Source organism: Oncorhynchus tshawytscha, linkage group LG05 (assembly GCF_018296145.1).
Source record: "Oncorhynchus tshawytscha isolate Ot180627B linkage group LG05, Otsh_v2.0, whole genome shotgun sequence".
NCBI classification, from domain to species: domain Eukaryota; kingdom Metazoa; phylum Chordata; class Actinopteri; order Salmoniformes; family Salmonidae; genus Oncorhynchus; species Oncorhynchus tshawytscha.
Genome location: NC_056433.1, coordinates 45808837 through 45932070, shown reverse-complemented (window position 1 = coordinate 45932070; position 123234 = coordinate 45808837). Strand labels below are relative to the sequence as shown.

The following is a 123234-nucleotide window of genomic DNA, read 5'->3' as shown; positions in this document are numbered from 1 at the left end:
AACATAACATGTCAACCCTGTTACCCATAGATAGACAGGCATTTATTTTCTTTTTTTAAAACAATTTTTATAATATTTTTGTGAAGCTTACATTCAATTGCCACCCTCTGTTACACACAGTGAGCTTCCATTCCCCCTGTCACAAGGGGATTTATGGCTGATTTAAGAAAACAGTCAACCCTGTTAATTTATTTGCCACTTAGTTAGCACTTACTATAGTCATTTTTTAATTTAACCTGCTGAGATTAAGTTGAACATGTGCTCTTCATGTCAGAATGTTAAAATTATGTTAAATCCAACATATATGTATTTTTTTACCAAATTACACTTCTCAAAGGGCACTGAATTGGTGGAATGACCCTTGTACTTTTCCACTCCTCCCACACACTCCCATAAGGGACACTCCCATAAGGGAGCCAAGGGGAGGATGAGGAAAATCAGCATGTTGGAGTCCAAACACACAGTCACATCTTCCCCAGGTCCTGGGGACCTTTCTGTCTATGTCTGGTATCAAGAGCCATCTGAAGCTGGTGTGAGTGAGCTGTTTCCATTGAGAGTAGAGGACGGGGTCCAGTCTGGCTGGTAGAAGTGGATGTCGAACATCCGAGCCCAGTTGGCGAACACTGTCTTCTCTGTGATGAAGCGATGGTGGCTTCCGCGCCGGTTCCGCTCATGGGAGAGATACATTGCGCACTCGTCAGGCCCCGAAGGCTCGTAGTAATGATACGGCACCGAGAGATGGGAAGGAGCCCTGGAGAAAGGAGGAAATGAGGGGGAGAGAAGTTTGAGGGGGGAAATGGAAGAGGGGGGAGAGAGAGCGAGAATGGAGAGGAGAGAGATCAACAGAAAAAGAGAGAGTGTGTGTGCATGCATGCGAGAGACAGATACAGAATGGGGAGGGGAGGGAGCGAGAGAGGGATTGAAAAATACGGAGAGATGGTGGAGATGCAGTACAGTGCATTCGGAAAGTATTCAGACCCGTTGACTTTTTCCACATTCTGTTACATTAAAGCCTTGTTCTAAAATCAATTCAATATTTTATTTCCCCGATCAATCTACACACAATACCCCCATAATGACAAAGCGATTAGAAATTGTTGCAAATTTATAAAACATAAAAAACTGAAATATCTTATTTACATAAGTATTTAGACCCTTTGCTATGAGACTCGAAATAGAGCTCAGGTGCATCCTGTTTCCATTGATCATCTTTGAGATGTTTCTACAATTTGATTGTAGAGTCTACCTGTGGTAAATTCAATTGATTGGACATGATTTGGAAAGGCACACACCTGTCTATATAAGGTCCAACAGTTGACAGTGCATGTCAAAGCAAAAACCAAACCATGAGGTCGAAGGAATTGTCCGTAGAGTTCCGAGATAGGATTGTGTCGAGACACAGATCTGGGGAAGGGTACCAAAATATTTCTGCAGTATTGAAGGTCCCCAAGGAAACAGTGGCCTCCTTCATTCTTAAATGGAAGAAGTTTGGAACCACCAAGACTCTTCCTAGAGCTGGCCACTCTGCCAAACTGAGCAATTGGGGAAGAAGGGCCTTGGTAAGGGATGTGACCAAGAACCCGATGGTCACTCTTACATGGCTACAGAGTTCCTCTGTGGAGATGGGAGAACCTTCCAGAAGGACAACTATCTCTGCAGCACTCCACCAATCAGGCCTTCATGGTAGAATGGCCAGAAAGAAGCCACTCCTCAGTAAAAGGCACATGTCAGCCCACTTGGAGTTTGCCAAAAGGCCCTTAAAGACTCTCAGACCATGAGAAACAAGATTCTCTGGTCTGATTAAACCAAGATTGAACTCTCTGGCCTGAATGTCAAGCGTCACATCTGGAAGAAACCTGGCACCATCCCTACGGTGATGCATGGTGGTAGCAGCATCATTCTGTGGGGATGTTTTTCAGTGGCAGAGACTGGGAGACTAGTCAGGATCGAGGGAAAGATGAGCGGCGCAAAGTACAGAGAGATCCTTGATGAAAACCTTCTCCAGAGTGCTCAGTACCTCAGATTGGGGCGAAGTTTCACCTTCCAACAGGACAACAACCCTAAGCACACAGCCAAGACAACGCAGGAGTGGTTTCAGGGACAAGTCTCTGAATATCCTTGAGTGGTCCAGCCAGAGCATAGACTTGAACCCGATAAAACATCTCTGGAGAGACCTGAAAATAGCTGTGTAGGGACGCTCCCCATCCAACCTGACAGAGCTTGAGGATCAGCAGAGAAGAATGGGAGAAACTCCACAAATACAGGTGTGCCAAGCGTGTAGCGTCATACCCAAGAAGACGTGAGGCTGTAATCACTGCCAAAGGTGCTTCAAACAAAGTACTGAGTAAAGGATCTGAACACTTATGTAAATGTGATATTGTATTTAAAAAATATATATATATACATTTGCAAACATGTCTAAAAAACGTTTTGCTTTGTCATTATGGGGTATTGTGTTTGGACTGATGAGAGAAAAAAACAATTTTCTTAATTTTAGAATATGGCTGTAACGTAACAAAACAAGGAACAAGTCAAGGGCTCTGAAAACTTTCTGATTGCCCTGCATATCATATTTCTTAGCCCCGAGATGTGCTTATCAAAGCTACTTCTTTCCCTGTGATAATTCTTCAGTCCTAGACTCAGTACACTCTGGCCCCAGAGGAGAGCTTGAGCCAGCATGAATAATTCACACAACACAGACATTTGATCTGGTCCCATGGACCTGCCTGTGGATATCAGCTCGATATCTGGAGCACCTGTTGTCCTCCATCTAACTATCTTTTGTTTTATTAGACCTTCCCCTCTCATGTATTTAAGATGCATAGTCAAGATATTTAGAACACAAGCAGGTATATTGTATTTGCCAGAACAGAAATAATAATATTAATAATATTAATAATAAAAGTGATAAATTGCCTATCAGTAATCATTGGGGTAATAATCCCTTATGTGGCATACGTCATTGAAACTCTTGGGTCCGACACCACTGTGCCCTGTGCTGAACCCAACCCACCTGCAAAAGTCAGGAGCCACCATGCCATAGACATTGATCGTATCACAGAGTTCCAGGGCAATGACCATGGTGAACCAGCCAGTGCTCAGCCATGAGTTAGAGGTCTTCCTGGATGACAAGGTGAGGGGAAACAAGACACAATTTATACTATATGTTCAATGAAATGTGTTGCATGACTCATATAGATTTAAATGAGAGAAATTGTGAGAGAGAAAAAAACTGGCCCTATGTGGTGCTTGCAGTGATATCCATTCTGCCCAAGGTCCTCAAGTTATTGCTTAATTTTTAATACCATAAGATTTCACACTGCCATATTCCTAATTTACATGATTTGACATGAAATCGCAATTTCAGTGCTGTTAAACAGCCATCAAAGCAGTGCCCCCTGTAAAATGGAGCCCTTTCATCTACTGAACCGTCAAGGCTAGTTTGTCGAGGTGGACCTGCCAGCCATACCAGCCCCTCACTGGGGGATATCCCAGCTGGCAGCGGTGCCACTTCTGTCTGGGCTCATTCTGTTTACTGTTGGCAGCCTCTGCCAGGGGGGCACAGGGAGAGTACCAGGGAGAGTGCCAGACAGTGAAAGTCTGGTAGGACCTGCAATCGGTTTCTGCTCCTAGCTTTGCCTCAGTGACATTATCTTGGGAGGCTGTGTAGTGCTTTTGTCACTTCCTGTCAACAGTTAATGAAGACACCAATTATCTCGTATTATCGTAGCATATGTAACTGTCATGTACAGATGTACTATCTTAATTCGATCACTCTGTTGTCGAAGAGATTTTCCTGCGCAGAAACACAGAAACATTTGGTCAATGTGTCAGCTTGTCGCAACATTGCCTGCAATGCCGTGTGATGGGTTTTGGATTTCTGAGCTTGAACTATTATTAATTATTAGTTATATTATTAATCATTAGTTATAAAAGAGACACGAGGGGTGACTGCAGGGAGAACAGTCACATGTGGCAGTGCTGATAAGGAACCATTTAAGGCCCATATCACATTGATTTAAGCAGGCAAGTCAGTTAAGAACAAATTCTTATTTACAATGGTGTCTTCGGAACAGTGGGTTAACTGCCTTTTTCAGGGGCAGAACGGCAGATTTTTACCTTAACAGCTCGGGGATTTGATCTAGCAACCTTCTGGTTACTGGTCCAATGCTCTAACCACTAGGCTACCTGCCCGGCAACAATGATGCAATGTTTAGCTATAAGGAGGAGACTCCACCCAGAGTGGGGTATGTATACTACCTCGGCTGAAACCATGTCTTTGTCTAATGCAGCTGTACTGGCCCTCTGGGAAGAATAAACTTGGTTTGAGCTTTCACAGTGTCCGTAGAGTTTTTACTCTGAGAATTAGAACCTAACACTTGGTAATGTAAAATTGGTAGTTGGCATTAGGTTGTCTCAATGTTATTACACAACTTCTTGTTTCTTCTTCTTCTACCACTTCCATTCACAACATGATCCAGCATTTTGTTTGGGACAGAGTTTCTGTACTTACAGATTGTTGAAATCCCTCTCCAGCTGCATTGTCCCATTCAATGAGATTCTCATACCCCACCGTCTACAACTAATCCTCTTAGTTCCTAACATATATTCAGTGTGCTTTGAACGAAATCCCATTAATGATAGTGTGAGTGGTTGGGTGGTTGTTGGGATTTCTTTCTTATTATTTTGTTAAAAATGCTCAAAATCAGCTTTTGAATTAGAATGTGTATGCCCAAGAGCACTGACTACAATGTATTCGACTTCCCTGGCAAATCCTGCTTCAAGTGGCTCAAGTCCTCAAACACACTGACTGTATTTTTCGGAAGTCATTCTTGACCAGAATTGGACAGACGGACAGACTCACAAAGCCAAAACCCAATGGCATCATTGACCCAAGGGTCAAAATGTCAAAGCCCTACCTGTCTCTCCCTGTCTCCTTCTTGAAGAGCTCATCGAACTGCGGCATCTTGAGCTGGGAGATGACGTAGACCTTCAGTTTGGGCAGCAGTTGGTTGACCATACGCAGGTTGTTGAAGACCAGGCCTTTGCCGTCGCGTCGCATACAGCTGCTGGGTCCCCAGAAGAGGAAGACTGAGTCCTGGCTGGCGTTGAGCAGCTCCTGCCGGCTCCGCAGTACTCTCTGCATGCTGGAGTGGGCGATGACACGCAGGCTGGTACGCTGGCCCACGTCCCGCTGGAAACTACCCCCAGTCGGGGCGTCGTTCATGCGGATGACGCACTCAGTGCTGTCGATTTCGTCCCCACGGTTGCTGCCGGTAAGGTGGCCAGAGCTGGTCACCAGGGCACAGCAGTTACAGTGCATCCTCAGAGGCTCGGGGGGAAAGTCAAGAGGTCAAAGACGGTATAGTAAAGTGAGGTCAGAGGTTACAGGAGTTCAACTGTGGCCATTAAACAACATAAAAAATGCATGCTTCCTTATTTCCTTGCACTGAAATTATGTACAGGTAACTGCCAAAATAAAGGAAACACTTTAAATTAGAGTTCTGGCGGCTCTGTTATGGTGTGGGGTGCATTTTCCTGGCATGGTTTAGGTCCTTTCAACCCCTTAGATGGCAAGGCAGATACCAACAAATACACAGCCATTCCGAGTGATTACCTTCAACCTATGGGAATCATTTCTATTCTGGTGGGAGTGGTCTGTGGTAAAGGTCTTCACAGATCCACCTGTCCGGATCCATAAGTCGAAATAATGTCACAGGTCTGGTCGGATCTGATATTATTGTCTCGGGTATGTCTCGGGAATGTGTGATTTTAACAGACTTTTCTGGAAGGATCCATACAGATCCGAATGTGACTGTTGCAGTAGAAAGAGAGAGAAAATGTGCAATTCATACGGCTGCTCTTTGCTTTCAATGAGAGTGGCGCGTGTAGCTTGTTGTTGTTGTTGGCCAATCATAAGTCATCAAAACAGCAATAGGCTACAGTCATAGAGCCTCTGTTAGGAGCAAAGGTTAGGAGATATCTAATCAATGGAAATTTTTGAATTAAAATGATGGAATTGAAAGGATAGGTTACAATGGCCAAGAGCCAACAGGTAGGCTGCTACTTTATATTCTGAATGGAATTGTTGTTTGTAACTGTGTAGGATGAGAATGCGCATACAGCCTTTATTAGCCCAGCTAGCTAGCTATCTTAACAAGCTCCTCTCGGTTTGATGCAGTCAGGACAGGTTACCTATATCATATTGGATGATAAATAACCTAGCTAAGGCAGCTATTAGTCTACTATAGCACTTGTCGGCTTAGTTGGTTGCTGTCTCTCATCTCTTCCGCCCACCTCCCTGTTCCGTGTCACTTGCTCACTCACAGTAGCCTACACACACAGCATGGCCTATGCTAGAGCATTACCTCTCTCTACTTCATCTCCCTCGCGCTTTATCAGCTCCAGATAATAAAGTAGCTTAAAAATGTACTTCTCTGCTGCTTCCCCCACTCGGATTGGATCGGGTCTGGACCCGACCAGCTCTATACGGAATTGGTCTAGTTGTTCTCGGGTACGTTTGAAACGGATCTCTATATTTAAAAAATTGATTTATGCATATTGGGTCCGGATGGGAAAGCCCCAGGTTCATTGCGGAACGGGTCCAACTTTTTGAACCTGTGAAGGCCTCTAGTCTGTGGTCTTTTCCAGGATGGCAATGCCCCCATCCACAGTGCACGAATGGTCACTAAATGGTTTTATGAGAAGGAAAATGATGTAAACCATATGCCATAGCCGTCTCAGTCACCAAATCTCAACCCAATGGAATACTTATAGAGCGATGCCTGAGACAGCGTTTTACACCATCATCAACAAAATACCAAATGATGGAATGTCCTGTGGAAGAATGGTGTCGCATCCCTCCAATAGAGTTTCAGACACTTGTAGAATCTATGCCAAGGTGCATTGAAGCTGTTCTGGCGGCTTGTGGTGGCCCAACACCCTATCAACCTTACACTGCAGTGGGCTAAATCAGGTTTGTTTCAGGATTTTTGTCTATTTTTTATTAATAATCTTTATTAATTACGAAATAATTAAAAATATTAATAACATTCTACCCATGAGGCCAAAGGAGGTGCTTTTGGTCATTGACTGCAGGAAAGGGATGTGACACTTTAGGTTGGTTATTCCTTTATTTTGGCAGTTACCTGTAGCTAACAGCATTGGACAAGTGAAACCACGGTACCCACCACATTGCTCAAGCCTATCGGAAGGCAGAAAAGAAAGAAGGATGCATGTTTGAAGTTTTCAAACAGAGTCTGCGCTCTCTCGGGCTGACTGAAGCCCAAAGGGTCTTCTACAAGAATCACACAACCCATTATCATTCAATAAAATATGAGACATATTCACATATTCATTTTGGAGTATGTAACGATGCCTGTAGCCCTTTCCTGCAGTCAAATGACCTAGTGGCCTCATGGGTGGAATGTTATTCATATTTTTCATAATTTCATCATTAATAAACATTACGTCAAAAACACGCTGAGAATCCGGTTTCTATGTCAAACGGTTTTGTTATGTTTCAGTCTCCTGTGAGTTATATAAAGTGTAATATTAGGATGCACACTCAAAATTGAACACATTTCAACTCTATATCTGACATGGTACAGGTGTTTTATTTTGTTTAAACCCATAACCATGTGTGTCAGGTGTATACTTTTGTTTCAAAGTCGATGTGTTTAAGACTACCAAGAATGTGTGACCCTGATTTAGCCCGCGAAGTAAAAGGTTAACAAAACAAGTAAAAACATTAAAAAAAGAATGTAATCCTCCCTCTCTCTCATCGATGTCAATGGGCACACGGAGAGTTGAGATCCATGGCACCAGATTCAGATCTCCCTGCCAAGAGGAAAACTGTGTTCCCCAAAATTCAACAGCACAATCAATACCCGCTACAGCATAGAGTAGAAGGCCAGGCAAAAGGGCATCTATATCTAATAATGAAAATCCTGAGACCCTCTCATGAATTATTCCAAGGCTTAATGCAGAGGCCCATTGGCATTCAGAGCTGTACTCTTAGCTTCATGCTTGACTGTGGCCCGTGTGGCCTGTGCACAAATACATACTGTGCATACGGGTGAGATTACAGACTTCACTGCCTCATGATCCCGCTCTACTGTTCACATGTGTCTTCCTGTAATCTCTGTAATTACACACAGATGAATTAACAAGGGAAGCTGCCAGGAAACGGAGAAGGGAATGGGCACGGTGTGGGAAGTGTGTGTGATGAGTGATCCGGGTTCTTCTGTCATGGTAGCAGGTTGTGAATTTTGAATTTCCCGACTTCAAACTACCGCATCTTTCATCGACATAGTGTGGATATATCAATTGCTCGCGCTAGCCAGACATCCTACAAGTAGACGAGGAAAAAAATGACACGCCACGTCACACGATTATACACAATCCCCTGCCAGGCTACGAAAAATAACTAGGGAGGATATAAATCGTATTTATTTTTCGTATTCTTTACGTTTCTGCAGATATGGAACACGTACTCCCCATGGCAATACGAACCGCTCTTCCTTACTACTTCCTACTTAATGCAGTTCGATACAAGAAAAGAAAACCATGCCGGTTTTGTTTCTGCATTTTCTCTATTGGCTAGTCTTCATGCCTGTCTCTTCTAATGAACTGCAGGTGCTTTATTCCTGGAAGATTTTGCTCTTTCCTTTTCATCTCTGCTGCTTTCTTACCTGAACGGACTATGTTTGTCTGGGAACATTTTCTCGGCACATTCGTTTCCCCTTTAACGAGTCAAGAGATAAGATTGATATTTGGAATTGAAAAAACGCTCAGGAATATGAGTGCAGCAAAACGCGGACCTAGAACCCAAGCAATAACTTTCAACTTTATTATTGGATCCTCCTTGTGGCCTAGAGCACCAGGGAAATTCTCCCAGTACCAGTAATAAGTGTTTTTGACAGGAAGACTAAATTGTCTTTGACAGAGCCCAGAGCTTCTGTCAGCTCAATACTTCTTTCTAGGCAGAAATAGCAATGACTTATCGACCTTCATTTTGAGGAAAAGGTTGAAACCGAGTCTTTTAGGGGAGAAACCTTGTCAAAAAGGATTCTCAAATAACACATAATTGAATCACATGTTATTACATATTCCATCATTATTGAAGCTACCTGCTTGAAAGCAATAATAACTGGGAGGATCCTTATTAGGCCTATGCATTTGGGAGTAGTCTGTGGTAGAGGTCTTCATGGATCCACCTGTACCCAAATAGTTTGATAGTTTTATATTATTATGAACTCATTTCAATATGAGCACACCTACCTATGCAGTAGGAACTTGACTAATACAACTCACCGTGTCATAAATCATTTATAAACCGAAAATATACATATTTCACTCAAACTGTGCATCCCAAATGGCACCCTACTCCCTATAAATTTCACCACAATTGACCAGGGCCCAAAGGGCTCTATGTAGGGAATGCCATTTGGGACGGTGCCATTTGGGACGTAGTCCCAGAGTTAGTATGGTAATGGCGCGTTGGCAGGTTCAGACTTCATTGACCTCTAATGTGAAGTAGATTAGATTAGCTGAGCCATGATAAACAGACCACAGAGCTCACAGCACAACACACAGTTATGAGTAGTGCCTCAACCCAGTCAATTACCATCCACACAGCATCTCCAGACGCATCACTATCATCCTGCTTAGACTCCTCCCCAGAGGAAAGCAGGATCATAATTGCTTTTGAGAACAGCCGCGTCCATTCAGCTTCTCTCTAGCTACCTCCCAGAATACTCACAGCACCCAAGGCGGACAGTAGCCTCGATTTTAAGTCTCGCAGTTCTGGTAAATGTAATATTTCAAAAACAACGGTTTGACAGTGAGACCAGGCGCACAGAGCCTTTCCTTTATGATGACTAGAGACAGTAGGCCAACATATCAGAGGAAATGTCAGAATTGAGGGTGTTGAGGCATTTGAGGGACAAGGGGGAATTGTCTTGGGGGGGGTGTTACTGTATTAACAGATGCGGTCAAATATATTGGCAGTGTTGCACTTTTCACAATTTCTTCTCAAATAAGTAGAAATTGAAATCATCTTTGGTGTTCACACGTGTATTTGTTTGATTTACAACTGCTTTTTAATGATGAGGGCACCAGCATTCTTCTCACAGCTCTGCGATATTTTCTGTATATATCACTGCCATTTTGTTCTTTAAAAAATGTCAAAGTTCATCTTTAACAGTGAAATCTAAAAACCGTCAATTCCCACTTAGATCCAAGATGGAGTCAACAGCTGCCTCTTACAAAATGATGATATTCATTGCTTCCTGTCAGCTTTCCTCAAGGCTCTGATTAGCCCTGTCTATCTATCTGTTTATGAGGGAGTAGGTCCTCTTGGATTAATGAGGACTTGGATCCTTCAGAAGAAGTTCTCTCAGTGAGGAGGAAGTGCGGTGGGTGCACAGCTAATGGGCTACTTATGTTAATGACATCCAGAGGATGATGTCCAATAAGGTTAGCCGTGGTTCGGTTAAGCGTCGATCTTCTAGTCTCTGTCTAGGCCTATACTGGTAAAGATATTAGATGTTCGGGAGGAATGCACTGATTCTCGTCTTAGGTAGTCGTTTTTAAGGGATTTCTGGATCCTTTGTCCGGTGTTCTATACAACTGGGATTTGTAAAGGGCATCATTGAAAGGGAGTCTCACAAATAACTAATTTCTGCACTTGTGACTTTCTCCGGTTATCTACATTTTCATTTCTAGTTCCAACTAATCATCAGAGATTACATCAAAAAGCAAGGCTTTGAAAGCAAAGTGGTGGATTTCAGCACTGGTGCGAAAACACACATATTTAGTGAGGAGATTTACAGAAAATACATGATTTGTGATTACCATGTGTAAAGGCCAGTGCATATTGATGCTGATGGCCATGTGTTAAAGGTCAACATCTCTTTAATAGGAATCGGTAAAGCATCAGAGGAGGGGGGATTGTCACTAACTGTACCTAGTCCACCAGGCGTTTGTGTGTGTGTATGTGTGTGCGTGTGTGTGAGTGTGTGTATGTGTGTGCGTGCGCGCGCGCGCTCGTGTGTGTGTGACTGCAGCTGTAATCAGATTGTCAAAAGTGAGAAAGCCATAAAGGAGGGACATTCTCAGAAAAGAAACCACCGTGACGGACAGTGGAGAAAGTAACACAAAGGGGGAGACACACTGATTAATTCTAAATTATATGATTACGTCTAAGATACACCTATTTCCTTTTTTATATATTTCCTTTTATGCTACATGTATCAGCAGCGTTTCAGCTAACATAAATGATTTGTCCTGAAATATTCAAAGGCCACCAGTCAGGTACTGTATATCTTATGTCTCATCCCAATTCACAAATGCTGAGATGAAACTAGAAAGAAATACATGTTCCCAGGTATCGAAGTAGAAAGGGTTTCCTTTGGGTAGCTTGTGAGCAAACGAATAACCTTCTATGGCACGTAGGTGGAGGCAGACCTTTCCTGTGTATTCTCCATGATTAATGTGTGGCCTTTCTCAGCCCCCAGTATGAGCCATAAAGCAGCTAGAGGAGTAGTGGTGGTACTCACAGGTCCAACACCCAGCTCAGTGGAATCATGGCCCATGAAAGAGAAAGTTATGCACATAAGTTAATGGGGGGCATAACCAGAATCCTTCAGGCGCAGTAAATACTGTAAATACGGTGGGTGTGTGTGTGTGTGTGTGTGTGTGTGTGTGTGTGTGTGTGTGTGTGTGTGTGTGTGTGTGTGTGTGTGTGTGTGTGTGTGTGTGTGTGTGTGTGTGTGCATGGGGGCGTGCATGCATGAATGCTTTGTGTATGTTAAGTGATCAGAGTCAAGAGGCCCCGCAGCTAAAGCCGATACCAACTGACTGGGATGGTCTGTGAATTCAGATCGTGATTTTCAGGGTGTAGTGGCAGCTACACTACAGCGGTACTTTAGAGTCCCTACAGTGGAGAGCAGACCTGAGATGGGGCAGTTTGCAGATTAATGAAGTAATACGATGGCAGGGAACGACTGGAGAGAAGATTCATATCAGGGGACGGGGTGAGAACGGAAATATAATCCAGATGTGTTCATTGTGCTGCCTTTTCTTGGACTGGGACCAAATAGGACACAAAGAAAGACCTCTTTGTGTCCTGTTTGGTCCGAGTTACTAAGTTCTTTCATCATCATATTCTAGCTGTTGGCTGGAAGGGGACTTCATATTGCTGCTGAATCTATTGAAAAGTTTGGGCTGGGCAAGAACAAACAACTTCGTTGTGCTGGGCATGTACAGTACAATGGCTACAAATCACACAACTCTCTGACGCTTTTAATAGTCATTAAACAGTGAGCAGTGAACAGAACCGCTCCAGACACAGACCCCCATATAATCCTGTTCTCAACTCCTCTCCGTTGTAGCCTCTCTTGTCCGGTGCCACCTGAGAGACACAGTGTCCTTCCACGCTACCGCTCTCTACTCCCGTATCTCTCCCACTCTGGAGCCATGCTGCTAAAGTCAGCCCATACAGAAGCCAGCACGCTGTGTGTGTCTCTTATTTAGGAATAACAACCAACAAAAACTCAAAGGTACCAAAACAACTGCTCTCTCTGCTACCGCACGGAAAGCGGTACCGGAGCGCCATGTCTAGGTCCAAGAGGCTTCTAATCAGCTTCTAATCAACCCCCCAAGTCATAAGACTCCTGAACATCTAATCAAATGGCAACCCAGTCTAATTGCATTGCCCCACCCCCTTCCATTACGCTGCTGCTACTCTCTGTTATTATCTATGCATATCTATGTCACTTTAATAACTCGACCTACATGTACATATTACCTCAATTACCTCAACTAACCGATACCCCAGCACATTGACTCCATACCGTTACCCCCTGTTATTTTACTGCTGCTCTTTCATTATTTGTTACTTAAAAATAAATACAAAATGTTGTTATTTTTCTTAAAACTTTATTGTTGGTTAAGGGCTTGCAAGTAAGCAAGCCCTTAAGTCCCACCCACTCGTGTGGTTTCAAGAAGAAATCTCCCGAGCTATACCAATAAGCCACTTCGAGTGTAGCCTACCTGGGATATTTGTCTGTGAGCTGGCCGGTCAGCTTTACCTGAATAACAGCTGGATACAGATCAGGAGGTGCAGCTCGTGTTATTCATGCACAACATCACTAGAGCAGTCAATGTGCCTCTCAGGTGCTTAATGTCCAACATATTGGCTGTGGCCACTGATTACAATTACACTCACAAGACACTGAATCGATTAACCCTCATCTTAGTTCTAAACGATTGAACCTTAAGCGACAGACTGAAGATATGTGGCAACAAAGGCATTTGGGTTATTGAAAAGTCTAGTGATAGTGCTGTTGATGGTACTTTGGAATACACTGTAGACTTTTGTCGAATACCTACTTACAATTTCAAAATATCTACAAAGCCTTTGGAATAAATATCTACAAAGCCTTTGGAATAAATATCTACAAAGCCTTTTGAATAAATGACACAGGAAACAACCACTGTTGGTTGACAGCATTGGTTGTCCATACATGTTTTAAATGTCTTGACACATTTCTACAGATGTTCCGTTCTTATAGTCAGTATACCGCTTACCTTTTGATCGATGACTCCAGTGTAGCCCTGTAGGGTTGATGACAGGGCTCTTCCTGGTTTAGGCTGCGCTTTCCTGGGCTTATCCATTTGCGGCCCAGTAGCAGCAGCATCCGTGGGATACGCTGTCCCTGACGTGTCCGTGAAGCTGTTGTTGTACACAACCATGAGACTGGTACCCATGGTAATAACTATAATGACGATAACCCCACGGCGCTATAATAAGGAGAAAATGGGTAAAATAGGCTATATCATGAGATATTCAACCGGTTTATAAAATATGCAAAAAAATAAATAAATTAGCCTATATCTGCAGTATGCTATAATAAATTATTTATAGCATTTCTATTCTAGAATATAATGACAAATTAGAACTTTAAAACTCTGTTAGCAGCTTATGATAATGGTTGTGAGATGACACATAATATCACATCTCTTCTTTCTATAATCACAATTAAATTCTCTAATCGACCACTCAAATCAACCCACTGTGAACAGATGTCAGTTCAGTCTAGTTTTGATTTATATTTGGTTGAGTTGTCAATTAACGTGAATTCAACGTAAAATCACCAAAAAAAATTGATTTAGGTTCAAAGTTGGGGGAATTTCTTGAGGGAAATTCTATAATGCCGATGACTCAGTTTTCCACGTTGATTCAACTTCATCACATATGATATTTGTTGTTGAAATTACGTGGTAACAACATTGACTCAACCAGTTTTTGCCCTGTGGGAACAGATGCGCTCTATGATTTAAAAAGACTGACAGCTGTGCACTCTTCACATTATAATCTTTAAATCCATCACCCAACCCATTGTTATAAAGATAGAGCTGAAACTATTTAAACAGTAGAGTAGAATAGACTAGGAGCATGATACGGTAGCAGTAGGCGAGATGTCTATTTTCTTCCATAACTTCCATCTTTCCAAAAGAGTTTCAAAAAGCCTACCACCTGAGCCTTCATTTTGTGGATGTCCTCCGTAAAATTGTTCCCTTTACATAACGATTTAGAAGCCGGAGCATTCACGTTGCTGAAATCGTCGCAGCCGTGTCTGTTTACGCCAAATAACAACTGACTGACTTTTTGACAAAGAGCGCATCCCTAATGTAGCAGATTAGCACTCGCACTGATACATACATCAACGATCCACTTCCCTCTCGCAGAATCCAGAGCGCCCAGTATGATAACTCCGCATGGTCATAATGAACGCCTGTTCAAGGATGGAAGAATTTCGTACAATTCAAATTATTGATTGGGGATCTCTTTACTGAGGAATGTAGCCTAACTCTTTCTGTTGAATGTGTTTGAAATATTGTATACATTTGTATTATGTTGTATTTGTAAATTGCAGTGCTTCCTTGTAAAAGAGACCTTTGTAAAAATGTTGGTGTTAAGCAAATAGTTTATAGGCTGTTAATTACTATTAATAAGTAGTTCATATCAGTGGTGGAAAAAGTACCCAATTGTCATACTTGAGTAAAAGTGTAGATACCTTAATAGAAAGTTACTCAAGTAAAAGTGAAAGTCAGCCAGTACAATACTACTTGAGTAAAAGTCTAGAAGTGGTTGGTTTAAAATATACTTAAGTATCAAAAGTACATGTAATTGGTTAAATATACTTAAGTATCAAAAGTAAAATTATAAATAATTTCAAATTCCTGCAAAGCAGACATCACCATTTTCTTGTTTTTAAAATGTACGGATAGCCAGGGTCCCATTACAACACTCAGACATTATTTACAGAAGACGCATTTGTGTTTAGTCAGTCCGCCACGCCAGACGCAGTAGGGATGACCACGTGTTCTCTTTATAAGTGCATGAATTTAACATTTTTTCTGTCCTTCTAAGCATTCGAAACGCAACTAGTACTTTTGGTTGTCAGGGAAAATGTATGGAGTAAAAAGTACAATGTTTTCTTTAGGAATGTCGTGAAGTAAAAGTAGTCAGAAGTATAAAGTTAATATGTAATCTATAGTTATGTAAAGTACAGATACTCAAAAAAACTACTTAAATAGTACTTTAAAGTATTTTTACGTAAGTACTTTACACCACTTGTTCATGTAAGCTGAATAATGAAATTCAATAGACGTAGTTTATGTAATGGTATAGGCTTTGCAAACATGCGGAATAACATTTATTTAAGTCCTTTTTTAATCTTATATCATAGCCTAATAACCAGATTGTGGGATAGTATTTCATAAAAGGTAGGCTGCAGAGTAATTTAGACAAGGTATTCTTATTCTTATTTATCAAATTATGTAAACATAATAAGGTAGTGGAAAAGCACCTGGGGCAGGGCTTGAACCATCAACTGCGGGACCACCTGTGTGTGCACTACCACCCATGCCTTAGAGTTCTTGACCTCTAGGCTGTGATTACAAGTGCTGCGTAGCCTCAACAGTAGTACCAAACACATGCCAACAACAGACACTGGTAACCCCGATGTGAAGTGAGAGCATATCCTCATCTAAAAATGGCAACCAGAGCAGAGCACCAGCGCTCCTCACGGGAGAGCAGATTTGCTAGAAGCTGTAATCTAGTCTGGAGCTGCTGGGAAATGGGAAACAGGCTTTTTTTAGTCGCCCTCTGAGTTGTTGACTCCCCGACTTTTATCACTTATTGACATCGCTGTAAGATGGTTCTCACCAAGAAGTTAGAAGATATGGTGTGCGGCAGCTTGAGGGAGGTGGTCAACAAAGTCCTGTTAAATCTCAATAGAAAACAATACATTCAGTCAGCCTATGATACTTGAAGTAATAGAGGGTAATATTCAGGTCGTTTCACTCTGGCCTAGATGAACATTTAATGATAGCATTGACCTAATTAGTGAAATTGGCATGGTTTAAGGGTAATTAATAATAATCAAAGCCTTATATTCAGATGCTTATGTTCATCATTTTTCTATATTATCTTTTGATATATCTTAGGACATTTGGGCTGGGAGGGATATGGCTCCAGTATGTTGTACCCGTAGCTAATTCAAATTAGTTTAACACTGCAATAATTCCACTGTGATGAAAGGGAGTATGAGGACACGTGAAAATGACCTGAAAAATAACCTGACAAATAGGACCTGAGAGAGACTGGTAGAGGTTACAAGAGGAGGTCTCATAGCAGGATGTGAATAATACTGTTAATTCTTCCTGTGAAAAAGCTGTGGTCATGGCTAACCATTGGCCAGCCAAAGGGGTACTGTCACATCAGAAATCAATGCAAAAACACAATTTTTGGAATAGCGGGAATTTACAACTCTTTGAAACTGGTAGGGAGATATTCAATTGGGTGGGAAGAAATTATACCACATTGATTTCAAGGTCCGACAAGGCCACATAAACGTGCTTCACGTGAGGAAAGCAACAAGAGGAATCGATGCTTTGGGCTCATTGATCTCTAATGGTTTCCATTCGTAGTTCTATTCCACTAGGCTTTCTATCTACATTTCCCTGATGGGGTCATGGGGCAAGAGTAGTGTACTGTATATACTATAGAGTAGAATCTAAAATGCTCTTTCTCTTTATCTCAGCCTCTCCCTCTCTCTCTTTTTGTCTCTCTTTCTCTCTCTCTCACACACACACACGCACACGCACACGCACACGCACACGCACACACACACACACACACACACACACACACACACACACACACACACACACACACACACACACACACACACACACACACACACACACACACACACTTTGACATACAGTTCTGGTCAAATATATCAATCTTGTCTCAGAGCGTTTCGTATTGTTCAAATCAAATCAGAGCGTGTTTGTCCCATGCGCCGAATACAACAGTTGTTCACCGTAGAGTAAAATGCTTACTTACAAGCCCTTAACCAACAATGCAGCAGAAAAATAAGTGTTAAGTAAAAAAAAAATAGTTAAGTAAAAAATAAGAAATATAAGTAACAAATAATTGAAGAGCAGCAGTAAAATAACAATGGTGAGGCTGTATACAGGGGGTACCGGTACAGTGTCATTGTGCGGGGACACCGGTTAGTCGAGGTAATTAAGGTAATATGTTCATGTAGGTAGAGTTAAAGTGACAGCACACACACACACCAATGGAATAATGGACAGCTGAATGTATATTTTTTTCTCTTGCTTTGTTTGCTCTTTTCAGTATTATGTATATCTCTGAAAAGCTACCCAAGAAAGGGCTGAATATAGCCCATATTAATATATGAAGCCTTAGAAATAAGGTTAATGAAACCGATAACTTGTTAACATCAGATACAATTCATATAGTAGCCATTTCTGAGACTCACTTAGATCATTTATTTGATGAGACAGCAGTAGCAATACAAGGACATAACATCTATAGAAGAGACAGAAATGCTTATGGGGGAGGTGTTGCTGTATATATATACAGAGCCATATCCCTGTAATGCTTAGAGAAGATCTTATGTCAAGTGTTATTGATATCAGAACCAAGGTAAGACCCAGATGCAGACTGTCGAAGTAGCATTGTTTCATGTAACAACAGGGGCAGGCAAAGACAGGTCAAGGCAGGCAGGGATTATAGTCCAGAGAGGGGCAGAGGTACAAATCAGCAGGCAGGCTCAGGGTCAGGGACAGGCAGGTGGGCTCAGGGTCAGGGACAGGCAGAGTGGTCAGGCAGGTGGGCTCAGAGTCAGGACAGGAAAGGATCAAAACCGGGAGGACAAGAAAAGGGAGACTGGGAAAAAGTAGTAGCCGAAAACACAAAACCGCTGATTGACTCGAACAAACAAGACGAACTGGCACAGACAGACAGAAAACACAGGTATACATCCACGTTCACAGCCAATGGGGATGATGGGCGAGACCTGGAGGGGGGTTGAGACAAGCACAAGGACATGGGAAACAGATCAGATCAGGATTGTTGTGGTTGCAGGTTCACTTGGCACATCTAAAGCCTTTTCTTGTGGGGTGTTGCTATAGGCCACCAAGTGCTAACAGTCAGTGTATAAATAATATGCGTAAAATGCTTGATAGTGTATGTGATGTAAACAAAGAGGTGTACTTTCTTGCGGACCTGAATATTGACTGGTTTTCATCAAGCTGTCCCCTCAAGAAGAAGAGTCTTACTGTAATCTGGTTCATGTTATTAATCAACCTACCAGAGTGTTTACAAACACTACAGGAACAAGATCATGCACATGTATCGATCACATTTTTACTACTACTGTAGAACTTTGTTCTAAAGCTGTATCTGTACCCATTGGATGCAGTGATCACAATATAGTGGCTATATCCAGGAAAGCCAAAGTTCCTACAGCTGGGCCTAATATATTGTATAAGAGATCATACAAAAGATTTTGCTGTCTCTTATGTGGATGATGTTAAAAATATGTGTTGGTCTGATGTGATTAATGAGGAGAATCCAGACGCTGCACTTGGTGAATTTATGAAATTGCTTCTTCCAATTAATGATACACATGCACCTGTTAAGAAACCGACTGATAGAACTGTTAAGGCTCCATGGATTGATAAGGAATTTAAAAACTGTATGGTTGAAAGAGATGGGCCAACAACGAACAATGAGCAATTTTATTCATGCATAAAAAACAAATAATGAAAGCATTGCAAATTTGAATTTTGTAGTTAGTGTGTGAGCGGTGGAAAAGGGATTGTTATCGATCAATAATGACAAACCTCCTGGCATTAACAACTTAGATGGAAAGCTACTGAGGATGGTAGCTGACTATAGCCATTCCTATCTGTCATATTTGTAATCTGAGTATAGAGGAAAGTCATTTTCCTCAGGCCTGGAGGGAAGCCAAAGTAATTCCGCTACCCAAGAATGGTACAGCGGCCTTTACAGATTCTAACAGCAGACCTATAAGCTTGCTGCCAGCTCTTAGTAAACTGTTGTAAAAAATTGTGTTTGACCAAATACAATGCTATTTCTCTGTAAACAAATTAACAACAGACTTTCAGCATGCTTATAGAGAAGGGCACTGAACATGTACTGCACTGACGCAAATGACTGGTGATTGGTTGAAAGAAATTGATAATAAGAAGATTGTGGGAGCTGTACAGTTAGATTTGAGTGCAGCCTTTGATATTATTGACCATAACCTGTTGTTGAGAAAACGTATGCATTATGGCTTTTCAACCTCAGCCATATCTTGGATTCAGAGCTATCTATCTAATAAAACTCAAAGAGTTTTCTTTAATGGAAGCTCTCTAATGTCAAACATGTAAAGTGTGGTGTACCACAGGGCAGCTCTCTAGGCCCTCAACTCTTTTCTATTTTTACCCATGACCTGCCACTGGCATTAAACAAAGCATGTATGTCCATGTATGCTGATGATTCAACCATATACGCATCAGCAAACACAGCTAATGAAGTCACTGAAACCCTTAACAAAGAATTGCAGTCTAAAAATAAGAGCATTGTATTTGGTACAAATCATTCCTTAAGTTCTAGACCACAGCTAAATCTGGTAATGAATGGTGTGGCTGTTGAACACATTGAGGAGACTAAATTACTTGGCATTACCTTAGATTGTAAACTGTCATGGTCAAAACATATATATTCAATGGTTGTAAAGATGGGGAGAAGTCTGGCCATAATAAAGAGATGCTCTGCGTTTTTAACACCACACACCAAAAAGCAAGTTCTGCAGGCTCTAGTTTTGTCTAATCTTGATTCTTGTCCAGTCGTGTTGTCCAGTGCTGCAAGGAAAGACCTAGTTATGCTGCAGCTGGCCTAGAACAGAGTGGCACGTTTTGCTCTTATTGGAATCAGAGGGCTGATGTAAATACTATGCAAGCCAGTCCCTCTTGAATAAGAGTTGAGGAAAGGCTGACTGCATCACTTCTTTTTTTATAAGAAACATTAATGTGTTGAAAATCCCAAAATGTTTGCATAGTCAACTTACACACAGCTCTGACACACACACTTATCCCACCAGACATGCCACCAGGGGTCTGTTCACAGTCCCTAAATCCAGAACAAATTCAAGAAAGCTCACAATATTTTATAGAGCCCTTACTGCATGGATTTCCTTCCATCTCATATTGCTAAAATAAACAGCAAATCTGGTTTCAAAAACAGATAAAGCAACACCTCGCGGCACAACCCCTCTGCCCTATTAGACCTAGATAGTTTGTGTGTATGCATTGATATGTAGGCTACGTGTGCCTTTCAAAAATGTTTTATGAAGTTCTGTCCTTGAGCTGTTCTTGTCTATTGATGTTCTGTATTATGTCATTCTGTATTATGTTTCATGTTTTGTGTGGACCCCAGGAAGAGTAGCTGCTGGTTATGCAACAGCTAATGGGGATCCTAATAAAATACCAAATACCAAATAATAACAGAGAATAGCAGCAGTGTAAAAGAGGGGGGGGGGGGCAATGCAAATAGTCTGGGTAGCCATTTGATTAGCTGTTCAGGAGTCTTATGGCTTGGGGGTAGTAGCTTTTCAGAAGCCTTTTGGACCTAGACTTGGCACTCCGGTACCGCTTGCCATGTGGTAGCAGAGAGAGTCTATGACTAGGGTGGCTGGAGTCTTTGACCATTTTTAGGGTTTTCCTCTGACACTGACTGGTATAGAGGTCCTGGATGGCAGGAAGTTTGGCCCCAGTGATGTACTGGGCCATACGCTCTACCCTCTGTAGTGACTTGCGGTGGGTAGTGCGTACGGCCTAGTACATCACTGGGGTCATCCATGAAATTCTGTATGTAAATCTGAGACACTCCATTTAGTGTGATATGTTACATTTAGTATGGTATGTATTAATTTGTGGATGTCCATCATTCATTTCCTGTGATACGTTACGATTTACAATTCGTATGATGTGTTACGAATTTGCAAAACGTGCAATATGTTATGAATTAGCAAAATGTACTATATGTTACGAATTTGCATAAAGTATGATATGCTACAAATTCTAGCTAGGTTGTTAACGTTAGCTAGCTGGCCAAAGTTAGCTAGGCTAGAGGTTAGGGTTAAGTTTAGGTGTTAGGTTAAAGGGTTAAGGTTAGGGTTAAGGGAAGGGTTAGCTAAAAGGGTTAAGATTGGGGTTAGGGGAAGGGTTAGCTAACATGCTAAGTAGTTGCAAAGTAGCTAAAAAGTAGTAAGTAGTTGAAAAAGTGCTAATTTGTTAAAATGCTAAAGTTGTCTGTGATGAGATCCAAACTGACAACCTTTGGGTTGCTAGACATTCGCCTTGTACATTCACCCATTCACACCGACCAACCACCCTACTTTAAGTAACCATCTGTCTTATGTAATCATACCAAAGTAACATATCATACTAATTTGAGTGTTCCCGATTTACATTTACTATGTTACTTCTAGTCTATGAGACCAGGCTGCATATATTGGCACCCTTGCATGATTCACTATTGCTGCTACATAAAATAAGTTGAAATTGAATAAACATTTGGTGTTCACGTGTATTTGGTTGATTTACAACAGCACAGGATCCCCAAATATTACAGTTTTTCTAAATCACTTTAAAAAAAAATCAGAACAATGTTGCCTCATGCAAAATAGGAAATGCTTAAAAAATATAAATACATTCATCAAAAGAGCAAAAAAGATTAACACAGCCATACTTATCTCGAGTCCAAGCAGTCAAAACAGAAAGTTAGTGTGTCTTTTAAAAATCCCAGGAGACCAACATATTTTCTTTGCAGCCACTAATTCACGATTATCCAAATTGGAAGTACAACTGTCCAAAGGTGCAGTATTATAGGCAATTACTCTCCTTTTATTGATATTTCGCAAAAAAACAATTTCATACATCAAATCAAATATTACTCCTGATATTATATATATTTTTTAATAAGCACATTGTGTGCAGGATCCATTCACCGGTGTCATTACAATCCAATTCCATGTCTCCAATACAAAGGCTGGTTTACAAACATTTGTAAAAAATAACAAACATTTAATCCATCTGTCTGCATATTACAAGACATGGCATATGAGGATGCAGTGAGATACCCGATGGGTTGGACGATACTTTTCTCGTCAATCATCTTGAAAAAACGTATACTTAGAAACTGGAAATCAACCAATTCTCCACCGTTAACACAATGGAAAGGTCAAAATGCTTTATTATCTTAATGTTGAAAGTGTGTGGGCGACGGAGAGAAACAAAATGGTGCAGTTTGAGGCCATGTGGTGAGTGATGCGGGAGATGGGGGTGTGAGCAGGTGGGTCTGGGCAGTGGTGATTTTGTGAATGTTTTGTGTGTCTGTATGTTGACGTTTGAATGTGTATGTTTTGTATTGTTGAAATAATATTAATAATAGAAGGAAAAAAAGAAGAAAAAAAAAGAAGGGTTCTTTGGCTGTCATCATTGGAGAACCCTTTTTGGTTCAATGAAGAACCCTCTGTGTAAAGGGTTCTACATGGAACTTAAAAGGCTTCTACCTGTAACCAAAAAGGGTTCTTCAAAGGGTTCTCCTATGGGGAAGACCAAAGAACCCTTAAGGTTCTACTGTAGATAGCACATTTTTTCTAAGAGTTTAGGGCTTAATTCACACCAAAGCAAAGCTCTATAATTGAAGGTCACAATGTTGAAGATGATGACTTAGGAGTAACCAAAGGTTACTTAGAAGTAACCCCACTTCATTCTCTGCATGTCCAAAATATTGTAAGAAGTCCTACCAATTAGGAGGTCCCCATTTCCTAGATCTTTAAATACAGTATATTGTACATGGTATGACACTGATGGGGCAATTTAGAATTCTGAGCAGTAGTATTTCCTGATTTCAGAGAAAGTGAACACAATTGCATCACATTCTTCTTCTGTATTCACCGATGACATGATGTATTTAAAGTTTTGCTAAATGTGTTCTAAGATATGCAAGTCAGGTACTAAGGCAAGAAAATGATCAGAAGTTCTGTAAATGTATTAGAGCATTTCATCATTGCTGTTCTGATATAGATAGGGCGATGTCAGCATGTGGGACATCTGGTGTAGTGGTACATTTGTGTTTGAGGGTACTATACTGTACTTTGGCAATTTTGCAACCCAATCACAACAAAGGTTATTGGGTTGTTGCTGAATGTGTTTGGTGCATGAAAAAAAAATGGTTTTGGTTAGTGGGACATTGTAGTGTGTGTGGTTAGATTTCCTAGATGGGGTGACCCGTTAAAACGCATAAAAAACCACTGTACCAATGAAACCTTGCTCTAGAATGATAAAGCTTTCCTTCTGTCAATTGCAATTCCACAATCTAGCTTTTGGTGTTAACATAACTAGTTATTGGTAGTGTTTTGAAATATAATAACCATTCTTGTAAACAGTTACTATATATTTGATGAAAATCAGATTTATAGTAAGGTCCCACTTCCCCTGAATCGTGGAACAGGGACCTTTTCAGCAATAAAAAATTCACAAAATGAAACTTGAATCAATTTAAATGTATTTCCCTTCATTAGATATTCTAAAATATATTGAAATATGTTGTTTTATTGTTCAAGACATCTCTGAATCAATTTTAGATGCTTTATGGAAAATAAACAGTATAGGATACAGTGAGGTCACTGGCTGGGTAGGAAGATTTACTCACAAATAAACCTTGATGAAGCCCAAGTTTACCATAAAACAGATAGCTCCAACAATCAAATGTAATATCAATTTAGCCAAGATACACAAACAATAGCCTCCGATGATGGCATATTTCATATGCCGTCAAAATGACACAGTGCTCAACTCAGCTCTGCCATAGACAAATACAGCATACAGCTATTAGAACCAATAGGTGGTCTAAAAGACCAGTATGAGGACAGTTTTCACCTGAATAGTTTGCAACACAAACTCCATAGCCTTTCACAATGGATTTACAATTCTTCCAATGCGGCGCACAAAAACACACACATATACACACACACAATATTATTCTAAATAATGAATTAAGGTTCTAACGAAATTCTATATCAACAATTGAAATGACTGAAAAATGCTGTTCAAAACAGTCTATGGCAGACTGCTATGACTATTGCTGTATTGTAAAGACCTGCTGCGTGTAGCTGTATAATGGGAAGAAAAAAACCCGTTTTGAACAAGCTAGCTAGCTAACCTTAGCCAGTCACCTCCGTCATAGACAGAGACCAGTTCTTGAGCATGATACCATAATGGTTGGTTTTGTTTCTGATTAAGCCGACTGCTGGGACACCATACAGATGCGTTGTTAAACTGACCTGTTGTTTTCTGAATTGTATTGCTTGAGCTTTTACACCATTTGTTTGGGTGTACCTTTTATTAATCTAGTCTAAAGACATCTATTTTTTAATCTTACTGAATTAAGCCTGAAGGTAATTTGTTCTGTCCAAGAATCATTCAGTCTCCAAAGGGACAGATCGTAATTCACTTTTTGTGCTTTGGGGATGGGTTTGTCTGATACCGCACGGCAAGCAGTACCAGAGCGCCAAGTCTAGGTGCAAGAGGCTTCTAAACAGCTTCTACCCCCCAAGCCATAAGACTCCTGAACATCTAATCAAATGGCTATCCAGACTATTTGCATTGCACCCCCCCCCCCTCTTTTACACCGCTGCTACTCTCTGTTGTTATCATCTATGCATAGTCACTTTAATAACTCTATCAACATGTACATATTACCTCAACTATCCGGTGCCCCCGCACATTGACTCTGTACCGGTACCCCCCTGTATATGGTCTCGCTATTGTTATTTTACTGCTGATCTTTAATTACTTGTTACTTTTATTTCTTATTCTTATCCGGATTTTTTAAAACTGCATTGTTGGTTAGGGGCTCGTAAGTAAGCATTTCATTGTACACCTGTTGCATTCGGCGCATGTGACTAATAAAATTTGATTTGATTTGAACTACCTATCTATCTATCAATTAGCTTGGTTTTGTGTTTTTGTACTGGACAGTGTGTTTTTCCCCTGATTTACATTCACTCTTTTGCAGGTTTTACTAATTTCTTCCATCCTAGTCAAATGTCTTCAACTGCTTGCATGCACTTCCCCTATATCAAGCTGTTTTTGTACTGCCCTTATGCACTACACTATTCCATGTGCTAACTTTTATTATAAACTGGGTGGTTTGAGCCCTGAATGCTGATTGGCTGACAGCCGTGGTATATCAGACTGTATACCACGGGTATGACAAAGCATTTGTTTTTACTACTCTAATTACATTCTTAACTAGTTTATAATACCCCCTCTGGGGTTTGTGATATACAGTGGCAAGACAAAGTACGTGAACCCTTTGGAATTACCTGGATTTCTGCATAAATTGGTCATAAAATGTGATATTATCTTTATCTAAGTCTCAACAATAAACAAACAGTCTGCTTAAACTAATATCACAACCAAAAAATATATGTTTTCATGTCTTTATTGAACACACTGTGTAAAAATTCGCACTGCAGGGTGAAAAAAGTATATGAACCCTAACTGGTTGACCATAATTTGGCAGCAATAACCTCAACCAAACCGTTTCTATAGTTGTGGATCAGACCTGCACAACAGTCAGGAGGAACTTTGGACCATTCCTCTTTAAAAAACTGTTTCAGTTCAGCAATATTCTTGGGATGTCTGTTGTGAACCACTCTCGAGGTCATGCCACAGCATCTCAATCCAGTGGAGGTCAGAACTCTGACTGGGCCACTCCAGAAGGCGTATTTTCTTCTGTAGAAGCCATTATGTTGTTGATTTACTTCTGTGTTTTGGGTCATTGTCCTGTTGCATCACCCAACTTCTGTTGATCGAACAGATAGCCTTACAATCTTCTGCAAAATGTATTGATAAACTTGGTCATTCATTTTTCCGTCGAGGATAGCAAGCTTTCCAGGCCCTGAGGCACCAAAGCAGCCCCAAACTATGATGCTCCCTCCACCATACTTTACAGTTGGGATGAGGTTTTGATGTTGGTGTGCTGTTCCTTTTTTTCTCCACACATATTGTTGTGTTCCTTCCTTCCAAACAACTCAACTTTAGTTTCATCTGTCCACATATTTTGCCAGGACGGCCACTCCCAGGGAGAGTAGCAACAGTGCTGAACTTTCTCCATTTAAAGACAATTTGTCTTACCGTGGACTGATGAACATCAAGGCTTTTAGAGATACATTTGTGACCCTTTCCAGCTTTATGCAGGTCAACAATTCTTACGCTTAGGTCTTCTGAGATCTCTTTTGTTCGAGGCATGGTTCACATCAGGCAATGCTTATTGTGAATAGCAAACTCAAATTTTGTGAGTGTTTATTTTATAGTGCAAGGCAGCCCTAACCAACATCTCCAATCTCGTCTCATTGATTGGACTCCAGGTTAGCTGACTCCTAACTCCAATTAGCTTTTGGAGAAGTCATTAGTCTCGGGGTTCACATACTTTTTCCAACCTACACTGGGAATGTTTAAATTATGTATTCAATATAGGCAAGAAAAATTCAATCATTTGTGTGTTATTAGTTTAAGCACACTGCGTTTGCCTATTGTTGTGACTTAGATGAAGATCAGATTAAATTTGATGACCAATTTATGCAGAAATCCAGGTAATTCAAAGGGCTCACATCCTTTTTCTTGCCACTGTATGGCCAATATACCATGGCTAAGGGCTGTGTCCAGGTACTCCACGTTGCGTCGTGCGTAAGAACAGCCCTTAGCCGTGGTATATTGGCCATATACCACACCTCCTCGGGCATTATTGCTTAACTATACCGCAGGTATACAGTGCATTCAGAAAGTATTCAGACCCATGAACCTTTTCCACATTTTGTTACGTTACAGCCTTATTCTAAAATTGATTAAATACACATTTTTCCTCATCAATTTACACACGGTACCCCATAATGACAACGCGAAAACAGGTTTCATATTGTTTTGCTAATTTATTTACACAAGTATTCAGACCCTTTGCATTGAAGGTCCCCAAGGACACAGTGGCCTCCATCATTCTTAAAAGAAGAAGTTTGGAACCACTAAGACTCTTCCTGGAGCTGGCTGCCTGGCCAAACTGAGCAATTTGGGGAGAAGGGCCAAGAACCCGGTGGCCACTTTGACAGAGCTCCAGTGTTCCTCTGTGGAGATGGGAGAACCTTCCAGAAGGACAACCATCTCTGCAGCACTCCACCAATCAGGCCTTTATGGTAGAGTGGCCAGATGGAAGCCACTCCTCAGTAAAAGGCACATGACAGCCCACTTGCAGTTTGCTAAAAGGCACCTAAAGGACTCTCAGACCATGAGAAACAAGATTATCTGGTCTGATGAAAACAAGATTGAACTCTTTGGCCTGAATGAAAAGCGTCACGTCTGGTGGAATCCTGGCACCATCCCTACGGTGAAGCATGGTGGTGGCGGTATCATGCTGTAGGGATGTTTTTCAGCTGCAGGGACTGGGAGACCAGTCAGGATCGAGGGAAAGATGAACGGAGCAAAGTACAGAGAGCTCATTGATGAAAACCTGCTCCAGAGCGCTCAGGACCTCAGACTGGGGTGAAATTTCCCCTTCCAACAGGACAACGACCCTAAGCACACAGCCAAGACAATGCAGGTGTGGCTTCGGGGCAATTCTCTAAATGTCCTTGAGTGTCCCAGCCAGAGTTCGGACTTGAACCCGATCTAACATCTCTGGAGAGACCTGAAAGTAGCAGAGCTTGAGAGAATCTGCAGAGAAGATTGGGAGAAACTCCCAAATACAGGTGTGCCAAGCTTAAAGTGTCATACCCAAGAAGACTCGAGGCTGTAATCGCTGCCAAAGCTGCTTCCACAAAGTATAGAGTAAAGGGTCTGAATACTTATGTAAATGTGATTAAAAAAATATATTATTATAATAATAATAATTGGTTACAAATCAAATCAAATGTATTTATATAGCCCTTCTTACATCAGCTAATATCTCAAAGTGCTAGAGAGGAACCAGGCTATGAGGGGTGGCCAGTCCTCTTCTGGCTGTGCCAGGCGGAGATTATAACAGAACATGGCCAAGATGTTCAAATGTTCATAAATGACCAGCATGGTCAAATAATAATAATCACAGTAGTTGTCAAGGGTGCAACAGGTCAGCACCTCAGGAGTAAAAGTCAGTTGGCTTTTCATAGCCGATCATTCAGAGTATCTCTACCGCTCCTGCTGTCTCTAGAGAGTTCAAAAAACAGCAGGTCTGGGACAGGCAGCACATCCGGTGAACAGGTCAGGGTTCCACAGCCGCAGGCAGAACAGTTGAAACTGGAGCAGCAGCACGGCCAGGTCGACTGGGGACAGCAAGGAGTCATCATGCCAGGTAGTCCTGAAGCATGGTCCTAGAGCTTAGGAAAGAAAGAGAGAAAGAGATAATTAGAGAGATCATACTTAAATTCACACAGGACACTGGATAAGACAGGAGAAATACTCCAGATATAACAGACTGACCCTAGACCCCTGACACATAAACTACTGCAGCATAAATACTGGAGGCTGAGACAGGAGGGGTCAGGAGACACTGTGGCCCCATCCGATGATACCCTCGGACAGGGCCAAACAGGCAGGATATAACCCCACCCACTTTGCCAAAGCACAGCCCCCACACCACTAGAGGGATATCTTCAACCACCAACTTACCATCCTGAGACAAGGCCGAGTATAGCCCACAAGGATCTCCGCCACGGCACAACCCAAGGGGGGCGCCAACCCAGATAGGAAGACCACGTCAGTGACTCAACCCACTCAAGTGACACACCCCTCCTAGGGACGGCATGGAAGAGCACCAGTAAGCCAGTGACTCAGCCCCTGTAATAGGTTTAGAGGCAGAGAATCCCAGTGGAGAGAGGGGAACCAGCCAGGCAGAAACAGCAAGGGTGGTTTGTTGCTTCAGTGCCTTTCTGTTTACCTTCACACTCCTGGGCCAGACTACACTCAATCATAGGACCTACTGAAGAGATGAGTTTTCTGTAAAGACTTAAAGGTAGAGACCGAGTCTGCGTCTCTCACATAGGTAGGCAGACCATTCCATAAAAATGGAGTCCTATAGGAGAAAGCCCTGCCTCCCGCTGTTTGCTTAGAAATTCTAGGGACAATTAGGAGGCCTGCATCTTGTGACCATAGCGTACGTGTAGGTATGTACGGCAGGACCAAATCGTAAAGATAGGTAGGAGCAAGCCCATGTAATGTTTTGTAGGTTAGCAGTAAAACCTTGAAATCAGCCCTTGCCTTAATAACAGGAAGCCAGTGTAGGGAGGCTATACCACTGGGGTAATATGATCAAATTTTTGGTTCTAGTCAGGATTCTAGTTACAAAGTTCTGCATGTGTTTCACATCGAAACACAGGGAATAGTATTTTTTGTAATTTGCTATAGGCTGTTTTCAAGGACATGTAAATGTGGCTCATTTGGCCAATATCCCTAGTTTATTGATGGAACTGGCTGTGCCAAGCAAATGGATGTCCGGTAAATTCAAATGTTCCCAGTCACGTTGTCCCGCGGCAAATTTTCCTGTTGGAAACCCAGAAATGTGCATATTGTTTTTATGCAAGTTTGAATTTTCGCATTGAAAATCTGTCGCCAATTGGATGGAAACCTACAGACACCATAAAGACTGGCAAGTGCGCTAGTCCACTGTCCCTTTGATTATGTCTGCACATCATGGTTCAGAAGCAGCCCCAAACATCTAAAGAATAAGCTACAGACTGGGGTTGAATATTTTCCATGTGTTTTACAAATGTTCCATCCTGAGAATAATCCAGCTTTGATTGGCTTGAAGATTCATGTCTGATGCTAGCCTGTTGCGGTAGCATACATTAAATACATTTTATGAGCCCTACATTACATACCTTTTATGAGCCTTACATTAAAGACATTTTATGACCACAAGCCCGAAAAGGCCCAAACGAGTGTGTCCTTATCCAATACAGCCTACAGAAAAAATAAGTTGACCCCCAACAGCCAGATGGAGATGTGTAAATTAGACGTGCTTTCAGTCCTTATACTACTGTAGCATATGCCCCAGCAAATGTAGGGACCACAATGGAAATAAATCCGACTTTATTGCGTAATCCCGGTCACTTTAAACATTTTTTTTTTTAGGTAATCAATAAAACAATCAATCAACCCAAATTGTGCAGAGGCAATTAGATGAATGGAAAGACACATCTGTTACAAAACACCAAAAACGTTTAATGCCATTCAGAGATAGTCAAGCCAAACTTTCGATACTGATTAAGCCAACAAGGTAGGGAGGGATGTGTTTTCTGTTTGCCAAGATTGACATAGTCTATTTATTATGGTGTTGAAAATTCAAACCATGTCGGTATGTTTTGTTTATTGGTTGTGTGGTACATTGGCACAGAAACCTGTTGGTGGAAAATTCTTAGCATATATTTTATAGAATTATTAATATAGCATCAAAATGTTGAATATCTAATTTCCCCCTTGTCTGCAACTGGCTCTGATCGTGAAGTAATGAAGCAGGCAGGGAGAGTGAGCTCCTGTGTGGTAGTCGACGAACCATGAGCCTTCTGACCAGTAGCCCTGTGTGGCATCGACTGTGCCACAAAAGCAAAGTAGATATCCATGTTTAAAAACACAGGGTTGCTACAGTTATTGTTACTTGTGGTCATAAAACATTATTTTGAGTTAATTCTATGAGGGGGGACGGTGTTCAATTTATTTTACAGTACAATGGGAAAATATTTTTAGGATGGATAGGGGGTGCATTTTTTTATGACACCTTGAGTTGGACCAGCATTGTTTACATAGCAGGAGGCAAACTGTCTGCCTAGGGAGACTAACTAACAACAGGTGTTTCACAGGGCAGTTTCAAAATGTGCAGTAGAACCAAGGCCGATGAGTTTGTTATTGAAGTGAAAGACCATGCTTGGATGGATTAGCTGCCTATTCCCTCGTTTCCCACAAGCAGTATATGTGTTTAATTAGATAGCTCCCTGAGGTATTATGCATCTCAGAAATGAGCTTAAGGGGGACAACAGTGACATAAAGGAAGCAAATGCTGTCTGTGGAACAACATTTTTTAAATTTGATTAAATAGGCTGTATTTTACAGTGAAATGGCAGATGGCCGGCTCGCCCAAGCACAATGCAGAAGGGGAATAAGCAGCTCTGCCCCCATCTGTTTGATATTCCACACGCTTTTTTTGTCACTCACTCCATAAGTCCAGCTCTGTGAAGTGTCATCTATGTGATAGTGATTATGGGCAATCCCATTTTGGCTTTGTATATTAGATGTACTTACTGGATAACTTTCAGACAAACCTATTCAATGTGAATTGTACACGCTATCATCTTGTATTCGATAGGAATACATATTGGTGAGCAAATAAGCATAGGAGGTAGTGTAGGGATAGATAGCCACACAAACTAAAAGGAGCTATACGGAAGGCAGTGCAGTGGACATTACACAATCTGCAACAGATAATAGCAGGTCAGAGGTGGACAAAGCTGCTGAATGTTAATGTATTCTGGACAGATGCTGGGTGGGAGCTTTGACTCTGCGGTCCCCAGGGGGGGTGTCTAAGAGCAGTCTCTGAGTACATGACTCAGACGGTTCCAACTGCCAAGAGACTCCGCATATCAACAGCTTCCAGTGAATGGATACCTGGCAGAACATACTACTACCGAAGTTGATTGTTCAGTTCTCTAATGCCCAGTTGTACACCATACAGGCCTATATTTCAAGCCGAGAGTCACTTCGTCTTTGAAGAAACTGTCGGTGTACCAGCGCAATACCCATCATACCAATTATGGATGCAATTTCCTCTTTCAGATAGACCTAATCTTTTACAGCATAATACTCTCAGGTTTGTTTTGTTATTGGGAACATTTTCCTTTGTTTTTGTTGTTTTCGAGAGCAATAGCAGAGAGAACTCTATTGAATCACTTCCCATTTCACTTCATGGGTTTCAATTATAGGGAGTCACTGGGGTCGATTGCAACTGCAGTTCCTTATTATCCACTGAGTTGAAACAGAGATAGTCTAGATAAGCATTACTCTGCCCTGTCCGCTCTGATTATGAACTCACTTCAGCTCAAAAATTGCAAATGGAAAATTGCATTGGGTTAAATGACCCATTGTGTCTGCAAATAGTACAGCAACAGCAAGTAATCCGTTTGAAACAAAATGGGAACATTACAGATGATGTCATTATCAAGCTGCTGGAAAGCCATTTCCAATGGCTGTAGATCAGACGGTGTGACAGGCAGCTTTTGGCTACTCTGGGACATTTTTTGTTTTTTTTGTTAATCAGGCTGTTTAATATGCCTAATGCAACTTTAATGTCTGTGCAAATGATTACATGTTATAGCAAAACACAACCGATGAGGGGGGTAAATCCTTATCACTCATGATCCAGAGGTCAAATTGGACTTGTTTCTGATGTTAGAATGAACATGGATGAATATTAAACATGCTTCAGGCTACGTGTATGATATATTATGTGCTATATAATACATGTGTGATTCATTTATGACATTATTAATACAGACATGCAAGGAATAACATTGGGAAGCTTATGTGAATGCATATGTTAGAGACATTTTGTATGTGAAAGAAAATGTATTGAAGATATTTTGGAGCCTGCTAGATAGACTGCGAGTTAAAATACAGTTTTCAATCTTGCTTTAAATTATTTTAACTTTCTTTAAACTGTTTCATTTAATCCTTTTTATCTTGATAGTTTTTGTACCTGTTACCAATATCAACTGGAACCTGTCTATGCATACTGGAAACCATTATTTATTTTACTACTCATCAACAAGGGACTGTGTGACAAACCTGGACATAATTTTTGCAAGAATGATTCGCTAGGATTGCAATGAACGAGTGAAGACTGAAGCCTCATTCAAATTACGCACAAACACTGCATTACGTTGCGCCTGATGTCATACATTTCGATGGGGACATCCACAACGGATTGGAAATGCAACGACCCCCTTTCGGTTGAAGGCACGCCGCAAACTTTCACCTTTTTCAAACTGTGCGTTGTCCTCAGTCCAGCCAGAGTCCGTCGAAGAATAGGAAGTTACCAAACCACAGAAGAAAATGAAAATACGGGTTTTCGTGATGATTTATGGGATAACTAACAACTTGTAAACAATTACCCATTCACCTTATTTAAGAACCCGGAAACTAAACAATGTCTGAACGTTCTGTTTTGTGGAGGGCTTCCGTTGTGGCGTTTTTGCCGTTTGTGAACGTTAGCTAGTTAGCTCAAAATTTCGTGGGATCATAATAATAAGTTTCGCAGTTACTCCATGTGTTTTCGAAGGTTCCATATCAATTTGGGAGGGGATGTTGGTCAAAGTTCTGTGCAACTTCCTTGGTCATCTACACCAAAAAAATAAAATAGAGTTTTTGACCTAATTGTCACATAACAGCTAACCATACATTATTGAAATTATAACTATCAAACCTGCATTACAAAGACCACGCAGCTTTACACTTTATGTCCACCCAGTCGTATTTTTCATGGCAGGATCTTCTCATTTTGAAGTATTCTCTTTTTTATGTAAACATAATGGAATTCTGATTAGTTATATGCAAATGAATACACAAGCCAAATGTGTATGCTGTTTTCCTTATTACTATAATCTGTCCAGTAGGGTCAACCAAAAACACTTGGCCTGATGGTTCATGCAGATACTGGGGAAGCAATATAGAAATGTATTGATCCCTTAAATGATTTTACTATTAAATGACCCATATCACAACCCTCATACCTCTTCACAAAAATGTACCTAAATCAATTTTGGAAAAAGGATTTTACTCACATAAGACGTAGGAATTTATTTTCCCAGTTAGAAATAGTAGGCCATGCATCAAATAACTATTTTCATCAGGAAAACGAACCCTCGAATGCACTATTGCATTTTGTAAGTTGTCTGCAGGTGGCTTGTTGTGAATGCACGCAAATATCAAGTTATTTTCAGGTTATGTAAACTGCTTTCTAATACTCAACATAGAAGGATTTGTCTTAATGTACAGTATATGAAAGTGATGCTATGAAAATGATTCTTTCACGATATCAAGCTCACACTGACTGACAAATCACTGCCTATTACTGTGATTAAAAAGAGCATATGAAACATTGTTTTTCATGAGGCCTACCTGTGTGCCTTCCTTTAAGCACCTCTGTCCTTTAAACACCTCTCCTGTCCTTGATCCATACCGCATAGAGCCATTTGCCGATTTTTTCAGTGTCCATGTGAAAGATAGTTATTGCGAACCTGGAACATTTGTTAACTTAAAAAAAATGTTTTTAACACCCATGTAAAATTAAGGCCTGCAAAGCTTACATATTTAAGTCCTGCAGGGCAGGGGAAGTCTTGCAGTTATGCAGCTGTAATACTATGGAAGGTAGCTAGCTCGCTGGCTTTTTATTTATCATTAACCCTTTCTATGACTGATACGTTTGACGTTAGCTAGTTACTTAGCTAGGTTGTGGATGTGTCACTGCAACCTTAAAGTTCCTAAATGATGTCACCATTGCCCTTGATTCTAAGCAATGTTGTGCTGTTATTTTTTATTGACTTGGCCAAGGCTTTTGATACAGGAGACCATTCCATTCTTGTGGGCCAAAGCTTTTGATACGGTAGAACATTCCATTCTATGGAGTATTGGTGTCTCTAAGGAGTCTTTGGTCTGGTTTGCTAACTACCTCTCTCAAAGAGTGCAGTGTATAAAGTCAGAACATCTGCTGTCTCAGCCACTGCCTGTCACCAAGGGAGTAACCCAAGGCTCGATCCAAGGTCCCACACTCTTCTTAATTTACATCAACAACATAGCTCAAGCAGTAGGAATCTCTCTCATCCATTTATATGCATATGATACAGTCTTATACTCGGCTAGCCCCTCCCCGGATTTTGTGTTAAACGCTCTACAACAAAGCGTTCTTAGTGTCCAACAAGCTTTCTCTGCCCATAACCTTGTTCTTAACACCTCCAAAACAAAGGTCATGTGGTTTGGTAAGAAGAATGCCCCTCTCCCCACCGGTGTGATTACTACCTCTGAGGGTTTAGAGCTTGTCACCTTATACAAGTACTTGGGAGTATGGCTAGATTGTACACTGTCCTTCTCTCAGCAAATATCAAAGCTGCAGGCTAAGGTTAAATCTAGACTTGGTTTCTTCTATCGTAATTGCTCCTATTTCACCTCAGCTGACATAATAACCCTGATTCAGATGACCATCCTGGCCATGCTAGACTACAGAGACATAATTTATAGATCAGCAGGTTTTTTTAAACCTTTATTTAACTTGACAAGTCAGTTAAGAACAAATTCTTATTTACAATGACAGCCTAGGAACAGTGGGTTAACTACCTTGTTCAGGGGCAGAATGACATATGTTTACCATGTCGGATTTGCCACTAATGCTCCTTATAGGACACATCACTGCACTCTATACTACTCCGTAAACTAGTCAACTCTGTATACCCGTCGCAAGACCCACTGGTTGATGCTTATTTATAAAACCCTCTTAGGACTCACATCCCCCTGTCTGAGATATCTACTGCAGCCCTCATCCTCCACATACAACACCCGTTCTACCAGTCACATTCTGCTAAAGGTCCCCAAAGCACACACATTCCTGGGTCGCTCCTCTTTTCAGTTTGCTGCACGTAGCGACTGGAACGAGCTGCAAAAAAACCACTCAAACTGGGCCGTTTTATCTCGATCTCTTCATTCAAAGACTCAATAATGGACACTCTCCCTGACAGCTGTGGCTGCTTCGCTTGATGTATTGTTGTCTCAAACTTCTTGCCCTTTGTACTGTTGTCTGGGTCCAATAATGTTTGTGCCATGTTTTGTGCTGCTGCCATGTTATGTTGCTACCATGTTGTTGTCATGTTGTGTTGCTACCATGCTGTGTTTTCATGTGTTGCTGCAATGCCGTGTTGTTGTCTTAATTCTCTCTTTATGGAGTGTTGTGGTGTCTCTTGCCGTGATGTGTGTTTTGACCTATTTTTATTAACGTTTTTATTTATAACCCCAGCCCCCGTCCCTGCAGGAGACCTTTTACATTTTAGTAGGTCGTCATTGTAACTATGAATTTGTTCTTGCCTAGTTAAATAAAGGTTACATTTTTTTTAAGGAAACCGTGTAAACTAGTCAGCTGTGTACGCCATGTAAACTAGTGTCCTGTACTGTAATTGACAATTCTAACAGTAGTATTTTGTTGAAGGTGCCGAATGCTGTGTATGGAGGATTGATAGGGCTGTCCTGTACAGATGAGCAATGCCAGTGGAACTCAGGGACGCAGCGTGATTTTAGTTCCAAAAAGGTTGAGTGAGATCCGTTTCAAAGGTCACAAACCGAGTGACGAGTTCTCTGACAGCACCCCAGCCACTTCTCCATCTCTACCTCCAACTCCTGCATACCACTCCCACAACACACTTTACAATAGTTTGGACGTGGCCAATGTTCCAGTGGGGAGCCTTCTGCACAAGTGCATCAAAGCTAAACCAAACAGTCATCAGGTTCCAGCAGCAGCCACACAGCTACAGCAGCCTCATGGTGAACACGGCATCAACATGCAGTGTCAGAAATGCTCTCATTTTATGACGTTTATGTTAAGCCGGAGGAGTGTAAATGTGCCAGCTTGGAGGAGGTCACTAAAGCACAGATTGCCTCCTATGTGTGGTATGGCTGTGCGCAAACTTCAGATCACTGCTAGCTCAGCAAAGAAGGTCCCTGTGCTCACCTCAACAAATCCCGGCAACTTTGTGCGGAAGCATCTCTTCCCCAGGTTCCATGGCAACTCTGCAACCACATATGGCAAGGAGAACGAGCAGGTGGATGGAGAGCTGTGATTTTAGTCTGGAGAGTAGAGGCACAGTAGTGTGTCAAGGAGCCATGGCTTTCTGCAAGCCCAGATGGAGTGTTAAACTTTCAAGAACTATTAGAAATCAAATGTCCTGTTCTGAGTAAGAAGTGTGAGTCTCTGACCGAACTGTTCTCTGGCAAACTCACCGATGTGAAGCTGGTGGATGGGGTTTCTCAGCGGCAACCTAATGGAGCCCGTGGGTACTACATGCAGATGCAAATGGGCATGTTCTGCACAGGACTGGAGAGATGCAAACTGCTTGCCTGGGCTCCATCTGAGCAGATTGTTATTGATGTGCCTTTTGATGTGAAGTTCTGTGCGGATGTTATCTCTGAATTGTATTTCACACATATACTGCCAAGGACAGTAGATGAGTTCCTGTCAGGCAGAATAACTCTGTGCCCCAAATATGTTAATCTATGTGGTACCTAGATGCCTAATACTTCTGTGTTTTTAAATGGTTCATATATGTTGTGCCTTGTAAAGCTCTCTGTCAGCTCTACCTTATTATCTAAGCATAACTCTTGATTGGTGTTTTTTTAGTCTTGCACAGTTCTCTTCATATGCACATTTACCTGATTATATTTGCATATTTCTTGATGTTTTTTTATATCTTGCCTTGTACAGCTCTCTTTATTCATGTTTATCTAACTCCTTATGATGTATTAATATTTGTATTGTACCTTGTGTAGCTCTTTTTCATATTAAGGCAATTCATGAACTTATCTAAGCATACCATAATTCATCTTGCACCTGGCAAATTGTGGTGTTAATAAAAACACTGTGAAATTAAACTTTCTTGACATTTTCTTTGATACTTAACCTTTTGAAATGAAGGACGAGGAGGCATGTCTAAAGGTTTCAAATTGTGTTTTCAGTTTGATTCTGGGTTTGGTTTTCAAGGGCACCAATGAAGAAAACGGTGTCTCCCCTGTTCCCCGAAAGCAGTTGTCTTCACTGTTGGTCTGTTAGAGACATTTTTGGTGTTGAAGAAAATGTATTCGAAATAGATTGAAGAAGGCATGATAACGGCACCTATCGAGTGCCTGTAAGGATCAGGATCAGGCAAAGTTACAGTACATTTCTAATGTAGGAACATCAAAATGATTCACATTAAATAGGAATCTATATGTACACACAGGGTCTCATGTGGATGAAATTATAGTGTATATCGAGTTACATTTCATATGAACATTCTCACTGCTCACTCAGCATCCTCATGGATGATCTCACCATGACCTTGTCCATTTTGTGCGTCAGGTTGATGGGAACAGTCTGGGAGAAGATTTTGAACACCTTGAATCGTCCGATAACTCTCTCAACATGTATACATACATTAGCTATCCTTCTCGTGCTTGTGACATCCTCGTCAGACAGCTGCTCTCCTTTCCTGAGTGAAGGCTGGTATGGCAAGGTTTACCTTCCTCTCATACAGTAGATCTCGGATGGTGAAGCCCCTGTCAGCCATAACTTCATCGCCAGGCCTAAGGTATTCCAGGAAGCCAGAGTTTTGGGTGATGAATTTGTCACTGCATCTGCCTCCACATGGAGTATTGCTGGAATAATAGTGGCTGAATGACTCCCCTCTGGAATGGAGATTGTGTGCTTTCTGATGAGTGGTTTCAGAGCAGTCAATGATGCAAGTGGTGTTGGGGAACATCTCTTTAAAGCACTGAGGCATTGTGTTCTGGATCATCTCCCTCGGCAGCCATGGAATGTAGTTCCTCATGTGCTCCGCCATTGTGTCAATCCAGTAGGAAAGTATTCTGCTCAATACTCCCTGGGACAGAGCAAAGCCTTCAGCAAGATCACCCTGGAGTAGATTCAGATTCATCAAGGTTATCAGTGTTTGATCAGTGATATGCATTTTGAAGTTAGCCGTGTCAAATTGCTGCAGAAACGCTACATGGTCAAAGATAACACTATGAGGAAGGCCAGTATACAACTCTGAGCTAGTGTCATTCTTCAGGATGGTGTGGGTCAAATGGCTCAGCACCACCACATTGGGTTTGTTTGTTGACTGGTTCTCTTGACACGTAGCTGTGATCAGTCAGTGCTGGAACCTCCCATTGAGTATCAGCATCTTTATGCTGCGGTGGCATTGGCACACAGATCAGACTCTGCATCACCACAGTTGTCTTCATCTGTCAAACAAACATAAGAGAGACCACAAGTTTAACACAATAAAATACACAGACAGCCTACTGGTCATGGTTAGGTAAAGAAAAAAGAAAATAGTTGAACGTTTAATAATTTAGCTAGTTAGACATGTCATGAGCATGGCCAGTGGCATGCCAGCAATGATGGGGATACTCATGGCATGGGGGTGACATTGTCAGACAGAAGTTGTTTGATAGCTAACAATGTCGGGACTAACTAGCTAGGCTAGTTCGCAAACAAAACTGTATCAGATGGGCTGTCCTCAAGCTAGCCAGCTAAGTCGGTAAGCTAGGTAACAGTTAGCTAGGTACAGTGTGTTAGGACTTAGGAGTGGCTACCAACTAGTAACATAATTAGCTAAGCTAGCTAACTTCTGCCCGATTCAGGACAACCATCTGTGACGATAGCTAGCGAGTAGGAGCTAGCTAACAGCTACCTATATTTGTTGATGTCCTGATGAGATGTCACCTTCTGGTCTGTACTGGTCATAGCCCAGCCACTTCTCAGGGAAAGGATGCTCTTCCGTCGGCCTCTTGTCCACAAAGTGATAGGAACACACATAGGGTCGGTTTGGTGGTGTCTGTTTTAATACATACAATAGTGAGGTGTGTTATTGGTCAACCATGGCTTGCCACTGCTGTGATACGATAGTGTAAAGCAATGAATTTGAAAATCATCTACACTGTATGTTTGTTAGCTAGCTAGCTAGCCAGACAGTTTTATAGGAATGATTCCATACATTTTTCTAAATATTGGGGGGTAGAGAGAGGAAGAAAGTGAGAAAGATAGGATGAAATTGAGAGTGGGAGAGAGAGGTGGGAAGAGAGTGGAAGACTGACAGAGAGAGAGATGGAGAGAGAGAAACACAGAGAGAAAGACAGCAGTGCAAATGTACTTAGACTTGAGTATTTCAACAACTCTTCTCTTCCAACTTGTGAGGCAATCATATGTACCTACGTGGGGAGGATGGCCAGCCACACAGGAGGATGATTTTTACTAAGGAGGAGAAAGAGGCCGTGCTGACCGAGATGCATGCTGGCCATTTCAGAGTGAAGCGCATGATTGCCAAAGTCAACCAAAGTCTGACAGGGAATTGCCAAGGAGTGGGACAGCTGGGAAAGTGAAATAACCTTTTGGTTATCAATCAGATTCTATTATATCTGAAAATATTATGACTTCAATGAATGTCAAATCAATGTTTCAATTTGTCACTTTTTGCTTAAAAGGTCAGCACCCTGTCTAGCCTGCCAGAATTTTGAGAGGGTGAAGACTGTGGCTCCGGAGTTGAAGCCCATCAAAGTTGTTTGCACGATGGCACATGATCGGTAAGTGTCCCTGTGGTCAAAAAAATATTTGACCACAGCAGAGTTGAATATTATAGAATGTGTGTGTATGTGTGTCAGTATCCTTACAAATATGAAAATATGCATACTGTATGACACAGATACGGGTAAGAATAAAGTAATCTCTCTAATACTCTAAATGTTAGGGGTGGACCTCATCTGACCCTTCACTAAATCCAGGAATGGCAACAGCTGGTGTCTGACGGCGACCCATCACTTTACCAAGTGGATGGAGGCAACACCCATTAAGGTCAGTAAAGGAAGAGTACGTGCTTAACTCTAAATTCCCTTCTATAATCCATAAAAAAAGGGTGCTTTGAACCAAAAATAGGTTTTCGTTTTGTATGATACCCATCAAGGACAAGAGTGGCGAGGCCACCTCCAAGGCGATGATGGACTTCTTCAACACCCACGGTTCTCCTGAGGTCATGTTGAGTGACCGAGGTCATGAACGCTTGAACAAGGTTCGGATGTTATAGGTTATATTCTGTCACCAGTGGTTTGTTTTATTTATTTTTTACAATTTGTTTTTGTTTTTCCGTGGTACATAATCAGACATATTTCAATATTTTACTATTTTACATTGTCAATAGATGTCGCTTTCCTAACCCCTCCTCCAGGTTTGGTGATGGACCAACCAGACTCTCAAGACTGCCATGGACAAGTCCCTTGATTGGTACCAGGAAGGGTGGGAGAACAACCTGAAGGTAATTCTCTTTGCACAACATTTCCTGAAGCTAGTTTTAGTTTCCCTAACACTGATATTTTTGACTTTGTCTTCCTAGAGTTACCTCGGTTGAAGCCAACAATCTTCCCCAGTTTGAGCAGTTGGACGGTCGATCACTGAAAGCACTGACGCCCTACACTTCAAGGAAGCCCAATAGACAAAGTGTGTTAAGCTTCGGTTGACATTTGAGAAAGCAAGAAATGGTAGTTCTGCTGAGCTTGTAAAAATGTACCTCTTCAATTTATCTCTCCAAATGACTTTAGGACAGACTGTCCGAGCCCCCCAGGAGGTATCCCACCCACCAGTGAGTTTAGATCAGTCTGATTCTCTGTGCTCTGAGTCGGAGGGGGACCAGCTTGAGGTAGGCTATAGCTTCCAAAAGTGTTGAAAAGTACATATCTCCCGTTTATAACACTGCACTAATCCATCAGATTTTCTCTTAGTAAAGTGTAATCTGTGTTTGCTTGTTTACGTCTCTGTCTCCTCCCCTGTTCCCTTTATCTCTGCTCCTGTTCTCCAGGACCTAGGGTTTCTGCCTAACACCCAGACGTGGATCCACCTGATGTCCTCCATTACCAACCACCCTGCAACTTTTCATGACATCATCTACAGCTACTGTTATTGTCATGTTGTCATTATCTGCTAAGAAGGTTTTCTTGCTCCATCAAACTGGGCTCATAATGTGTTGAGATACACAGATGAATTAAAAACACTAGCACTGCAAACACTCAGAACAAAGAGAGCAGCAGTGCCTGGACTTTGCAGTCTCCCTCTTCACGTCCCCCTTCCGAGACTGGCTGCCTGTTGAAAACAAGTGACAGGCAGAACCTTCCACCCACACAGTAACCACCTCCTCCATATTCCACACACCAGAATTCAGTATTTCAGACTTTGATTGTGTACAACAAAAAAATCTGTGAAAATAAATTAATTACATAACTGTACCAAAAAATAGTTTATGTATTAAATCTTAAATATTGGCAGGTTGGTTTTCACTGCTGTTCCACATTATTCATTATTGTATCCTAGGACCTACAATATATACATATATATTCAACCACAAGAGGGTGCTAATTAGCTATGCGAGATAGGGGGAAAAAAATCATAATAGAGGCCTGCTGAAAATATATTATTTCAGTGTAGATAAGGGAATGGGAGGTTAAAATAAAAACATGGCAGCCAGACAAGCCAGTGTAACTTTTACAGATGCACAACTGAGTGCATCCTGTCATCACCGCCTGGTACTGCAACTGCACCGCCCGCAACCGCAAGGCTCTCCAGAGGGTGGTGCGGTCTGCCAAACGCATTACCGGGGGCAAACTACCCACCCTCCAGGACACCTGGAGAACCCGATGTCACAGGAAGGCCAAAAAGATCAACCGGCCACTGCCTGTTCAACCCACTATCATCCAGAAGGCGAGGTACAGGTGCATCAAAGCTGGGACCGAGAGACTAAAAAACAAGGCCATCAGACTGCTAAACAGCCATCACTAACTTAGAGAGGCTGCTGCCTACATAGCGACTCAAATCACTGGTCACTTTAATAAATGGATCACTTTAAACAATGGCACTTTAATAATGTTAACATATCTTACATTACTCATCTCATATGTCTATACTGTACCTTATACGGCAGGTAGCCTAGTGGTTAGAGTGTTGGACTAGTAACTTGAAAGGTTGCAAGATCCAATCCCCGAGCTGACAAGGTAAAAATCTGTCAATCTGCCCCTGAACAAGGCAGTTCAGGGGCAGGCTGTCATTGAATATAAGAATTTGTTCTTAACTGACTTGCCTAGTTAAATAAATGCCATCTATTGCACCTTGCCTATGTCGATTGGCCATTTCTTATTTATATGTACATATTGTTATTCCATCCCTTTAGATTTGAGTGTATTAGGTAGTTGTTGGGGAATTGTTAAATATTACTGGACTGCCGGAACTAGAAGCACAAGCATTTCACTACACTCACATTAACATCTGCTAACCATGTGTATGTGACCAATAACATTTGATTTAATTTGATGCAGTAGCTCGGTGGCTAGGAAAAACTCCCTAGAAAGGCAGGAACCTAGGAATAAACCTAGAGAGGAACCAGGCTCTGAGGGGAGACCAGTCCTCTTCTGGCTGTGCTGGGTGGAGATTATAACGGTACATGGCCAAGATGTTCAAATGTTCATAGATGACCAGTAGCATCAAAAAATAATAGTCACAGTGGTTGTAGAGGGTGCAACAGGTCAACCCCTCAGGAGTAAAAGTCAGTTGTTTTTTTATAGCGGTGCATTCAGAGTTCGAGACAGTAGGTGCGGTAGAGAGAGTAGAAAACAGCAGGTCTGGGACCAGGTAGCACATCCGGTGAACAGGTCAGGGTTCCATAGCCGCAGGCAGAACAGTTGAAATTGGAGCAGAAGCATGACCAGGTGGACTGGGAACAGAAAAGAGTCATCAGGCCAGGTAGTCTTGAGGCATGGTCCTAGGGCTCAGGTCCTCCGGGAGGGGATTGAGAGGACAAACCTGTTTCCGGTCTAACCAGTCTTCTCTTTCAGCCCAAGGACACATTCATACCCATCACCCGTTACATGAAGACCATCACATAAATACACAAAGAAAGGGGAAACCTAGTCAGTTGCACAACTGAATGCATTCAACCCAACCCCTCTGAATCAGAGAAGTGTAGGGGGTTTCCTTAATCAACATCATTGGCACCCAGGGAGCAGTTGTTTGGGTTAACTGCATTGCTCAAGAACAGAACAGCAGATTTTTCCACCTTGCCGGCTCAGGATTCAAACCAGTGATTTTCAGTTACTGGCCCAATGCTCTTAACTGCTAGGCTATCTGCCAAAGAACATACCTTCGTTCATGGTGATCCGACATTACATGGGTGACACAGTAAAAATGTAGTTTTGATCAACCTTGCTCGAGCTGCGGAAAATGTAGATATCAAAGAACACTGCTGTTCGCGGGCAGAGTGGTGGGTGAAACCATTCACTTCAGAAAAAGGTGTGATATTAATAAAGTTTCCTTTCATTATGTGTTCTGAATCTGTTTACAACTCTATCACAAAATAGTGTCTTTGGAAAACTGGTTCATATATCCCAAAGTCAAAATAGCGAATGTGACTATGTATATATTTATGTTGCCGTTAATGTATTTAAAGCCTATTTCGGAAAGTTAATCAAGTATTTGCTTGCTTAGCTAGCCACGTTAATGACGAGTTAACTAGCAGTGCACTGTAATGTCACGCTAGCTATTGCTAGCAGGTGATTTATTCGTAATTCAAGACTTCTTCCTTGAAATATTAAGTGAATGTTTATTTTCTTACTACCTTAAAGGGTTTATATAAAAAGGGTTGTGCTCTGTATTTATGGATTCATGTCATTTCACATTGAGGGCATGTATCAATACTGTTGCTCCTATCTAAAAGATACTGTATATTGTGTCCTTCCTAACGAGTGAAGGTGTGGCTGTGACCGTCCTGTCAATGCCTGTCATCACTGTTTAAATATTTTACTTGCAGGTATGCATTTTTACGCATGCACACATGAAGACTCACTCAAGGACCCAAGTATTGTGCATTGTATATTATTGTCATTTTCTTTGGACTGTACTGAAATTGTTATTGTTTAGCTTCATGGCTGTCACAATAATGGGGGTCGTGTGTTAGAGCGATTTTGCATGTGAAAGAAGATGTACGACCTCCTTTTCCGCAGCAACCAGTGATCTGGGTCAACAGCATCAATGTAACAGTATAGCTTCCATTCCTATCCTCTCCCCTACATGGGCTCAAACCAGGGACCCTCCGCACACAACAACTGCCTCCCACGAAGCATCATTACCCATGGGTCCACAAAAGCCGAGGCCCTTGCAAAGCAAGGGGAACAACTACTTCAAGGTCTCAGAGCGAGTGATGTCACCGATTGAAAAGCTATTCGCGCGCACCCCGCTAACTAGCTAGCCATTTCACATCGGTTACACATACACTCAATTAGTATTTGGTAACATTGCCTTTAAATTGTTTAACTTGGGTCAAACGTTTCGGGTAGCCTTCCACAAGCTTCCCACAATAAGTTGGGTGAATTTTGGCCCATTCCTCCTGACAGTGCTGGTGTAACTGATTCAGGTTTGTAGGCCTCCTTACTCACACACTCTTTTTCAGTTCTGCCCACGCATTTTCTATAGGATTGAGGTCAGGGCTTTGTGATTGCCACTCCAATACCTTGACTTTGTTGCCCTTAAGCCTTTTTGCCACAACTTTGGAAGTATGCTTGGAGTCATTGTCCATTACGAAGACCCATTAGAGACCAAGCTTTAACTTCCTGACTGATGTCTTGAGATGTTGCCTCAATATATCCACATCATTCTCCTACCTCATGATGCCATCTGTATTGTGAAGTGCACCAGACCCTCCTGCAGCAAAGCACCCCCACAACATGATGCCCTCCCCCGGTGCTTCACATTTGGGATGGTGTTCTTCGGCTTGCAAGCCTCTGAGCGGCCTTTCAAGTTATGTTGATATAGGACTCGTTTTACTGTGGATATAGATTATTTTGTACCTGTTTCCTCCAGCCTCTTCACAAGGTCCTTTGCTGTTGTTCTGGGATTGATTTGCATCTCTCACACCAAAGTAAGTTCATCTCTAGGAGACAGAACACGTCTCCTTCCTGAGCGGTATGACGGCTGCGTGGTCCCATGGTGTTTATACTTGCGTACTATTGTTTGTACAGATGAACGTGGTACCTTCAGGCATTTGAAAATTGCTCCCAGGGATGAACCTGACTTGTGAAGGTCTACAATTTTTTTTCTGAGGTCTTGGCTGATTTCTTTTGATTTTCCCGTGTCGCCAAGCAAGAGGCACTGTGTTTGAAGGTAGGCCTTGAAATACATCCACGGGTACACCTCGAATTGACTCAAATTATGTCAATTAGCCTATCAGAAGCTTCTAAAGCCATGACATCATTGTCTGGAATTTTCCAAGCTTTTTAAAGGCACAGTCAACTTAGTGTATGTTAACTTCTGACCCACTGGAATTGTGATACAGTGAATTATAAGTGAAATAATCTGTCTGTAAACAATTGTTGGAAACATTACTTGTGTCAACCACAAAGTAGATGTTCTAACCGACTTGCGACTTCAACTGTATATATAATTGAGTCAAAGCCACATACAAACATGGTATTTTTTGGCTTTCTTGAGTAAGGCAGCTCCAAAATGCAGGTGTTTCAGCCTAGCTCAGTGCTTTCTGTGGTGGTGGGGCAAGCCAGCAGTGTTGCGCCGTGATTGGCTCAGTGTTCTGTAACTCATGGGGACACTACGTCACCACCAAGTCTAAGGGGAGAGCTATAAAATTCTAGCCCTTTGGGTGCTGTCCTAGAGTTACACTAGATGTGTCCATCCAAGAATGCTCAAGGTCATTGGCCACAGGTAAAATTACATCAAATCACATATGTACAGTAGCTTTGATTGGACTGATCATGTCAACATCATACTTTCAAAAATCTTAGCTAGTAGTCATCTTGAATCAAGTCTACAATCTACTGGAAAATCCTTTTTAATCCTTTTCATATGAAGAGAAATAATGAAGAGAAATTATAGATACAGTGGGGCAAAAAAGTATTTAGTCAGCCACCAATTGTGCAAGTTCTCCCACTTAAAAAGATGAGAGAGGCCTGTAATTTTTATCATAGGTACACTTCAACTATAACAGACAAAATTAGAAAAAAAATCCAGAAAATCACATTGTAGGATTTTTTATGAATTTATTAACAAATTATGGTGGAAAATAAGTATTTGGTCACCTACAAACAAGCAAGATTTCTGGCTCTCACAGACCTGTAACCTGTAACTTCTTCTTTAAGAGGCTCCTCTGTCCTCCACTCGTTACCTGTATTACTGGCACCTGTTTGAACTTGTTATTAGTATAAAAGACACCTGTCCACAACCTCAAACAGTCACACTCCAAACGTCACTATGGCCAAGACCAAAGAGCTGTCAAAGGACACCAGAAACAAAATTGTAGACCTGCACCAGGCTGGGAAGACTGAATCTGCAATAGGTCAGCAGCTTGGTTTGAAGAAATCAACTGTGGGAGCAATTATTAGGAAATGGAAGACATACAAGACCACTGATAATCTCCCTCGATCTGGGGCTCCACTCAAGATCTCACCACGTGGGGTCAAAATGATCACAAGAACGGTGAGCAAAAATCCCAGAACCACACGTGGGAGGGGCCTACCATCAGCAACAAACTACCATCAGCCAGGGTCTCAAATCCTGCAGTGCCAGACATGTCCCCCTGCTTAAGCCAGTACGTGTCCAGGCCCGTCTGAAATTTGCTAGAGAGCATTTGGATGATCCAGAAAAAGATTGGGAGAATGTCATATGGTCAGATGAAAGCAAAATATAACTTTTTGGTAAAAACTCAACTCATGTTTGGAGGACAAAGTGTTTGGAGGACAAAGAATGCTGAGCAACAGTGTGTGAAAACCTTGTGAAGACTTACAGGAATGGGCCAAAATACCAGCAACAGTGTGTGAAAACCTTGTGAAAACGTTTGACCTCTGTCATTGCCAACAAAGGGTATATAACAAAGTATTAAGATAAACTTTTGTTATTGACCAAATACTTATTTTCCACCATAATTTGCAAATTAATTAATTAAAAATCCTACAATGTGATTGTTCTGGATTTTTTTTTTTCAAATTTTGTCTGTCATAGTTGAAGTGTACCTATGATGAAAATTACAGGCCTCTCTCATCTTTTTTAAGTGGGAGAACTTGCACAATTGGTGGCTGACTAAATACTTTTTTGCCCCACTGTAAAATGCATCGGTGCTCATTGGCCGTTGGACATAAATATTACACAACGAGTTGGGAATCTCAAATTCAACAATGAGTGGTTTGGAAGGAAACAGTGACAGTGGCTAACGTTAACTGCAGGCATTGCAAAGCAATCACTAGCTTGCTATTCAGTGGAGTGTATCGGGAATCGAGGTAAGACCCAGATGCAGACACATCGAATTGACAATGGTTTAATATTCCAACAGAGGCAGGCAATAGACAGGTCAAGGCAGGCATGGATCAGTAAACCAGAGGTGGGGCAACGGTACAGGTCGGCAGGCAGGCTCAGGGGAGGCAGAGGTCAACAATCCAGAGGTGGGGCAAAGGTACAGATCAGCAGGCAGGGTCAGGGGCAGGCAGAGTGGTCAGGCAGGTTGGCTCAGAGTCAGGACAGCCAAGGGTCAAAAACCAGGAGGGCGAGAAAAAGAGACTGGGAAAAGCAGGAGCTGAGAACAAAAACGCTGGTTGACTTGACAAACAAGACGAACTGGCAACGGATTAACAGAGAACACAGGTATAAATACACAGGGGATAATGGGGAAGATGGGTGACACCTGGAGTGGGGTGGAAACAATCACAACGACAGGTTGTGACAAAGTGGCTGTGTGGTCCCAAATCTGGGATTAAGGGGTTATTTTCCAAGATTAAAATTATAAACATTCAACATTGGCCATGCTGACAATGAAGCGTGATTTGTGTCACAAAACAACTGTTAACTCGGATCTGCGAAAACTTGACTTCAATGAGTTCAAGACAACAGGGAAGTACTGTATGTTTTGAATGGTCATCCAACTCAGAATTGTAACTCCAGCTTCTTTCTAGAGCTATGACTTGAAGATCAATGACGTCATTGTGACGGAGACGCTGAAAGTCGAGAAGGAGGTGAAATAAAACAACAAACATGGAACGAGACAACATAACAGTAGCATCTACGCATAAACACAGGAACATTACTGACTGGGGAAAGACCCTATGGGAGTATCAGATATAGGGGAGGTACTAAGTGAGGTAATGGAGTCCAGGTGTGCCTCATGATGACGTGCAGGTGCGAGTAATGATGGATCCCAAGACCGGTGGTTAGTATACCTGCGACGTCAGGAATGGGAGTAGACGATGATGACATTCCTCTAAAACAGCCTATAGGCTACATGTGCACTGCCAATTCAGAACAGTAGGCTAAGTTATGAGGTGGAAAGGGACCAAAGTATTGTGAGGCACATGGGCTACTAACAGCTTACTACACAACATACACTTAGCATTACTTTCTTAGCTACAGTATACATATCTCCCTGGAATATTACATCATTTATGTAGCAGCATACAAGACATTTTTGGACTCACCTTGTTGTGCTGTTCTCACTTGAACAGGAAGGTGGCAAATTTCATTATGGGCAAATTTTGTCATCAAACTTTGTCATCAAATTCTAGCATTCTCTAGATTTATGGTGCTTTCAAGACAACTGGGAACAAGGTTGAATCATGAAGTCAGTGTACTTCAGGCTGGAGCTCGAGAAAGAGGCCCGTGTTCCCGACTTGGAATTCCGAGTTGGATGACCGTTCAAAATGTATTTTTCCAGTGGGAGCAAGTTTTTTTCTTAAATGAATGAATTCTGAGATTTCCCAGGTCCGAGTTTCCAGTTGTTTTGAGAGCAGCAGAAGTCATGCTGGATTGACAGCATGGCCAATGTATTCAACCTTTTCTGGCCCATGGTGTTGCGTGTGAATGTTTATCCTTTTAAGCTAATATACCATTGCAATGCTTAAAAGCCAGATCAATGCCAGTGGGCTGGACAGACCATAATATTGTGACCATAACCATGAACACCAAGGTTCCAAAGAAACCCCCTAGGATTGTGGTCAAAAGACATTTAAAAATTTTAAAATTTCTAAATGATTTAGCTGCTGTACCCTGGGAGCTGATTTATCTAGAGGATGATTTAAATCACACTACAGAATGTTTTATTGATTTGCTCATGGAGGTAATGGACTATCATGCCCCTGTAAGAAAGAGAACATCTTGGTGCCTGCCCATCTCCATGGATTGATGATGAACTGGGTGAAGCTTTTTCTCAAAGAAATATGGCAAAAGTCTTAGCAGCCAAGTCAAAATTAGAAATTGATGAACAGAATTATAGAACATTACATAATTATGCAGTTAAATTGAATAGAAAGACAAAAAAGTTATTTTACAACAATGCTTTTACTGATTGTAAAAATGATTCTAAAAAAGGTAAGGAACACAGTTAAGGGCTTACTTGGTACATCTATCTCATCATGCCCATGTAGTGTGGAGGTTGACGGGAGAATAATAACAAAACCAGTTGATATTGCCAATCATTTTGCAGATTTTTTTACACAGAAAATGAAATTACTAAGCAACAATGTAGATATACATTATTCCAAACAAGCTATTGTCCAATGGATTGATGATCATATTATGAGCAATAAGATCTGCTCTTTTAGTCTACAAACGGTGTCAGTGGAGGAGGTGTTAAACCTGTTGAAGTCATTACCTGATGGTAAATCTACAGGTTATGGTCTTATGGACAATTTTTTGCTTCGCTGAGCTGCTCCCCAGATTGCAGTTCCTCTGAGATACATATTTAATTGGTCACTGGAAAAGGGGTTGTTTGCAAATGTATGGAAGCATGCGAAACTCTGTCCTATTCCGAAAGACTGTAAAGAACCCATTACTCCTGCCAATAGTCGACCAATTAGTCTACTCCCTACACTCAGTAAGATATTGGAGGGTATTGTGAGTAGACAAATGTGGGAGTATATGGAAAAGAATAATCTGATTACAGCCAATCAGCATGCTTATCGCAAAAACCATTCCACTACCATTGCATTGGTTAATATTGACTGACCAGTAGCTCAATGCTATGGATAATGGCAAATTTGTAGGTGTACTATTTTTAGATTTCAGTGCAGCATTTGATTTAGTGAATCATGAAATAATTTTGACAAAATGAATGCATTATGGCTTTAAGGAGGTAGCATTGAATTACAGGTACAGTCATATCTAACTGACAGAAAACAGTCCACCTATATCAATGGTTCATTTTCTTCCCCTAATGTGTTAAACTGTGGAATACCGCAGGGCCACTTCTCTACTTAATATATACCAACGACCTTCCCTATGCCTTGGTTGAAACTCAAGCTACTATATTTGCAGATTATACTACAATTTATGCAGCAAGACAATCGGTTCAACAGGTACAGCAAGCTTTACAAGGAGATTTGGAGAATATTAGGAAATGGGTTTGCCAAAACAAACTTGCTTTAAACACCAAGAAAACCAAAGTTATGTTGGTCTGTTCAACTAGCAAAAGGCCAAAACAGCATGGGATACAATTAAGTATGGGAGGAGTACAAATTGAAGAAGTGGCAGAAACCAAACTACTGGGAGTCAAGCTAGACAACTGCTTATCATGGTCGTCTCAAATTACTAATCTATGTCAAATAAATATTAAATCAGCATGCATAATCAGAAGGATAGCTAAATATTTACCAGGAAAAATTCTTCAGCAAATAACACAAGCATTAATTGAGAGTCAGCTGAACTACTGTTCTGTGGTCTGGGGAAATGCATCATCAAGTGAAGTTAGGAGGCTGCAGAATGCACAGAATAAAGCAACAAGGATTGTTTTAAGGTGGAGATATGGTTCTTCTGTTGCAGTCATGCGCAGTGTTCTTGGTTGGTCCTCAATTGACAAGATAATTGAAAAAAACATGCTTATTTTATTTTAGAATATACATCATTTAAAATGGCCAAGTTCTATTCACATTGGTATTCAGTTGGTAAGAGACAGACATTCCGTAAATACTAGGACTAGATTGTCCACCATCTATGCGTTATCCAGACAGAAAATAGAAATAGGCAAAAGAACATTTCGATTTAGAGCAATAAAGAAATGGAATAAATTAACTGAGCAAACTAGAAACCTTTCAATATATAAATTTAAACATTATTTTAAAACAATTTAAATATAGTATATAGAAATGTTGTGGGACTATAGTAGATGAAGAATCAATATTTTTTAAATAGAGTATTTATTGGGTCATTATGCTAGTATATCATGTATGTTTGTAATAGCGTGTTATATGTGAAAGTGGGTTTGTATTATAAATTGTATTTTAATGTTAAGGACTCTTGGAAGATTAGTCCAAATGGGGACTAAAATAGATCCTAATCAAATCAAATCAAATCAAATCAAGCTTGGAAAAGAGACCCTTAAAATCATACTTGGACCACACACCCTCTCAACCAAATAGCAGGAAGGGGAAGGAAAAAAGTGATTGCTTTGCAATGCATGCAGTTAGCCACTGGTTGGCCCTCCACCACATAAAGCACTGAGCTTGGTTGAAACACCTGCATTTTGGAGCTGCATTACTCAAGAAAGCAAAAAGAGACTGTTTTGATGTTTTATTTTTTACATTGTTTGCAAACTGATATGTGACATATTAATGCCAAAATCACATGCAAAACAGGCATCAACAAATATATATATATATATACAGTATCAGTCAAAAGTTTGGACACACCTACTCATTCAAGGGTTTTTCATTATTTTTTTAAATCATTTTCTACATTGTTGAAATAACACATACGGAATCATGTAGTAACCAAAAAAGTGTTAAACAAATCAAAATATATTTGAGATTCTTCAAAGTAGCCACCCTTTGCCTTGATGACAGCTTTGCACACTCTTGGCATTCTCTCAACCAGCTTCTTGAGGTAGTCACCTGGAATGCATTTAAATTAACAGGTGTGCCTTGTTAAAAGTGAATTTGTGGAAATGATTTCCTTCTTAATGCATTTGAGCCAATCAGTTGTGACAAGGTAGGGATAGGTATACAGAAGATAACCCTATTTAGTAAAAGACCAAGTCCATATTATGGCAAGACCAGCTGAAATAAGCAAAGAGAAACGACAATCCATCACTGCTTTAAGACATCAAGGTCAGTCAATCCGGAACATTTGAAGAACTTTGAACGTTTCTTAAAGTGCAGTCGCAGAAACCATCAAGCGTTATGATGAAACTGGCTCTCATGAGGACCACCACAGGAAAGGAAGCCCCAGACTTACCTGTTAATTGAAATGTATTCCAGGTGACTACCTCATGAAGCTGGTTGAGAGAATGCCAAGAGTGTGCAAAGCTGTAATCAAGGCAAATGTTGGCTACTTTGAAGAATCTAAAATGTAAAATATATTTAGATTTGTTTATGTCACGCCCTGACCTTAGAGATCCTTTTTTGTCTCTATTTTTGGTTTGGTCAGTGCGTGAGTTGGGGTGGGCATTCTATGTTTTGTGTTCTATGTTTTCTATTTCTGTGTGTTTGGCCTGGTGTTTGGCCATACTTAGGTAGCCTTTTCCCACCTGTGTTTTGTGGGTAGTTGTTTTCTGTTTTTGTGTCCGTACCAGACAGAACTGTTTCGGATTCGTTCGTTCTCTTTGTTATTTTTGTTATTTCAGTGTTCAGTTCAAATAAACGTATGAACACGTACCACGCTGCACCTTGGTACTCTCCTTCCAACAGCCGTTACAGTTTAACACTTTTTTTTGTTTACTACATGATTCCATATGTGTTATTTCATAGTTTTGATGTCTTCACTATTATTCTACAATGTAGAAAATAGTTCAAATGAACAAAAACTCTTGAATGAGTAGTTGTGTACAAACATTTGACTGGTACTGTATATACACATACATTTTGTTTTTTACTGAACAGGTGGGGCTCAAAACACATGCCCTGAATGACGAGTCACCACTGACAATACCAGAGATATATTTTTTCGGAGGGAATTGAATATCTTCAACTGCATTGAATGCATTCTGATCTCCAGGACTAATCAGGATGTAGATGAAAGTTACTTCAAAGCAGAAAAAAACAACTCCTCATTTCAGTGCAGCAAATCAGTAAATCACCATATAATCTGCCTGGGGGAAATCAATCTCTTTTTATTGATTGCTTTTCGGAAACTTTAGTACTTTAAATGGGTTTCATCGACGGCAGCATTAGAGAGAGACAGAAGCAGTCTTTGGTCAAGGTATAACAGCAATCCATGGTTTGGTTTTGTTTCCATGGCACATTTTAGCATTTGTGGCACAAATCCCATTAAAGTTATCATACCGAAATTAGCATTTTCCGCTAATATCCAAATCATTCGAAAGGGTCTAAAATTGATTTTGAAGCTCAACAAAGTCACTTATACATGATTTGAACATGATGCGCTTCAATAGGATTTGTGACACAAATGCTAAAACGTTAGCACGTGGGAACGTTGCCAGGGAAACTAAACCAAAACATGAATTACTATCATACCTTGTCCATAGACTGCTTACAGGGTAAGAAAAACAATATGTATTTTTGTAATTTGTATGAACCATCCCTTTAAAACATATTCCCTTATTTGAACACAGGGTATGGCTTGTAAAATAATGATAAAGAAGTTGTATTTCATGTTAAAGTACATAAAACATAAATATTCAGTACAAATAGGCAGATATGCACATTACATCCTGCCAGTACCAAACCTACAGTATGTTTATGGCTTTTTCTACCCTCTGCTGCCACCTCCTGGCCATGCTCATCTACTGTAGTGTGTGTGTGTGTGTGTGTGTGTGTGTGTGTGTGTGTGTGTGTGTGTGTGTGTGTGTGTGTGTGTGTGTGTGTGTGTGTGTGTGTGTGTGTGTGTGTGTTTGTGTGTGTGTGTGTGTGTATGTGTTTGTGTGTGTGTGTGTGTGTGTGTGTGTGTGTGTGTGTGTGTGCGTGCGTTCATGCGTGTGTGTGTGAGAGAGACGTTCCCAAAGAATTTGAGCAATGGTAAGAGTCCCTCGATAATTAACTTGTCATACTGAGATGGACACTCTCAGCTCAACACCACTTTTCTCCACTGGATGTCACATGCTTAAAGGAGCTCTATGTGAGCACTATCTCAAACCACTCTTAACTGGTTAGGGGTACAGACTTTGTGTCATGCATGACTAGTAATGTTAATTGGATACTTTTGCTTGAGCTTAACACTTATAGCCATTGCTTTGCCTTGACCCTAACATGACATTTCTCCCAATTCCTGGCAGGCAGAGATGGGATCTGTGCTGCCACAAGAAGCCCTGCAGAGGACAGTGATTCTCCACAAAGGGTCCATGTCAAAGTCAAGGGACACTGCACAGTAAAATAGTGAACGTTGTCTGAGAGAAAGCTCTAAGTACAGGCCACAGAATTAGGTTTTATGCTATCAATCCATTCTTACTTCTGGTGGATATTAGCAATAGAGCCGACTGGATATAGACCAACTATATCAGTCAACCTATAGCTATCAAAGAAATTATCATTTTTAAAGTGTTCTCGTATCACTCACTCAAAAAAAAAGAAGCCAACTGACATTTACTCCTGAGGTGCTGACCTGTTGCACCCTCTACAACCACTGTCATTATTATTATTTGGCCCTGCTGGTCATCTATGAACATTTGAACATCTTGGCCATGTTCTGTTATAATCTCCACCCAGCACAGCCAGAAGAGGACTGGCCACCCCTCATAGCCTGGTTCCTCTCTAGGTTTCTTCCTAGGTTCCGGCCTTTCTATGGAGTTTTTCCTAGCCACCGTGCTTCTACACCTGCATTGCTTGCTGTTTGGGGTGTACAGCAGCTTGTGACATCGGCTGATGTAAGAAGGGCTTTATAAATCAATCTGATTGATACATTGCTTTCCAATTTTACTAATACATTCACAATATAGATTATGGTGACAGTGTCAAGTGTGAATCAGGGCTATATCGAGATTCATGTATAACATTTTTATTTGCCATCAGCGTGCCTACCTTGGTGCCAGTCTCTGTATGCGTCTCCTTTAAGAGTGTTTTATCACACGGTTGATGACGCTCTCTCGTGCTGTAAACACGGCTCGCTCAGCTGCGTGGCGGAGACAGCTCATACCAAGGGCCCGAGGTAGGCTACTGTATTTACGTAGACTGGGCTATTAAAACGCTGTTCACCTCCTCATATGATATCTGCAGAATCTCCTGTCTGAGGCGCAATGGCTAGGAAGACTGACATTCCTCCTTCATACTATGGTGAGTCGCCACGTTCGTCTTTGTTTAACGTCGGTAACCGTTCTTTCTTCAAGACATGACAAAGGATAGCCTACAACAGTATGCTTACTTTTGTTATTGGGTCGCTTCTGGCGCTTGCTCTGATTTCCAAAATCTAACATTGTAGCAAGATACAATATTATGCAAATGTAACGCTCATATAAAGCGATACTTTGTTACAAAACTGGATGCCGAATTAACCATGCGTGTTGGCTACCAAAATAACTATGTTTTAATTTCGAAAGTAGGCCTACTGGATATAATAATGCCATGATATTGTTTAATTCACTCCAGTCATGAAATGTAACAAGTGAAACTTTCTATTATAGTTTGGCTATGGAGCTCTGCTTTTGTTGATCACAGAATACAGTGCACCCTCTTGGGGATTAACACTTGGCGTGCAGTGTACACAAACATATTGGTACAAAGGTTATTGTTACAGTTTTAAACGCATACTCTGGTTAAATTCAACAATTATTATTAAAACGTTTCCATTTTCCTGTTCAACCATTGACAATAGATGACTTAAATGTATTGTTTTGATTAAGAAAACAAGGGAATTGCATCTGAAAGCCAAGATAAACAACAATGCTCATAAACAATGTCCATTGTTATTTGGCAAATAGGCAAGCAATGTAAAGAGAATATTTGTTTCCCTTTGTCCCTAAGTGACAGTTTTCGGAATGGTTGGCATATGGATATTCAATCTCTGGGCAGATTTACTGTCCATTAGCTGGTCCTCTTTGTTAGGTTGTTTATGAAAATGATATAATCCTGGACTCGTGCCAGATGCCATAGAAGCCATATAACTACAGTATTTCAAGTGTGAAATGACAGCTTTTATGAGCAATAATACGGTAATAACACAGTTTACCCCAGATTATTAGACAAAGGAGCACTGATACAGTATTGCAGGCAGAGCTATGTAAGCTCTAGCTATGGCTTATGTAATTACAGAGTAATAGTCAATACACTGAAGGCTATTTTACTCATGTCTGTTGTTATTACAGAAAGTACATGTCACAACGTCTTATAAGTAGTGATTTTACAGTCATGATTATAGGATGGCTTGACCCTCAGTATAATCAATCATTACTGTGCATGATCAATCATTATAATTGGGTCATCCTTATAATAGCTGAATGAGTCACAAAACCAGTGTGTGAGCCAGCCCAGTCCAAGCAGCTTATCTGAACACATACAGTATCTTATCCACAATGTAGTCTTTGAGACAACAGGCAAAGGTAGGCTACACTTCCCTAGTATTTATTTGGACAGTGAAGCAACATTTTTTTTATTTGGCTCTTATACTCCAGCATTTTGGATTTGAGATCAAATGTTTTCATGCATAGCTATCTGTTTTACCATTTTGAAATGAATGCACTTCATGTACTCTACATTACCAAAAGTATGTGGCCACCTGCTCGTCAAAAATCTCATTCCAAAATCATGGGCATTAATATGGAATTGGTCCCCCCTTTGCTGCCATAACAGACTCCACTCTTATGGGAAGGCTTTCAAATAGATGTTGGAACATTTTTGCAGGGATATGCTTCCATTCAGCCACAAGAGCATTAGTGAGGTCGGGCACTGATGTTGGGCGATTAGGCCTGGCTCACAGTCTGTGTCCTAATTCATCCCAAAGGTGTTCGGTGAGGTTGAGATAAAGGCTCTGTGCAAGCCAGTCACGTTCTTCCACACCGATCTCGACTAACCATTTCTGTATGGACCTCGCTTTGTGCACGGGGGCATTGTCATGCTGAAACAGGAAAGGGCCTTCCCCAAACTGTTGCCACCGGTACCCTCTGTATATAGCCTCACTATTGTTATTTTACTGCTGGTCTTTAATTATTTGTTACTTTTATTTCTTATTCTTATTTTTTTAATAAATGTTTTAAACTGCATTGTTGTTAGGGCTTGTAAGTAAGCATTTCACCTGTTGTATTTGGCACATGTGACAAATAACATTTGATTTGAAGTTGGAAGCACAGAATTGTTTAGAATGTCATTGTATGCTGTAGCATTAAGATTTCCCTTCACTGGAACTAAGGGGCCTAGGCCGAACCATGAAAAACATCCCAAGACCATTATTCCTCCACCAAATGTTACAGTTAGCACTATGCATTCGTGCAGGTAGCGTTCTCCTGTCATCCGCCAAACCCAGGTTCATACGTCGGACTGCCAGATGGTGAAGCTTGATTCATTACTCCAGAGAACGCATTTCCACTGCTTCAGAGTCCAATGGCAGTGAGCTTTACACAACTCCAGTCGACGCTTGGCATTGCGCATGGTGACCTTAGGCTTGTGTGCGGCTGCTCGGCCATGGAGACCCATTTCATCACGCTCCAGAAGAACAGTTCTTGTGCTGACGTTGCTTTCAGAGGCAGTTTGGAAATTGGTAGTGAGTGTTGGAACCGAGGACAGATGGAGGTTACGTACTGTGAGATTGCGTGACCTACCACTTCGCGGCTGAGCTGTTGTTGCTCCTAGACATTTCCACTTCACAAAAACAGCACTTCCAGTTGACCAGGGCAGCTCTAGCAGGGCAGAGATTTTATGAACTTGTTGGAAAGGGGCATCCTATGATGGTGCCATGTTGAAAGTCACTGAGCTCTTCAGTAAGGCCATTCTACTGCCAATGTTTGTCTATGGACGTTGCATGGCTGTGTGCTCAATTTTTGTAAATAACAGCTGGTGCACGATATCTAAGGAAGTCTTGAGGTTTTGCTCGCCTGAGGTAAAGTATCTCATGATAAGTTGTAGACGTCACTATCTACCTAGAGTGTTTTCATCTGTATTTTTCGTAGCTGTTTACATACCACCACAGACTGATGCTGGCACTAAGACCGCACTGAATGAGCAGTATTCCGCCAAGAAAACGCTCACCCAGAGGTGGCGCTCCTATTAGCCAGGGAGTTTAATGCAGGGAAACTTAAATCAGTTTTACCAAATTTCTATCAGCATGTTAAATGTGCAACCAGAGGGGGAAAAAAACTCTGGGTCACCTTGACTCCACACACAGAGATGCATACAAAGCTCTCCCTCGCCCTCCATTTGGCAAATCTGACCGTAATTATATCCTCCTGATTCCTGCTTACAAGCAAATATTAAAGCAGGAAGCACCAGTGACTCGATCAATAAAAATGTGGTCAGATGAAGCAGATGCTAAGCTACAGGACTGTTTTGCTAGCACAGACTGGCATTGGCTTCATCAATAAGTGCATCGATGACGTAGTCCCCACAGTGACCATACGTACATACCCCAACCGGAAGCCAAGGATTACAGGCAACATCCACACTGACCTAAAGGCTAGACCTGCCGCTTTCAAGGAGTGGGACTCTAACCCGGAAGCTTATAAGAAATCCCACTATGCCCTCTGACGAACCATCAAACAGGCAAAGCGTCAATACAGGACTAAGATCGAATCGTACTACAGCGACTCTGATGCCCATCGGATGTGGCAGTGCTTGCAAACCATTACAGACTACAAAGGGAAGCACAGCCGAGAGCTGCCCAGTGACACGAGGCAAATCCCACTGAAACATGCATGAGAGGACCAGCTGTTCCGGAAGACTTTGTGATCACGCACTACGCAGCCAATGTGAGTAAGACTTTTAAACAGGTCAACATTCACAAGGCCGCAGGGCCAGACGGATTACCAGGACGTGTACTGCAAGCATGCGCTGACCAACTGGCAAGGTTGAGGTTGAGCGCCAGTTCTAGGTCGAAGAGGCTTCTAAACAGCTTTTACCCCCAAGCCATAAGACTTCTGAACATCTAATCAAATGGCCACCCAGACTATTTGCATTGCCCCCCTTTACACTGCTGCCACTCTGTTGTTATCTATGCATCGTCACTTTAGTTAATAACTCTACCTACATGTACATATTACCTCAACTAACCGGTGCTCCCGCACATTGACTCTGTACCGGTACCCCCTTATATATTGTCTCACTATTGTAATTTTACTGCTGCTCTTTAATTACTTGTTACTTTTATTTCTTATTCACATTTGTAAAAAAAAAAATTAACTGCATTGTTGATTAGGGGCTCGTAAGTAAGCATTTCACTGTAAGGTCTACACCTGTTGTATCCGGCGCATGTGACTAATACAATTTGATTTGATTGAGTGTTTGTTGCAGCTCGTTCCAGTTGCTCGCAACCCAGGGATGTGTCGGTGTGTCCAAACTTTTGACTGATACTGCACATATTCTATTCTTATTAACAATAAAAGTGACTCCAATATGTCACAATATCTTATTTACCAGTAATTTCTATTGGGCACAACGGCATCTGAAACACAATCAAAACAACTGCAAATGCATCCAACAAGTTTATAGAGTCACACATGCTTGATGTAGTCATTGCATGCTATGAGTATGGACCCAAATACTAAACTTTTGACTAAATTGAAAACACTAAGTGAATATGTGTATATACAGTGGCAATAAAAAGTATGTGAACCCATTGGAAATACCTGGATTTCTGGATAAATTGGTCATAAAATGTGATCTGATCTTCATCTAATTCACAACAAAAGACAAACACAGTCTGTAGACATTCACAGTGCAGGGTGGGAAAAGTATGTGAACCCTTGGATTTAGTAACTGGTTGACCCTCCTTCGGCCACTCCAGGAGGCATATTTTCTTTTGTTGAAGCGTATTTTCTTCTGTTGATTTACTTCTGTGTTTTGGGTTGTTGTCCTGTTGCATCATCCAACTTCTGTTGAGCTTCAATTGGCGGACAGATAGCCTCCTGCAAAATGTCTTGATAAACTTGGGAATATATTTTTGTGTCGATGATAGCAAGCTGTCCAGGCCCTGAGGCAGCAAAGCATCAGCAAACCATGATGCCCCCTCCACCATACTTTACAGTTGGGATGAGGTTTTGATGTTGGTGTGCTGTGCCTTTTTTTCTCCACACATATTGTTGTGTGTTCCTTCCAAACAACTAAACTGTAGTTTCATCTGTCCACAGAACATTTTGCTAGTAGTGCTGTGGAACATCCAGGTGCACTTTAGCAAACTTCAGACGTGCAGCAATGGTTTTTTTTGGACAGCAGTGGCTTCTTCCGTGGTGTCCTCCCATGAACACCATTCTTGTTTAGTGTTTTACGTATTGTAAACTCGTCAACAGAGATGTTAGCATCTTCCAGAGATTTCTGTTAGTCTTTAGCTGACACTCTAGGATTCTTCTTAACCTCATTGAGCATTCTGCGCTGTGCTCTTGCAGTCATCTTTGCAATTTATAGACAATTTGTTTTACCGTGGACTGATAAATATCAAGGCTTTTAGAGATACTTTTGCAACCCTTTCCAGCATTATGCAAGTCAACAATTCTTAATCTTAGGTCTTCTGAGATCTCTTTTGTGCGAGGCATGGTTCACATCAGGCAATGCTTCTTGTGAATAGCAAACTCAAATTTTGTGAGTGTTTTTTTATAGGGCAAGGCAGCTCTAACCAACATCTCCAATCTCGTCTCATTGATTGGACTCCAGGTTAGCTGACTCCTGACTCCAATTAGCTTTTGGAGAAGTCATTAGCCTAGGGGTTTGCATACTTTTTCCAACCTAATGTTTAAAATATGTACCCAGTATAGACAAGAAAAATACAATAATTTGTGTGTTATTAGTTTAAGCAGTCTATTTTGTCTGTTGTTGTGAATTAGATGAAGATCAGATCAAATTTGATGACCAATTTATGCAGAAATCCAGGTAATTCCAAAGGGTTCGGATACTCTTTCTTGCCACTGTATAGTGTATCTAGTCCCCACATTTGAATGTGTCATATATTGTATTCAATTGAATCAAAAGTTTAGTATTTGGGCCCATATTCATAACATGCAATGACTACAACTAGCTTGTGACTCTATAAACATGATGGATGCATTTGCAGTTGTTTTGGTTTTGTTTCGGGATTATGTTGTGCCCAATTGAAATTAATGGTAAGTAATGTATTGTGTCATATTGGCGCCACTCTTTTATTGTTAATTAGAATATAATATGTTTCTGAACTCTTCTACATTAAAGGGATACTTCGGGATTATGAAAATGAAACCCTTTATCTACTTACCCAGGATCAGATGAACTTGTGGATACCCTTTTTATCTCTCTCTGTGCAGTTTGAAGGAAGCCAAGGCTAACTAACTTCAGCACAATGACTGGAAGTCTATGGTAAAAGCTAGCAGGCTAGTTTTTACCATAGACTTTGTCATTGCGCTAACGCTAGTTAGCCTTGGCTCGCCAAACTACCTCTAACGTGATTTATACTGGACGCAGAAACATTAACAATGTTATCCACCAATTCATCTGACTATGGTGAAGTAGACAAAGGGCTTCATTGCCAAAATCCTGAAGTATCCCTTTAATGTGGATGCTACCATCATTACAAATAATCATGAATGAATTGAGAATAATGATGAGTGAGAAAGTTATAGATGCAGAAAGGTCATGCCCCATAACATGCTAGCCTATCACCATTGCCACCAACTGGAGAGGTTAGGATTGTCTTGGTTGTATGATATTTATGCATCTGCTACTTTCTTACTCATCATTAGTCACGATTCTTTCAGGATTGTCCTTAATCATGGCAGCATCCACGTTCATGTAGAAGTGTTCAGAAACATATTCTATTCTTATTTACAATAAAAGTGACTCCAAAATGACACACAATACATTATTTGCCATTCATTTCTGTTGGGCATAGCATCATCTGAAGCACAACCAAAGCAAACTGCAAATCCATCCAACAAGTTGTTCGAGTCACAAGCTTGATGTCGTCATTGCGTGCTAGGAATACGGGACCAAATACTAGACGTTTGACTAAGTGCAATACACGATAAGTGAATTTGTCCAAATACTTATAACGCCTTCAAATGGAAGGACTAGATACTTAAAGTGCTTTCATTTCTAAATGGTGTAAAAAATAATACTGTATGTATGAAAATATCCTCAAATAAAAGGTGACATTATGTACCGTCACCTCATAAAACAAAATGCTGGATTATAGAGCCAAAGTATAGAGACAAGTTCTAAATAAATATATAGGGGAGTGTATATAGTAGAACTAATTGTCATTGTTAGTGAGTGTCATGGTCCGTATATTCAGTATGACTTCATGGGAAAGTTGCAGTGTCTGTCATCTCTCTCCACACTAACCCTGTGTGTCACTCGGTTCCCATGACTCCAGGCCCCTGCCAATCATGTTTCTAGCATGTCAGCTGGAGTTTGACCTCTTACCCCAAACTCAGGATTCAGCCCACACTTTAACGGGATAGTTCGGGATTTTGGCAATGAAGCCCTTTATCCGCTTCCTCGGAGTCAGATGAACTTATGGTACCATTTTTATGTCTCTGCGCCCACTGCTAACTAGTGTCAGCGCTATCTTAACGCAAAGACTGGATGTCGTCGGGAAAAGCTAGCATGTCTTTGCGCTAAGATAGTTAACAAAGTCTCGCAAAACTACCTCCAAATTCCTTCATACTGGACGCAGAAACATAAAAACGGTACCACATGTTCATCTGACTCTGGGGAAGTAGATAAAGGGCTTCACACAAAATCCTGAACTATCCCTTTAACACTGTGATGAAGCAGAGCTCGAGAGAAAGCTTTACTGCAACATTCTGAACATAAAGTTTCAACATTTGATTGTATGCTTATGGTGTAAACTACCTGATCACTCCAATGCAACACGTTGCTGTAATTATATCTAAAGGATGGGAATAAGCTCCTCCATCTGAGAAGGGAATTGAGGCTCTGCGTCTTTAAATGCAACCTGGGCAGTTGGAGACTTAGTCAGTGGCGCATGGAATGGAGTTGTGCTGACTCCCCATGTTTAGGTCAGCTGATCTGTTCAAATGGCCTCTCTCTGGTGCTGTTGCTCAGTCAGCCAGCCGGTCCAAATGGTCTTTCACAGGCAGAGAGGGATACTAGGGGTGAAAAGTCTATCGTCCTCCCCAACCTGCTTTTAGCAAAATGGAAATGGATGAGATGGTCACACACACACACACACACACACACACACACTAGGCAAGCAAGCAACAATACACATAGATTTGATACACACTTGCAGACATGCTCAGTTTGTGCACATTCTATCACACACCAACTTTCACACTTCCAGTGCTTTTTCACAGACAATCAAAAAAACTTTATTAAGTGACAATTTAGATAGAGTAGCGTTCACCATCAAAAAATGATGAGCTGGGCACCTTGATAATTAACACATTTCTCGCATGATCAGCTTGCCTGAGTGTGGCATTTTTACACCCATGATTGGCTTTTAAATGCCTCGGCTCTCTGCTACCACTCACTCAATATGAAGACTGATGGTATCACAGTGTGGTACTCCTACACACCTTCGTTTACTCTGTATGATGCTCGTACTCATTATTTTGAACGAGGTTATGTTCTCCTGTGAAATGCCTCCGCACTTTCCTCAGACTATTACAGTGGAGCCTATCACGGTTGCCTGAAGTTTCGGAGATGATGACAGACTTGAGTCAGTTAAAAACTTCCACAAGCACACATTGTATCAAGTCAGGCGAACATGAACTGCCTTTTCTTGACCCTGCGCAAATTGAACAGAGTTGGCTCTAAATGGACAACTATGTCTCTTTGTTTCAGGAAACGCTATGCACACAGGCGTTGCTTCAATATCCAATTTGCAGCATGGATACAGTCCCTCTCTGTGTTGGACTGCTGGGCTAACTTACAACGACAGTGATTTATTAAGCACAACCCAAAGACAGAGTGAATGAGACGGCTGCAATCACAGCATGCAAACAGCTTCAGGTCTTTGTTTGAGTCTGTGATACTGTGAGGTCGGGGATCATGATGACGGTGGTGGAGCATACACGGTGTCGAATGATTCAGGTCCAACAACCGATTCCACACACAGCTGGATCATTATCCTGAGATGAAAGTCATCGATTGCTGCTCCCGTGCTATTTATTCTGTATGTGGGGCTGCAGAGGTGAGGGCCTTTATGTAAAACACTTCAGGGATATGCTATTATACTGGGTTCTCAGCCAACTCCACACTGATGTGAATTAGAAAATGACTGAGAAATAGAGAGAGGAGAGCGAGAAAGGAAAAAGCGCTAGAGGCATAGGCTTATGAGAATCCCTTAGCCTGAGGATAAGCACCAAGAGGTTCTAAAATAACATTAACCACATTAAGAGGCTGGCCCTCCCTCAAGGCCCCAAAATCAATTCTTACTGTCACTTAATCAATTAAGTTAACTAAGTGATTGTTTTGGGTACTGGCTGTAACGCCACATGCAACTTTAGTCAAATTGGCAACAGACTGATATTAGAGAGTTGTTGTGCACGTCATTGAAGTGTCACATTTGATTAGATGGTCAGGAGTCTTATGGCTTGGGGGGGTAGAAGATTTTTAGAAGCCTCTTGGACCTAGACTTGGCGCTCTGGTACTGCTGGCCATGTGTATTGCTGTGAATTGTTAGATACTACTGCACTGTCGGAGCTAGGAACACAAGCATTTCGCTACACCCGCAATAACATCTGCTAAATATGTGTATGTGATCAATCACATATGATTTGATTTGATCACTGTAGTAGGGAGAGGATTTAGTCTGAAATGCAATGTGTAGTGTTAATAACAATAAAGGAACAACATTGCATGCGTTTGTGTGTGTGTACTTGATTTAGCATTTAAGCTGTGGTGCCTCTCCCCAAACCTACATATTACACAAGCCCCGGAAGGTGAATCGAGATTAATAAACAGGCGTCGTTTCCCCCGTCTCACCCCTAAAATCCATATAAACCCAAACCAAAGCCAGTTGAGCCTGTCACTGGTCCAGAATGAGACTCATTTCACAGGAAAACAGGGCCGCTAGTGACATGCCTGGGGACCTAGCTTCCCCCCTCCCATCACACCCTGCAACATCAAACAAGTAGCCAAGGTCACAGTCCCCCAAACACACGGCATGCTTGCCTCTCTTTCTCTCTACTCTGGCTCTGTCTGCTGCAGGCTAGCTGTCAGAGGCTGACACTAAAATGCTAACCCTAACCCCCTGGGGGAGCCCACCCTGTGCCCTGCTGCCTCTCTCCCCCCTACAGAGTGGATGTCAGTGTGGTGTCTTACGGTTTTGGAACAGGGGGCTGTTTAAATATTGCTCCTATGTTGAAGTCCACTCCAGATATGCCAGCCACAGTGCATTTGTGGTTCTGGTGGCTCTGTTGGTTGGAGCATGGTGGTTGTTAAGCCAGAGTTGTGGATTTGATTCCTGCATAGGCAGAGGATCTATTGGGGGTAATTGAGTTAAGCTGAGTGAGGACTCAGGAGTCTGTGATATAAGTGCAGACATTTGGGAGTTCTAGTTTGTTAAAGGAGAGGATAGACTTTTCCAGGTGTATGTGACATTAGTGAGAGCGAGAGGGAACAGTGCTGAGAGAGGGAGAGAGAGTGGTTGTGTATGCATGTCCTAATAAACTAAAATATAATACAGCCCTCTAGAGTGTTTAGACCGCTTTGATTTCTTCTGTGATGGATTCCAAATCCTTTATTTAGGTTGGGCCATAGCAGGGAGAGTGGGTAGTGTGATCAGCATGCTGCACCCAATGTGAGGCTCAGTGCGGTTTTATGTTAAGGCAGTTCTCACTGTGTGTGTGTGTGTGTGTGTGTGTGCGCATGCTCGCACGTACAGTGGGGTTTACTAAGTAATCTAATATACTAATAACACTTTCAAGCCGAAGGTCTGCCCTAAAGATCCGCTCTCTTGACCCTTGGTGTCCCAAGCTTGTGATAAGTTGGGTTTGGTGGAGGGTTATGACAGAACACAGACGGACTGGGTCGATACAGTATACAGGCCAGAGAGAAGATGAGCCTCAACGAACTGCTACGGTTTTCAAATCAAGTGGATTTGTCACGTGCACCGAATACAACTGGTGTAGACCTTACCGTGAAATGCTTACTGACACGCCCTTAACCAACAATGCAGTTTTAAGAAAAATAAGACTTAAGAAAATATTTACTAAATAACCTCAAGTTTAAAAAAGGAACACAATAATGAGGCTATATATACAGGGTGTACCGGTATTGTAATATGTACATGTAGGTAGGGGTAAAGTGACTATGCATAGATAATAAACCGTGAGTAGCAGCAGGGGGGGTCAATGCAAATAGACCGGATAGGCATTTGATTAGCTGTTCACCCATCTTATGGCTTGAGGGAAGAAGCTGTTGAGGGGCCTTTTGGACCTAGACTTGATGCTCCGGTACCGTTTTCTGTGTGGTAGCAGAGTGGCTGGATTCTTTGGCAATTTTTTGGGGTCTTCCTCTGACACTGCCTGGTATAGAGGTCCTAGGTGGCAGGAAACCTGGCCCCGGTGATGTAATGGGCCGTACGCACTACCCTCTGTAGCGCTTTGCAGGATAGAATTATGGTAGGGCAACGGAGAGCTTTGTACACGTCTCTGTGTGTGGAGTAAAGGTGGTCTAGAGGTTGTTATTTTTCAGCAATCTACACACAATACCCCATAATGACTAAGAGAAAACAGGTTTTTAGAATTTTTTTGAAATGTATTAAAAATAAAAACAGAAATACCTTATTTACATAAGTATTCAGTCTCTTTGCTATGAGACTTTAAATTGAGCTCGGGTGCATCCTGTTAACCTTGATTGTCCTTGAGATGTTTCTACAACTTGATTGGAGTCCACCTGTGGTAAATTCAATTGATTGGACATGATTTGGAAAAGCACACACCTGTCTTTATAAGGTCCCACAGTTGACGGTGCTTGTCAGAGTAAAAAACAAGGTGACCAAGAATCCGATGGTCACTTTGACAGAGGTCTAGAGTTCTTCTGTGGATATGGGAGACCCTTCCAGAAGGACAACCATCTCTGCAGCACTCCACCAATCAATCCATCAATCAAATGTATTTATAAAGCCCTTCTAACGTCAACTGATGTCACAAAGTTCTGTACAGAAACGCAGCCTAAAACCCCAAACAGCAAGCAATGCAGATGTAGAAGCACGGTGGCTAGGAAACACTCCCTAGAAAGGCCAGAACCTAGGAAGAAACCTAGAGAGGAACCAGGCTATGAGGTGTGGCTAGTCCTCTTCTGGCTGTGCCGGGTGGAGATTATAACAGAATATGGCCAAGATGTTAAAATGTTCATAGATGACCAGCAGGGTCAAATAATAATAATCACAGTGTTTGTCTAGGGTGAAACAGGGCAGCACCTCTGGGGACAGCAAGGAGTCATCAGGCCAGGTAGTCCTGAGGCATGGTCCTAGGGCTCAGGTCCTCCGAGAGAGAGCGTTAGAGAGAGCATACTTAAATTCACACAGGACACCGGATAAGACAGGATAAATAGTCCAGATATAACAGACTGATCCTAGCCCCCCGACACATAAACTTTTGCTGCGTGAATACTGGAGGCTGAGACAGGAGGGGTCAGGAGACACTGTGGCCCTGTCCAACGATACCCCCGGACAGGGCCAAACAGGCAGGATATAACCCCACCCACTTTGCCAAAGCACAGCCCCCACACCACTAGAGGGATATCTTCAACCACCAACTTACCATCCTGAGACAAGGCAGAGTATAGCCCACAAAGATCTCCCCCACGGCACAACCCAAGAGGGGGCGCTAACCCGGACAGGAAGATCGCATCAGTGACTTAACCCACTCAAGTGATGCACCCCTCCTAGGGATAGCATGGAAGAGCACCAGTAAGACAGTGACTCAGCCCCTGTAACAGGGTTTGAGGCAGAGAATCCCAGAGGGGAACCGGAGAGAGAGGAACCGGCCAGGCAGAGACAGCAAGGGTGGTTCGTTGCTTCAGTGCCTTTCCGTTCACCTTCACACTCCTGGGCCAGACTACACTCAATCATAGGACTTCAATAAAATAAAGACTTAAAGGTTGAGACAGAGTCTGCGTCTCTCACATGGGTAGGCAGACCATTCCATAAAAATGGAGCTCTATAGGAGAAAGCCCTGCCTCCAGCTGTATGCTTAGAAATTCTAGGGACAGTAAGGAGGCCTGCGTCTTTTGACCGTAGCGTACGTGTAGATATGTACCGCAGGACCAAATCGGAAAAATTAGGCCTTTATGTTAGGCCTTTATGGTAGAGTGGCCGGACGGAAGCCACTCCTCAGTAAAAGGCTCATGACAGCACGCTTGGAGTTTGCCAAAAATCACCTAAAGACCTGCAGACCATGAGAAACAAGATTATCTGGTCTGATGAAACCAAGATTGAACTGGAGGAAACAACTGGAGGAAACATGGCACCATCCCTACGGTGAAGAAAGGTAGGGTCAGCATCATGCTGTGGGGATGTTTTTCAGCGGCAGGGACTGGGAGACTAGTACGGATCGAGGCATAGATGAACGGAGCAAAGTGAAGAGAGATCCTTGATGAAAACCTGCTCCAGAGCACTGAGGACCTCAGACTGGGGTGAAATTTCCCCTTCCAACAGGACAATGATCCTAAGCGCACAACCAAGACAACAAGGCAGGAGTGGCTTCGGGACAAGTCTCTGAATGTCCTTGAGTGGCCCAGCCAGAGCCCGGACTTGAACCCGATCGAACATCTCTGGAGACCTGACAGAGCTTGAGACAATCTGCAAAGAATGGGAGAAACCGAAAAAGACTCAATGCTGTAATTGCTTCCAAAGGTGCTTCAACAAAGTACTGAGTAATGGGTCTGAATACTTATTTAAAAGTGATATTTCAAATGTCTAAAACCTGTTTTTGCTTTGTCAATATGTGGCATTGTGTGTAGATTGATGAATAAATAAAAAATTCTAATTTAGAATAAGGCTGAAACGTCGAGACGCCTATGGATCTGCTGAGGGCTTTGCCTCATCAAATATGAATGAAAAGAGAAGATCTCTCAAACCTGCACGCTGTGCTTGCTTTGCTAAGCTGTTGATATTTGCAATGCGGAACGTTGAAGATTTTTTTTCCTGCATGACACCATGCTGAAAAAAGGGTGAAAGGGGTTGAGAAACACCCGACCCTCAAAGATGAGAAACACCCGACATTCTGCAGCCAGCCACTCCGTCTAATTATGTTCATGAATGGGCAGAATGGAAAAGGCCAACTGAAAGGCGTCTCAGCTCCAACCCAGGCGCTGCACCTGCAGTGGTGGAGCCGTTTGCCTGGCCACCCTATGAAAGAAGCCTGTGTTACATAGTGGAACATGAGGACACTGGTGCCTGTGTCCGCCTGTGTTGTTGTGTCTGTGTACTGGATGTGTTTATGGGGAAAGGCTGAGAAAGTCGGAGGAGGAGGAGGAGGAGGAGGGGAGAGAGATGAGAGCAGGGGGAAACAGTGCCATACTGTACTTGGGTTGACATTGACAACAGTGTATATGAGGACAACCAAAAATACAAAAGCCCAATATATATCTCCATAAAGAGGCATTTAATCAAGGAATATACTGCTGTTTTTGTGGCCTTAACTCATCCCTGAATAATGATTTTATAACAGACACAAATACAGTCAGTCTGGCATCCCTTTCTAGCCTTTTTACAAAGCCTCTTCAGCCCTATCACAGCCCTCTACCAAGGACATCCAGTCCGACCAAGGATAACGACACAATTCAGTTCAGTAAAAGGTCACATTTACAGTGATTTGAAAAGATCTTTGCCTAGTAGTTTTTTCTCTCTCCCAGTAATAAGATGCATTTTAGTTTCTGCTATATCTACGTTGCTCTCACATGGAACTAGACCAAGAACTGACTGAATGAATTGTTATATTATCCAGAATCAGACTATTTGCCTGGTGAATCAGTTTGCGCACGAACTGTCTCCATAACTCCATAAGTCTACACTATTACAACCAGCCCCATCAGGAGGGCTCCAGTAGAGGGACAACAGCATTATGTTCTCTTCCACCAAAAAACTTGAAATACAACATGATGAAAAACACCCTCAAATGATTTTCCATGAAGCGCTGAGCTTTATCACTCCACGCCGGGCTGTTACGTTTGGAAAGGCTCCAGCACAGGCATTTTGAAGTTGCTTCCCACCACTCAGCTTACTTTAGCACTGTTTGGAATCGGCCTGACTGAAACAAATACTGTCTAGTTGAGGCTCTCCTATAAATACTCACGGACAATTATTTTTTTAGGTACTCCACCCCGTTTAGGAAAATGGCTGTGGCTTGTTATATAAAGCAGGCAGACCGGCATCGAGGCATTCAGTGACTGTTCGATGGAATGTTAAAATGGGCTTAACAAGTGACCTAAGCAACTTTGAGTGTGGTATGATCGTCGAATCCAGTATCTCAGAAACGGCCGCCCTCCTGGGCTTTTCACGCACGACAGTGTCTAGGGTTTACCGAGAATGGTGTGATTAACAAAAAACATCCAGTTAGCGGCAGTCCTGTGGGCGAAAAACAGCTTGTTGATGTCAGTGGTTGAAGGAAAATCGCAAGAATCGTGCAAGCTAACAGGCAGGACACAAACAGACAAATAGCAGCACAGTACAACAGTCGTGTGCAGAAATGCCTCTCGGAATGCACAACTTGTCAATCCTTGTCACAGATGGGCTATTGCAACTGACGACCACATTGGGTTCCACTCAAATCAGCTAAAAACAACAAGAAGCGGCTCCAGTGGGCACGCAATCACCAACACTGAACAATTGAGGAGTGTGAAAACATTGCCTGGAACATGACAGTGAGTGGCCTGCGCAGACCCCAGACCTCAACCCAATAGAGTATCTTTGGGATGAGATGGAACGGGCTGTTTGCAGCATGAATGTACCGCCGTCCAATCTGCAGCAACTGCATGATGCCATTGCGTCAGCATGGACCAACATCCCTGTGGAATGTCTCACACCTTGTAGAATGTCCTGTAGAATTCAGGCTGTTTTGGAGGCAAGGGGGGTCTGACCCGGTACCAGATGGGTGTACCTAATAAACTGTCCGGTGAGTGTATATCTTCAAGGGCATCCATTGATTAACCACTGAATGATTGGAATGTGGAATTTGAGGGGAGTGACACAACTTTGTTAAACCATCAATCTGTTATGTCATGGTCAATGATGGCAAGTCAATGCTGTGGTGTAGATTGACCCATAATCTTTAGCTTTGGCAGACAGAGGATGCAAATGGGATTGGAGTACAATGATTTGTGATATGTAATTCCATACCCAGTCTGCTCTCAATGCCCCAGAGAGTAGCTATAATGACCAGTTAATTTGCATTGGATGATGAAATCTCCATTGGATGATGAAATTCTCCTACAAAAATTGCTAACATGAGAGATTTTTTGAGCCTTGTTATTTGCTTGGACAAATAATGGCCACTAGCCTCTGTCTAGACTACGGCATCTGGCTTCGCAAGACTAACCCCTCACTACAGCACACATCACACATACTTGCAAACTGTACATTGCATTTGTTTATACATATTACTAACATCCTCATTCCTTATTTAAGCACTGTAAACACAAACCAACTACAGACACATACTACCTACAGATAACTACAGACTAGAGGTCGACCGATTAATTGGAATGGTCGATTTAATTAGGGCCAATTTCAAGTTTTCATAACAATCGGAAATCGGTATTTTTGGGCAGGGCTGCACAGAAATTCTCCATTAACTTCAGCCTTTGGAAACAAAATGGGACAGACACATTTGAAGACATTTCTTGAAGTAATTAGTTAGAAACATGACAGTCAAAGCTTAGAAAATCATGCAGTTATAAATGCTGGGGAATCAAATTTGAAATAAGTATATGTTGCTTGACTGTTTATTGAACACCTTATTTAGCAAAAGTTCAATATTTACCTTCAAAAATGATGCTGCTATCTTTAGGACATCAGGCACCATCAGTTTGCACCCTCTATGTTGCTGTGCACGGGTTCAACAGAGCCAACACAATGATGTTATCTAACTGCCACAATATGCCTCGCAGGCATTTTCCACATTTTGTTGACTATAGCCCTTCGTTCATCCTGACCCCAGCAACACATCACACATCCACTACTCTCTTTGCACTGGCCAAGTCTGAGTACAGTCATCAACCAAGGCCAAGTATACTGGTGGTTCAGTGTTACTGGTGAATGTCGGGCCCGCCGGTAATGTATAATGAGTCTATAGTCAGTTTTGTGAACCAGAGTAAAGCTCAGAGACCTTCTGAAAGGAGGAAACGCCAGGCTACTGTGGTGAGTACACTAATAAATAAGCAAATCCTGGTTTAGTGTGTTTGTGAATTTCAGCCACTCATGTTGTTGATTAATGTTGTAAGAGTGCTCTGGAAACTTGCATTTAGGTCTGTGAGTATATGCACCCAATAGTATGGTATAGACATTGATCGCCAAGCTGGTGACCGCTTTTTACACCCTAACAAGAGGCTGATGCCCACGGCCCCCATTTGTTCCCCAGTAGAACACACTGGCAGGCCTCTGCATGGACTTACTGAGTGTTCATCACTGACATAGAGACAGAGCGATATCTCAGGCTCTCCCAAGACAATTTCCTCCTGCCCCTTGCTGTTGCGCAATCTGTCCTCTTGCCGTTGGCTTCCCTTCATCTCTGTATGAATTCCCATCCTCAATCCTCCCCTTGATACCGACCCGTCTGTTTTCACCACGATGGTTGACAAAGACCAGGGAGCACTCAGTCGCTTGAAATATTCACACACCATAGCAATATCTATGAAAAAATGTTTTCTGTCTATTTGCATTCTGCCTGGTTGCTTGAGTTCCGGTCCAACAGATAGCCAGCTCACAACCCCCGGCAGCTGGAGCTCTAATTAGCTCTGATATGAGTTAATGTGATGCAACCTGCCAGCCACCGGTTTGTAAGAACATCCACCGGGATATAAAAACAACTTAAGGCAACTAATGATGCATCACAGAAAGGTAGCTAGTTTCTATTAGTATCATACGCCTTGCGGAAGTGCTGACACAGATCCAACCAATCTCCTACTGCACAGGACCCACTTTCAATATCTACTCTGAATCCATATACTGTAGGAATTGTCAATGGCGATTCTGTTTGGCCAATAGTCATTTCCAGTTACTTGAGCTGGCTGTGAAAGTTCTGTTGGAAGCGTCTATAGCAGGGGATTTCAAACTTTTCTTGCCCAGGGACCCCCCACACAGGCAAACCGGCAACCCAGGGACCCCCATCATGTTATCAACAACAAAAAAGTAATGTCTTGTCGTGAATGTTAATGGCAAATAAGTAATCAACATTTCAAATTAATAGATTTGGTAGACGGTGTCATTATTTTGACCTCCCCACAGTTCATTGGAAGATGAAGTGGAAACTAACATCTAAGTCTATTAGCTAGAAAGGTATCTTTGCGGTGTAGAGAAAATGTTGCTGTTGTAAAGATAATTTCCAGCAATTCTAAACAGTTTGGCATGGAGCTGAGAGACAATTTTGCAGTTTGAAAGCTAATTTCCTGCAAGTCTATGCATTTTGCCATGGCTAATGCTATGTTTCTCCGCTTTTGATTCTCCCCGAGTGTCTAGCTTTTATTTGATTGTAAAGCCTTGTTCTTATTGTCAGTTAGAAGTGACTCAAATCATATAAAAATAAATCATATTCAATTCAAAACGGTTCTCTTTCTTGAAGTCTGAACAGCCAAAAAGCACATGGAATCTGATATTTTAAGCCACATTTTAAAACCACCTTCATGGGTTATTTAAAGTCGGATACAAATCTGATTCTTGGCCAATTGGATATATTTGCCCCTCAAGTGGTTATTTGGCATATCTTGTTGCTTGCTAGCTACTTGCTAGCTACAGTTTGACAAGGACATGTGGTAGCTAACTAGCTTGTTAATTGTCCACAAACAAATAGGGAATGTGCTAGAAAGCGAAGCAGCTACCTAGCTAGCTAGTTGACAGCTTTGGCTAGCCAAAAAGGACTTGTTTTGTAAGTCAGATCATTATCACACTACGATTTTGAACATTCAAAGCAACTAGGAAATGTCCATGGCAGGCATTGTTGTCACCTTAGCTTGCTACATAACTTCTGAGTGACAGGAAGCACGAGCACCACCATAAATTAGCCTACACCACTGTGCACGGACCCATCGTTACCATGTCAACTAGCGTAGCCATGTCAGCAAAGGACTTTTGTCAGAACACACACATACGATTTGGTCACTTGTAAGAAAACGGATTTGAAAAGGAAAACTGAGCTGAACGTTAATAAGGCCTACAGTGTGAACGAGGCTTTACTTTTCAAAGATAGTAATGTTAACTTGACACTGAAACAGATTTTCCATTCTTTAAAATTAACACTTAGACGGCCTGCATAAGAATTTTCTATACAAAAAAAAACGTTGCTCCAATGACTGTAATTTCCTGGATGCAGAGACATAAAAAGGGTATCCGTGAAGGTATTCTGTTGCAGCTAGTGATGGTCATAAAATAATAATGTTCCACATAAATAATCCCCCAAAATCCCCCCCTCCCAAATAAAATCATGGGCCCCCTGCAGTACCTCGTCCGCGGATACCAGTTTGGACTTCAGGAAACAGCAGAGGGAACACCCTCCTATCCACATCGATGGAACAGTAGTGGAGAGGGTAGCAAGTTTTAAGTTCCTCGGCATACACATCACAGACAAACTGAATTGGTCCACTCACACAGACAGCATCGTGAAGAAGGCGCAGCAGCGCCTCTTCAACCTCAGGAGGCTGAAGAAATTTGGCTTGTCACCAAAAGCACTCACAAACTTCTACAGATGCACAATCGAGAGCATCCTGGCGGGCTGTATCACCGCCTGGTACGGCAACTGCTCCGCCCACAACCGTAAGGCTCTCCAGAGGGTAGTGAGGTCTGCACAACGCATCACCGGGGGCAAACTACCTGCCCTCCAGGACACCTACACCACCCGATGTTACAGGAAGGCCATAACGATCATCAAGGACATCAACCACCCGAGCCACTGCCTGTTCACCCCGCTATCATCCAGTTGGCGAGGTCAGTACAGGTGCATCAAAGCTGGGACAGAGAGACTGAAAAACAGCTTCTATCTCAAGGCCATCAGACTGTTAAACAGCCACCACTAACATTGAGTGGCTGCTGCCAACACACTGACACTGACACTGACTCAACTCCAGCCACTTTAATAATGGGAATTGATGGGAAATGATGTAAATATATCACTAGCCACTTTAAACAATGCTACCTTATATAATGTTACTTACCCTACATTATTCATCTCATATGCATACGTATATACTGTACTCTATATCATCGACTGCATCCTTATGTAATACATGTACCACTAGCCACTTTAACTATGCCACTTTGTTTACATACTCATCTCATATGTATATACTGTACTCGATACCATCTACTGTATCTTGCCTATGCTGCTCTGTACCATCACTCATTCATATATCCTTATGTACATATTCTTTATCCCCTTACACTGTGTATAAGACAGTAGTTTTGGAATTGTTAGTTAGATTACTTGTTGGTTATTACTGCATTGTCGGAACTAGAAGCACAAGCATTTCGCTACACTCGCATTAACATCTGCTAACCATGTGTATGTGACAAATAAAATTTGATTTGATTTGAAAACCCCAGGTCTATACCTGGTGCAGGTGTCCTGGGTCCCATTCCAACATCTTGCACTGATGTAATGCCAAGTGTTTTTGTTGTTGCTGCTTTTGCCTGAGGAAATAGATGTTGTTGCTGTCATGAACTTCACGTCTTGGAACATGGCAAGCTAAAGCATACTGCCATAGTACAGTAAATGGCATTTCACTGCATCATTGATGTCTCATATCTTTATAGCATCAATTTGCATCCGTGCCTCAATCATATCAATGTAGTTTGCCAATTAAAATAAGTAAATGTGCTGTATAAGGCGGTAACACACTGGCCTGGTCCCAGATCTGTTTGGGCTGTTTTGCAAACTCCTGTGGTCATTGTCATGCAAAACATGACCAGGCTATTAACACACATCAACTACGACTGCACCTGGTCCTGTGTCTACGTGTCCTTGGCTGAGAGATGCAGATTTATCCAAGAAAATCTCCAAGGTCCCCATCTTTTTATTTAGAATCAAAACACAACAGCAGTACAGAACAATTGGCTCCATACTCAGTGCTTTGGATTATAGTGTTTCTGTCGCAAGGGTTATTGGTTCAATTCCCTTGGATCTGATACATTCTGTACATCGTTTCGGATAAAAGCATCTGCTAAATAACTAATGACTCTTCCGAATGTTATGCTAATTAACTAATGCCTCTTTCGAATGTCATCCCTGAATATCCTAACAGTGCCGCTCAGAGAATGTCTTCAACCAGAAAAGATGAACATCACAGCCATGGGATTGATCATCGACATAAGAGTGATTCCATGCGTCTTTCTCACTCTCTCTCCGTCTCAGCCAATGACATCCAGTGATTAATGAGTGCTCAGTTAGGAGGCCCAGTGCATAGTACAGTATCCATGGTGCTGGGTTCTGCCAAGTGAGCTGTATCTCTCAGAGCAGAAGCAGGTCTTCAGAGACGGGCAGATGGGAGATAAGCCCACTCATGCTGCTCTGAGAAATTACACTCTGTGTGATGATGAATGTGCTCACAGGAACCGTTCATACTGCAACTCCATGGGGGCACTAGCAAACCATATGCATTATGCATACACACACGTGTGGGCATACACGTCGACACACACACAAGTATACAGGCAACAGGCACACACACACACACACATATATACGCACACACACACACAACCAGATTTTTAGGAGGGCCACGTGGGGTGGTGTATAGTGTTTAGTGGGTTTTTTAATGGGATTGATAACATATACAGGGTCATTTGGAGATTCCTGTGCAGTGACCCAGATATGCCTTCTGTGCAGTTAAATTAGATGATTTATATACCCCCAAAGGCTCTGTGTGAAACACAGAAGTTTCTGTTATCTGTAGCAGTGGTTCCCAAACTGTGGGGTGGGACTCAGTCCGGCTTTCAACTTACTCTTGAAAGTTGTAATAGTAGAATGCACAAGGTGCAATTTTGAAATTGGGTAATGCATCATCAGTTTTCCTCTTGTCATTGCATACCTTAGAGAGCTATTTATAACTTGTCAGAAATGTCCAGAACCACTAGCCTATGCCAGCTAATGTTTTTTAAGTCCATAGATTTTGTTGTAATCTTTGAGTCACTCAAATATCACATGAATACACATACGACATGGCAAAATGTATAGAATTACAAGACAATTAGCTTTAAAACTGCAAAATGCTCTGTTCACCCGATGACAAAATGTGTAGGATTGCAGGAAATAAGCCTTCCACCAACAAGAGGCTTGTGTACAGAGTATAAGACAGAAATAGACGTGGGATGTTCCCCCGTGCTGAATTTGGGAACCCCTGATCTATAGTAGCTTGGCATCATGTTAGCACCTCAGTACAGCTACAGAGGCTGTGTCCCAAATGGCACCCCATTCCCTACATAGTCCACTGCTTTTAACCAGAGCCCTATGGGTCCTGGTAAAAAGTGGTGCACTATATAGGGAATAGGGTGCCATATTGGACACAGACACAGAAAGGACTTGTGAACTGAGATAGTTAGTGCCCTCCCAGGCAGTTGCATGTTATGTTTATTGCAGGACAGGACCAGACATAATGTTATGACTAATGGTACATGTGCTGTTGTTTTACTCTCTCATTGATCGCCATAAGCATTCCTGTCAGTAATGCCATGTGCAGTTATCGTATGTTTCTCGAGGACAGTTTCTGCTCTAAGTCTACATGCAATAACTTATCATTTGCTCTCTTACATGTCACTTGTCTGGTTATTGGAGATTTACTCTGGATGTTCCTGTTTCTAAGCCTTGTAGTTCACCAAGGGCACAGTTGTTTTGCATGTTAGAGGCTAACCATGCAATGATCTGCTTCGCTTACAGGTGAGCCACGCAAGTTTGACCCGGGCTTCAGAGGACCTATCCATAACAGGTACTGTATCCTCTGGTCTCCTCCAACTTCCCTTGCACGAAGAAGCAATAGAAACATGTTCAGTAATGCGCTTGTAATTGACTCCACGGTGGACGTTCAACAGCGTACTGATAGTTATTCCCCAAAGGTTTTTTTTTCTCTCTTTTTGATTTGCGCCAAAGATGGACCTATCGTCTTCTTCTCAATCTGCCATAGAATTGAATTGTGCATTCTATCAAAACCACTACACATCTTATATTATTATTCTTTTTTTTTCTCCAAATAAAAATATGAAACTTATTGTTTCATAAGCTCTTTTGCACGTCACTCTATGTGTTGACGGATTGATAATTTGCCAGGCACTGTTAATGGAGAGGGAGGCTGAGTGCTGGCAGCTGTCTTCGCTACATCACACAGATCAATAGCTATTAGTCACACGATCGGCTGGCGTTAGCCCAATGACACACATTGTTAACCAGCCTGGGAGACCGGAGGAACACAAACTCGTATATCACAGGGAAGCAGCCAATTTAAGTACTTCTTTCCAACATATACCATTCATGTATAACCTGGCTACGTCCTTTTTATTTGAATGCCTGGCTTTATCAAGTACATATACCAATGTCCTGTTGCTATGTCTTGTTTACATTTGTTTGGATTGTCATTGGCTCTCACTGGAGTTCGCCATCCCACAAGACAACATCGTAAACAAGATTTCTCAATGACCAATTTAGGATGCAGCTGTGTATGTCTTATAGCCTTTCAACTTCGTGGTTTTACTCTTTACACCACTAATTTCTGCCCTGAAGCGTTTCATTACTTCATACTGTAGAATAGACATATCCAGGACCAGCTTCATATACACTGCTGGGGAAAGCATCCCCCCCGAGCCTTTATCTCACCCTCTCCAGTTCGTTTTACTCCTACAGATGTGGACTAAAGTGAAGACACTTTGATGTTTATCTGGCTTAGAGTTTTTATTTAAATGAGAACTGAGAGAGGACTGACTCTCCTTCGGTTGTCTTTTTTTCTCAGAAGCTCACCGCCTAAATTAAGTCTGTATCTGTGGTTATTGAACAGTCCTCTAAAAGAGTAGAGAAAATGGAGATGCATTGTAGCTCTGAATAATTCCGGCTTCCATTATGCTGCGGTACGGGTGATATATCAATCCATAAAGTACATCTGAATAATGTATGAATTGAATGATGCCATTGACTAGGGCCGGCGCGATACCAGTATCGGGATTCCCATTAGTATCGTGGCAAGGAAACAAAATGTGAAGCAGATTTAAATTCTTTAGGAAAACAGCCCTAATGTTGGAAACCAACATCATTATGTTGTCATCCAGAGTCACATTTGATTTATTTTCCAAGCTACAGCACACAATATTTTACTTACAGAAGGTCTGCTTTGTTTTCATTTTTGCCTTGAAAAAAATATCCCGATATTGGTATCGTCCCGCCCTGAATAGTGGACTGCACACCTTTTAGTCAAGACACATACATGGACTGTACAATTTGTCCTTGAGACTTCTGCAGGGAAGTTGAAAAACATTCAAAACCCCTGTGCCTTCCACTGCTATATCTATTGGCTCTCCAGACCTTGAGAAACTTCCCAGTGTGTTTCAACATGTGAGAATCCATTATCTCTACCCCTCTCTCCCAAACTCTCTCCCTGTTAATTCCCATTGTGTGGTGGAAACAGTCGGCCAATGGTGACACACCAGAATTGCAGCCACGCTATTCTGTGGCAGCGTCGACCGGTCATCACCACCACAGCCATGGCACCAATGGCTCCCCAAGTGGAGTTAGCTTTACGAATAGAACACTCTGTCACAGAGCTTCACATGTCACTGACAGGAATGCCAGCCGGTACCCACTGCCTCACAGCACTTAGAGTAGCAGCACACATACATACCAACCCAGCAGGGGAAAGGAAATGGTTCTAGCCGACAGATTATGGTTCAGCTATGGAGATCTAAGACTTTTAGACTATGACTGGGATTTGGCATTGGACCACATTTGCAGTTGGGCTGCGTTTGCGTCACAGAGATGAGAGAAAGATACCTATTTTTTTTTTGTCTCGTTTACCAGCTTCCTTTCAACGTTCACCTGAATCAAAGGTCGTTCTGTGTTAGCTCTGTAGTGCTAGCTTTGACTTTGCCTTAATAGGTCGTCTCTGTCTAATGTAGCCTATTTGAAATGATGAGCGCTTCTTACAGTCCACTTTCCCTGTTTTTTTTTTTAATGAAAATACTTTTCATTCAAGTCGTACAGTTTGGTTTCATTACTTCAAAACCATATGGGAGGTCCAGGTAGTCACAAAAATAGATGGGTGTTGGTTAAATTGTGATTTTAATGAATCAAACACATTTGGAGTGTCATTTTTTCCCCCCCTGTGAGCGAGGAGCGGTTTTTCGCGGTGCAGTTGGAAAGGAATTGGCGCACCGGAAAGCACCACTCATTGAGCGATAAGAGGGATTTCTGACTGCTCAACTCCGCTCACATACTCTGCTGAGTACCACTCTTCATATTTTCAGTATGGTGATGGCTGCGTCATATTATGGGTATGCTTTTCATTCAGCGAGGACTAGGAAGTCTCTAGGCCCTGGGGGTTTGGGTAGAAGACAGTGGAGACTCACTTCACGGTGAAGAGGTGAAGAGGTGACAGAAGGTCTGCTTCAGAGTCCCACCCCCTGGATCTCATCGACTAATCACCCATGATTCCTAGCTGCCCTCTGGTCTGCTACCTGACTCAACTCCTAATGGACGCTGAGAAATTCAGTCCTCACCATGGCAACCTCAACAGCTCTTGTTCCTTGTCTTTTGAATGAAATGAAAAAGTAGTCCCTCGTCTGCCTCTTTTTAATACCGTGTTTAATATCAGAGCCGGCAGTGCCTTTGGGCACACCGCAGGTCCACTTCACACTGTATCACACTGTCTCTACAGGAATGTTGTCGGTGTGAGGATGGAGACATATTCTGCCTCGGCTCCCTTGGACTGGGTTTGTTTGTTTGAAATATGGCTTAGCCTTTAAAGTCTCAGTTCCATAGCCATCATGTTATAGACTTGTGTCATTCCTTGAGTCTATGCCATCAAATATGATTTACGGTCAGGATTTTTGTGGGTAATGGTCTTTGACAGGAGAATGCAGATCTGAACAGATGGTCCATGGGTCAGTTATTAGCTGGAGGGGATTTATGGGCAATGTCATTTGGAGAGATATCTCAAATTGGACATTCACAATTAAGTATCAGGTCTTAATGGGAAAATTGCAATCACTGATAACCACTAGATTATCACCAGCTGATCTCTCGTTAAACCATCATTACGCTCTAAAATCACCCGCACAGCTGATGTCAATTGCAACCATCATCCGTCAGCGATTTACCACTCCGTAACGTGGATTTCTGAATTGGAAAGAAATGTGGTAGGGAGAGTAATTTCGTATTATTTGGAAATCGTTATCTTAACCAAAGAAACCGTTGCAAAGTGCTTTGTTTTATAATTACATTTTAATTGTCTTTCAATGTTGTTGCATTCCATATAAAAAAGTATGTGAATTTGGCTATTTAGTGGATTTGGCTATTTGAGCACACAGCCATTCAATCTTCACAGACAAACATTGGCAGTAGAATGGCCTCACTGAAGAGATTAGTGACTTTCAACGTGGCAATGTCATAGGATGCCACCTTTCCAACAAGTCAGTTTATCAAATTTCTGCCCTGCTAGAGCTGTCCCGGTCAACTGTAAGTGCTGTTATTGTGAAGTGGAAACGCCTAGAATGTCAGGTATGAAGGTAAGACCCAGATGCAGACCACGTCGAATAAACAATAGTTTAATATTCCAACAGGGTCAGGCAATAGACAGGTCAAGGCAGGCAGGGGTCAGTAAACCAGAGGTGGGGCAACGGTACCGGGCGGAAGGCAGGCTCTGGGTCAGGGCAAGGCAGAGGTTGGTGATCCAGAGGTTGAGCAAAGGTATAGGTCAGTGGCAGGCAGAGTGGTCAGGCAGGTGGGCTCGGAGTCAGGACAGGCAAGGGTCAAAACCAGGAGGGCGAGAATAGAGAGACTGGGAAAAGCAGGAGCAGAGACTCAAAACCCTGGTTGACTTGAACAAACAAGACAAACTGGCAACAGAGAAACACCAGTATAAATACACAGGGGAAAATGGGGAAGATGAGCGACACCTGGAGGGGGGTGGAGACAATCACAAAGACAGGTGAAACAGATCAGGGTGTGACATAGGAGCAACAATGGCTCAGCCTCGAAATGATAGGCCACGCAAGCTAACAGAACGGGACCGCCGAGTGCTGAGGCGCATAAAAATTGTCTGTCATTTGCAACACTCACTACAGAGTTCCAAACTGCCTCTAGAGGCAACGTCAGCACAATAACTGCTCATCGGGAGCTTCATGAAATGGGTTTCCATGGCCGATCAGCCGCACACAAGCCTAAGATCACCATGTGCAGTGCCACAAGTCCTCAACTTCATTAAATAGCACCCGCAAAACACCAGTCTCAGCAACTCTGAGATGCTGGCCTTCTAGGTAAAGTTGCAAAGAAAACGCCATATCTCAGACTGGCCAATAAAAATAAAATATGAAGATGTGTAAAATAACACAGACACTGGACAGAGGAACTCTGCCTAGAAGGCCAGCATCCTGGAGAAGCCTCTTCACTGTTGACATTGAGCCTGGTGTTTTGCAGGTATTATTTAATGAAGCTGTCAGTAGAGGACTTGTGAGGCGTCTGTTTCTCAAACTAGACACTAATCTACTTGACCTCTTGCTCAGTTTTGCACCGGGGCCTCCCGCTCCTCTTTCTATTCTGGTTAGAGCCAGTTTGCGCTGTTCTGTGAAGGGAATAGTATACAGCGTTGTACAAGATCTTCAGTTTCTTGGCAATTTCTTTCATGGAATAGCCTTCATTTCTCAGAACAAGAGTAGACCGGTGAGTTTCAGAAGAAAGTTATTTGTTTCTGGCCATTTTGACCCTGTAATCGAATCCACAAATGCTGATGCTCCAGATACTCAACTAGTCTAAAGAAGGCCAGTTTTATTGCTTCTTTAATCAGAACAACAGTTTTCAGCTGTTTTTTATTTTTATTTAATGTTTTTAACAGTGCTAACATAATTGCAAAATGGTTTTCTAATGATCAATTAGCCTTTTAAGATGATACACTTGGATTAGCTAACAATTAGCTAACAACGTTGGAACACAGGTGTGATGGTTGCTGATAATGGGCCTCTGTACGCCTATGTCGATATTCCATAACAAATCTGCCGTTTCCAGCTACAATAGTCATTTACATGATTAACAATGTCTGCACTGCATCTCTGATCAAGTTGCTGTTATTTTAATGGACGAAAAAAATACTTTTCTTTCAAAAACAAGGACATTTCTAAGTGACCCCAAACTTTTGAATGGTAGTATACATGTTTCAAGCAGAACACCATAGTCCCTGTGCCCAAGAAAGAAAGTAACCTACCTAAATGACTAGCACCCAGTAGAACTCACGTCAGTAGCCACAAAGTGCTTTGAAAGGCAGGTCATGACTAACATCAACACCATAACCCCAGAAACCCTAGACCCACTCCAATTCGCACACCGCCGCAACAGATCCACAGATGATGCAATCTCAATCGCACTCCACACACAGGAACACCTATGTGAAAATACTGTTAATTGACTAAAGCTCATCACCATAGTGGTATATTTCACTGGTCATCCCCTAAGCCAACACTTCCTTTGGCCGCCTTTCCTGTCAGTTCTCTGTTGCCAATGACTGGAACGAATTGCAAAAATCACTGAAGCTGGAGTCTTATATCTCCCTCTCTAACTTTAAGCATCAGCTGTCAGAGCTGACCTGTAGTATTCGGCGCATGTGACAAATACATTTGGATTCGATTTAAAGGAATCCAGCGTTAACCTGCAGGAGCATGTTAAGTTCTGACTGTTTGTTGCAATCAAGCCCATGTAATTCAGATGAGATTGGTAATAATAGGCCCATTTTTAATTCAGCAGTGAGAAATGCGTTTATTATAGGTACTGTAGTTCTGGATTTCAGCCATTTTTAACTGTGAAGAAATCTATATCTTCACTAATGTTGAACTCATCAACAAGCCCCATTTTCACCAATACAACTCATTAGCATGGAATGCCAATGCAGTTGCAATTACCTACAGTATTTATGTAGGGCTATGATCATTCTGCTTAGTAGCAACAGCACTAGCAAAACAATCCTGGATAATTTGTGATGCAAAGATTGAACTGTGCAACTCCCTCAGTCTAAATCAGTTTAAGAGCCACCCTTGGTAACCTAAACGTTCTTGCATGTGTGTTTGTATGTGTATACAGCATATTTGTTTCTGTGTATTTCTCTATCTAAGTAGTTTATCCTTTTTAATATCCATTGCAATGAAATTGATATTCTATGTGCATCTGTGGCCTGAGCTCCACAGGACCATCTGCTATTTAATCACAAAAATGGTGTTCGGAGGCTCAAAAGCAATGTGCGTATGTACTGCTCGTGGAGTCTATGGTGGCACCACACTGCATACAAAACAAGGACAAGCAGCTACCTCAAAGGAGCGCCACAGCAGACCTGCCTCTGGCCTCCACTCGACACTGGCTTTCTTCCTGGGGATGAAAGAGGAGTGTTTAAAGCACGAGGGTCTTACTTTCGGGTGTGTAGTTCCTTATTGTAGCCTTCACAGAGCATGCTCTGTATGATAAAGTTCAGACTTGGATTGTACTGGCTCTGAGGGGACACAACAGGGTGGAAGTTGGGGAGGGTTTTTGAGGACGGGGCCCTGGCGGGGCAAGGCTGACAGCTTCTCTGGGGGTGAGAGAAGTGTGAGAGACGAGAGAGGACTTCTTATGTGGACAGGAGGAGAAACCCCAGCTGTGAGAGAGAGAGCCTCGCCTCTCTAAAGCAGAGATGTAAACATACTATTGTGCAATCCAACCTTCAAAACCTCTGTTGGAGGGATCTCTGTGGAGAGCATAAACTCTGGGGGTTGGAGCGTGTCTCATTAGAAATTGGAGCTCGGAATGTTTTTCTCTGAGCCCTGTGTCTTGAGATGCCACCTGGTCTTGTCAGGTGGCAAATGCTGCACCCAGCTTAGGAGCTCAAGTACAAGCCCACTGTCAGGGATGCCATGGCAAGGGCAGAGCCCTTGGTACTAGACTCATCTAATTGACACTCTTTCTCTCTTAACTCACTCCTTCTGTCCCTCTCTTTCTCTGTCTTCTCTCCAGGGGCTGCACGGATGTGGTGTGCTGTGTCGTATTCGTCATCTTCATCCTCGGCTACATCGCCCTGGGCACCGTGGGTGAGTTGTCATGTTGCTGTTTATTTCATCAGACACGTTGGTTTTGTAACACCACAGCCCACCCTATGATGATGCTCCACGTTGTGCGAGTCGAAGTCCCATGTACATGTAGAGAGAGTGTGTGTGTGTGTTCATGAGTTTCTGCTTGCCTAGCTCTCATCTTGACAAAGTCTTTGGGTGGGGAAAGGAAAGGGAAATGCATTCGAGCAAAATGTGTCTTCTGCATTTAACCCAACCCTTCTTCAGAGAGGTGCGTGGGGCTGCCTTGATCAATGTTCACGTCATCGGCGCCCAGGGAGCAATTTTTTTCCACCTTGCCGGCTCAGGGATTCAAACTGCGTTCCACCGACTGCCATTTAAATGCTAGATAACGTTTTGTATTGGATCCCGTTTTGCGTTGAGCAACAGAGCCTCTGGTGTTGTGAAGTGTGTGGGAGGTGGAAATATGAGTACTTGAATTTCCCCAGAGTCAGACCCATTCCTTAATGAGTGGGAGTCCGCAACGTCAGAGTCTAATGATTTTATGTGAGTCACTTTCTGTTTCTGAGGTTACTGTATGGCATCTCCCTAATCTGTGTGTCTAATCTCTTGATTGGGGGTTTTGACCATGCTCTCCAGGTTATGGGTGACATCCTCTGGCCTCCATTCCTTTTAAGGGACTTAGAGAAGTTGTGCGTGACGACGTAAACGCAGCCTTACTGCAGTGTGTTCCTCTCAGTAGATCAATCACTCTCCTCACACACACACACACCTCAGTCTGTACAGACACAGACATGCATGCTTAAACACACACACACCTGCACACACACAAACACATTTGTTTTACTATTCTTGTGGGGACCAAACAATTGATTCCCATTCAAACCCGATCTCCTAAACCTTACCCCTAACCATAATTCTAACCCTAACCTTAAAGCTAACCCCTAAGCCTAAAATATATTTTTTTCCTTGTGAGAACCAGAAGGATGGTAAAACCAAACACACACACACACACACACCCATCCCCCACACACACACACACCCTAAATGAGTCAAATCAACTGTCTTTTCTCAAAGTGCAGTCCCTCTGACTCCCGTGTGCAGTGGAGTCACGTCTCAGTCTGGGCAGAGGAAGGACTGTCTGTTGCCCAATTACTTTAAGAGAGCCAGAGCCATGAAAATGGAGGTGACTTCAAATAGACGCTGGCGTGTTTGCAATTACGTGAACAGCTTTTCATTCTTTCTCCTCGCCCGTGGTCTTCCTCATGCATAAACTCTGTTTCATCCGGACTATTGGGTGAGGCAGGTACAGTGTTGTTGGCTAGAAAGGGAATAGAATGCCTTGTCCTCTAACAGAAAATAATTACTTTAATGTCTGAAACAGGTTAGAAAAACACATTTGCAGCTTAGATTGAATGTCAGAGTAGTCTCAAAAGATACAGACTGGCCTTGGTTCTGTTGGTGGTGTCGTTCCATGAAAAGAGTGCATTTTGCATCACTTTGATATTTAAAATAGAAATTGTGCCCCAACATTGAATTGTAAAAGACTTTGAAGTGCCCTTTTTTAATATAGTGCCCTTTTTAATATAGACCACAAGGAAAATTCAACAAATCAATTTTTTCAACAAACACATTTTTTTATGTGAATAAAGACTTTCTAAAGTGCCACATTTCAGCATTTTTACATGTCCCTCAGGGGCCCCTTCTGTGACTTCCAGGGAGAAGTTAACCCACTTAATCCCAAGATTTCAACAGGTTTTCACCATTTATTGTTATACCCTAGTTATTTTGTTGCCTTGACAGTCATTTCTAAAATAGTATTTATTTATTGTGACTAGTGACTCATTTACATATGTCCCTCATTTTAAGTTCAACCCTGTTACGTAAGCAGAACTCTCGATTTTATATGGGTAAACTATTCCTTTTTAAGTATTATTTTCTAAAGAAACATCTAATAGTCAAATCATAGTGTAAAAGCAGGTGAGCTACCCTTTTTGGCCATTTTCTGGTGTTTTGTGATGGAAAACAGACTATAATATGTAAACCCTGTAACCCATAGACTGTTTACTCTACAATTAAATGTATTGCATTCAATTGTCTCTCCCTGTTGCACAAATCAAGCTTCCATTCCCCCTGTCACAAGGGGATTTTGGGCTGTTACTTTATATGGCACTTAACAGGCATTTACTGAAGTCATTTTTTAAACGTAACCTCTTGAGATGGGAAAACTTGTTTTTTTTAATGAAGTTAAACATGTGCTCTTTATGACAATGTTAAAAGTAGTTGAAATCAAAACGTTTTATACTAGGTTACACTTCTCAAAAGGTACCTAATTGGTGAAACAACCCAGTGGTTTTCACTCACATGATCTCTCTGTATTCTGTAAGGGTAGTCTCACAAGGTTTTCAGGTTGTCCTGTAATTGCTGAACAGCCAGCTCTCAGCTTGACTCGCTAATCTTTTCATATCTGGCTTTTCTGATTGTGATTCATAATAGGAGTCTTACCTTTGATCCCGTTTGACCTGCTTCTTTAAATTCGGAAGTGATTATGTTAGTGTGCGTTACAGCCGGGCAGAGTATTCCCATGCACACACAGCCAGGGAGGTCCTGTCACTGACTCGTAAATGCCCAGAGTGATTGACAGTTGAAGGGGCAGGGAATGAGGCTAATGATGCGGCCGTTTTTTGTCTGGTTGCAGCCTGGATCCATGGCGACCCCAGGAAGGTGGTCTACCCCACCGACAGCCACGGACAGTTCTGTGGACAGCAGGGGACCCCCAACGCGTGAGTATAAAGACAGATGCCAATCTTTTAGTGCACTTGGAAGAGATACCAAAGCCGCTTGGGAGGTGTATCGGCTTGAACACTTTTGACACCCGCAATACGGCACAAACAATATGAGAGAAATCATAATGCAGAGAAACTGCTATTTCCTACGATTTAATACCTGGCCTCAGCATGTCAGTTGTATTAGTTTCAGTGAGTTGAGGACAGGAGTAGGTTGGCCCTCTAAATGGCAGGTAACCCAGTAAAGAAAACAAGTAGGTGGCCAGTATGATGCAGGAAAACATTTTTTTGAACTATATGGCAAGTTAGAATTATAACAATACAAATAAGGAGCAACGTTGCCTGAAGAAGACTATAGTTGAAACACAGTTGCAGTTGTGCGTCCTGTTATGACAATCACAAGCTGATCTGCTCCTTACACCTATTCTTTGTCAATATAATCTGAGTAAAGTTTTTCTATGGGTTTTCCTGCACCACACTGGCTGCCTACTAGTTGTATTAGTCTGTAATAGTTTGTTTATTGAGTGCTTTGCGCACCGTGTATGAAAAGCGCTTAATAAAGAAGCATTGACAACCGCCACGGACGTTGCTGCAACAACCGCCACGGACGTTCCTGCAACAACCGCCACGGACGTTCCTGCAACAACCGCCACGGACGTTCCTGCAACAACCGCCACGGACGTTCCTGCAACAACCGCCACGGACGTTCCTGCTCCCTGTGTTTTTACACACTGTTTGACAGACGGATCAATCTGCTGTTAGATTTTCCATACCACGTTTGTTCTCCGCGTTCTCTTAATAAAACTGTCATTGTCTTCGTGTTGGGAAACTAATGACTATTCTCTCCATTTCCCTGTGGTTACAGCAACAAAGCCATATTATTCTACTTCAACATATTGCAATGTGCCAATCCTGCCGTTCTCATTAACCTCCAGTGCCCTACAACCCAGGTGAGTGCTGCCTCTTAACACTGCAGACATTATGCTATTATGTTCCCGCTCGTTTTTTCTGGCTTGTTCTCTGTCACTAAGCGTTGATTTGATGTTTGGCTGTCCCTTTCTCGTCTCTTCCCAGCTCTGCGTCTCCAAGTGCCCAGACAGATTTGCCACATACCTCGACATGCAATACAACTACAGGTACAACAAGAGCTACTGGGAGTATTACAGGCAGTTCTGCAAGCCGGGCTTCGACAATCCAAGAAAGGTACCGAGACTGATGCCTCCAGTCACTTGTGGTCTGACTTATCAAGTCGTTGAGTGTTCTATCTTCTGTAATGGTTATCGATCTATAAGTCGGTGGAGTACTCGCATCCACTGCAGCCATTTTTTTTCTCAATATTAAAATGTTTTCTATGGAGCATTTAAGTACATTACTGTGATTTGTTTTAAATTTAAATGGTCAAAAAGAAACAAAAATAGCTTCCTAGCAAAGAGCAAGCAATAATTTTGCTAGGACTGTCTGGGAGTGGTCTGAGTGGGGAGGGGAAAACTGATAACTAGCTGTTATTGGCAGAAAGGTTTGGAACTCTCTTTCGTATTGGTCTATTAACTAATTTACCGCCTAGTGATGTCACCAGACTGGGCAAAACTCCATCTCACCAAAATAGGCAGAAATTTCAGCCAGTCTTTTCAGACAGCTCTTACACAATTCCACAGTATTATTCCAATTGGGGCTGACCCCAATTAGTCGACGGGTTGATTGTTTGGTCGATAGGCTGTTGGTCGACCAAGATTTGTTTTTCAGCAGTAGCAAATATATATCTTTTTATGGCACACGAGAAACCTGTCTGATTCGCATCCATCTCAGTAAACGAATCCATTGCGGAGGCCGTAGGGATGGCACAGCCCAAGAAGAAGGGGAGTGTGGCTAAAATGCACAATGCACATCTCTCTGCAGAATGCGCTCTCTCCCTACAATTTGGGCACATTTATTGTTTCTTTCGTAACTTCATTTTGTGAATTGTTTGTGTTGGATGGTTAGTGTATATCAATTCCCCATTACATATATCACAAGTAGTACATTTATCATGAATTCCTATCATTTCTAATCTACAATGTTACGGTCATTTCTGTTAATGCATTCAATATATTATTATTCCAGTCTTTTACCGTTAAAATTGTCGGAGTGGACACGTTGTTTGCAGAACACACAACCTATGCTTGTGAGAAACAAGTTTTGGTTGATTTCATTCCATTTCCGAGTTTTGTCAATTTAGTCATTTTTTGTTTGGAGCCCTCATGTTAATGTTGAGTAAGGACGTGCACCTGATTACGCATAGAAGTAGCCTTATAGGCTACAAATGTAGGCATGTAAATGTGCCCATTTGGGGATCTGATAGTATTTCTGATTGGCTTAACGCACCACCACTAATGAGTTGTGGAGCTTCTCAAAGTAATGTTTTTTTCACCTCAAACAGCAAGTAAACAAAGTATTTTTTTTTTTACATCTGTTGAGAATGACAATAGTTCCTCAATGTATTAGAAACGTCTCTCCACCTCTTCCTTTCAATAACCACTCAGCATGAAAGGGAAAAAAAACATCATGCTGTGATCCAGTGGAAACATCATGAAACAGGCCTGCCTAATGACCTCTTATCCCTTGCGCAAAATAGCCTACAACTGTGTCTGTTCTGAGCTCACTGCTGCAGGAAATAATAAGCTCCCAGGATATTTTATATGACGTTGCAAGTTTGCTAGCACAAGCTTTGAGACTGACCCAAGTTGATACAAGGCTTCAAGTTTGTTGCAGACAGGCCATGCATTGCCAATGTGATTTATATGATATTTATTTTTATCGGATATTTTCTACCTGCAGGCTGCAATGTTTTTGTTTGTTGGCTTTATGTGGGCTTTCTTTTTTTCTTTACATTGTTTGTAATGAGGATACAGGGAGTCAGGAAGCAAATGCAGTTGGTAAGTTTACAAGGAACATGAAGATATACAAAACCAATACTGCCTGAAGACTGAGGCTAATGAGGGCTAAATAAAGGTGAAGTAATAAAAGTAATGATGATGTCCAGGTGTGCATAACGATGGGGAGCAGGTGTGTGTAATGATTGTTGCCAGGTGTGCATAATGTAGGTTGCAAGGCCCGGTGGTTAGTAGTCTGGCGGCGTCAAGCACCTGAGCGGGAGTAGGCGTATCATCATTGGCAATGGCAACGAGGGTTATGTTTTAGGTTTGTGTCACTTTTTCATTTAGATTTGGATAGAATTTAGATGAACCACTTGACAATGATTTTGAGATATGAAGACGTTATTATGAATGAAATTAAACAGTTCCACGAAAATGTGCATATGAAAACCATAACTGGAAGGCAGATGGGTAGAAATGGTAAGATAAATTGCCGTTCCTCATGAGGAAGGTTGTCAAATCCTCGTGTAGCCTATTACCAGCATCTTCAGGAGAGTAATGGCAGAATCTGCGAAAGCCAGCAGGAGGGAGAGGAGGATGATCGGGTCAGGTTAAGTTTTTTTTCTTTTTTTTTCTGGTTATCTTGTTATTTGGCTCTCTCTTGAGTAATTTGTGTCTTATCAAACAGTGTGCTGAAAGCATCAGATAAGCTCAATACATATAGTTGATTTTATTTAATCACACAGGGTGTGTCTATACATGGAAAATACACATTTTAATATTTAGACCAATTTATTAGTCGAAAGAACTCGGTCGACCAAGATTTGTTTTAGACGGGGTCAGCCCTAGTGGAAATATATATATATACAACACAGGAGAATCATGATTTTGACGACACTGGGCCTTTAAACAAACTTTCTTTTGTTTTTGGAATTAAAATAAGATCAATAATAGTGTTCAATAGTAGCGACCGAGGCCCTTCCTCTTCAGGAATTCAAATCTTATTGGAGTCAGATTGAGTCATTTAGTTGTTGCATAGAATATATCTTGTTGTATAGAAATGATACAAAGTAATATCATTGGATGTGTTTTTCTGTAAGTACTGGGCCTAATGTACTATGTAAAGGAAACATGATGAGAATTTCATTTGAAAGTCCTGTGAGAGAAAAGCGTGAGGAAGGCGGCATCTGCTGATGACACTCACAGCCCTGACGAGTTGGTTTGTGGGACACAGACTGTGATACTGGTCCGTGTTCGTTAGACATGCTGGCATGGCACCTCAGATGAGACTTAGAGAGACAGAAAGGGGGGGAAGGGAGAGTGTGCGAGATGGTGTGTGGGAACTCATAATCACACAATCACACTGTTACTGCTGAATCGTTGGTTCTCCCACCCACACTGTGTCTACTCAGTCAGTACCCAGAGCAGAGTGCTAAACTGAGGAATAGAAGATAGAGCAGAAAGGGTTCCCTACCAGTCTGTTCTGTACTGTATGACAGACAGTCGTCTGTTCCTTGTCAACTCAGCCACACGCCCACTCTCCTCATGGTCCTGTTGGATAATGGCAAAGTCATAGGATATGATGATAGGATGTCTTACCAGTCATCCTAACCTAAAATACACGTTTTAATATTCCGACCAATTTATTAGTCGAAAGAACAGACGACTTATTAAAAACTCAAGTCTGAGGCTTTGACGTCACACAGTGCGTATTGTTTGACTTCTTCTCCCTCTCGCCTTTTTTCTGTTTAGTCCGTTGCACAAGTCTTGAGAGATGAGGACTGCCCTTCCATGATAGTGCCAAGCAGACCTTGTAAGTGAATCCGAGCTCTGCACACAGTTCATCCACTATCCTTATTGTGACTTTCATACGGTCTATTCCTAAGACTTAGATTCTGTGGGAGGGGAGGGTATGTGACTGGTTGGAAAAGGGGAATGAAATTGAAATACCAAGTTGTCAAAATATTTGTTTGTGTGTTTCAGTCCTCCAGCGGTGCTTCCCAGACTTCATCACCAGGAACGGTACGCTAACTGTCGCCAACAAGACAGTCTTCAAAGACGGCTTAGGTAAAACAAGGAGCGTGATCGATCTCCGAGACGCTGCCAAGTAAGTTCTGCTCTCCCCAATGTCGCTCTGCAGAAGCCTTTGTTGTGGTCGAAATCTTGGGATTTCTGCGGAGTGAGACTATGGGATGAATTGTATAAGTGGGAGGCCTATTAGGGGTGGTGGATTCACATGGTTGAATATCTTTTGACCAGTAGACCTGAAAGATGAATTAACGCTGTATAAATCTGTTCACTGTGGCATCATTGAGGCCATGTTTGGGAATTCAAATGCATTTAAACTATTATATTGTCATAGGGATTCTAACTTGGAACCCAGAGTCAACTGGACAGCTATTGCAGGGTAGGACAACTGGGCCATGATCCCTCATGCCCAGTAGAGTGTGGATCATTCATGCACATTGAAATCCGTCTATGCATGTTTGCATGGAAATGCAGCTCACGCTGTAGCTTCAGAGTAGTACAGTTAAGTGACTTTCCTCATGCTATGCATATACAGTCTATAAAACGATCAATACGTATATGGATTAACTTGTGGGAGAGATAAGAGAACAGCAATTAAGACCGATGCAGGGTCTTGATCGTTTTGTGTTAACGAGCTGCCATCATTAGTACATCATGTTTGCCTTTGAAAGAAGGATGTTATGACCAGTTGAATGCTTTTTTCTTTTTTAGCCGAGTTACCGCCATGCAGCAAGGAGTGGAAAGGTCTCAAACTAATTACAGTATTTTAACCTTGAACCGTAACCTTCTGTAGCCCCGAGCTCACTGTCTGCAAACTAACCTTCCCACCTGACTGTGCGTCATGGGTAATCTGCTGCTGTTCCTCTCCGGCTTGTGGCTGTGGAAAGGAAAGAGGACAGATTACCTTCAAATGTTGCCCTGATGTGGAGCTAACATCCATATTGAAGCCCTAGCAAAGACGAGTAACAACTTGGCTTACAGTTAATGTACTATATTGGTCTTTCAAAGCTGAGAGTTACGTCACCCCCTAGCTTTCATCAACATCTTCCTTCAGTGATATTTTCTCATCATAATGTTTGCAAAGATTTCATTTCGTGAAACTGGATAAGAGCAGCCTCAGCATCAGATTAATGCAGTAATTAGCGTTATTACCACAGTAATTACCACAAATTATATATATATATATATATATTAGGCCTACCTCTGACTTTCATAGACTATATTTGAACACAAATAGAGTTCCACAGGTGACTAGTCATCTAATGTCATCTGCATTGTTTTGACTGGTAATGTCATTGTTATGACAGGTGTAATGCCATCTTTCATCTTGCCCAAACTTTGAGCTGTGTATGTCCTCAGCATCTGTAGTTGATGACTGCGCCACCATTTCCTATTAGAAATTACAGTCTTTGTAGAGGGGCGTTTTTGTCAAAGTAATAAATTAAAAAAATCTCTCCAGCTATTATTCTGTTATGCCTGATGGTGAATCCTCAGGCATGGCTAGGCTCATCTCACCATCACGCATGATTTGTCAACAGCCCACCAGTGCTTTTCACATATTTCCCCCTGAATGGGCACTTCAAAGAGTTGTCCAAGGACAGAGCATTTCCTTCCAATTACACTGCCTCCAACCAAAACCTTTAACAAAGCATCAATTATTTTGTTTTCGACAGGTTCGGCCAAACTCCATCTGTTATAGATGGAACAGTTACTGCTGTTCACCAGTTCTGGGGAGTGCGTTAGGCACAATAGCACAGCACTTTCGGTTTCATTGGTACATTGGTAGGGTTTCATTGGTGTTACTAGGGCTCATTTTTCATAACAACATGAATTACTTGAGTAGGTTGCATTATGTGCTATTATAGCTGTACGGTCATGGGCTTTTTAGAGAAATATGATGGTCCAGATGAAATTAATGCCTAGAGTGAGCTTTCCTCCTGACGTGTGGTAGCTGTCCTCATAAAACAGACCGAGATTGGTGCTCCACTCACGAGACATTCTGCACAGCTCCAGGGGAAGGTTGGTTCTAGTCTCTCGCTACTGCTGTTCACCAGTCCCGTAGAGGCTGATAATATAGTGAGTAAAAGCACCAGGGAATACTTTGGGTCCGATGTCTACAATAACACTCTAGGGAAAAAAGGTTCCAAATGGGTTCTTTGGCTGTCCCCACAGGATAACCCCTATTGGTTCCAGGTAGAACCCTTTTGGGTTCCAGGTAGAACCCTCTGTAAAATGGTTCTACTTGCAACCAACAAGGATTCTTCAAGGGTTATCCTATGGGGACCGCCGAAGAACACTACGGTTCTAGATAGAGCTGTAGGTACAGTGGATATCTGGTGAAGTATTCCTGGTGATTTTTGCCATCAGCTCTTTGTCAAGCTTGTACTGTACATTGAACTGTTACCATTTTCTGCTTGTTCGTGTAGTTATGACAGAAAGAGATGCCTACAGGAATAGCTAAGCTTCAAGACTCATTTGTATGTATTATTCCTGGTTCCTTTGCTACTGTGGTGGAGTAGTAACCTGCTTCAGAGTCATAGAGAGCATTGCTGCTTCCTAGCGCTTTGATAACACTAATATGTTGACGTGTGACACATTTATAAGGGACGCCTGCCTACAACCTGTGCCGTCTCCCAGGGCTGTACAGCCCCCTCATAAACTGCAGTGTGTCGTGGCCCTGTGCTGTGTGTGCAAGTGAGAGGGATTGCAACACAACACAGGCCAATGTTCTCTCCGTAAATGAGCACGTTCTCATTCTTTATTTCTCCCTCAATCTTTTGCTCTCGCTTCTCCTCTCCCTCCCCTCACAGTGGCATTACCAGTCTGCTAGACGCCAAGGAGGTTGGCATGAAGATCTTTGAGGACTATGCCAACTCCTGGTACTGGATCTTAATGTAAGTCCGACACACGTGTGTCCTCATGCATTCATGCATGTATTTTTGTATGTGTATATGTTTTACAGTGGTCCTCACTCTTACACAACAGGTGTGTTTTGTGTTTCTAGAGGTCTGGTGATAACCATGGTGGTCAGTCTGGCCTTTATCCTGCTGCTGCGGTTCACAGCCGGAGTGCTCCTGTGGCTCATCATCTTCGGAGTCATCGCTGTGGTGGGCTACGGTTAGTAATGCAGTACGCTCTCCGTCACTGACCCAAAAGCTACTATAGCCTCACTAAAAGAGCACAATGCCATCTTTAGCCTGAGTACATTATCCACACTTCACCAGCCCATACTGTACTGAAGGTCAACATACCGCTACTGTATGTAGATTTGTGTGGGAGATCGTGTCCACAAGCTAAATGTAGCAGATGTACAGGTGCAGTATCTCAACGTGTCACATCTCTTTCTTCTCTGTCTCTCTCTCCTCTGTCTTTCTCAGGGATCTGGCACTGCTACTGGGAGTTCAGTACACTGAGAGGGAAGCCACACGGGGATGGTGACGTCACCATCTCTGACATCGGCTTTCAGACGGACTTCCGAGTTTACCTGCAGCTCAGTCAGACCTGGCTCATCTTCAGTGCGTGGCCATCCACTTCTCCCATCTATTGGTTTAGCACGGGAACTACTAGCCTAGCACAAGGCTGTCGACTCAGTTTTACTGTGTTTATCACAAGGTGCAGAGTCTCTTGGACTTGCTGTGAAGCAGTTGGGTGCGAAGCATGTCTGCTGGTTTTGCTTTTGCTTCTCAATCAGTAGATGAATTAGAGATGGGGAAACCATAGGATTTCCTGTTAACCGTATGCAACCTGATATTGCTTAAATGAATTGGGCAAACGCCAGGAGAGTCTCTGGTCTGAGGAATAGCACCTTTTTTCTTCTGCTTAATTGTTATAATTTGTATTGCAGTGATCTCCCTGTCGGTCATTGAGGCGGTCATCATAATAATCCTGATATTCCTGAGGAGGAGAGTACGCATCGCCATCGCTCTGCTGAAGGAGGGGAGCAGGTGAGTGGCAATCTTCTCAGGAGAGTGACCTCTGACCTTCTCTTGTTGTGTCACTTTGAATCGAACCCGTCTGTGTGCTCGGTGTGGGAAAATTAACCTAACTTTTAACTACCCCCCCCACTCCCCCACACACGTTCTCTCCATTCTCTTTCTCTCTCTCTCTCTCTTCTCCAGGGCCATTGGCTACATCATGTCCACTCTCTTCTACCCGATCATCACTTTTGTGCTGCTGGCCATCTGCATAGCGTACTGGGCGGTCACTGCTGTGTATCCTCTCTATATATTTACCAAGCCTCATCCTCACTGTGCTATGTGTACACTTTACATAGTTATCTTGACATGCAGTGTTACCTATTGTAGCTACGGGTGAAGCATTCTGAGCTATCACCCATGGAGTCATAGTGATTGGAATATACTTGACTGGAATTGAATTGAACCTAATAAAACTGCTGAGCCCTTAGTGGAAATCCCAATATTGATGGCTCATAGGCAGGTACAAATTGTGATGCTTGTTTCTGCTTCCATTCCTCTGTGTTGCCCTTTACTGGTTTTGCCCTCAGCTTCTTGGCGTCTTCAGGCGATGCTGTCTACAAGGTCATGTCGACGCCGGACAAATGCGTGTATGCCAACCTCACCTGTGATCCAGAGGTTTGTTTTTCTCTCGACTCTCTTCCTCTTTATCACATTGGTGTTATAGCTGTATTGAAAACTACTGTATGCTTATTGGCCTTGAAATCCTGAACAGGAGTACACATCATTCAGCTGTGAAATAGCTAGCCAGTGAGAACATCTGTGAGCTCTGGCTACATTTGGTCTTTCATGAAATGGCACCCTAGTCCCTGTTGTAGGGAAATCGAGAATGGGAGAAGGGTGCTGATGTATGCTCTGATCAGAGGGGAGTGCTCAATATAGGGAATTGGGTGGCATTTCCTTCTAACCGAATAACTTCCCCTATCTCTCCAGACCTTCAGTCAGACCAACGTGACCAAGGTGTGCCCTGGCTCCCAGTGCACCTTTGCCTTCTACGGCGGCGAGAGCCTCTACCACCGCTACATATTTGTGCTGCAGCTGTGTAACCTGCTGGTGTTCCTGTGGCTGGTCAACTTCACCATCGCCCTGGGACAGTGCACCCTGGCCGGGGCCTTCGCCTCCTACTACTGGGCCCTGAGGAAGCCCCAGGATATACCATCCTGTCCACTGTTCTCCTCCTTCAGTAGGGCTGTAAGGTAGGCTTGCTCAAATAATTTCACTCGACAGAAAACGCCCACGTTCATTGAATGGGGCGGCAGGTAGCCTAGCGGTTAGAGCGTCGGGCCAGTAACCGAATGGTTGCTGGATCGAATCCTCCGAGCTGTCGTCTTGCCCCTGAGCAAGGCAGTTAACCCACTGTTCCCGCGCACGCCGAAGACGTGGATGTCGATTAAGGCAGGCCCCCGCAACTCTCTGATTCAGAGGGGTTGGGTTAAATGCAGAAGGTCGTTCAACTGACTTTCCCTTTCTCAGTTATATGGGATTAGCACATAAGGAGGAGGGGGTTGAGTAATCCTAGTCCTGCACTAAAAAGCTATATTAATGGAGAGTCTCTATTAAGCATGCCTTCTAGTCCAGGACTACTCTTAATCTGTGTCCAGGAAACTGGCCCTAAGTGCGTTTAGGTGTTTAAGCCTATGATTTGAAGGGGGAAGTGAGTGTGTGTATGGTGGATGTGTACAGTGCATTCGGAAAGTATTCAGACCCCTTGACTCTTTTCACATTTTGATACATTACAGCCTTATTCTAAAAAAGGATGAAATAAAAAAAATTGTCCTCTATCAGTCTAAACACAGTATTCCATAATGACAAATCGAAAACATTTTTTTTTTCTTCATTTTGGCAAATGTATAACAAAAAAACACACCTTATTTACATAAGTATTCAGACCCTTTGCCTTTTGACTCGAAATTGAGCTCAAGTGCATCCTGTTTCCATTGATCATCCTTGAGATGTTTCTACAACTTGATTGGAGTCCACCTGTGGTAAATTCAATTGATATAGACAGGCACACACTTGAGCAAAAACCAAGCCATGAGGTTTAAGGAACTGTCCGTAGAGCTCCGAGACAGGATTTGTGTCGAGGCACAGATCTGGGGAAGGGTACCAAAACATGTCTGCAGAATTGAATGTCCCCAAGAACACATTGGCCTCCATCATTCTTCCAGAAGGACAACGATCTCTGCAGCACTCCACCAATCAGGCCTTTATGGTATAGTGGCCAGATGTAAGCCACTCCTCAGTAAAAGGCACATGACAGCCCGCTTAGAGTTTTCCAAAAGGCACCTAAAGGACAGACCATGAGAAACACGATTCTCTGGTCTGATGAAACCAAGATTGAAGGAGGAAACCTGGCACCATCTGGAGGACCCCTTGCACCATCCCTACGGTGAAGCATGGTGGTGCAGCATCATGCTGTGGGGATGTTTTTCACCTGCAGGGACTGGGAGACTAGTCAGGATCAAGGGAAAGGTGAATGAAGGAGGAGGGTGTTGGGAAGGTGCTCACCTTCCAACAGGACAACAACATTAAGCACATAGCCAAGGCAACACAGGAGTGGCTTCGGGACAAGTCTCTGAAGATCCTTGATTGGTCCAGCCAGAGCTCTGACTTGACCTCGATCTAACATATCTGGAGAGACCTTAAAATAGCTGTGTAGCGGTGCTCCCCATCCTGACAGAGCTTGAGAGGATCTCAAGAATGGGAGAAACTCCCCAAACACAGGTATGCCAAGCTTGTAGCCTCATACCCAAGAAGGCTCTAGGATGTAATTGCTGCCAAAGGTGCTTCAACAAAGTACTCAATAAAGGGTCTGAATACTTAGGTAAATGTGATATTTCAGTTTTTTAATTTGTAATATATTTGCAAACATTTCTAAAAAACCTGTTTTTGCTTTGTCATTATGGGGTATTGTGTATAAATTGATAAGGTGGGAAAAAAACAATTTAATACATTTTAGAATTAGGCTGTAATGTAATAAAATGTGGAAAAAGTCAAGGGTCTGAATACTTTCCGAATGTACTGTAAGCAAAATGTTTTCAACACACACACAAGCAGTTTGGTAATAGAGTGTATGGTATCTCTTCCAGGTACCACACAGGCTCTCTGGCGTTTGGCTCTCTGATTCTGGCTGTAGTGCAGATGTTCCGCATTGTTCTGGAGTATCTGGATCACAAACTCAAAGGTGGGTTTTGTGCTCATACTAAACCCACTGCCTTTTTTATATGTTTATATACAGTGGTGTACATTTATTTGATCATGGTCGTCATGTCTTTTCAGGTGCGCACAATGCTTTTGCCCGATTCCTGATTTGCTGTCTCAAATGCTGCTTCTGGTGCCTGGAGCATTTCATCAAGTTCATGAACAGGAACGCCTACATCATGGTGAGTTTGGGACGGTGCGAAGTTAAATCTCTTGTTTTCAGACATTTACTTTCGATACCATTCCTTCAAGAACAGCAGATCAGGCAGTTCTGATAACCATCTTGCGCAAACTGTTGGAATCATGAATACTTTCTCGCACCAGATCGCAATATATGGGAAGAACTTCTGCACCTCGGCTAAGGATGCTTTCTTCCTCCTGATGAGGAACGTAGTGAGGTAAGGCACTGTAAAGCTTGCTTTCCATTAGAATAGAGTGAGTCTGTCTATCATGGGGGTGACTGTCTGTCTCTGGGCTTCTCCAATGAGTTTCCTCTCCTCTGTAGGGTGGCAGTGCTGGACAAGGTGACAGACTTTCTGCTCTTCTTGGGAAAAGTGCTTATTTCAGGGAGTGTTGGTGAGTTCCCTGTCTTTCCCACACACTGGTGTACTAACTATGTCTAACCACTGTATGAGTCACGATACACAAAGGGAAGGAGTACTTTGAAACAGTGACACTGTGCATGCTGGAGTTCAGGCGTCTCTTTGAAAGGCACTATTTGTATTCTCGTTTTTAGTCGTTCATTTTTCTTTTGTTATTTCCCCCACCCCCCCAGGTGTTCTAGCATTCTTCTTCTTCACCCGTAAGATACCAGTTATTCAAGAAGAAGTACCATCACTAAATTACTACTGGGTCCCCCTGCTGGTAAGAAATATCATTACATCAAATGTAGTTTGGGTTAGCATTGCTTGTTGCTAAGTGTGTTCACGGACTTTAACTCTTCTCTCATTGACAGACGGTGATATTTGGATCCTACCTGATTGCCCATGGCTTCTTCAATGTCTATGCTATGTGTGTGGACACCTTATTCCTTTGTTTCTGTAAGTACACCATTCATCTCTTTAAATACAGCCCAGCCTGGGGGTGCAAAGGCCTTTTATATGATACAAAGACAGGGGTCTGTGTTGGTGAATTGAAAGGTTGTCCATGTCATATGACCCTATTAGAACGTTAGTGGTGGACCGTTTTCTTAAATAAGTCAGGCGAAGGGTTATTCTTGCGTTTTTTTAAATATTTTTTACACTGTAATTATTGTTTTACCAATTAAATTGTTTCTATCACGTGTTCTTACAGTGAAGAACTAGTGAAGACTATTAAATTATTTGAATTGTATGGAGACAGTGTTATTTGCATGTCCTCTGTCAAACCTTGCCTTGGCTGCACTCTAATCACTGAACTAGATGGTTATAATTCACTGGCCATTTTGGCTGACTTGAACCATCCTAAACTTTTCTCCTAATTAATTTTGCTGCTTGACTTTCTAAATCGTTTGGCTCTGTTAACTCCTTTCTCTCGTATTCTCTCTTTCTGCCTTCCTACCTACATGTTGTCTGCTCCTCTCCTCCTTCTCCTCTGTGGCAATGCTTCCTATCCCGTGGGGCCCGGTTAAGGTGAAGACCTGGAGAGGAACGACGGCTCGCCCCTCAAGCCCTTTTACATGTCCCCTCAATTGCACCGAATCCTCCGCAGAGAGCAGGGCTCCAAACTCTATGCTGCCTCCTGATAGGCCACCACGCTGAACATCTGCCTAGTGACAGGCCAGAACACTGACTCGCTGAAGGACTGGCCCATTCACCGTCTGTGTGGGAGTGTTTGTGGTCTGGAGCATACTAGAGCAGAGCCTAATGGTTGGGCTGGACTCCAGACTGGCCAGGACTGACCAGAGAGGCCTTGGCAGGACATGGCAGGGCCCAAGAGGGTGGTGTATGTGGGTGGGGGTTATGTCTATTCAACTTCCTCCCTCTTGCCGCCACCGCCGTTGATACTTCTGATACTTGCCTTTTTTCCTCTGTCGTGCTTCTGTCCCTTTCTTTCTCTGCCGTGCCGACACTGCTGATCTCTGCCTTACTTGGAGAGCGCTGCAGTAGCACAGTGGTGTGTGTGTGTGTGTGTGTGTGTGTGTGTGTGTGTGTGTGTGTGTGAGACAAGGGTGATATTGCCATTAGCCCAACACATAGCAAGAGGCACACATACTGCAAAAGGAGATCTCTGTATTTCGGATGCAATTGGTGTACTTTTTCAGATGGTCAAGACATTATGGAGTTGTGGGGTGGCACAGTACAAGGGCACCCCCTTCTGACACTACTGTGTTTGTGCAACGGTTATATGTACTGTCATGTAAGGTCACGTTTAAGGTGAAGTTGCCCTTAGACGCTGATCTTGGGTTGGTCTGTTTAGCATTTTCCTCACCAGTGGTTAAGGTTAGGATTGGGGGAGGTTTTACCCAACCTCAGAGCTGTTTTAGGCACTCGTGTGTGGAAAATAACTTCGAGGTGGCTTTTCTGTCAAGCATGATTGTTGTTTTGGCTGTTTATGCTTAACATTAGGTGAAGAGGCATTTTTGGTCCACCATATTTATTGACACTGTTACAGATACTTCTACAGAGTCCTGGGCACAAAGAACACTGCTCCAAACTTAACTTAACGTGTAATGCTACATAGATAAACCCGAACGCACCCACGAGTCTACAGAGTCGCAGACACTTGTAGGACGGTTTGGTTTAACAATCCTTGATATGCTGTAAGTGACAGATATAATGTTGACCAACGAAGGTTCAAGACTTCTTGTACACACGGATGCTGATGCTAAGAATGAGATTTGAATAGACCCTGACACGTTTCAGGAATTCCCGAATGCAGTTGCTAGTAAACGTGCCTAATTCTACCTGGGAGAAATGTTCCTCTTTGTTGGTTTTGTGGTTTTACATTCTAACGCCGAGAACCGTTTCTAAAAGAAATACCGTTTCTACAAGGATGTTAAAGCCATTTTTAGTCCTTTTATATGGAATAGTAGTGCTGTTTTTAATACTAGGTACTGTAACTCGCATCTGGTTTGGAGGGTTTTTAATGTTTTTGTACAGCGGCACTCTTTTGTATCGATGACTCCATTTTTTTGGGGGGGGTTGTTTTTGTGAAAGGTTCAATTATAGCACAACTCTTGGGTAATTGATATCTTAATTTGTATTAAACAGAGGGTTTATGAAATATTTACATTGACACTGGGTTTGTGGTATTGCACAGGATTTGGGGAAGACCTGTTGTCAAACAATGGTAATAAAAGATGGTTTGGTTGGGATCAAGTGGATTTTGTGAAACTGTGCTTTGAGAGTAAGTATGAAAAATGAGTTTGGCATTTTAAAATCGATTTGTAGGAATATGACTGTGTTAGAGAATGTTTAATGGTAGGTTAAGGGGTATGTAAACATAGTGTCTGTGGTATGTGACTGGCTGTGTGTTCCTGTCCTTAGTGGTGGATCTGGAGGTGAACAGCGGCTCTGCTGCCAGACCTTTCTACATGAGCAGCACCCTGAGACAAATTCTCGACAAGAAGAACAGCAAGAGGAGGAAAGACAAGCGAGAGCGGGGAAGATGAGAAGAGAGGAACGGATACAGGGTGACTGGAGGAGACCGAGGCAGGAGAGGTGATGACGATTTGGGGGGAAGGCACCGGTGCATGATGTAGAGATGGAAGACAAGACTATTCTAATCCTGGTCCATATTGTACCTGATACCATTATTATTATGCTTTTGGACATAATATGTGAATTGTCTTATCTTGCCTTACAGTACTTGGATGTACTAACAAACTTATCACCATGAATGCACAATGACAACAGTGCAGTTAGCTTAACTGTGGCCAAATCGTGCATTTAAAGGCAACTGCAAGTTCTTGGTTTTACCAATGTACTGTGAAGCACTTACTTGAGGGAACAGCGAAGTGTACATTTGTATAATAATATTTTGCACCACATGCTACCTGTCAGCAGGCCCGTGTCACTCTGTATGCAGGAACTCAAACCAGCCACAAGATGGCACTCTTTAAGGTGGACATCTTAAAGGTCCAGTACAGCGGTTTTTAATCGCGATATCAAATCATGTCTGGGTAACAATTTAGGTACATTACTGTGGTTTCAATTAAAGTGGTCAAAGAGAAACAAAGTAGCTTCTTAGCGAAAGAGCAACTTCTCAAGCAAGAATTATGCTAGGACTGTCTGGGACTGGTCTGAGTCGGGAGGGGGAAACCAGCTTTTATTGGCAGAGAGGTTAGGAACTCTCGTTCTTATTGGTCTGTTAGCTCATTTGTCACCTGGTGGTGTCACCAGGCAGGCCAAAACTCCATCCCACCAAAACGGGAAATTTAAATGTTGATTGCACTGGGCCTTTTAAGAAACCTCCCAAGAGGTTACACCAAGACAGCTGAGTGAAGGGCTGCTTGGGTTAATACTGTACATGAAATGTCCGTAGTTACCATGTATAATTATGCTCTTCAAGCTCCTTGGAGCACTAACTTTTATTTTCTCCTATTGAGAAAGCTATTTGCCATACATTGTCCATTGTGCTAATGTCTCGTTGTAGCAACCTTCTAACTTGTCCAATTGTAAGAATGTAATAGCCCTACAATTAGGTGCTTCAGTGAGTGCCAAAGAGCAACGGAAATCAGCAGGAATGCAGCGTCGAGGACCCTTACCTGTATGTATTGGATTCTAGCCACCGTTGACCATAAATCAGTGTTACAAATGATGTTTCCCTCTTGTATGCCATTCAAAGTTTTTGGTCTAAGGTCTTCGTCCCATTCCTTCTTTGTGCAGCAGCACTGTGGGGACAGATCATGTGCCATTACTACGTCTGTCCCATAGTGGCATCACTGCCAGTATCAGAGATGGAGCATCCTTTCCTACTGGTATACAGTACAGTAGCACATGCCCATACATGCACACGCCAATACCATTTTTGTTATTGAAATTCGACCTGTGTAAGGACACAACTTTATGATCGTGTAAATATGGAAGTAATGCACATCTGAGAATCATTTGAATGGATTACTACAGGCGCCTGTGTTTTCTTCTCTCCCTGTTATTGCCATGAAAGAACAGTCCCGCTTTAATGCAACGATGCCAATAAACTATCTATGCCTATACTATAGTATGTACAGTGCCTTCAGACAATATTCACAACCCTTGACTTCTTCCACATTTTGTTGTTACAAAGTGGGATTCAAATGGATTTAATTGTCATTTTTGTCAACGATCTACACTAAATAATCAGTAAGTGAAAGAAATTTTTGAGAGAATGCCAAGAGTGTGCAAAGCTGTCATCAAGGCAACGGGTGGCTACTTTGATATCAAATATAAAATATATCTTGTTTTGTTTTAACACTTTTTTTTGTGGTTACTACATGATTCCATATGTGTTATTTCATAGTTTTGACATCTTCACTATTATTCTACAATGTAGAAAATAGTCAAATAAAAGAAACTCTTGCATGAGTAGGTGTGTCCAAACTTTTGACTGGTCCTGTAAGTGAATTATTGCAGACAGGATGCATGTTTTGAAATATTTTTTTTATTCTGTACAGGCTTCCTTCTTTTCACTGTCATTTAGGTTAGTATTGTGGAGTAACTACGATTTTCTCCTATCACAGCCATTAAACTCTAACTGTTTTAAAGTCACCATTGGCCTCATGGTGAAATTCCTAGCGGTTTCCTTCCTCTCCGGCCACTGAGTTTGGAAGGTAGTCTGTATCTTTGTAGTGACTGGGTTTATTGATACACCACCCAAAGTGTAATGATTAATTGCACCATGCTAAAAGAGATATTCAATGTCTGTTTGTTTTTTTGTGTTTTTTTTTTTACATATCTACCAATAGTTGCCCTTCTATGCCTGGCATTGGAAAACCACCCTGGTCTTTGTGATTGAATCTGTGTTTTAAAATTCACTGCTCGACTGAGGGATCTTCAAGATAATTGAACGTTGGGGTACAGAGATGAGGTAGTCATTAAAGTACATTTTTACTCCTGAACTTTTTAGTTTTGCCATAAGGGGTTGAGTACTTATTGACTCAAGACATTTCAGCTTTTCATTTTTTATTAATTTGTAAAACCACAAGTGCACTTTGACATTATGGGGTATTGTGTGTAAGCCAATCAATTTGACATTCCGGCTTTAACACAACAAAATGTGGAAAAGGCTGTATCTTCTCTCCAATGGTAGATTCCTAACTTTGTTCAGTGATGTTTTTAAAAAAAATTATGTAAAGAATTTTGCATATCTATGCTTTATTTTATACAACAGTGAGTATGTATGAATGTTTGGACTGTATATAAGCATATTATTTAATAACAAGAATATTTGTTTGGGGTTTGCTTCTTTTTTTTCATTTTTTAAATAAATTGATGCTAATCAACCATTGGTGCCTTATTGAGTATATGGAGGGGCCTTCCATATGCCATGTATCAATCTCAAAATATGTCCATTACATTTATAACGTTGAGTCCATTTTCCCCGTTTAGCTCGGCTTCATTGTGGTTGTTGTTGTGAGTCGAAACTGGTCACTATTCTATAAAGTCATTTTGTCAATAGACATTTATTTTCTTAATCACATACAATAAATACATGAAACAACAATAATTTAAAATACTGATGTACAAATAATTCATTGTTTAAGATAAACTTCACAATGGTTTGTCAATGGCAGTCTAGTCCCCCCTTAGATAAAAGATCGGCATCAAACTGGCACTTTGCAATAAATACACAAAGCTCTGTACACACTACAGTTATCCAACTGATGTATAAAGTATGACACTATGGTTGTGATGCAACTCATATTTGTATTGTACAAAAAATAGTTTGTACGCACAAACGTGTTTACTCAACCATTGTACTTGTGTGTATAATTTTGGAAGTGAAAAAAAAACTGCTGTATCAACCGTTGGGACAAATGCATTGAACATCAATTATACAACTTAAGTGTGTATGGGGCCCCTTTCAGACAGATAAGGCTTCTAACATGACCCTTACTGACAAGTCACATGAAATGTTACACTTATTTAATTTGTTAAGAAGAAACCTACTAGGCTGAAGATCCCTGGTGGTGTGTGAGGCTCTGGCAAATTGTGTGTGCGTGTGTGTGTGTCTTGCTCAGGCGTGGGTCACAGGAAGGGAGGTCATGGCGTGGGGGGGCAGCAGGGGATGGAACAGCATAGACTGAGGGGAGTGCACTGTGGAGATAGAGGACAAGTGTGAGACACTAATAATACATCCATCACTACTTTATAGTGCACTACTCTGGTCTTATAGGGCACATAGAGCTCTGGTCAAAAGTAGGGGCACTATATAGGGAATATGGTGCCATTAGGGACGTATCCCATATTGAAAACAAATGTTTCGTCAAAGCCCTAATATCTCTTCTATTAAATCTGTTTCTATAATTTCAGAAAACCAGAACTAAAATCTTGAGTAATTGGGTCAGATACTCGACCCATTCCGAAACGTTAAGCTTGAAATCATTGCTAGAAATACCCCCTCCCACTTGAAGCACCACCATCACCCAATCCTGATACGTCCAAATAACCAGTGGCAGAAAACCAGAGCACCGGAGATACTGTCTCTTTTAAGTCATCGCAACCCACAGTCTATTGACAGACAACTTTAAATGATACCATTTATGTTCCAGTCTGTCCAGAAGAGATTACTGCTCCTATAACTCTATTTGACTGCTAAACACACTGCAGCCCAGAGATATACTCAATGTCTTTCTATATGGCTCTGGTGCAGCCTGTTGTATGTCCCAAATGGCACCCTATTCACTTTATAGGGCACTACATTTGACCAGGGCTGATAGGGCCAAAAAGTAGTGCATTATTATAAAGGGACTAGGGTGCCATTTGGGGTGCAAGCTATCTCGCGGGCTATCTCTCAGCTTACCATCGATGTAGGAGTGCAGCGCGGTGAGCATGGAGCCCTCTGGGGTGCCGTAGGCTGTGTACTGCAGCTCTTCTGGGGCCGGTGTGGGCTGGGAGTGGCGACCGGGCTGCAGGGAGGACAGGGGGGTGGCTGAGGAGTGGTTGGGGCTCACATGCTTCTTATGGCGCGCTCTGCAGTTCTGGAACCAAACCTGGATTGGATATAAGAAGTGCCATGTTTTAGTACTGGCATTCAATAGTGACACACTTAATTAACCCTCATACTTACTACCTACCGACTGGGTGTCATTTTAGGGTGGTTTGTTTAATTACTCAAATTTTTCATGACTGTCAATCAACTTGTTCTTAATAAATCCATATAATTGTTTAGCGTTTCTGTATCAATATGGACCTTTGGGGTAATTTTGACCCCAGCCAAAAGGACCGAATTCTGCATTTACACTCTTAGGGAAAAAAAGGGGCTAAGTAGAACCATACTGGATTCTTCGGTTTGTCTCCATAGGGGAACCCTTTTTGGTGCTGGGTAGAATCCTTTGCAGAGGGTTCTAAAACCCTATATGTAGGGTTCTTCAAATAACCCCCTTTATATGGTTCTACCTAGAACACTCTATGAAGGGTTCTAACAAGAACCCATTTACCTTTGGAGAGTTCTTCCTAGAACCCTCTATAAACGGTTCCACCAGCCTTATTAGCCTTTAAAATTGTATTATTTATGACAATACATTACATACTGTACTGTATGTCATAAGGCCTTTCTTTGAGGGCCTAGTTATACCCTAACGCAGAGGTGTTAGGAATCCCCTGGTTGACAGGCCACATCGGGCCTGCAAGTCACATTGTGCTGGCTTTCAAAGTGATGTGTAATTCCTATTGGAATCCAGCCAGAGTTAGGGTATCCAACAAGTGGATTTGTTAATCACCCACTTCACCCAAGGTAGGGAAGATTAGATAATTGAGGTAGTCTCAGTATTCAAACTGTAACAACCATCTCAGTAACTGGTGCAATAAATCAAATTACTAACAGATTGGATTAGTTTAGAAAACGGTATGTTATTTATCTTTGTGTAGCATTAAATTAATCAGCCAATCAATGTGCATGGAAAAACACAGCTATTACTTAAGCAATAAGGCTAAGGGCTGTTCTTATGTACGACGCAACACGGAGTGCAAGGACACAGCACTTAGCCGTGGTATATTGGCCATATATCACAAACCCATGACGTGCCTTATTGCTATTATAAACTGGTTACCAATATAATTAGAGCAGTAAAAATAAAACTGTTGTCATACCGATGTTATACGATCTGATAAACCCCAGCTTTCAGCCAATCAGCATGCAGGGCTTGAAACACCCAGTTTACAAAGTAAAAGAAGATCTCCCTGCAATAGAGCATGCTGGGAAATATAATTCATGGTTCTATGTGAAACCCTTCTTCCCTTCCAAACCTACCCTAACCACCGCGTTTAAACATGGAAAGAGGTCTGGGAATATGGATGAATATAAAAAGTGTAGTTATTCCCTCCGGAAGGCAATCAAACAAGAGAAAAGCCGGTATAGGGACAAAATGAAGTTGCAATTCAACGGCTTAGACACGAGACGTATGTGGCAGTGTCTACAGGAAATCACAGACTACAAAAATAAAACCAGCCACGTCACAGACACCGACGTCACGCTTCCAGACAAAATAAACACCTTCTTTGCCCACTTTGAGGACAATACAGTGCCATCGTCGCGGCCTGCTAACAAGAACTGTGCGTCCCTCCGTGGCCAACGTGAGTAAAACATTTAAACGTGTTAACCCTCGCAGGGCTGCTGGCCCAGACGGCCTCTCTAGCCGCGTCCACAGAGCATGCGCAGACCAGCTGGCTGGTGTGTTTACGGACATATTCAATCGCTCCCTATCCCAGTCTGCTGTCCCCACATGCTTCAAGATGGCAACCATTGTTCCTGTACCCAAGAAGGCAAAGATAACTGAATTAAATGACTACCGCCCCGTCGCACTCACTTCTGTCATCATGAAGTGCTTTGAGAGACTAGTCAAGGATCATATCACCTCCACCTTACCGGCCACCCTAGACCCACTTCAGTTTGCATACCGCACAACAGGTCCACAGACGATGCAATCGCCATCACACTGCACACTGCCCTATCCCATCTGGACAAAAGGAATACCTATGTAAGAATGCTGTTCATTGACTACAGCTCAGCATTCAACACCATAGTACCCTCCAAGCTCATCATCAAGCTGGAGGCCCTGTGCAATTGGGTCCTGGACATTCTGATGGGCCACCCCCAGGTGGTGAAAGTAGGAAACAACATCTCCACCACGCTGACCCTCAACACTGGGGCCTCACGAGGGTGTGTGCTCAGCCCCCTCCTGTACTCCCTGTTCACCCACGACTGCGTGACCACGCACGTCTCCAACTCAATCATCAAGTTTGCAGACGACACAACAGTAGTGGGCTTGATTACCAACAACGACGAGACAGCCTACAGGGAGCAGGAGAGGGCACTCGGAGTGTGGTGTCAGGAAAACAACCTCTCACTCAACGTCAACAAAACAAAGGAGATTATTGTGGACTTCAGGAACAGTAGAGGGAGCACCCCTCTATCCACATCGAAGGGACAGCAGTGGAGAAAGTGGGAAGTTTTAGGTTCCTCAGTATACATATCAACGACAAACTGAAATGGTCCACCCACACAGACAGTGTGGTGAAGAAGGCGCAACAGCGCCTCTTCAACCTCAGGACGCTGAAGAAATTTGGCTTATCACCCAAAACCCTCCACAATCGAGAGCATCCTGTCGGGCTGTATCACAGCCTGGTATGGCAACTGCTCTGCCCTCAACCGCAAGGCTCTCCAGAGGGTGGTGTGGTCTGCAAAACGCATCACCGGGGGCAAACTACCTGCCTTCCATGACACCTACAGTACCCGATGTCACAGGAAGGACAAAAATATCATCAAAGACAACAACCACCCGAACCGCTGGCTGTTCACCCCACTACCATCATGAAGGCGAGGTCAGTACAGGTGCATCAAAGCTGGGACCGAGAGACTGAAAAACAGCTTCTATCTCAAGGCCATCAGAGTGCTAAACAGTAACACTAACACTAACACTAACTCAGAGAGGCTGCTGCCTACATGGAGACCCAATCACTGGTCACTTTAACAAATTGATCACTAGTCACTTCAAACAAAGCAACTTTAAATATGGTCACTTTAACAAATTGATCACTAGTCACTTCAAACAATGCAACTTTAAATAATGCCAATTTAATAATGTTTACATATCTTAATGTTTACATTACATTTACATATCTTAATGTTTACATATCACATGTATATACAGTGGGGCAAAAAAGTATTTAGTCAGCCACCAATTGTGCAAGTTCTCCCACTTAAAAAGATGAGAGAGGCCTGTAATTTTCATCATAGGTACACTTCAACTATGACAGACAAAATGAGAAAAAAAATCCAGAAAATCACATTGTAGGATTTTTTGTGAATTTATTTGCACATTTATTTGCACATTATGCTGCTGCTCCAGTTTCAACTGTTCTGCCTGTGATTATTATTATTTGACCATGCTGGTCATTTATGAACATTTGAACATCTTGGCCATGTTCTGTTATAATCTCCACCTGGCACAGCCAGAAGAGGACTGGCCACCCCACATAGCCTGGCTCCTCTCTAGGTTACTTCCTAGGTTCCGGCCTTTCTAGGGAGTTTTTCCTAGCCACCGTGCTTCTACACCTGCATTGCTTGCTGTTTGGGGTTTTAGGCTGGGTTTCTGTACAGCACTTTGAGATATCAGCTGATTTGATTTGATTAAAATGTATTAAATACAAATAAAAATCCTCATCAATCTACACACAATACCCCATAATGTTTTTTAGAAATGTTAGAAAATGTATTACAATTAAAATACAGAAATACCTTGTTTACATAAGTTTTCAGACCCTTTGCTATGAGACTCGAAATTAAGCTCAGGTGCATCCTGTTTCCATTGATCATCCTTGAGATGTTTCTACAACTTGATTTGAGTCCACCTGTGGTAAATTCAATTGATTGGACATGATTTGGAAAGGCACACACCTGTCTATATAAGGTCCTACAGTTGACAGCGCACGTCAGCGCAAAAACCAAGCCATGAGGTCGAAGGAATTGTCCATAGACCTCAGAGACAGGATTGTGTCGAGGCACAGATCTGAGGAAGGGTACGAAAAAGTTTCTGCAGCATTGAAGGTCCCCAAGAACACAGTGGTCTCCTTCATTCTTAAATTGAAGTTTGGAACCACCAAGACTCTTCCTACAGCTGGCCAACCAGCCAAACTGAGCAATCGAGGGAGAAGGGCCTTCGTCAGTCGAGGTGACCAAGAACCCGATGGTCATTCTGACAGAGCTCCAGAGTTCCTCTGTGGAGATGGGAGAACCTTCAAGAAGGACAACCATCTCTGCAGCACTCCACCAATCAGACCTTTATGTTAGAGTCGCAAATGGATGCCCCTCCTCAGTAAAGGCACATGACAGCCCGCTTGGAGTTTGCCAAAAGGCACCTAAAGGACTCTCAGACCATGAGGAACCAGATTCTCTGGTCTGATCAATGCAGGATTGAACTCTTTGGCCTGAATGCCAAGCGTCACGTCTGGAGGAAACCCGGCACCATCCCTACGGTGAAGCATGGAGGTGGCAGCATCATGCTGCGGAGATGTTTTTCAGAGGTAGGGACTGGGACACCAGTCGTGATTGAGGGAAAGATGAACGGAGCAAAATACAGAGAGATTCTTGATGAAAACCTTCTCCAGAGCACTCAGGACCTCAGACTGGGTCGAAGATTCACCTTTCAACAGGACAACGACCCTAAGCACACAGCCAAGACAACGCAAGAGTGGCTTCGGGACAAGTCTCTGAATGTCCTTGAGTGGCCCAGCCAGAGCCCGGAATTGAACCCGATCGAACATCTATGGAGAGACCTGAAAATAGCTGTGCAGCGACACTCCACATCCAACCTGACAGAGCTTGAGAGGATCTGCAGAGAAGAATGTGAGAAACTCCCCAAATACAGGTGTGCCAAGCTTGTAGCGTCATACCCAAGAAGACTCGAGGCTGTAATCGCTGCCAAAGGTTCTTCAACAAAGTACTGAGTAAAGGGTCTGAATACTTTTGTGAAGGTGTTATTTCAGTTTTTTTACCATTTTTATAAATTTGCAAATATTTCTAAACCTGATTTTGCTTTCTCATTATGGGGAATTGTGTATAGATTGATGAGGGGGGAAATTATTTCATCAATTTTAGAATAAGGCTAAAATGTAACAAAATGTGGAAAAAGTCAAGGGGTCTGAATACTTTCCGAATGCACTGTACATAGTGCTGTATTGGTGTTTACTCTCTGGAAAAAAAGTTATTATTTGGGAAACGTTATATAAATACCAGACTTCCTATAATATTGTCCAATATTCTATATGTACAACTTGTTATGGTATTTGGGTTGCTGTAACATTTGGTTTGAAGTGACTTTTAGGATTTGGGCATGCTTTTTGAAGCATCCTGCCAAAGGTACTACCACTCCCATTGTTTTACTATCAGTGATGCTAATGCTGGCTGTGGGGTAAGTACTTAAAGAAAACTATGCCATATTCATGGTCCTTGTCGCTCAGGATCAATGTATGAATAAATGTTTGTCAATAAAATGAAGTATATTTCGAATTTTGGGGTTGTTTTTACCACATAAATATGACGTAATTAGTATTTACTTAAAAATTCTAAAAACAAAATGATACTACAATGAACTGATGCTAAATCAGATTTTTATTTTGTACTGACAGTGCCTTCGGGAAGTATTCACACCCCTTGACCTTTTCCACATTTTGTTGTGTTACAGCCTGAATTTAAAATGGATCAAATTGAGATGTGTTGTTACTGGCCTACACAGAATACCCCATAGTGTCAAAGTTGAATTATGTTTTTCAAAATTTGTACAAATTAATAAAAAATTAAAAGCTAAAAAGTCAATAAGTATTCAAACCCTTTGTTATGGCAAGCCTAATATGTTCAGGAGTAAAGATTTGCTTAATGTTTCACATAATAAGTTGGACTCACTCTGTATGCAAGAATAGTGTTTAACATACTTTTTTTTAAATGACTACCTCATCTCTGTACCCCCACACATACGATTATCTTTAAGGTCCATCAGTCGAGCAGTGAATTTCAAACACAGATTCAATCACATAGACCAGGGAGGTTTTCCAATGCATCGCAGAAGGGCACCTATTGGTAGATCTGTAAACGTTTTAAAAAGCAGACACTGAATATCCCTTTGAGCATGGTAAAGTTATTCATTACACTTTGGATGGTGTATCAATATACCCAGTCACTACAAAGATACAGGTATCCTTCCTAACTCAGTTGCCAGAGAGGAAGGAAAACGCTCAGGGATTTCACCATGAGGCCAATGGTGACTTTAAGACAGTTACAGAGTCTTTCAGGATAAAAAAGAAATGGAAACGGAGCTAAGGACCTGGTTCAGTCTGCTTTCCACCAGACACCTTTCAGCAGGACAATAACCTAAAAAACCAGGCCAAATCTACACTGGAGTTACTTACCAAAAAGACAGTGAATTATTATATATTAAGTGGCCGAGTTACAGTTTTGACTTAAATCGGCTTGAAAATATATGTCAAGATCTGAAAATCATTTTCTAGCAATGATCAACAACCAATTTGACAGAGCTTGAAGAATTTTGAACAGAATGAAGGGCAAATGTTGCACAATTCAGGTGTGGAAAGCTCTTAGAAACTTACCCAGAAAGACTCACAGCTCTAATCGCTGCCAAAGGTGATTCTAAACATGTATTGACTCAGGGGGTTGAATACTTATCTAATCAATATAAATTAGTGTTTTATGTTTCATGAATTGTTTACAGACATTTGAATTTTTCATCCACTTTGACATTAGAGGGTAGGCACTGTATGTGGATTGTATATATGACATTAGAGAGTATTTTGTGTATATTCAGTATTTTGTGTAAGTGTATATATATATATATATATATATATTTAATATTTCCAAAGTACAATCCACATACAGTGCCTTCAGAAAGTATTCACACTCCTTTACTTTTTCAACATTTTGTAGTGTTACAAAGTGGGATTACAATTTATTTAATTGTCATTTTTTTGTCAACGATCTACACAAAATACTCTCTAATGTCAAAGTGGTAGAAAATATTATATATATATATATTTCCAAAGTACAATCCACATACAGTGCCTTCAGCAAGTATTCACACCCCTTTACTTTTTCAACATTGTGTTGTGTGGGATTAAAATTGATTTAATTGTAATGTTTTTCCTTTTAAAATGATAAACTTGGATTAGCTAACACAACATGCCATTGGAACACAGGAGTGATGGTTGCTGGTAATGGGCCTCTGTACGCCTATGTAGATATTCCATTAAAAATCTGCCGTTTCCAGCTACAATAGTCATTTACAACATGAACAATGTCTACACTGTATTTCTGATCAATTTGATGTTATTTTAATGGACAAAATATTAGCTTTTCTTAAAAAAAATAAGGACATTTCTAAGTGACCCCAAACTTTTGAACTGTAGTGTATATATTATGTATTCTTTTTTGGTTTTAACAAAATATGCTAATTAACTGTACTTTTACTAAACAGTCTGTTTTCATAAAAACATTTATTGCTGATTTTTACATGTCTAATGGTGTTTCTTATTGGGTCAAAATGACCCCAGTTGGTAATCCATTTATGTAAAATATGTTGGTAGTATGAGGGTTAAAGGGGAAATCTGAAATCCAAACAACAACAAAGCTGCCACCCCACCACTTGTTTTGGTAAACAAATGTACCAATCCCAGAATGTTGTTTTTGAGGAAATTTCGGGAAACGCAGAAGGTTGTTTTTCGTAGGTTGTTTTTCAATGTAACAAATCCTCAAAAATATTACAAATGAACTGCAGAAATTCAGTCATATCCTATGCTGATTAAGGCATGCGTTGATTAGAACTGTGTATGAATATATAACCTGTATGACTCTCCTACTCAGGCCTGTCTGCTCTGCCAGCTTCTGCAGGGTCTGGGCATCTGGGTTGTTGTCCTGGGCAAACTGGGCCTGCATCACCTGGAGGGGTCATAAGGTCTAAAAAGGTCAATCACATGTGGTCATCCATTGTTCCTCACTTGGCCTGAACCCATTGACTGGGAACAGTCAGACACTATTGGCAATTAATGCTTGCCAAGCAGAATGTATGCTCCCATTAAGATTTGAAATCTCAATAGAACAAACCTGTGGCATTAATCCATATTGAACCAAAATTCAATATCCAGCTATCTCACAATGCTATGTAATATATATTGTGGCTATGTTTGAGAGAGATTGACAGTACGGTGATACTCACCTGTAATTGGTCAGCGGTGAAGCTGGTGCGCGCTCTTTTCGACGGCTTGGGCTGATTCACTTCCTGTTCTGTTGGCATCGCCCCCTCTAGGTTCACACCACTTCCTGATTAGAGATGATGGATCTTCTTAATTAATGAGCTCATAATCATGATACTCGACATGGCAAGCATAAGACAATAATATTAAAGCTTATCTTGTTTATTGACATCTATACACCAAATGGCTTCTTATCTGAGAAATGGGAAGTTACTTTTGTTCCCTATCAGAGACAATAGGCAGTTTTTATTTTATTTTAAATCAATTGACAATCTAATTTAGGCTGTTTTATTATAAATGTCAAGGGGCTTTATCTTTTGGTTGATGTATTTTACAGTATAGTAAAGGAAAACAGATATATGATCAATTTGACCAGAAATTATGAATCAAAGACAATGCATTAATCATATTATTATTTCCTCAGTGGTTCCAGAACGTATTAACAAACATAATACAATATACATTACTGGTGCTCCGGGCACCACATTAAGCATTGGTTTATTCAGGAACAGGTGGAAATATCAGATATTTAAGTAAGAAACACTTTGAACATCATATATTTTGTTATTACTACTTATTTAGACTCCGCCTGACCTATGTTGATAATAAATAAACATTAGTACATGTTTGAATTGACAAAGATTGCTGCTTTTCATAATGGTTATTCGATTTATTTTCCATCGTATTTCAGGTCGCTATACCCGCATAAGTTGTTCTAATATTTGTATTCCTCTGCTGCAGAATGCTCACCTTTCTCCACGGCGCGTTTCAGGTTGTCCAGCATACAGTCGTAGTGGACACGACACAGCACCTTCTCCTCCACCAGGGCAAACTCTTCCCCCGTGGACAGCTGCCTCTTACAGGAGAAACAGGCGAAACACGCCAGGTGGTACACGTTGCCCTTCGCCCGGCGGACCCAGTCTGTAGAGTGGATATTTCGACCGCAGCATGCGCACCATGTTCCATATCTTCTGTAATAAATAGTCTACAGGTTTTAATAGTCAGGCAAATACTCGCCATTTCAGTTAGATGGTGGTTTAGTCGTGGAATAAAATGCTAAATCAAATAAAAGAACATCATAAATAGCATATTGACTTATTCCCCCCCCCCCTCTCCGCTGTAACTATTCCCAAGGTCGTTGCTGTAAATGAGAATGTGTTCTCAGTCAATTTACATGGTAAATTAAGGGTAAAATATATATGTTTTAAATGTAGCCGCAACATGCTATCCAATCTTGTAAATAACATGCTACAAACAAATTATGATAATATGTTTATTTATTGATGTATTATTTAGGCCAAATACGATGATGTGAACACGCATAGAAATGCCTTATATTCAAAACAAAAAAACTCGATTGTATCGTTTATGTATTCAAGAACAATTTCAAATACCTAAAGTAGTCCAATTTGCAAAAGACCTCTTTTTCTTTGATGTAACAACTTGTATGACTGCCAAGCGATGTTTGGCACACGCTACAGGAGAGACAACGCACATGCCAGCACAAGTCGTTAACCTATGAAAAAAAAACATACAGTAATGAAATATCAAGAATATTCTTACGTTATTTAGTAGTAGGCTAATGCTAATAGAAGAAGTGACTATTGTTGTACAGTAAGTCGACTAAAATCAATACAAAAAGGTACAAGCTATGCACGAAAATGACCACCACAAGAAAATGTGAAACGTTGCAACAAGATGCAATCACAAATGTTACCTTCAGCAAGTATTTATCCAAAATGTCCTCACTGCAACTTGCACACACAGTTCTACCCAACAGAGGTGCAGACACCATCGCCTGTAGCGACGGGGAGGATGAGCCGAGGGAGCAGGAATCGTCACCCAAAACTTCCACCGGTGTGCCCTGAATAGAACAACATACCGCGGTTAAGACGCAGGTTCTGCGGAATATTACTTTATACACCTGCTAACAAAAACGTTGGCGCAAATTACGCATTAGTGCCAGTTACTAATGCGGGAATTAGACGTCTCAGGTTATCCGGTTCATTCCAATTATTATTATTATTTGCTAAATTACTTTTTTTTTTACATTATTTTGACAGGCTCATGCGATTGAAACAAAACAAACAAACAAACATATCTACCTTTATAACTTAAAAATAATCGCATGTGAGTAGCCTAGTGCATGGTGAATTTGTAAGCAAAACATATGTTTTAGTTTTCAAATTATTAATTAGATCAAATTAGGAAATTTTACCATTCGAATTTCTCTCCTGCCCTCTCTCCACCTACTGACCTCTACGTCGCCTTTGCAATCTTCACACATGACTACAAGCTATAGGAACAGGGGATTTTGGTCTGTCACACTCAGCGACTTTTAAAAAAACCTCCCCAAGCTACATCCCATAACTATCATCCTCTTCACCTTTTAACATGACAACCCCAGCGATTATCAAAATTACATTTAAAAAGGGAAGGATAGCCATTACTTAAACAAAAAAAAACAGGCGACACTTGAGGTAATAGTTATCAAATGTGCATTATGCTCTTGAGATTTGCATTTGGGGATTTTGAACTGCTTAGCACATCGCTTGACTCCCCAAACGTATCAATTTCGCATGTCAATCAAAACCAGCGCGAGGTAGACAAGGAAAGGGAATTGATTTATTTAATAACACCAATTAATTTTGACACAAACGTTTGCCTGGGACAACCTAAAGGTGAAGAGGTCTCATTAACTACTTGAGTCGTCTTAATTGCTGAATATTTAGGAAGTGAAAACACTGAACCTGCCGCTATATAAGACGGACAATATAATGTTGACAGGTATAATTGGCAAAGTAATTTCAAGCAATTCTATTTCAACCCCTTTTGTTGTCATTTTGCGCACTTTTTTTTACAATACACCTATAGCTATATCTTTGCAGGCTGCGGTGAAAGGATGGCCCAATTCTTGTTCCGATGAAAGCAGAATCTGTGACGCATCCTTTTCTTTTTTAAGTAGGTTAGTCCTAGGCTAGAAAATCAGAACTTACCCCATCGTTGGAAACGTTTTCATTCTCGTCAACAACATTGCAACATTCTAATTTCTGTTCACTTTTCCAGTGCATTTAAAATGTAATTGTCGGTAGTGCGCTAAACAACCCAACAGCAACTTCCTGACAGTTTCAAATGTCAATATCCCTTTCAAGAGTTGTTAAATTTGTGGTAAGAGTATTCCTTTTGTCTCCTTCGACTCCGAGAATAGCCTACTTATAGATTTAGCCTATACCAACCCAGGAGGTTTTGTTTTCTTGAGGGAGGGACATAATTCATATTTCCCTGTCTGCTTTGGCCGCGCCTACTGTCAAATATTCACTATCGTTTAAAAAAAAAATATAGGCCTACTGTATAAGCCTAGGAGGAGGAAAATGCCATTCAATGGCATATAATTAACCCCAATTGAGTATTCTCATTGGTGCCATTGTTTTTGAGTATTTGATAGCCTATGTAAAGGCATGTAAGTGTATGCCCAAGTGGTTATTTCAAATTAAATCACTTTCGATTCAAATTCGTTCTTATGAAACGGCACAGATGTCACTTAGTTCCAGCCTGTATCTCGTGTTTCATAACAAATGCTTTATGACAAAATCGCACAAGATATTGAAATAGTAATTCTACACGAAGCTTGCTAGAGTGTTGAGTGATGTTTCATAGTCAATGCTCGTTTTACTATCAAATTCAACATTATACCATCAGATTGTGAAGAATTGTCATCTCAATTTACCCTCAAGTTCTTTTCAGCTCAACCTCTCTCAACCTCTATATTTGTATTTTGTCGTGATGAATGAGAGTTATAGCCTGTCTGTTGTGCCATCATGCCACTCGTTGCCATTCCAGGACAAGGAGTTGACAGGATAGCACATGTCCGGTACTAGGAAGTTTTACCTAATTGTCATATACTGTATTACCTTCAGTGAAATTCATTTGTCCTCTTATGTCGCTTTTATGACACACCCAAGGCTGGAAACATGCTGAAGTCGGTTAGAATGTCATGGTTTTTTCCAGGGTGTTATTTTCCATTCATTTTATTGATCGTAAGTATTTATTTTCATCGTAAAACGATTATTCATTCATTGATTAAATTAACGATTAGGCGGTTCACTTTATTGGTTTTTGTCGGTGAGTCCCTTAGGTTTTGATAATAAACCACATGCAAAATAAAAATCTCCATTGCACTTGAATTGAATTGACTGTCTCCATAGAAGTCCATTGAGCCAGCTCACATGCTCTCAAAATGCAAACTCCTTCAGATGAGGACAGTGTTTCTGCATTACTGAGAGGTGGCTATTGGAAAAAATGTTTTATGACTATTACCATCCTTCCTAAATCAGCATGCAAATCATCAACATATCCATCTCATCTTATGATATGGGGCTATTCATTAAATGTTACTATCATACAAGACTCACTACCAATTTTTATTTCACCTCAAATTGACCGGATTGAGCATTTGTCAGTGATGATGATAACAATACATGTGAGATGAGGGGAAGGGGTGGGAGTGAGGAAAATGAATTCTGTAAATATCTGCCTTGCAAGCAGATACACACATGCAGTGTTTTGCATTCTCATTCTCTCTCTCTCTCTCTCTCTCTCTCTCTCTCTCTCTCACACACACACACACATACTCGAAAAAAAACATGCACGCACACACATGCACCTACGCACGCTTTCGCTCTCACACAAGGAGAAAGGAGACCTGCAGTGGTGTGAGCAATGTGCCTTATCATTCCATCTAAGTTCCGCTGCAGTGGTGGATAAAAAGGCCTAGCGTGCTTCCATCGAGATGCGTCCTGTTTCGCCTTCTGGAGATGAATACTCTCCTAATCAGAAGATTCATCTCAAGCATGGCGCATTGTAGCAGACAAACACTTTTGGGGGTGGCATGAAAATAGCGGCCTGGGGCAAATGCAATGTGTGTCCTGCACCCCTGGACATGCACCACCAAAATTCCCATGGCTAGGAGTGCCTAATAGAATCCTCTCAGATATCTAAACACAGAACCAAACCAATAACATTGACTTCTTTACCTGCGTCACATCACATTACAAAATCAATATCAATAGGATATTTAACTGATTTCAAGTGTTGCATGTGTAAGGTTTGTACCAGGAACTAAAAGTTCTAGACATTTGCATGGCTGAGTGAATCCCCAAATGTATCGCATGATGCGGACCAGACAAAACATGAGAGATAAGAGAGAGGGTAGAAGTGCCTCCTCTATCAACATGCCAAGGAACTGTTTTTTTTTTTTTTTTGGGGGGTTCCAGCTTTTGTCTTGCCATCACTGCCTTACTGTCGTGGGTGAGCTCTGGCGAG

At 41.9% G+C, this 123234-nt stretch overlaps 3 protein-coding genes, 1 long non-coding RNA gene and 1 pseudogene across 9 annotated transcripts in view; 2 read left to right on the top strand and 3 right to left on the bottom strand.

The window, feature by feature from the left end:
• LOC112250655 (alpha-N-acetylgalactosaminide alpha-2,6-sialyltransferase 5) overlaps positions 1-14732 on the bottom strand; it is a 15784-nt gene extending 1052 nt beyond the window's left edge. Inside the window, exons 1-5 of one of the 2 annotated variants that reach the window (XM_024420991.2) lie at positions 14540-14732; positions 13594-13806; positions 4920-5332; positions 3014-3121; positions 1-751 (exon numbers count right to left, since the gene is read on the bottom strand). The exon at positions 1-751 is cut by the window's left edge and continues 1052 nt beyond it. In XM_024420991.2, coding sequence (XP_024276759.1) covers positions 511-751; positions 3014-3121; positions 4920-5332; positions 13594-13806; positions 14540-14554 — 990 coding nt within the window. In that variant the 5' untranslated portion in view covers positions 14555-14732 and the 3' untranslated portion in view covers positions 1-510. The remainder of the gene's footprint in view (positions 752-3013; positions 3122-4919; positions 5333-13593; positions 13807-14539) is intronic. The other variant, XM_024420992.2, reaches the window with a different exon arrangement.
• A 23783-nt stretch (positions 14733-38515) lies between these two features.
• LOC112251538 lies at positions 38516-39967 on the bottom strand (annotated as a pseudogene).
• Positions 39968-40430: 463 nt separating this feature from the next.
• Positions 40431-42598, top strand: LOC121846599. Its single transcript, XR_006083520.1, has 7 exons — positions 40431-40803; positions 40968-41071; positions 41181-41285; positions 41442-41528; positions 41607-41710; positions 41812-41909; positions 42069-42598. It is a non-coding gene; the product is annotated as an uncharacterized LOC121846599 (long non-coding RNA).
• Positions 42599-56270: 13672 nt separating this feature from the next.
• On the top strand, positions 56271-106920 carry LOC112250654 (choline transporter-like protein 5-B). Of its 5 annotated transcripts, none has more exons than XM_024420987.2 (24): positions 56271-56460; positions 79350-79398; positions 86640-86713; positions 89391-89475; positions 90344-90428; positions 90553-90681; positions 94083-94143; positions 94314-94437; positions 94693-94737; positions 95070-95102; positions 97169-97252; positions 97363-97475; positions 97736-97873; positions 98203-98302; positions 98477-98569; positions 98863-98950; positions 99266-99528; positions 101422-101516; positions 101612-101715; positions 101858-101931; positions 102039-102109; positions 102309-102397; positions 102489-102573; positions 103144-106920. In XM_024420987.2, exons 1-24 carry the CDS (start codon positions 56424-56426, stop codon positions 103254-103256), a joined length of 2232 nt encoding a protein of 743 aa, XP_024276755.1. In that variant the 5' UTR covers positions 56271-56423; the 3' UTR covers positions 103257-106920. The 5 variants fall into 5 exon arrangements, with proteins under 5 accessions (XP_024276755.1, XP_024276754.1, XP_024276757.1 ...); XM_024420986.2 differs by having other exon boundaries at positions 56272-56460; positions 105001-106915; XM_024420989.2 differs by lacking the exon at positions 94693-94737 and having other exon boundaries at positions 56272-56460; positions 105001-106915.
• Positions 106921-108239: 1319 nt separating this feature from the next.
• On the bottom strand, positions 108240-121109 carry LOC112251780 (LIM/homeobox protein Lhx8). Its single transcript, XM_024422720.2, has 8 exons — positions 120909-121109; positions 119630-119776; positions 119307-119428; positions 118663-118883; positions 117876-117979; positions 117503-117598; positions 109457-109646; positions 108240-108750 (listed from the first exon to the last, which is right to left on the bottom strand). The coding sequence occupies exons 1-8, from the start codon at positions 120981-120983 to the stop codon at positions 108671-108673; spliced, it is 1035 nt and encodes a 344-aa protein (XP_024278488.1). The 5' UTR covers positions 120984-121109; the 3' UTR covers positions 108240-108670.
• Positions 121110-123234: the final 2125 nt, after the last annotated feature.

Coding starts and splice junctions, on each gene's coding strand:
- LOC112250654 (XM_024420986.2), top strand. CDS start 56,424: ATGGCTAGGAAGACTGACATTCCTCCTTCATACTATG. Junction 86,714..89,390: donor CATCGCCCTGGGCACCGTGG/GTGAGTTGTCAT, acceptor GTCTGGTTGCAG/CCTGGATCCATGGCGACCCC. Junction 94,738..95,069: donor AACTGGACAGCTATTGCAGG/GTAGGACAACTG, acceptor TTTCTTTTTTAG/CCGAGTTACCGCCATGCAGC.
- LOC112251780 (XM_024422720.2), bottom strand. CDS start 120,983: ATGCACTGGAAAAGTGAACAGAAATTAGAATGTTGCAATGTTGTTGAC. Junction 119,429..119,629: donor TGGATAAATACTTGCTGAAG/GTAACATTTGTG, acceptor TTTTTTTCATAG/GTTAACGACTTGTGCTGGCA. Junction 118,884..119,306: donor TGCAAATTGGACTACTTTAG/GTATTTGAAATT, acceptor TATTTATTACAG/AAGATATGGAACATGGTGCG.